The sequence below is a fragment of the Trachypithecus francoisi genome, unplaced genomic scaffold, assembly GCF_009764315.1.
Source record: "Trachypithecus francoisi isolate TF-2019V2 unplaced genomic scaffold, Tfra_2.0 Lachesis_group1, whole genome shotgun sequence".
NCBI classification, from domain to species: Eukaryota; Metazoa; Chordata; class Mammalia; order Primates; family Cercopithecidae; genus Trachypithecus; species Trachypithecus francoisi.
Window position 1 is genome coordinate 78,146,934 of NW_022681454.1, and position 144,179 is coordinate 78,291,112.

At 39.8% G+C, this 144,179-nt stretch overlaps 2 protein-coding genes across 2 annotated transcripts; one reads left to right on the forward strand and one right to left on the reverse strand.

The window, feature by feature from the left end:
* The first annotated feature begins 10,664 nt into the window (after positions 1–10,664).
* KDR (kinase insert domain receptor) lies at positions 10,665–58,897 on the forward strand. The gene is made up of 30 exons (XM_033214647.1): positions 10,665–11,030; positions 15,435–15,528; positions 17,824–18,020; positions 21,528–21,658; positions 21,897–22,065; positions 23,018–23,157; positions 23,791–23,968; positions 26,478–26,592; positions 26,680–26,843; positions 29,351–29,507; positions 30,434–30,557; positions 31,291–31,399; positions 32,244–32,585; positions 34,751–34,897; positions 35,231–35,362; positions 38,414–38,520; positions 38,930–39,065; positions 39,434–39,538; positions 40,846–40,959; positions 41,544–41,632; positions 42,251–42,404; positions 44,495–44,592; positions 47,150–47,272; positions 47,426–47,537; positions 47,757–47,856; positions 48,262–48,367; positions 49,470–49,621; positions 54,576–54,675; positions 55,166–55,251; positions 56,991–58,897. Exons 1-30 carry the CDS (start codon positions 10,964–10,966, stop codon positions 57,211–57,213), a joined length of 4,071 nt encoding a protein of 1,356 aa, XP_033070538.1. The 5' UTR covers positions 10,665–10,963; the 3' UTR covers positions 57,214–58,897.
* An 18,944-nt stretch (positions 58,898–77,841) lies between these two features.
* On the reverse strand, positions 77,842–80,130 carry LOC117085602 (polypyrimidine tract-binding protein 1-like). The gene is given in 3 exon segments (XM_033214648.1): positions 77,842–79,522; positions 79,524–79,999; positions 80,077–80,130. Coding segments are annotated over 3 exon segments (717 nt in total). The 5' UTR covers positions 80,093–80,130; the 3' UTR covers positions 77,842–79,297.
* Positions 80,131–144,179: the final 64,049 nt, after the last annotated feature.

Below are 144,179 nucleotides of genomic sequence, written 5' to 3' on the forward strand. Positions count from 1 at the left end.
TTAGGAATAAATTATTTTGCTCTTATGTGTTATGGTTTTTCAAATCTCATGTATTTTTGGTGCTCTTTGGAAAGCTCACTGTGGCATTTGTACCCAATGGACGGAATCATCATGAAGCTATAAAGTTTTTATTTCTAAATTTTGGAAAGATATTTCTGTTCTCATGAACAAGAGTTTAACATGATGTCTCTCTACTTTGGCTGCACAATGGAATCACAGTAGAAAACAAATAAACAACAACAAGAAAATCTGTTGATCAAATCTTTCCTCCTAAAGATTTTGATTTATGATGTAGGAAGGTGCCAGGTATCAGGTTTTCAAAGCTCCCCAGACCCTGCAGATTCTAATGTGTAGCCAGGGTTGAGAACCACTGATTTAACACTAATAAATCTCCAATAAATAAATAAATAATAAAGTTAAAACTTAAAAATAAAATGATACATATCCATAAATTCTCTAAGAAAAGGAACAATATATCTAGTGCATGGGTAATAACTTTTAAAACATCTAAAATGCTGGTGTTTGCATAGATACGCCATAATTACCTTGCTATTAGAAAGCAAGGTAATGAATTAGTAGAGATTGCTTGGCAATCTGTGATCTGTGCTCAAGGAGTAGGCCTCTGGCACTGCCGCAGGCTACTGGGTACATAGCGCTGGGTGAAACCTCATGTCATGCCCCTGTCACAGGCACATGCTAGGGGGAGAAGTTCTGTATTTCCAAGTATGGTTTTGTCTCCACAACCATACTTTTCAATGCCTCTTCAAGATGCTAATAATCAAGATTAATCTTTAATGGTTAATGGATTCCTCACTGAAGAGAAGGCACTGCATTGTATAATCTCTGAAGGGCTCTCACAGTTATATGGGTTCCATCTCAGAGTCAGGACAACATCAAAGAATCAATTACCATGCTGTCCCATAAGACTTGTTGTCACAAGCCACTCTAGATATTTAACTTCTGATGGTCTTATTCTCTTCTGATTATGAGATGAAAGACGTTCCACCTTTATACTGGGGATCAGGTCAGGAAGAAAAGTACTGAGGCTAAGCGTGTAGTTCGGGTGGAAATATGAGATGGATTGATTCTTAAATATATTAGTCTAGAATTCTAGCCAAGAGGTGGTCAGAATTTGAATGGTCAATTTAATGTAAGAACAAACCATAAAGGACAGATACATTAAAAAAGAATTGGCAAGATTGAGTGGTAGTCTAAATGGGTGGGCTGAAAGATAAATAGCTTTTTAGTGACTGTTTTGCCAACAGGTACATTTTATTGAGGTTAATAAATATAACCAGCATAAGAGTCAGCTTCAGAGTGTAGACTTTGTATTCTCATTGCTTTGACTTAAGTCCTGGCTCCCCCATACATAAGCTGCTTAGGATTGGGCAAGTTACTTAACCTCCCTTAGCCGTAATTTCTGCGTCTATGAAATGTGTAACCTGATGGTGAGAATTAAGGGAGTCAACACACGTAAAATGCTTACAACAGGGCCTGACACATGGTAACTCAATACATGTTAGTCATTATTATGATGATACTGTTGGATGCAGAAAAAACTATTTCAGAAGAAGAATGAAAAGCTTGTCATCAATTATTTGGAAGTTTAGAGAAAACGATTATGTAAACCACACTAAACTTGTCATTCATCTTACAATATGATGAGAAAGACAGACACACATATTCAAATAAACCTGTTATAAGGCATGATATCCTATATGCTACAACAGATATTCTTGGAGCATGGGGAATATAATGGTCATTGATTAGTTGTCTCTTTAACATGCATTTTCCCCTGCTTCCCAGAAAAATATTTAGATTTTTTTGAGGAACAGTCCCTTTTCTATTTCAATTACATAGTTTTGGTGTTATTGAGCCTATTCTTAATTGCAAAGGTGGACTCTGATTGACATAGCCTATTAGATCCTTCCTGCCTCTGGTAATTAGTTTAGGGATAAGGTAATGAGACTTAAGATGTGCTTAGGTCAAAGGATCAAAGGATCTTCCCCTTTATTTCTTAAGAGACACTGTCTTTCTGTGGACAATGTGGAGTGAGAATGTGTAGCCATTTTTTTTTCTATTATGAAGACAGCCTGAAGGCAGAATTGAGAAAATCACAGAGAAAAACAGTAGGATGACACAATGAGACTCTGGACAAAACTGTCTGAAGCCAGCCCATAACTTACAACAACATGATCCTATACATTCAAGCCAAATTGAGTTGGTTTTCTTGTTTCTTACAACTTAAGGAATACTTACTCTTGCAGGCATGGAAAGAGTAAGTCAGATGGGGAGATGAGGATGAGTAGGGATTGTAGAGACTTCTTGGGGCCTCTTTTTAAAGAGGGACCAACTGTGTATGGGCAGATATTGGAATAAAGCACATTCAAGGCATAGAGAACACAGTAAGCAAGAGACAAAATGTAACACATTTTCTGGAGGTGGCCAGTGAAATCTAGAAAGTCAAACTAATAGTATGTCCATGGTATACTGGGAGATAAGTTGTATAAATAGGAAGCAGCAAAGAACAAAACCTTTAAACACAAGGCTTGGGATGTGGGGCTTTATGCTGTGTACAGTGGTCAACTGTCCAAGGTGAAGGACAGATGAACTTTGTGTTTTAGGAAGATAACTTTGGCAGCAGAGTGATGAGTGGACTGGAATATTCCAAGAAAAAGGCAAACTGGTCATAAGTCAGGGCAGTCTGATGAATGAAAATAGGAGATGGATACAAGGGAAGTAAAGAATGTAGACAAAATTGGATTTGAGAGGAAAAGAAAAGGCAGGGGACAGCATGGAATGTAGTATAAGCATCTAGAGGGACTTCGAGCTTGAGAAGGCTGAAGGAGGCAGAATTCGGTTTTGGGCACTTTGAATTTAAGAAATTGGTGGAACGTACACAGCGATGTCCAGGAAGAATTAGAGATTAGAAGCTGGAGCTAGGGTAGAAAATCAGAGTTGAAGAGCACAATTTTTCAAGTTTTCTCCATGAGGAAGACAGTCAAAGGCACAAGAGGAAATAAAATTCCTGAGAAAGTCATGGAAGAGTACAAGGGATGGTGACCAAGAATGGATTTGGTGATCCTTACGTTTAGGGTTGAGCAAAGGAATGTCAGCCAGTGAAGGGCATTGGCTGGTAGGTAGGAGTATACTTATGAGTGTTTCAAGCTTCAGCAAAGACGGAGATTCAAGAAGAGGGTGGACAATGGGATGGCTGTTGTGGAGATGCTGGGCAGAGTCAAGAGTAAGACGTTATTGCACATGAGGAGAGAAGGTGAGGGATGTCCTTTTATCTTTCAAGAACTCGTTTGAGGGAAAGGTCAAACTACTAGACTACTAAGTAGCTTTAGGGAGCAGCAAGGTCAAGTTTTCTTAGGATAAGGAAATATAGTGGTTTTGTACATATCCAAAGACCATTTTAATGTGGAATATTTTTGATGCGGTGCTTTGTTACTAGAATCATTTTCTCCACAGCTGGATCTTTTATTTGTATTGTGTGATGAGATGCATGAAATGACTCCATTACAGCCTTTCATCTGCCTATAACCAGCCTGACCAATTATTGAATGATTATCAATTAGATTTTAAGTTGTATTTTTCAGTTTATTTAAAAATTTCTCTCTTTGTGAGGCATTCCTTGGTGAGTTTTCTTTTTTTTTTTTTTTAATTAAGTGAAGCAAGGCAGTGATATATTACAAACGAACATTCAGAAACACTGCTCAAAGAAAAAAATTTTATTTGTGCCTCCAGGGACTATTCACCAATGTTTTGGAAACTCTGGAGACTAAATTTATATACAAAGAACATAAAACTTTTCTGCTGTCATTGTCTTGCTCTCAACACTGGTGAAGTGACATTACTGGGAAACATCATCTTTAGTCTATAAAAACGTGAACAGTATTGCAAACTAATACAATTAACCTGGAAGTGTATACATTCTTCTTGTAAGGGAACGGTAATCTGTAGCACTTCTCTGGGAACTAAAAGTGTTTTTTTGCACTATTCAGTTCTTTGAAAACTTGATAGGCTTTAAGGAGGAAGATGGTATTAATTCACTGGAAAATGGTTACAAGTCTGCAAATGACACAGATGCAACATTTCAATCACATGTTTCTTGTATAATACATGCAACTCTTATAAATGCTTTATTTCTTTTTCTTCATTGTACTCAAAATCAGAAACAAAAGTCTTCAATCCCTACTGCTTAAAAAATTAAAAACTAACTCTTTCGCTCCATTGTGTCTATGTTGACATTGCATAGTTCCCTTTATTCCCACAAATTGCCCTCTGTAAATACATTTGAAATGGATACTCCAGAGGCATATGATTCTGAAAAAATAAAAAGCAAAGGAGGAACAAAGAGCAGCAGAAATGGAAATGGCAAAAATAACTTGGACATCATTAATGTGTTGAGAGGTGAGTATGCACAGGGACTGTGTTAGGCGCTGGGAATACAAAATCAATGTGACCTAATTCCTGATTTGAGGGAGAAACATTTGCATAAACATGTGATTATGTTATCAGATGTTGCATAAGTGCTATGTGTGTACAGGAAAAGGAAAATAATTTCCTAGTTCTGTGGATAACAAGATAGTCCACATTAATTTGTCAATGATAAAGTATAAATTCAGTATAACTCTGGATATATTTATTAAATGGATGACTATTATCTAAATGTGAATTTAAGAATAATCATATAAAGTACATTTTACATAGCTAGCACATATAATGTCAACCCCAAAGTATCTTTACAATAGCTTTACTTAATTAGACATAACACAATAAGTCTATAGTATACAAAATAGATTTTATTAATAGGCACCATCATCATGTCCTTAACCATTTTTATTAGATCTTACCAACTATCCTTCCAAACTTAACTACTTGCTCAGGTAAGATTTGTCTTTGCCTATTTCTCCTAGAAGCGTCTGAATTGAAGCAGACAGCTGAATAAAAAAACAAAACATATCACTTCGGACAGATATTTGCACTGGGTATGGAAGGTATGTCAGGGAGAACAAATGGCAAAAATTTATGGTAGAAAAGAAATGCCCCAAATGCTCAAGTGATTATTTGTATAGAAGCAACTACTCTTTTTTTTTGGAAGAGAAGATCTGTGGTTTGGGGGTTGGGTGGAAGGTAAATATTCAATGTGGCTGGGATTCTGCAGGTGGGGAGGGCAAAATCTAATTACCTGCTTTGCAGTCTTCCTTGGTCAGCCATCTCAGAGTGCCTCTTCTAAGTCACTTAGCTTTTCATGCATCTAGGAAAATGGAAGCTATTGTTATGGAGAACCAGAGGAAGTCAGTGGCATCAATTCACTCAGCCTCATGCCTTGAATGAGATTAGTCCTCGAAAAAACAAAAAACCAAAAACAAAAAGCTATTTGTATGTGCTTGGAGGGGTCTATTTTGGGTGCTTAATACCTCTCTGCTTTTAAGTCCTGATTCCACCACTTACAGTTATGGGACATTGCAAAAGTTACTTAAACTTTCTAAACCTCATTTTCCCATCTCCCTTAAATGGGAATAATTTTAGTATCTTTTCTATTGAGTTATTATGTGCATTAAATAAGATAATCCAAGGAAAATACCTGACACATAGTAAGTGCTCCAAAAATCTACCCCTTCTTTTTATTGTTATTGAAAAAAGCAAAGAATGCCCTCCTTTTATCATATTCCTAATTAATGATGAAAAACTTCATTGATTATTTACAAAGAAATATAACAACTTTTTTTTGGCAAGACTTTTAGGAAGGCAAAGGGACATTTACTTAATTGAGAATAAATATTTTTTCTCTTTACTTCTTTTCTTTCTAAGGAATACTAATAGTGCTTGCCACCTCATGGGATGTTATGAGGATGAAATGAGAAATAAAGTATTCAGAACAGAGCCTGCTGAAATGATGTGCTCAAAAAGTGTTAGCTCTTATTAGTTTTTAGTACCCTTCTCTAGTGTTGTGTGGGCTTTCAGTTGATTATTTAAATTCTTTGCATCTTTTACACATTTAACAATTACTATATCTATTCTTATGTGAGATATTCCAAGAAACTATATGGGAGAGTTTGGGACTGGAACATAGTTATACATATTTATAGTAACTGAGATTTTTTCCTTTGCAGGGAGCAAGTAATCAAGTTCTCTTTAATCTCTTTCACAAAGAAGATGGAGAGTTTGCTTTATATTTACTAGAATATAAGGCTTTATAAATAAAATTGAACACTGTTGGACACATTCGAGGCAGGCTTGGCTTTGTGGTGGCATAGCTTTTCTTTTCTTGAACATACAAATATATCTTAAGTTAAATGTATAAATCACACAGGAAGTAAAATAAAGTTAGATTTTTAAAGAAGGTAGATAATGAGGAAAAAAGGGTATGCTTATGATCTCCCAAGGCACAATAGTTGTAAGTATGGATGGCCTATGAAACTGAGCCAACATCTGGTGAGGTAGTTATAGGCTCTGGTAAGTTGAAAATAAATGAACATGGAAAGAAAAATATAGTAAACATGAGAAAGTGTCCATGTAAACATGTAATCAATAAATGGTCATATTTAAAAATATAAAAACTCCTAGAAAAGAGAGCTGATTTCTTTTATAGTATTTTTCATTTGTAAAAGTAATACTTTCTTGGTTTGAAAAAAATTATAGAAATATATGAAGCAAAAAGTACAAGTTCTCATCCCTCTGCCTCTGTGCCTCAACCATTTCCCCAAGGTAGGTATTTTTTTGGTGTGTACCCTTCTAGATATTTTCTGCAAAATTTTCTATTAATCATGTATGTCTCCATGTATCTCTTCTCTATATATTATCTTTATCTCAAAGAAATATGGGAAATACTATCTTTTTTTTTTTTTAGTCAGGGTCTCACTCTGTCACCCAGGGTGGAGTGCAGTGGTGCAATCATAGCTCACTGCAGCCTCAGTCTCCTGGCATCAAGCAGTCCTCCTGCCTCAGCCTCCTAAAGTGCTGGGATTACAGGCATGAGCCACCACACCTGGCCAGAAATATTTTTGAACCGTTGATATTCTTAGGCAATGAAGGTATATGTGGAAGACACCTAATTAAAGGCTTTGGTAACAAGTACTTTAAGGAAAAAAATTAAACATCTATTGAATCCTTATTACCACCATCAGCATTTTACAGTTTATGGAGCACTTTCATGAGATGATCTCATTTGAGTCTCATAACAGTCCTGGTAGGTAAGAATTATTATTTTCATTGACAAATGATGAAGCCTCTGACTGAAATGATTAAAAGATAATGCTCAAGGACATTCCAAATCCTTATTTTCACCATATCAAGGAAAAGACAATGGAAAATTAGTGTTATATTGGCCTGGGCATCGCTTTGATTACAGTCATTTAAAATTGATTTTTTTTTTTTTTAAATCATGGAAACTTTCAAACACACAAAAGAAGAGAAAACAGTCAAATGAATCTTTAAGTACCCACTGTTCAACTTCCACAGTTATTAACTTTTGACCAATCTTCATATAACTTGTTAAGACATGGAGTCCAAAATACTGTTGGTAATGTAAACAAATTTGGAGATCATGGAGAGTAATTTATGCAGTGTGCTTTGAATATGAACAATGTATATTCTGTATGTACAAGCCCAGAAAAGTAGCTGGAGACAATTAAGTGCTTAAAGATTAAATTAAATTTGTCTTGGATGAGGCTGTTACAATGATTCCTCATTTAAGCTCATCTTGCCATTATTTTCACCATCATAACCCCAGTTCCTGGTTCAGAGCCTAACATATAGTAGGTGCTCAAAAACGGTTGAATGAATGAGCCTTCTTTGCAGTTTAGATCTCAGCAGCATGAAGAAGCCCATGCATTGTAGTATAACTGACCTTTGCAGAATGTTTCTTAATGTGTATCTGGTACTCACTATGTCCAAGATCTTGTGCTTACTAGCTGTGTTGGGGCCTATTCCAAGTGCCTTACATGCAGTAACTCCTTTAATTCTTGTAAGAACCCTGTGAAAAAGGTACTATTAATAATTTTTTTGTGTGTTTCATAGATAAGTTACTAGTAAATCGGTAAAGACCACACAGATAGTAAGTGGTAGATCTGGGAATAAAATCCAGGCAGTGGCCCCAGAGTCTGTACAGTTAGCTACTACTCTGCTGTAGCATCTGAATAGCATCTGTGGAACACTCAACACATTTGGGGCACTTTGCTAGGTGGTTACCGTACTGTTGGGTTAACTCACAAAAGTTACTCCTTTGCAATGCTGACTAATGACAGAGTGCTGCACATGGAACAGACTTTTCTATCTTTCTTTTTCCTTTTCTTTTCTTTTTTCTTTCTTTCTTTCTTTTTTTTTTTTTTTAACAGACTTTGCCTTTTTTGTGTGTGTGTGAACCTAAGGCACTTCTAGGTGCTAGGTGGGAGGGAAAGTGGTAGACTGATTTCCTTGAGACTCTGCCAAATTCTGGTCTTGCGGCCATCAAAGACGCATCATTTCCTCCAAGACTTCTAAAGGGGGCTATTACCACCCGCCTGCAGGTTCTGGTTTGCATTCAGAGGAGACGCTATCTTCTTAAATGAGACATGGAAGAGGAAGTGTCATGAATTGTAAATAAGGCTGATAGGGAATTGTTTGGTGATGGAGATGGAGAAAAACTGCCCTCTCCTTACCAGGCTCCATCTCCCACCGCTTTATCCAACTCTGCCAGAGTCCATCCTATTTTATTTGCTAAGTTTACTAGCAGGAAGAGAGGAGTTTCTTTAAAGATTCTCTCCCCTCCCCAAATAAATACCTCCCAGATAAATATGAGTACATCTATACAGTAGAGCACCATGGCAACATTGAAAAGATGGAAAGATGAGCTTTGTTCGCAGCCAGCTTGGGCAACATAGTGAGACTCTGCCTCTTTAAAAATAAATAAATAAATAAATAAATAAAAGATGGAGCTTTTAAGGTTGATGTAGAATGAATCTCCAATGTATATTATAAAGTGAAGGCTGGGCAGGGTGGCTCATGCCTGTAATCCCAGGATTTTGGGAGACTGAGGCATGAGGATGGACTGAGTCCAGGCGTTGGAGACCAGCCTGGGCAACATAATGAGACCTTGTCTCAAATAAATAAATAAAATTTAAAGGGAAAAAAGCCAAGGCTCAAACAGCATTTATACCAAGCAATTGTGGAAAGAGGAGGGTGACATATCTACATACTTGTGTTTAAGAATCTGCTTGGGAAAATAAGGAAACGTAAAAATGCCTCTGCCAAAAGAAAGTCTTTTCGCTCTAAACCTTTTTGTGTTTTTCCAAAAAAATTTTTTTTTGCCATATACATTCATTATATTTCAGTGTTAAAATATTTCATCTGTCAACTTGGAAAGGTAGAAGGATGAATACAGTAAATATTTAAAAACAGATGAAGATGAGTAACGGGTTACATTAATTGTATACAGTCAATCCAGTTTGAATTAGGTGTAGATATAATAATTCTGTGTGCTTATCTTGGTGAAGAATGGTCCTTTAGGTTTCATTGAAAAGCTCCTCTGGGAGATAAGAGACATAGGCATTTGCAAGATTCATATTTAATGAAGTAAAGGGACATCTGATGTCACTCCCCAGGTGTGGGGAGATATGGACAGAAAACAAGAAGGAACGAATGTGGTCAGGAAGGAATTGGAGCTCCCCTAAGAACAGCTGCTGCAAGAAGTCCACACACGTGGAGACAGTTGTGCAATTTGGTCACAGAGTGTCCTAGGTGCTTTTGCTTCATTGCTCCTCCACTGAAGCCCGCTGGCAGCTGGCCTCCTTCCCCTGGGCCTAAGGATGTCTTGGTTGGAAGCTCTGTTCTGAAAAGGGGCCTGGCCAGTTTCACTAGGGCTCTTCGTTGGGGAACACGATGGACAAAAGCTCTCTCTTACGGAAAGCCTCATGCCAGGGACAGGCCCAGTATACCTCCAGTTCCCTGGAGCCCTGCTATAGGTTTTCTGGCGAGAGCCAGGCAGGGGTCCCAAACCAAAATGCCTTCCTGGGGCTAGGCAGGTCACTTCAAACTTGGAGCCGCCAAATATTTTGGGAAATAGCGGGAATGTTGGCGAACAGGGCGAGTGCGTTTTCTGATTAAGAGCAACCAGATTCAGCTTTTTAAACCACAATTATGCAGGCCAAATAAAATACCCTAATACAAAAGCCAAAACTACTGACTGGAGTCGCTGCCAGCTTGCGACCCGGCATATTTGGCTCAGTATCCGCTTCTCCCTTGTGGCTCCAAACTGCTGCAGATTCTCGGCCACTTTAGACGCGCGCGATGGCGAAGAGGGTCCTGCACTCTGACGCGCCTGGTGAGGGCGCGGTGCCTCTCGCTGCGCTCCTGGTGATGCTTCCCAAATTTCGAGGACCCGCAAGCGATTAAGCCTTGGAGTGGCTCAGCGCCCGTTACCGACTACTTTTTATTTACAGCAGAAACAAAATTGTTGCTCCGGGATGTTCTCTCCTGGGCGACTTGAGGCCTGGCGCAGTCCGTGCGTGTGGGGAAATGGGGAGACGTAAACAAGCTTGGGGAGCTCTAGATCGCCGCTGCGCACCCGGGTGAGGGGAGGGGCTGGCCGCATGGCAGAGCCCCTCCTTCGCCCCGGCCCCGCCCAGCACGGCCCCGCCCCCGCGCTCTAGAGTTTCGGCCCCAGCTCCCACCCCGCACTGAGTCCCGGGACCCCGGGAGAGCAGGCGGTGTGTGGTCACTGCGTTTCCTCTGCCTGCGCCGGGCATCACTTGCGCGCCGCAGAAAGCCAGTCTGGCAGCCAGGATATCCTCTCCTACTGGCATCCTCAGACGCCCCTGCAGCCGCGGTCGGCACCCGGACTCCCAAGCCGTGTGCGCTCAACGGTCCTGCGCTGCGCGGTGGCGCGGGTTCCCTCCGCGCCTCCTTCTCTAGACAGGCGCTGGGAGAAAGAACCGGCTCCAGAGTTCTGGGCATTTTGCCCGGCTCGAGGTGCAGGATGGCGAGCAAGGTGCTGCTGGCCGTCGCCCTGTGGCTCTGCGTGGAGACCCGGGCCGCCTGTGTGGGTAAGGAGCCCACTCCCGAGGAGGAAGGCGGACAGGTCGGGTGAGGGCGGAGAGAACCTGAAAGCCCGATCTAACTCAGAATCGTAGAGCTGGAGAGTTGGAGGGGACTTGACACTTTGCGATCTTTCATTGACCAGTAGGGAAACTGAGGCTCAGAGACTGGCCCGATTACCCAGCGAGTCTGTGGTCTCCTGTGCTCTAGCCTGGTTCCTTTTCCGGGACTCTGGTCTGCGACAGGGACCTCGGGTGGAGCGCGTCCTGAGATGCCGACACACCCTCAGGCTCTTGGCAGGCAGGGCTGGGAAGGTGCCCGGGGCTGGCGGGCAGGAGGTGCCTCCGCAGGGGAGAATAGCCGGTGAAAAGTTGTCTGGCTGCGCGCAACATCCTAGTCCGGGCCTAGGGAAGGAAATCTTGCAGGAATCTCAAGCCAGGTCTCCCGGATCGCACCATACACTCGGTTCTGCCTCTTTGCGAGTAGAACCGCGACCCGGCCAGTTGTTGTCTTTATGCTCGAACACATTTGCACACCCACTGTGTGAAGTGGGGTCTGGAGAGGAGAGAAACCTTTTTTCCTTCTTTGGTGCAGGACGCCGCTCTCCTTGCAGAGAGAAGAAGGAGGGGAATAGGGACTTGTCCTGGGGGCTGTGACAGCTTCCCTAAGGGTCTCCAAGTAACAGCCAACTGTCCTGCGTAAAGCATTGCACATCTTCCAAAGCGCTGTGGTCCTTGGAGTAAGCGCATAGTCAGAAGTTCAGGCTCCGAAAACCTTTCCTGTGGTACTTGGTACCTAGCTTTAGTGCCATTCCTTCCTCTCCCTGCCACCTAAAATTTCCGTCTCCTTCAATTAGGAACACACACGTTCTTGAGGCAATAGCTGTCTGTCTTTTCTTCCTCACTTCCCTTTCTCTCCCCACCTCTTAGATAATATTTCTTTCCCGCAGCCAGTTTGCTGATGTCCAGATTTCCACCCTTTCCAGGGTGAGAAAGGGGAAAGGATCAGAGAAAGAAAAAAAGAAGTCTAATAATTCAGGGAAAAAAATTTCTTACTTCCTAAGACAAGAATCACATGTCTTAAAAGACACTCACACCCACATACAGTACCAAGATCATCTGTCCATGGTTATTGAATTTTCTTTATAATGCCTTGGTTCAACGGGGCCAGTCCACCATGGACATTCATTTGTCCCTGACAAGCCCTCTCTCTCCCCCTTTATGGAAAGAGAATGAAAGTCTGGAACACGTGGTTGCTCTGTATTCCACAAATAAGTTAGTTGCTTTTAAGCCTGGGGTGTTTCCTAGCACAGTAGTAACGGCAGTCGGCAGTCGGGTCGTCCTGAATATAATGGTGAACTTGCCCTTTTGGAGTGCATTACTTGCTTAATTGGATTGGGCTGTAATTGGTGCCATCAAATTCTAGAGACAGAGGCACTGTTGTTTTTCCTTCCCGTCTTTGAGCTGGAAGGGTAACAGTGCACAAATTAATTAATATTGGTTATGGGATTTGAACATAGAAGGGCTTTTTATTGAGTAGTAGCATATGTACCTCTTACAGTTATTTCTTTAGAACTTTCTGAAGAGTCCAGCTCAAGCTTGCCAGTGAAATGAATGAAGTTAAATGGAGCAAAAAACCCCCAAAACCAAAAAACAAAACCAAAACAAAACAAAACAAAAAAAACTGTTGGTCTACAAATATGAATGTGAAGTTATCGAGAGCCTTGTTGAATAGATTTTTGTCGTAGACTTGTCTCTAGAGTAGTATGGCATTGTCTCAGCTTCCTATGAATGAAGGACATACCTTTTCTTTTTTAAAGTATTTGTTACATAGGAAAGTGTGTCTAGAATGTGATCTGTGGCAAAAAATGATGAGGGATCTTCAAGAGTTTCTCATTTTGGTAGCCGAGTAGGCACAGCTTATTGAGTTATTTTTACTGCCATTTTTTTTCTCACAAGAATGTGCCCAAATGATGGATTCTTTCTCATTTGGATTGTAGTGTGAATTGTACATCACATTTTCAGCATCTTTCTCAGCCTAGTGTTTCCCAGTTAAGTTTGAAATCTGTGTTATCCAAATGAATTGTTTTCATTTTCCTTTTCTTAGACAAAGTGGGATGGTTTCATTTTGCTTTTATTTTTATTTTTATTTTTATTTTTATTTTTTTTTTGAGACGGAGTCTGGCTCTGTCACCCAGGCTGGAGTGCAGTGGCCGGATCTCCACTCACTGCAAGCTCCGCCTCCCGGGTTCATGCCATTCTCCTGCCTCAGCCTCCCGAGTAGCTGGGACTACAGGCGCCCGCCACCTCGCCCGGCTAGTTTTTTGTATTTTTTAGTAGAGACGGGGTTTCACCCTGTTAGCCAGGATGGTCTCGATCTCCTGACCTCGTGATCCACCCGTCTCGGCCTCCCAAAGTGCTGGGATTACAGGCTTGAGCCACCGCGTCCGGCCTCATTTTGGTTTTAAACACTTTGGTTTTTTTGTTTGCCTGTTTTGGGGGCAGTCATTTCTTTCATATTAAAAAGTACTGTGCAGGCTGGGTGCAGTGGCTCATTCCTGTAATCCCAGTGCTTAGGGAGGCAGAGGCAGGAGGATGGCTTGAGCCCAGGAGTTCAAGGAGTGCTTCGGCAACATAGCGAGATCCCGTTCTCTACTTAAAACATAAATATAACCCCCCTTCCACACACAAAGTACTGTGCAAATTAATTAAACATGACCACCAAGACCAGCAGTCCAAGAGTGGCCCATAGACCATCTGTGCTAGGGTAACTTGAAATGCTTGTTAAAATGCAGATTTGTAGACCAAGGGATATTCTGACACAGTCTAAAGTCTTAAGAACAAAACTGCCCTAAACATAAGTCAGTACCAATGCCAGTTAATTTCTGAGATATATTGATATAACTTAGTTTCCAGTTATTTTAAAACCACATTATTGTTTTAAAGACCATGATATGGACCAGTTATGTCAGTAACTTATTTTGCACATCTGTGCAGTGTGTGAGAACATGTGCAGTCACTTATTCATTTTGCCTGCATTTGTTCACATTGGGGTTCTCAGATTCAATGCATTGGATGTTTGCACTGGATATTTACTTATACTCTCTCTATTTATACCGTCTCATACTTCCTCCTATTTGTTCATACTCTCTTATTTGCCCAGCAAGGTCAATGCCAGTTTAGGCCTAGGGAGTCATTTTTTCTTAGTTGATATGACTTAGAAAGCTTGGGTGCCTGCCCAGCATCAATTACTTTTTTAAAGCTGGTATTTTCTAAGTCTTGATATTTGTTAAGACTCTAGCATAGTGGACAATTTTTCTTTCTCTCATGCTTTTTCAACACCTCATAGCTCTTCACATTTAGTTGATAGAGAATTCAATTATCTTGCTGTAGAGTGACCCGTGGTGAGCAATCTATGCTGTGGTACTTTTCTGGTTCTTATCCCTTTTAGGTAAAGACAAGTTTCTTATGTCTGAATCTTGATGTCAGATGAGTTCAGGGCTTTGATGAATAAGTTCAGATCTCCCAATTGCAATTCATTAGCATTACACTTAAAAAAATTTATATGCTTTTTTAAAAAAGGGTAATGCTAATGAATTACAATAGAGAGAAAAGTACATTAGTTTGCACGTATGTGTGAAATTGGGAAAATTTTTCACCAAAAAATTCATATGCTTTTTTAAAAAAGGGTAATGCTAATGAATTACAGTAGAGAGAAAAGTATATTAATTTCCATGTATGTGTGAAATTGGGAAAATTCCACACATACATAAAAGTATATTAATATGCATGTATGTGTGGAATTGGGGAATGTTTTCTTTTCCTCAATTTCTCTCCCATGCTTTTAATGTACAATATTTATTGAGCCATTATTTCAGCTGTGGCAGTTTGGTTACCAGAGGAAGCACACTAGAAAATCGATAAAGGAAAATGAGACAAGGTCATAGCTTCTCTCACTCCCTTCAGGGTACATAGATGAACTATATAGAAATCCCTCCAAGTGGGATTCATTAATCAGCAATTTAGTCAAATGTGTATATCCTATGTTTTATAAGAAATGTCAGTGGGTCCTTTCCCAAGGGAGTGAGATCATCAGATGAAGGTTCATTTGGTTTCAATGTCCCATATCCTTTTGTAAGACCTTGAAGTTGGCAATGCAGGAAAACAGGAACTCCACCCTAGCTCCATGAATTGCAGAACTGTTGTGTTGGTTTATGACCATCTGCCCATTCTTCCTGTTATGACACAGCTTGTGAACTTTTACTGAGAATGGTGAAAAGTAAATTCCCAGTTTTATACAATGAATTGCTGAAGAGGCCTTTTAAAGTATAGAGTATGTATTGTTTATGGAAGGTGTTTCCTATTAGGTCTAACTCAGTGGCAACTTCATTCATTTATTTAATTTGTTTCTAGGTTTGCCTAGTGTTTCTCTTGATCTGCCCAGGCTCAGCATACAAAAAGACATACTTACAATTAAGGCTAATACAACTCTTCAAATTACTTGCAGGTAAGGATTCATTCTAGATCTAGATTTCTTGTGTTAAGTAACTGATTGTTTATTGAGTAGAAATAATTTCCCGTAGAGTAGAATTGTAATAGAGCTTGTAGTAATTGTTCATAAGTGGTGAGGTTTCTAAGAACTGATGTAATAATGAAAAATGAGAAGAATTTTCTCTCAAAAATTCTGTACCATTTTGCTGGTGTTTTTATACTATTCTCTGCTAACATGCATACACACAGACATACATGCACATGAATACACACACACGCCCACATTCCAATAACCAGTACAGCCACCTGGCATATACTGGACATACACTCAATAACTGTGAATGAATAAATGAAGTTGAGGGTATACATTTAAGGAACAGAGTTGAAAAAATTGGGGACTATATTTATTATGCTCAGTATGACTCTTGAACATCTTATTATCCCTTTCCAAAAACTTTGCTTTATAATAAATTTATTACACTAATTTTAATATTTAGGCAGTAATATTTAATAGCAATTTAATATCTAGTGGGTAATATTACTGAGTGCATGATCTGCATAAATAATGGAGTTCAGGCTCTGCCTTAATATTCTGGAATACATCTTTCCCCATTTGCTAGCAAGAAGTCATGCTATTGATTTTTGATAACTGGAGGAATAGACTTCTTTGTCAAGAGGAAGAGGCCTTTACATTTTGCCTTTCAGCCCTTACCCCAGGATGAAAGACAAAAGACCCTTGGGTTTAACATAGTGATGACACATGAAAGGCATGGAGGTTTCTTAGGACCTGTGTGTTTTTGGTAGAGACTGTGAAAAGAGGAGGTGATGTTTCCCTCCTGGAAGAGTGCTGGGGATCCACAAAGGACCTTGGGTAGCTTATTGCCATTGCTTCATGCTTGTTGAATTCTAAGCATTAAACCGAATGACGTACATCTATTTTAGACTGCAGTATAAAGAATACCCTAGTCCCTTACCAATACCCAGCGCTTGGGAAAAAAATACAGTAGCAGGTGCTGTTTCTCTAGCTTTATTCGTTCAAGACACATTTCCAGTTAGATTTTCCTTTTACCAACCCTTGATAACAAAGGCTATTTGAAATCCCCAAGGATCCCACGCTCTCTTTTTAAAACTCTGCATAAACATTTCTTATGTTCTGAAAAAAACCATGGAGTGTGTTAAAAGTAACTTCATTGATTTAGCTGCAACTTCCTGGAAATTTTAAATTCTTTGAATGAAGGGCCAATAATATATTCTTCTTGATGTTGACTATCTTCTTATCTTCCTTGGGGTCTTGTAGAGAAATGCTGCAGTACAAGCCATCTATGTTTTAATGCGAGGCCCTGACAAGGTCCTGAGGGACTGTTACTTCCACCGCCTTCCTTCCTAACCTCACTTCTTACCCCACTTTGCCCACTCTTACCTGGCTGGCCTGGCTTCCTGGCTGTTCCCTTAATTCTCCAGATATACACCTGCTCCAGGGCCTTTCCATGTGCTGTGTTTGCTCCTGTAATACTGCTCTTCTTGATGTTCCTATGGCTGGCTTTATCAAGACCACCTCCTGCAAAATTCTTTCCCCTTTTCTTTGCATCTTCTGTATTTTTCTTCATAGTACTAAACACCATCTTTTATACAATAAATTTTACTTACTTTTTAATTGCCTGTTTTCTCCAGTTAGACTGAGGTTCCATAAAGGCATTGAGTTTTGTCTGATTTGTTCACTGTTCTTTCTCTAGTCCTTAACAAGTTTGGCACGTAGTAGATGCTTAACAAATATTTGTTGAATGAAAGAATGCATTAATTAGTGGAAAACTCAGGAATGCCAAAAGTGACTTCTGAAGCTGACTTTATAACTTTTTATCATATGTCAATCCGACTTGTTGGTAGAAGACTTCTTTTTTTTTTTGAGACAGGGTTGCCCTGTTGCCCAGGCTGGAATGCAGTGGCGTGATTTTGGCTCACTGTAACCTCCACCTCCCAGGTTCAAGCAATTCTCATGCCTCAGCCTCCTGAGTAGCTGAGATTACAGGCATGCGACACCACACCTGGCTCATTTTTGTATTTTTAGTAGAGGCAGGGTTTTACCATGTTGCCCAGCCTGGTCTCGAACTCCTCTCCTCAGGTGATCCGCCTGCCTCAGCCCCCGAGAGTGGTGGGATTACAGGCATGAGCCACCATGCCTGGCTGGTAGAAGACTTTGACTGTGTCTGTTGAAGAGTTTATTTAAGTTTCAAAACCAAATTTTCTCTTTTCTTAGAAATAGCCTCACAGTCTGGCACTTCATATTAATACCTCCCTGAAATTAATTTTTCAGGGGACAGAGGGAATTGGACTGGCTTTGGCCCAATAATCAGAGTGGTAGTGAGCAAAGGGTGGAGGTGACTGAGTGCAGCGATGGCCTCTTCTGTAAGACACTCACAATTCCAAAAGTGATCGGAAATGACACTGGAGCCTACAAGTGCTTCTACCGGGAAACTGACTTGGCCTCGGTCATTTATGTCTATGTTCAAGGTAAGTGGTGAAATAAAATTCATTTCCCACATCTCTTTACCAGTTATAAAAGACAATAGGCTCAAACAAGAATTGAGTACAACAAAGGGCTTGCTCTAAAGGCTGTTTGCCAAGAGGAATACACAAAATTCTTGTCTCCTGAGGCTTCCTCTGAGAAATAAGACTGGTTGATTCTGGAGCTTGGGCTGTGTTATCTCACTTTTGCCCAATTAGTTTGGGTCTGATCTTTGTTTCTAAGGTAAATCTGTGTTCACTATTGGCCACTGAGACTTATAAAAAGTCTTCTTATGTTTGAGAAGAAAACTGAAAATTCTTGAAATCGAGGAAGATTTGGGGGTGAATTATGGAGAAATTTCTGTGGAGAGATAAGTTATCTACAGCAGAGTAGGAGATTTTCCCAAGAATGCATAGGAAAGCATTTTTGCCAAGGGCTCTGGAGTTTTTTGCACACAGGAACTTTTTTCTTACTAATACTTCATAGAAAATAATTCCCATACTCATGTGCAAATAAAGACATTGCTTCAGACTCTTTTCAGGACAATGTTTCTTTCCTTTGCTTGTTTGGTCTGAGATCTTGCATGATATGCTGTATCTTTCTAGGATGTGCAATTTGGGATTGATATTATGAAGGTTGACTTAACATCCATATAGTATAAAATAAATATCACATATATTCAGCATTTATAATGAGTTATGCATTCTTTTGTGTTTCAAAAATCTTACACTACCTTATTTTTTCTGTGAAAACCTGACTTAACTAATGAGATCCCTATGATATAAATTTGAGGAATGTAAGGGTTGCATTGTAGTTTGCTTGCATGTACCAAATATTTTTCTTTTCAGTGAAGATAAACAGGCATTTTATGTATTTATGTATATGCCTCTTTTACGTCCCAGAGTATTTGAGACAGGTGAAGATGACTTAGACTTTTTTCTCAGAAGCAGCTTTTACAAGGCAAGAATTTCATCAGCTTTGGGAAACACACTTGCATATCTCTGCTTACATTTCAGTAGTGTAATATGGTCAGTGCAATGAAAAAGTGGAGACCATATCAAAATAAACTCTGCCACTGGATTCACGACGTTTGAGAAATATCTTTGCCCAGAGTAAGCATTGTCCAAGATAGAATTCTGTGCCCTCCTCCTTCCCTCCACAGGATTTGAAAGAGACGAGTCTCACATCTTGGAGAATTTCTGGCTCCTTTTGACCTGGCAGTCTTGAGAGATGCAGCTCGGTCAGAAGATTGCAAGGATTTCCTGCTTTCAGCCTGTCTAGAAATACTACAAGATGAACCTCCCCCATAATATCTCATTATTTACTTCTTCCTAAGTCAGGAAACTTGGGGACATGTGAAAATTCATTTCATGAGTTGGAGTAAATATTTTATTTTGAGAGGCTGAGTGGTTGTTTGGGTTTCTTTTGTTTATTTCCTTTTTTAGAGGTACCAAAATAGAATTGATTTACTAAACAGGTTTAGTCTTACGTCAAAGGGTTAATTTAGCTTCCAAAGGCTTGCTCTGTAAGCAAGTTATGTAATATTTCCTAGCATGTGGATGAAAGGTAGGCAACATTAAGAAGTGGCAATCCCTAGCACTGTTTATTGGTATACTGCCTGTCTTTGGGTATACCATTAAACTCTGCTTCCTGTCTAAGCCTAAAGTTCTAGGAGTTGGGCTGTCCAAGATTTTGGCTACGAAGTTAAACAATGGGAAAGGAAACACTGAAGTATTCTCTATGGATAGGTGTTTAATGTCCCCTCTGGTCCCCACCTTACTTCCCTAATCTTCTGACCCCATTCTCTTCAGCAATGGATGGAGCCAGGAAGTGAGCCCTGGTCTCATAAGATAATGACTATGGCATGTGGTGGGCTAGATTGGCTGCTTTTCTGTGCTTTCCAGCTGGGAAGGAAATCAAACTTCTGCTGTTGCAGGGAATTAGTTGCCTTTGTCCCCTGTGGTTTAATTAACTCTTTCTTCACTTTGACTATTATGAAGCGCTCTGAAAATGCTTGATCAGATGTGTTGGGCATAGCAATGTGAAATGTTATCTCTGAGACTTCAAGCATGACTCCACACGACAACATCTCTATCTCTGGGGAATGGACTAGGTTTCCAACAGCATATTAACATTGTATGAGTAATGAATGGCCGTGAAATCTTTTGTTTTTTGAGCAGGATTTTGCTCTTGTTGCCCAGGCTGACGTGCAGTGGTGCTATCTCAGCTCACTGCAACTTCTGCCCCCCAGGTTCAAACGAATCTCCTGCCTCAGACTCCAAAGTAGCTGGGACTACAGGCGCATGCCACCATGCCCTGCAAATTTTTTGTATTTTTAGTAGAGATGGGGTTTTGCCATGCTGGCCAGGCTGGTCTCAAACTCCTGACCTCAAGTGATTCGCCCGCCTCAGCCTCCCAAAGTGCTGGGATTATAGGCGTGAGCCACTGAATCTGGTCAGAATCTCTTCAGTTTTCTTCTCAGTCTTTGGAATGGTAGCTTTTCAAATGTTTGTCACTGAAGATATCAATGACTGCTAAATGTTAAACTAAATGCAAAAACAATTAAACATGATTTTAGAAAGAATCATATCCCTAGTCTTCAGAATCTTAAAATGCTCCCATAAAAGGTCCTCTTGAATAACCAAATTCAAAAATGTTAGTTGTTTCCTGTTAATCTAAAGATCCTTTGGGATCCATTCATTTATTTTCATGGAATTTACATTATTTACCTAAAGAGAGAGCACATGAGTATTTTTTTTTTTTTTTTTTTTTTTTTTTTTTTTGAGACGGAGTCTCGCTGTGTCACCCAGGCTGGAGTGCAGTGGCCGGATCTCAGCTCACTGCAAGCTCTGCCCCCCGGGTTTACGCCATTCTCCTGCCTCAGCCTCCCGAGTAGCTGGGACTACAGGCGCCCGCCACCTCGCCCGGCTAGTTTTTTGTATTTTTTTTTAGTAGAGACGGGGTTTCACCGTATTAGCCAGGATGGTCTCGATCTCCTGACCTCGTGATCCGCCCGTCTCGGCCTCCCAGAGTGCTGGGATTACAGGCTTGAGCCACCGCGCCCGGCCAGCACATGAGTATTTTAAACATCAGTAAAACTTGTTGGTAAAGTGTATAGATTTAACTTTAAATTTTAAAGTAAATATTATCCTTCTTTTTGAAAAAAATATGATTAATCTTTTAAAATGTGAAATCTATAAAAATATATTCTACTTGTCAATAAACCTTGTGAAAGGAGTCAATCTCAACTGGGAGTTTTTTTCAAAATTTTTATACACACAAATACATACACATGCATGTGCGCACACACACACACACACACCCATCCAAGTGTGGAGCCAGATGTCTTGGAGCCAGATGTCTATCAGTAGAATAAGCTATGGATGCCTTTGCTTGTGTGAGGTGTCACTTCCAGTCATTCACTTGTCTGGTTAGAGTTTAGGAACCTGAAAAATGACCAACTTTCCTAGTAAATACCATTAACTCATTAATAAAACTAAATTTTCTTCTAGATTACAGATCTCCATTTATTGCTTCTGTTAGTGACCAACATGGAGTCGTGTACATTACTGAGAACAAAAACAAAACTGTGGTGATTCCATGTCTCGGGTCCATTTCAAATCTCAACGTGTCACTTTGTGCAGTAAGTTGCATCTCTTCCAATCGTCTCTTAAGTTTTTATATTTTTAAGCTAATAGTAAGATGGGTAGCCTGTTTATAATATTCACAATGAGTTTTCAGGATCCTTTACGAAGGGTGAAATACACTGAATAAAACTAATTAGTATTCTTAAAAATAAGATGAATTCTTCAGTGATCATTGTACATGGCTCTCATTTTTGGTACTGGATTAAATATTTGGTATTTCTTTTTATTACCCAGAGGTACCCAGAAAAGAGATTTGTTCCTGATGGTAACAGAATTTCCTGGGACAGCAAGAAGGGCTTTACTATTCCCAGCTATATGATCAGCTATGCTGGCATGGTCTTCTGTGAAGCAAAAATTAATGATGAAAGTTACCAGTCTATTATGTACATAGTTGTGGTTGTAGGTAAGAGGAAAGTTCCTTTCCATATCATTAATAACAGATAGTAGAGAGTAACTCCTTGTATTAAGATCTTGGAGATAATGATGTACAGTGAAGAAGGATATTGAAAAGTATAGGAACTCAGGATATGGTGCTGGGCAATTCATCTGCTCTTCTCTACCAAATAAACCCATGTGCAATTGAGGTTGTCTCTTTTCTTGCCAAGATCAAGGATGAAAAAGAATTTTTTTTTTAAAAAAGGATGAAAATGAATGGTATTACTGGAACTCATTTTATGAAAAATTCAATGTTCAGAGCATTGCTTGCTATCAATTATTTCAATTATACCTATTTTATGGAAACTTCAGCAGTTTGCTAAAGCTGGCCCTACTGGCTTAGGGCTACTGACCTCTGGAAGTTTACTACTTTTCTATCCACTGGGTTACAACATCTTTGAGATCTGTGAAGGTAGTGCTTTGTAAATCTCCGTTGGCCATTTTCCTTGGAGCTACCAAGTATTGGTGAGGCCTGCAGGGAAAAACAGTGTGGCGCGTTTTAAAGTTGCATTACTTTAAAAAATAAATTTGTCGGCCGGGCGCGGTGGCTCAAGCCTGTGATTCCAGCACTTTGGGAGGCCGAGATGGGCGGATCACGAGGTCAGGAGATCAAGACCATCCTGGCTAACACGGTGAAACCCCGTCTCTACTAAAAATTACAAAAGACTAGCTGGGTGAGGTAGCGGGCGCCTGTAGTCCCAGCTACTTGGGAGGCTGAGGCAGGAGAATGGCGTAAACCCAGGAGGCGGAGCTTGCAGTGAGCTAAGATCCGGCCACTGCACTCCAGCCTGGGCGACAGAGCAAGACTCTGTCTCAAAATAAATAAATAAATAAAAATAAAAAAATAAAAAAAAAATTTGTGCAAAGTTACAGGCTTATTTTCTCTCTCATGTTCTGTTTTTTCAATTTACTTGCTCTAGGGTATAGGATTTATGATGTGGTTCTGAATCCGTCTCATGGAGTTGAACTATCTGTTGGAGAGAAGCTTGTCTTAAATTGTACAGCAAGAACTGAACTAAATGTGGGGATTGACTTCAACTGGGAATACCCTTCTTCAAAGGTAGCACTAATGATTCAAAGCCAGACCTCCAAATACTTAGATAATAAGCCCCAATGAAGTTTGCTTGAGAGATAGGGGCCTCTTTGGCCAGATAAAATTTAAAAACCTTAAAACACACACACACACACACACCACACACACACACACAAGTTAAGGGAATTGCAGAACAGATAGCACCCACAAAAAGGTGAAATATCAGGAATTTAGTCCTGTTCTGCAACAGTCAGTCTATGAATATTAGTTTTCTCTAGATGATTACATCTTTCTACATTATGTCATTTCTCTTTTCTCCAAAGTTTTTGATCTACATTCCTTTTAAGGGAATTTCTCTTTAAGAGGTGGCATGAGATACACTGCTCCTTAAACAGTGGTCACATTTGCTTGTGTTTCTGCAATTTATATCCATCTCATTTTCGCCATGTGAGGTTTGAAAAATCCTAATTCAGTTGGTTCCATTTATTTCTCCTGAAACCAAATACATCGTTGGCTGCATGAGGTTAAAAGTTCTGGTGTCCCTGTTATTAGCATTAAATAATGTTTACCAAAGGCCAATATTTAATTCTCTGTGTTACTAGAAGTTATTGGGTAATGTTATATGCTGTGCTTTGGATGTTCAGTCAACTCTTTTTTCAGCATCAGCATAAGAAACTTGTAATCCGAGATCTAAAAACCCAGTCTGGGAGTGAGATGAAGAAATTTTTGAGCACCTTAACTATAGATGGTGTAACCCGGGGTGACCAAGGATTGTACGCCTGTGCAGCATCCAGTGGGCTGATGACCAAGAAGAACAGCACATTTGTCAGGGTCCATGGTAAGCTGTGGTCTCCTTAGAAATTATTCTGTGCCTTGACAAGTGAGATAGTTTAAATAAATTTAGGTCACTTAGTGATTCCCAGTTTGTTCATTCAGAAGATACTTCCTAGTTCTTCTTGTTAGGGAGGCCACATGACCTAGAGGTCAAGAGCATAGCTTTGTAGTCAGGAACTTGGGTTCAAATCTCAACTTTAAAGATGAGATGTGCTGATATATAGTAAGAGCTCACTTAGTATTACTTATTATAGTTGTTGCTGCTATTAGGATTGTTACTATGATAAATAGTATTAGCTAGGGTAGTTTTTAAATTTTTGTTTTATTGTAAGGCTGAGAGGCCTACCTGAATAAGCATGAGCTTTGCAAACTGGGGAAACATTTAGCAATATATAGTTGGCCCTGCGAACAACTCAGGGTTAGGGGAACTGACCCTCCCTCTGCAGTCAAAATTCCATGTATAGGCCTGGTGTGGTGGCTCATGCCTGTAATCCCAGCACTCTGGGAGGTGGACTTGGGTGGATCACCTGAGGTCAGGAGTTCGAAACCAGCCTGGTCAAAATGGTGAGACCCCATCTCTACTAAAAATCCAAAAATTAGCCTGGCGTGGTGGTGGGAGCTTATAATCCCAGCTACTCAGGAGGCTGAGGCAGAAGAATTGCTTGAACCCAGGAGGCGGAGGTTGCAGTGAGCCGAGATCATGCCATTGCACCCCAGCCTAGGCAACAAGAGCAAAACGCCTTCTCAAAAAAAAGAAAAAAACAAGGTATAACTTTTGACTTCCACAAAATGTAAATAATGACCTACTGTTGACTGGAAGCCTTACTGCTACATAAACAGTCAATTAACACATATTTCATATGTTATATGTATTATATACCGTATTCTTATAATAAAGCTAGAGAAAAGAAAATGTTATTAAGAAGATCATAAGGAAGAGAAAATATATTTACTGCTCATTAAGTATAAGTGGATCATCATAAAAGTCTCCATCCTTGTCTTTACATTGAGAAGGCTGAGGAAAAGTGGGAAGAGAAGGGGGTGGTTTTGCTGTCTCGGGTGGCAGAGGTGGAAGAAAATCTGCTTATAAGTGGACTCATGCAGTTCAAATTTGTGTTGTTTAAGGGTCAACTGTAATTGAACTGGAATTAAATTGAACTGGCTTTGAGTAAATCACCTTAATTTTGTGTTTATTCTCTTTCATTTACATAAATGTCTGAGTTTACATGGTAATTTGTGTGGCATCCTACTTATAAGCCTTGGAAAGGATTTTGGATTTTATATCATGAGAATGCATCAATAAAGTGAAATTTTAAAAATACCTTAGATAATACTATTTATTTGAGTTGTAATCATAAAAGTGGCAACAACTACAACAAGTATGATTTAGTGAGCCTTTACTTTATTAGCTCATCTCATCTTAGTAGTTGAGATTGGAACTCAAGTTCCTGACTACAAAGCTATGCTCTTGACCTCTAGGTCATATGGCATCCCTAGCAAGAACTTGAAAGTTTCTTCTGAATGAACAAAATAGAAATCACTGTGTCCTAAATTTATTTAAATTATTTCACTTGCCAAGATGCACTTGCCAAAATACACAGAGAGAGACGTGCTCTGGCTTATGTTTTTATAGAAGTACTCTTGTTCTCCAGGATACTTCAGGGGAATAGGGGGAGAAACAAGGAGGTCAGTTGAGAGGCTAATTACATTTATCCAGGTGAGAGTTGAGGAGTGGCTTGGACAAGAGTAGTTGAGGTAGAGATAGTGAGAAGTGATCTGCTTCTGGATATATTTCAAAGATAGAGTCAACCGGGTCTGCTGATCAATTCATTGGTTGTGGCGTATAAGGGAAAAAGAGTGGAAGATGACCCAAATGTTAGCATGAGCAACTGAGTAAATGGTGGTGGTATTTACTGAGATGGCAAAGATCGAGGAGGCAGTGAAATTTAGGGAAACAGTGTTAGATATGTTTCTCTGGAGATGCCTATTAAACATCCAAGTGGAAATGTTTAATATATCAACCTGGAACCCAGAGGAGTCAGGGCAGAAGACACATATTTAGGAGGTATGTGAATGATACTGTAAACTTGAGGCTAGAGGAAGGTGTAAATAAAGAGGAGGTCTGAGGACTGAGTCCTGGGGCCTATTAACACATGGTGGAAGAGGTGTGTGGAGTGTGTCTTGGGAGCAGAGGAGAAGGAGCACCCAAGCATCCCTGGGGGACTTAGAGAAAGCTGCACAGAGGAATAAGTGTTTGAGTTGAGACTTGAGCAATCACTAGGCTTGTGGGAGTGCACTAGTGGGGAGAGAAAAGCAAATGCAAGCACAGGAGGTGTGGGAGAAACGCGGGAGGGGTGGGAGAAGCTGAAATGTGACCCACTGAAAGGTAGTACATGGAATCTTGGAACTGCAGCTACTCAGACCCTCAATGTTTTTGATGTTTCATTTGAAATGAAAAACTAAACCAAATGACCATTTACAATAAGCTAACATTTAAAAAAATTTTCTTGCAGAAAAACCTTTTGTTGCTTTTGGAAGTGGCATGGAATCTCTGGTGGAAGCCACGGTGGGGGAGCGCGTCAGAATCCCTGTGAAGTACCTTGGTTACCCACCCCCAGAAATAAAATGGTAACTACTGGAAATAAACACAAAGCATCATTTCATGTGAGAGCAAATCCTTCGACTGTACTAATTCCTGAGAATTCTTTTTCATAGGTATAAAAATGGAATACCCCTTGAGTCCAATCACACAGTTAAAGTGGGGCATGTACTGACGATTATGGAAGTGAGCGAAAGAGACACAGGAAATTACACTGTCATCCTTACCAATCCCATTTCAAAGGAGAAGCAGAGTCACGTGGTCTCTCTGGTTGTGTATGGTGAGTCCATTCAATTTTCCTCTCCGCCCAAGATTTATTATGATACATTGTCTTCCTAATCAGCCAAGCCACCATTCCTCTGCCTCCAGCTGCTTCACTCACATCATGGCTGGGCCTATGTACAAAAGTCATCTGGGGTGGTGAAGCTGAAGTGAAATGTAGGACTGTGTGCTCTGGCCATGTTTGTTTAAGAGGCCATGTAAATGAGCTTCATGGTGGTCAAATGCAAGATTAAAGTAGTGATACCCTCGATAGTTTAAATGTTGTGAAAAAATAATGCCCATAGGGACCGTTGTCAAGTTAAGTTATACTTCAGTGTTCCCCTCTCATGGAATTGCCCACCTGGCACACAGATGTGTAAGACCCTTCTCCTTAGATTTTGTGTAAAGCTTCTAGTTTGATATTGCAGTTGATGTATCAGTGAGGTACAGGCAGATTCCAACTCTGAAGGCTTTTGAAGTTGACATTGTCGGCTTGGTTGGGAGCTTTTTTTCCTTTTTGATAGGAGTTCAGGATCTGATTTTGAGTCTGTAAAGGAAAAATAGTACGTTTTTGATTTAAAGATGATTTGAACTTTGTTTTCTGAAACTGAAAGGTACAAATAAGTATTTGGAATGGAGTGGTGAGAAGGGTGCCATGGTCAAGTGAGTGTGAGAGGTGCTAAGGTGATGTGTAGATGTGTAACATGTTTCTTTATTGCAGGGACTTCTCAGAACCTTTTATATACTAATGCATATTGGTATTCTCCAGGGGGAGAGACATAGAGTATTCAAGGTTTAACAAACCTATATGACTGGAGCATCTTTTTTCCCCTGAACAAATTCATTAATCTCTCACTCCAAACAGTTTGAGAAATGCTTCTCTGTTGTAATTCTTTGTTCCCCCTTCTGGTATGGCGTATTAAAACTTCAGGATATTTTCCCATGACATTAAGGTGCTTCCCTATGTGTCCTGATACTCTTCTGTAGGCCGCTGAACTTGACATTATTTTTTTTTTTCAGGGAATATTTTAAAGATAGGTTGGGCGCGGTGGTTCACATTCTTAATCCCAGCACTTTGGGAGGCCAAGGCGGATGGATCACCTGAGGTCAGAAGTTCAAGATCAGCCTGGCCAACATGATGAAATCCCATCTCTACTAAAAATGCAAAAATTAGCCAGGCGTGATGGTGGGCGCCTGTAATCCCAGCTACTTGGGAGGCTGAGGCAGGAGAATCACTTGAACCCAGGAGGTGGAGGTTGCAGTGAGCCGAGATTGTACTCCAGCCTGGGCGACAAGAGCAAAACTCCATCTCAAAAAAAAAACAAACAAGATAACAGGTTCCACAGAGGTTGTTCAGAAGCAGCATAGGTGTAGGGGACTGGGGAGAGGAGAAACTGGAAAGTGTATAAGTAGGATGGGAGGAGAAAATGAACGGGAAATAAAAACAAAACATGGACAGCAAATAGCCCATTTCATCAGTTCATGAAGCCACTAAATATTTTATTCACTTTAGCATATACTCTGCTATGTGAAATAAACATAAAAAAGAAGTCAAGTCTTGAAAGCATAACCTGAGGCTTTAAGTTGACAGTAATAAGGAAATAGTTTTGACTTTGGAGTCAAAAAAGAAAGAAAGGAAAAAGGGAGAGAAGAAAGAAGGAAGTGAGAGAAGGGAGAAGGAAGAAAGGGGAAGAGGGAAAGGGAGTGGAGAGGGAGGGAGGAAGGAAGAGGGAGAGGGAATGAAAGACTCAGATGGTGGTGGCAGTAATGCATTCTCTAAAGATTTATGCCTTCCTTTAACATGAGGTGGTTTACGTGTTTGGGTTCAGAAGTCAGAGCGTCTAGGTTTGTTCCAGGTTTTGCCGTTCGTTAACTGAGTGACCTTGGGCAAGTCATTTTCTTCTGTGTTTCATTTTTTCTCGTGTATAAAGCTGAGGATAGTAATAGTAGTTGTGAGGATTAAGTGAATGAATTCATGCAGAGCACTTCAAACAATGCTTGGCACATAATAAATGTATTTACTGTGCTATTTCAGCTATTTTCTGTAGCCTTTCCTTGATCTTGTGAACTTGAGAGGACAGAGAGAACTATCTCTGTAACGCAGATGAGAGGCACAGGATTTCAACACTTGCATAAAGTCATTCAACTTGTTAGTTTATTAGCTTATTGCCATTTTTATTTTATTTTGTTATTTTATTCAATTTCTTTTTATTTATTTTTTGGTAGAGATGGGGTCTCACCATGTGGCCTAGGCTAGTCTTGATCTCCTGGGCTTAAGTGATCCACATACCTTGGCCTCCCAAAATACTGAGATTACAGGCATGAGCCCCCATGCCTGGCTAGTTGTTATTTTTATGAGTATCACTAGAACTCAGGTCTCTTGTTTCCACATCTAAGTGTTCTTCAAAAAAGAAAGTGGAAGCAAAATCATATGCTTAAAGAAAGTCAGCTTTAGTTGCTGAAATCCTCTATTTCCCATTCTTCAAAGCTGATTGACAATTCAAAAGTTGTTTTTCCTATCTTCAGTCCCACCCCAGATTGGTGAGAAATCTCTGATCTCTCCTGTGGATTCCTACCAGTATGGCACCACTCAAACACTGACGTGTACGGTCTATGCCATTCCTCCCCCGCATCACATCCACTGGTATTGGCAGTTGGAGGAAGAGTGCCCCAACGAGCCCAGGTGAGTAAGACCACACACTCTCTGCTTTCCTGCCATCTTGCATTTCTTACAGCTGAGCTATGATATGACTCCATCCTAAATGGAGAAGCCTAAACAGAAGAAAGTTTTCTCTCAAGAGGTAGCCTGAATCTCCATCCATCTTTCTCTGTGTCTTACATTTTAAGGGAAGTCTTTGCTTGGAGTATCCTACTTTGGGATTAGCTAACCTCAGCCTTGTTAGGTTATCCCTGAGGTACACTTCTCCAAACACAGGCTATTTGCTCAGTTTGCTAATTGCCAGTCTTTGTTTTTTTCCCCAATACCAATCAACTGGTGAATATCACATCACTCCTTCTTGTCTGTGTGAAGATCCATCTCTCAGAGGAAATGCTGATAGATGAGAGGCAGTGATAGACCCAGTCCCAGTCCTCAGGGTCTCAGGCCCAGCTTATCATGCTCTGACACAAGTCCAGACATCCTTAGGGAAAAACACAACAGCAGCAGCCAACCCACCACCACCCTAAGCAGTCCACTTCCTGTTGTTGTTTTTGAAATGGCCACTACGAGCTTCTTCCTCAGCTGCTGATCATTTCCTTCACAGAGACCATGGTCCCAGAGAAATTACTTTAAGGAGCCCAGTGGTTTCTAAGTTTCCTTGCCTTCCTTTGAACTAAATTAACTTGAATTGTCTTGTCAATCCAATTTATGAATGAAGGTTTGTTCCCAGAATAGCTGCTTCCCTCCCGTATCCTGAATGAATCTACCTAGAACCTTTTCCTTCATAGTCAATGCCTATTTTTAATTGGCGCCAAGTGTTGTACCATGGTAGGCTGCATTGGAAGTTATTTCTAAGAACAGAATAACCAAAGTCTGAATCTTTTCCTTACTCTTGACTAGAATTAAAGAAAAATTAAATCATAATATGCTCTGTTATCTCTTTCTTATAGCCAAGCTGTCTCAGTGACAAACCCATACCCTTGTGAAGAATGGAGAAGTGTGGAGGACTTCCAGGGAGGAAATAAAATTGAAGTCAATAAAAATCAATTTGCTCTAATTGAAGGAAAAAACAAAGTGAGTTTGAAGTTTTAAAATTTGAAAATCTCTCTTTAATGGAAGGATGCTACAATAATATGTGAGGCATATTGGAGATTAATAATCAAATAGTCTAGGTGATAAAATAATAGCATATTAAGTCACTTTGAAAACACCATAGACTTTTAGCCATACCATTAACTTATTAATAGCTTATTAGAGAAAAATAAAAGGTCTATGACATTAAATCTATGCCTCTGTGTAGGGTGATTTTGATTTTATAAACATGAGAATGAAAAAATGTGTATCATATATTGAAACACATCAATAGTTTCATGGTTTCCAAAGCCCTTTTTATATAATGTGTAAGCTCCACAGCAGCATAATTATACAAATTGAGTAAGTATCCCAAACCTGAAAACCCCAAATCCAAAATGCTTCAAATTCTGAACTTTTTGAGTGCCGACCTGATGCTCAAAGGAAATGCTTGTTGGAGCATTTTGGATTTTCAGATTAGAGATGTTCAACTGGTAAGTATACAATGCAAATATTCCAAAATCCAGAAAATTCCAAAATCCAAAATACTTTTGGTCCCAAGCATTTTGAATAAGGGATACTCAACCTGTAATTGCATAAATTCAAAAGTGTCCAATCACTGCGGAAGTGGGAATAGCATAGGCAGGTTGGAGTGATTGTGGAGAGTGCTGGACTGAGTACTTGTGCACAAACAAGCTGCATTGTTTATGGCCTGAGAGTTGTTTTTCCCCCCCAGACTGTAAGTACCCTTGTTATCCAAGCGGCAAATGTGTCAGCTTTGTACAAATGTGAAGCGGTCAACAAAGTCGGGAGAGGAGAGAGGGTGATCTCCTTCCACGTGACCAGTAAGTACTCTTCTCTGGAGGGTTGGGTTGGATCACTTACACAGTGAGTACTAAGCTGTGTAATTCCTGTTGTTTTTGCCATTCATGTGAGTGGCATGGCATTTAGGAAAGAGGATTTGGATTGATCATTGATGCTTTCATTCATAAATTAAAACTCCTCAGATATCTCCTGGGCTTAGGTCAGTGCTTCTAACTTCACTGCAGAGAGAATGGTTTCACAGATGCTTTAAACCACAAGCTCTGTGTGGTTATTTACATCTCCGTCTTCAGAGTCTGGCACAGTGCATGGCTTATTGAACTTCAGTACATATTGGTGGGCTTGCTGTGGAGCAGTTGATAAGGGTGGGCTTTCTGGAGGCAATCAGAATGACATAGGAGCAGTGCCCTCCCAATGCTGCTGATTCTGCCTGTGCATCTTAGTTTGATGGATAAGCTTTAGCTGATTGTGCGGAATGGAATATTATAGTCAGGGCTAATTCATTGGCATAAATGTAGCTTTCATATCATTGAGTGTTAGTGTTAATGAAGACCTAATTTTTAAAATTCTGTTAGGATTATAGATTTTGCTTTGGATTTTTAAAATATTAAACATTGTGTAGAGTTCACAGTGGAGATGTGGTAAATATCTGAGGAATTCATTTACATTTTCAAGTAATATGTTTTAGCCAAATAAGATATTTTGGAACCTGAATTGTCTAGTTTGTTTGTCAAGTTGTAGTACATCACCTGGAACTGATAGAGCTTCATTTCTTTTGGTACTTTGTAGTAGTCTGAAAGCAGCAAGATGATAGTGAGCTGTACCAAGTTAAATCACCATTCAGTAACTATGGTCTTTACATTTTAGGGGGTCCTGAAATTACTTTGCAACCTGACTTGCAGCCCACTGAGCAGGAGAGCGTGTCTTTGTGGTGTACTGCAGACAAATCTACGTTTGAGAACCTCACATGGTACAAGCTTGGTCCACAGCCTCTGCCAGTCCACGTGGGAGAGTTGCCCACACCTGTTTGCAAGAACTTGGATACTCTTTGGAAATTGAATGCCACTATATTCTCTAATAGCACAAATGACATTTTGATCATGGAGCTTAAGAATGCATCCTTGCAGGACCAAGGAGACTATGTCTGCCTTGCTCAAGACAGGAAGACCAAGAAAAGACATTGCGTGGTCAGGCAGCTCACAGTCCTCGGTAGGGAGACAATTCTGGATCATTGTGCAGGGGCAGTTGGAATGCCTTAAATGTAGTGCAATTCAGGTGCTATGCAAAGATTACTGTCCTCTAGGAGATTATGTTGTAAACTGGTGCACACTTCTTCACCGAAAGTCCCTGAGGCAGAAAGAAGCTACTAATAATGAAATGATGTATTGAAAAGAGAAAATAACAAAACCTGATGATGGAGTAATTCACTAGTATATGCAAGGGATTAGCTTGAACCAGGGAAACTTCTGCCTTATCTTGGGCATCCATTTATTTAAACAGACGCATATTTGTGGAATGCCTGCTATGAGCTAGGAGAGTGTCAGAAATTCACAGTGGTAAACATGAAGGAAAGGAGGGGAACATAGGGAACCACTGGGAAGTCACAGCACAGTGAGGTCTCTGTGTCCATGAGGACAGGAATTGTTCTCTGTTTTGCTCCCTGCTGTAGCTCTAGTCATACAGCATAGCAGCATACAGTAAGTGCTCAAAAAGGCACCTGCTTCATGAAGAGTGGGATGATGGGCTGAGTTTAAGACCTAGAAGATTCCATGGGAAGAAAGCTACATTCTCTCTGTACCTGTGGGTCTGTCTGTACCTCTGGGTCAACCCACATGGTCCAGCATAGTCCAAGGTCAATGGGACGATCACTTCAGTGAGCAGATAGCTCTGTAAATTCCTCCATAGGGGCACTCTCTACCCCTTGTCTAACCTCATGCCTTGTGCAAAAGCTGGGCAGCCATGGCTCTGTCTGTGGGAAAATCAGGCAAATTTGGGGAGCATCTCTTTGCACCACTTCTCTCCATTTTCTCTTCTTTTGGTGTCCCTTTCAATTCCTAGGATATATGTGCCCTCTGTTTTTTTTTTTTTTACTGTTAGAAAGGAAATTGCCCAAGTAAATTCATCTATACCACAGTTTGAGGGTAATGTCTTCATCAGAGGCCTTGGTGTATTTGAAGAGGCAGCTTCTGACAGACACTAGCATAAAGTTCGCTAGTTTTAAGACTCAGGTGTCATAAGAAGAGATACTTTGGGGTCAAGCCAGGACCCTTCAAGTCACACCACATAGTTCACCATGGATTTTCTGTTGGCTGATCTGGCTTCAAGGTTATGGAAGAATTGAGAAAGAGATGTGAAGTAGGCTCCTGGCCTAGCTTTGCCCAGAAAAATATGTGCTCACAGTTAGCTGGTTTGCTTCCTTAAGGACTCCTAACTTGTTTGCCTAAAATCTATTCTTAGAAATAGGCTAGAATCCAGTACATTTGCTTAGACTTCAATGTAGTACGCTGTTGAGGTAATCTCATTTTGCTAAACGTTGAAGTGGATTTTTTCAGCATGATTCCTTTTGATGTTCAGTTGGTTGGGACAAGATATTTCCACAGCACTTTGATGATCTGAAGAAAGAATAAATCTAAAGAAGTTTTCTTATACATTTAAATAAATACTCATGGGCTTCATTTTTTTTAAATCCATGACTTCCCTTAGGGTATTGTTGTTTTGCTTGTGTTTTAGTGGAAATAGCACTGAACTGGTTTTTTAGCCTCACCAGATTCAGTAAACAGTTCAACTGTTTACTTAGTTGTAGGGACATGGACAAGTAGTTTAATGTCACTGAACATCATTTATTTCATCTGTGAGATAACGCTAACAGTCCTATTCTGCTCATTACGTAAGATCAATAGTGAGGAACACAAATTGTATAAACAAAGTTTATAAGAATTGCCAAATAAATGTAAGGCATTATGTGTTGAATGATACTAAAATTTGGCACTTCCAAGAGAAATTTGAAGAGATTCTAGGGTGTCATTGACTAGAACCTTCACAGGAGGGAAGTTTTCAGCTAGGGAGGCTGTGCCTGATTACAGGAAAAGTCCAAAAAGGTGACCCTGAACCTTTCTTTTGTGATGGGATTACCAGCTAGTACCACTAATATGAGTGTTAAAAGCCGTTAATTTGTTTTCAGTGTCCTGACTGACTTGTTTCATTTAACTTTACCTGGTGACCAATGGTGCTGTTATTAACTTCTGTGTATGTTCAACCTAATAAATCAACAAGTTCCTTTTTACTAAATTTAAACTGTTTAAAAGTTTGGTGATACTAGAGCCATTTCAAAAGTTACAATTCCATGTTCTGTGATTTTCTTTTTGTGCATCTAGAGCGCGTGGCACCCATGATCACAGGAAACCTGGAGAATCAGACCACGAGTATTGGGGAAACCATTGAAGTCTCATGCACGGCATCTGGGAATCCCCCTCCACAGATCATGTGGTTTAAAGATAATGAGACCCTTGTAGAAGACTCAGGTAAATAGAACTTGGCTATTACTCTTGGGTTGCAGAACTTACCCAGGGATATGACATAAAAAGCTATGTTATTTCTTGATATAATGTAGGAAAAAAGTAGTATTGGTGTCCATGGCCTGGCTCATTTCATAGACTTGGAATTGGAGTATGGGGCCCTGCTGAATTTTCATGAAAGCCATATAGGAGATTAGTCAGCAGTAGATCCCATGTGACCCTACGAAGTTAGACAATAGAACAAGATGAAGGGCAGCATTTATAGTTTCTAAATTTCCCTAAAAAACTTCACAGACCACATCATCATAAATGAGAATGATCATTTTCTTCCTCTCTTAGGCATTGTATTGAAGGATGGGAACCGGAACCTCACTATTCGCAGAGTGAGGAAGGAGGACGAAGGCCTCTACACCTGCCAGGCATGCAGTGTTCTTGGCTGTGCAAAAGTGGAGGCATTTTTCATAATAGAAGGTCAGTGGGATTAAAAAAAAAATGTGGTGCGTATACACCACGGAATGCTATGCAGCTGTAAAAAGGAATCTGATCATGTCCTTTGCAGCTGCATGGATGGAGCTGGAAGCCATTATCCTCAGCAAACTAACACAGGAACAGAAAACCAAACACCACACATTCTCACTTATAAGTGGGAGCTGAACAATGTGAACACATAGACACAGGGAAGGGAATAACACACGCTGGGGCCTATTGTAGGGTGGGGAGAGGGAGAGCATCAGGAAAAATAGCTAATGCATGCTGGGCTTAATACCTAGGAGATGGATTAATAGGTGCAGCAAATCACCATGGCACATGTTTACCTGTGTAACAAACCTGAGCATTTTGCACATGTATCCCGGAACTTAAAAGAGAAAAAGAAGGTCAGTGGGAAGTCATAGATGCATTCTGTGGTTTTTTAAAAGATTAGATTGTATCTTAGAGACACACATTCACTTTGAGTAGGGCAACTACAGATGATTTTTAATATTCTTTGAGCTTTGTAAATTTTCTCAGTAAGTATGTATTCTTTTAAACAGCGATCATAATTAATGTTGTTATAATTCTGCTTGCATCACATTTCCTGTTCCTAAAGTTCTTATTGTGGAAAAATTCTTAACCAGGCAGGATGAATAGCCTCCTTTCCCTGATTCTGTCTTTGTTTGAATGGCTTGATTACTTATAGAAATGATGCCTTTATATTTATTTGGAAAAACTTTAGAATTGCTGCCTAATCATGGCAGTCAATGCTACCCAGATAGTCACAAGGATTCCGAGTTTTAATTGGACTAGAAATAATTAAGATTCCCTTCTGAACAATAGACCATTACTCTTCTGAAATGGAAAATTTTTGGTTTTTATCTCAATATGAGTGTATGCAGGAATGATGTGAAATCTGTCATTTTCTTAGCTAGGAAAAGTAATTTGTGGCAGAATATTTTATCTTAAGAAGTACATCCCTATGACTTTTTTTGTAGCCTACAGGGGAAGAATAAAACTGTGTTGTGTGGGTAAAAGTACAGTATCCAAGGGTAAGAAAGGAGTATGGTGATAGAAGGGATCGATGGATTTCTATGAACTCATCCTAACTTGTCTCTCAAAGTCTAGATTTTGGTCTCTTTACTCTGTCAAATCTATGATGCCAAGTATTGCATCGAGATAGGTTGACATATTTTCAAATGTATAAGCTTATTAGTGTTTCATAAACTACACTTGCAAATAAAGACTTCAAAGACCATGGCAGTTTTGTCATTTCCAAAGTGATTCATGTTTTAGGGCAAATCCACAGAATGACTTCTAGATTGTCTCTGGTGCTCTGCATTACCTCTTGTTGGTGGCCCGCAGCTGGTTACAGGTGCCTAACTAGGTAACACTGGCATAGAGATTATAGTTACTTCTTACCTGGAGTAAATACTAAGAAAGGCAGAGCTAGATATTTAATACTCCTGCTAGGTTCCCAAATGTTATGTGAGAATATTAATATAAAAACACATAGAAAATAGACTCTTTGAACTTTTTATCTTCTATGTACAACTGGACTTTTAAATCTGTGTGTATAGAGAATTACTTCCCTAGGACCACCAGAGAAACAAAATTTACTCCAAGCATAATTGTGCTTGTCTCTCAATGGTTAACTTAACTTTTAGTTTGCAAACCAATGTATTACTTACTTTGCAAACCAGTTTATTACTTGTCTTCTGCTCTCTTGAGGCTGTAATGGGCCATCCGCACAGCTTGTGGCCCGGTTTGATTCTCCTTGCACTCTTCTGATGGGAGGCCCCAAGTGATGACTACTTCCTTATCATCTCTTTGCTAATCACTCTTAGTGGAAATCCTGCTTCTGCATTTTGTTTCTTCCACTCAGAGCTGTCCTCTGAAACCCTGGTCATCTGCAGCTTTGCTTGCGGACCTCTAGTTTCCGCTTCTCTTTCCTCTCATGAGTGGTTTGAAACTCCCATTACCAGGCCATGCATGATGTGCCCATCTTGACTCTTCCTTTTCTCCTCACTCAGGCTCTTGCCACAAGGGACGGGGTAGTGTATGTAATGGTTAGTTCATGTTGGACAGGCCTCTTTATCTCTTGACTGAACCACTGACTAGCTATGTGCCCTCAGTCAAATAGCTTAAGCTCTCTGATCATCTGTTTCTTCATTTGAAAACTGAGAGTTGTTGAGGAGATTAAGTGGAATGGCATGTTTAAAGTGATAACCGCATAGTAGATACGTGGTCATTAGTAGCTCTCAGGTCAAAAAACTTTATTTCCCTACTTGGTTTCTTATATGATCCTTTTGCAAACTCTGCACAGATGAATATATTGACTATCAGTTTAAAAGAAGACTTTTGTTTTCCTCAAATAGAAATCTTTTTTTCTCTGTAGAGAATGATCTGTTTTCTTTCCATCAAAGACTGCTCTTCCTTTAAACACTTTTTATGTTTGACTTTTAAGGCATTACTATTTCTATGCTTAATTACTTTAGAATTTTATTGTTGGGAGTTTACATGAGCAGTGTTTTGCAAGCTTTACATTTTCCATTAACCATCCTGTAGGCCAGGTATGGTGGCTTATGCCTGTAATCCCTGCACTTTGGGAGGCCAAGGCCGGGGGATGGCTTGAGGCCAGGAGTTCGAGACTAGCCTGGGCAATGTAATGAGACCCTGTCTCTACAGAAAATAAAAGAAAAATTAGCTGGGCTTGGTGGTATGCACCTGTAGTCCCAGCTACTTGGGAGGCTGAGGTGGGAGAATTGCTTGAGCCTAGGAATTGGAGGCTGCAAGGAGCTATGATTGTGTCATGGGACTCTAGCCTGGAGCATAGAAAGAAACCCTGTCTCTAAAAATAAATAAGTAAATAAATATTAAGTTAAAAAAAAAGAATTCTGTAGACTCCATTCAAGTTAGGGGTGTGTGACTACTGTCCTCTAGGATTTTTCCAAGTTGGTAAGCTTGGGATCTCGCTTTAGTGCTAAAATTTGTCATCTTACAAAAATATAAGTTTCCAACTGTTGATATCATTTAATTGTGTTTTTCCAGGTGCTCAGGAAAAGACGAACTTGGAAATCATTATTCTAGTAGGCACGGCAGTGATTGCCATGTTCTTCTGGCTACTTCTTGTCATCATCCTACGGACCGTTAAGCGGGTAACAAAATAATTTCCCTTCTGCCCATGCACATTGGTTTTCATGATTAATGAAAACTGATTGGGGTTCTTTGAGTTGTTTCTTCCCATTGTTATTGACTCAATGGGCACATTTTATTTCAATACAATAACATTCTTGCCCACTTTCTTTTGGCTGGATCTCAGGGATTTAATTGATAGGAAAAGGGCTTGAACTGTCTAGTGTAATTAAGCTTTAAAATCTTAATTCTGAGCTCCTTTGGGGGACAAGGGAAACTAGAAGCAGGGTTATAATAGGACCACTCTCAAACTCCATGAGTTTTGTTGGAAAATGAGACAGGAAAGAGGCTCCAATAAACAGCAACAACAAGCACACAAAACAACAGCCAAACGACAGTGTGTATGTGACTGGAAGGATTGATGCTTTCTAGGCCAATGGAGGGGAACTGAAGACAGGCTACTTGTCCATTGTCATGGATCCTGATGAACTCCCATTGGACGAACACTGTGAACGACTGCCTTATGATGCCAGCAAATGGGAATTCCCCAGAGACCGGCTGAAGCTAGGTGCATTTTCAATTGCTATTAATTTGATATTGTGTTTACCAGGCCGTCTCTTCCTCCATTAGAACGATGACAAATGTGGTGTATTCGGATGTTGGATTCTGGTTTAGAAATATTAATTCCATCTCGAATTTGGATAGTCATTCATTTAGCCACTTAGAGGTAGGGTCCCTATGTAGTCATCCAAAGCAGGACATTTGGAGAGTGAAGGGGAAGTTATTAAATAAGTCAGCCAGGACAAAGGAGTAAACTGGACTATCCATGTTAAATTGGGATGTATGGTCACCCTATCTAGTTGACATCTCTGCATATCACTTTGGTTGTATAGTAATCCAAGTCCGTTTTCTTGTTGCTATCGTTGTTGACTCTAGGTAAGCCGCTTGGCCGTGGTGCCTTTGGCCAAGTGATTGAAGCAGATGCCTTTGGAATTGACAAGACAGCGACTTGCAGGACCGTGGCAGTCAAAATGTTGAAAGGTAAAAGCAAAATTATGTGGTGATCTTTCTGTTTTATCTAGTCTTTAAACATGTTGCAAGGCTTGTATCAGTAGCTTTATGCTTAGGTGGGCCTACTAGCCACACATGCAGCCAGCCTAAATAATGCCCTTGTGCAAACTGGACAAAGGATCCTCCTTTGTAGCTTTATGCCAGGGTGCACGGTCTGGCAAGCAAAGTTGGGGATGGGTTTCACCTTCTTGCCTGGTTATCCTTGTGCAGGGCTCAGCCAACACAGTTGTACTTAGTGGTTCTGGTTACAGGAGAAAAGGACTGTGGTTATATTAAAATTGTTTCTTAATATATTGTGGAATCAGATAATTATAGACCATCTACAGACATGGAAAGGAAAATAGTGGAATGCAAAAATAGCATGTTCTCTAGAATTGGAATATGTAAAAGATGTTCATATGTAAAAGATAATTTGCAAAGCAAGAATGGTTGTGTTAGAATAAAATAGAATGGGTTATATTTTTTAAATGAAAAGCTTTATAAATAATTGTTAATTCTAATAGTAATGGAATTCTGGTCTGGCCATTTTCATTTCAAGAGGTTCGACAATAAAGTTTCTTTCTCCAATTGTGATGTTCTTTCATTGATGAAGGCAGTGCCATTGACCCTTTGCCAATAGGTTTTGTGCATTTCAAAGCTATCTTTCTCCATTTGCCTTTTTTCTCTTGTGGCCAAGGGAGTATGTAATTTTGAGGTGGCTCATCAGGGCCTTAGATGTGGACTATGCCTGTGAATTAGAGGGAAGTGTAGCAGTCCAAACGGGATCAAACACATAGTCTTAGTGCCATCAGCCTCATGTGTCAACTGGTCTTTCCAGCTGGCCTTAATTTGCTGGCACAGATTGGCTGGAACATTCGGTATAGCCCCTAACACATGAAGATGTTTAATACATGGTGTCGCTTCTTTATGAGGAAGCACTGAAATGATCAGACCCTCAGAATCGTAGTGAACCTGAAATGCAAAGATACAGTTTTGTAAAAGAAGAGAATCTGGGCATTATTCCATTGCAGATGTATTCTCCACTTTGCAAAAGATTTCACAATGGATTCCTTTAAATATCAAACATTCTGGCTCAATTAAAATATGAATTTTATTTCAAATTAGAAAATAGAATTTACTCTTGACTTTTGGGGAAATGCATGTGGTCTGTAAACTAGGTCACAGCTGTGTTACCCCTGGAGGGTAAGTTGTATAGTGGCATGCAGGGAAGGAGGGACCCCAATTATCCGAAGGAAATGTCCACACCTAAGATTTCCCTCCTTGTACTGTATTTGTAGAAGGAGCAACACACAGTGAGCATCGAGCCCTCATGTCTGAACTCAAGATCCTCATTCATATTGGTCATCATCTCAATGTGGTCAACCTTCTAGGTGCCTGTACCAAGCCAGGAGGTAAGTAACTGTGGATGGTTTTAGTCACCCAATTTTAACATGCCTCTCTGATAGTGTTTGAGGGAAAGCAGTCAACTCCCATTGACTTGATTTTCTTAGCTTAGAATACTTTGTGGATTCCTAGGAATAAATATATTTCATGGCGGTTTAATTGGCACTAGAATTAAATTATTATAAAACTTTCTCTGAATTAAGAAATGTCATGCCACTATGATTCAGTTTGCTACTTGTGTAACAGATGTCCAGATGAGAAGAGTAAACTTCCCTAAAACTTGAAAGCTTAAGGGTAGTTACCCCCAAAATGGAATCATATCAAGTGATTGCATTGAAAAGCAAGTAGATGGGTGGGTTTTCTTTTGAAATTTTGGCTAATCTTGTGAAAATGTCTTCTGGAAAAAAGAAAAGCTATATATAATATAAAAAAGTTTATATAAGGGGATTGGGACCAGCTGATTTCTACACTTCTGTCCCAATGAAAGGTTGTAGCCTTCTTCTAAGGTGTTTTTGGGTTCATCACTATATTAAACACTTAGTGAGGAACACGAGTGAATACCCATTTTCCTTCCTGGACATGCTGCCTGCAGGGCCACTCATGGTGATTGTGGAATTCTGCAAGTTTGGAAACCTATCCACTTACCTGAGGAGCAAGAGAAATGAATTTGTCCCCTACAAGGTATGTCATTTCCTAATCCTGCTCTGGCCACATTATAAAATGAAGGGAAACTAAAAATGGTACAAGTTAATTTTTTAGTTGAAAATTTGTGAAGAACTTGTGAGGAGTCTTCTCATATTACCTATTGGCTGTTATAACTTCCTCTTTTACCTTCTGGGGGCCATATGTTTCTGTTCTATTTTTGTGATTTTAATCTACTGACCCATTATAGAGTGTGGACATGGGGGAGAAGGCAGGTGTGATCGAGGAAAGGGGAGGGCAGAGGGTAGGACAGCTCTGGGTTATTCTGTCTCTCCCCTAGCCATATTTGGCCCCTGGAGTGTAAATCCCTCTGTGAAGAGCACCCTAATGCTGAGAGTGTGTCTGAATGCAACTCAAAGTGGCATTTGTGTCTTTAAGCTAAAGAAGGAGCTAGGCTTTGTGGAAGAAACCCTATCATGCACAAAACTTGCCCCAAATTTCAGCTCAGAGATGGCATAATCCTGAAATTGATGTCCTCCTTGTCTGCTTTTTAGTAGTTTCTATTATCTCCACCATTTATCACATTTTAAAGGTTGTAAACTTTTAAAGACTCATTTTGTGTTCAACGAGTTTGTTTTTTCCTTTGCTTTTTTATAGACCAAAGGGGCACGATTCCGTCAAGGGAAAGACTATGTTGGAGCAATCCCTGTGGATCTGAAACGGCGCTTGGACAGCATCACCAGTAGCCAGAGCTCAGCCAGCTCTGGATTTGTGGAGGAGAAGTCCCTCAGTGATGTAGAAGAAGAGGAAGGTACCAGCCAGTGCTTCCTGCAGGCTATGGCATACTCTTGTTGGAGCAGACAGGGTGATAGGGTGTTACAAGGAATTTGATCATGGGAAAAGTCCAATACTACCTCATAATTTGAAAGAGACCTGAATTTCTATAATAGACTGCCTCCATTCTGTCTCCCCAAAAGTGAAGTGTGGAAGCCCTAGACCGGGAGGTGAAGCAGAGCTAGCCTGAGAAATCTAGGTGGTCCAAGTGGGATAAGCAGTCAGTTACAACCACAACAGTGTTCCTAAAATACTGGTTCGGCATTTATTAGTGGGAGAGGCTACAAGTTTTCTGGTAGTTGAGTAGCCTCTCCATTGCACTGGAGAGCCCCAGAGTGGTTCAGCCCCATGTTGCATGCTTTACCTGTGCAAAAGTCTTTCTCTTCATTATACCTAACCATCCCAAAGGCAGTTTAGGAGCCATCTGTTGTTTCTACCCTACGCCAAGTGGCTTATCAAGTCTTCCTTCCAACCATTATTCCTCAGGGGAGTCTTGATAAATATCCTGGCCTTTAAGTTATGTTTCCAGTGATATTTTATTTATGTGCTTTTATTTTTATTTTTTTGAGGGGGAGTATCATGCTGTTGCCCAGGCTGGAGTGCAATGGTGCGATCTTGGCTCACTGCAACCTTCGCCTTTTGGGTTCAAGTGATTCTTGTGCCCCAGCCTTCTGAGTAGCTGGAATTACAGGTGCCTGTCACCACACCCAGCTAATTTTTTTTTTTTTTTTTTTTGTATTTTTAGTAGAGATGGAGCTTTACCTTGTTGGCCAGGCTAGTCTCAAACTCCTGACCTCAGGTGATCTGCCTGCTTCAGCCTCCCAAAGTGCCGGGATTATAGGCGTGAGCCACTGTGCCCGGCCTCAGTGATATTTTAGTGCTCTCTATGGGTGGAGCTGTGGTCCTAAGTCTAACTTCCAGGACTCCAGCCGGCTCCAGGACACACTATATTTCTACCTCCTTCAGAAGGAGCAGAGATAGCGTCGTGGATGTAGAGATGGGTGACAGGCTGGCTCCCCTAGAGGCATAAGTCTAGAGGAATAGTGAAAGAAGCCCACTCTGTTTCCCTTGACATGAGGCTACAGAGAGAATTTGCATTTAACTCCTTTTCCTTAGTAGCTGAGAAGGTAGTGTGAGGCTGGGACTTGGTCTAGAAGCACATGTGGAGGTGGTCTAGGCTTCATTTAGCTGGGCCCACATTGAGTGGTGCTGCCTCTACCCTGCTCTTTCTCTTTCAAGAAACAGTGGCCAGTGAGCCAGAAACCTAAGAGACTGAGTTGTTGAGAAAAAGGCTCACAGCCTTTTAAATACTTACGAGGTTATTACTACAACTGAGTTTTTGTTTACTCTGGTCTTTGTCTCCAGGAAAGAAGCCATAAGTCTTATCTGACCAAAGAGATGATTTTGAAACACCCATTTAATATCTTAGTGTTTATTTGTACCAGTTGCACTGAAGTAAATACACCAATTTACGTAAATGTGTCTTTCCATGTTTCTGTTATCTCTCAGGAAAAAACATCCTCCCAGGCCAGATTTAATGTATTTACAGCACTTTTAAAGTTTGAAAATGAATTAAATATATTTCTAGTATTTTTAGTTATCTATTGCAGATTATAGTTTGACTTTTGGCTTTTGTCCCAGGACAAATCCTGGAGAGAAGAGATTCAATGACCCTGAATATTGTTGTCTTATTTTTAGAGTTCTTGATATGAAACTATTGTTTATCCCTCTGGGTACATGACAAAAAACAGTGTAAGTGGCAAATTTGGAAATGTCCTCTTTCTTTCCCAGATTATGTAGGTCAATATTACCTTATTCTACCTCCTGGATTTACTGGTTCAATTTGGCTAAAATGGAAAAACCAGTATTGTTCCTAAGGGATGTGATGGAGGCTAATGATATTGGGATTCAGGAGATTTACAGAAGATAGAAGCATTGATTCTCTGTTTCTATTTCCTGAAAATTTAACTCCCAAGTCTTAAAAAGATTATTACTCTAGCAAACTTAGAAACAAATCACACCAATTCATGAAAATACTGATCTCCATCCTCCTGCCTCTTCGGACAGCTCCTGAAGACCTGTATAAGGACTTCCTGACCTTGGAGCATCTCATCTGTTACAGCTTCCAAGTGGCTAAGGGCATGGAGTTCTTGGCATCACGAAAGGTAAGACAGGTTGAGGGGAAATCAGCTATCTTTTCAGATCACAGGTTTGGAAATAAGATGTCCAGTGTCAGCCATTGGTGCTTATTTGGGATTGTAATTCATTCACCACTTCTGCGTCTCTTAGAAGACCTCTACTGGGGAGGCTCTGTTTCTGCTAAGTAAGAGTGGTTAAGGAGTTCATGAAATTAAGCTGTATAATAAAGGCTTGTCAAGCATCTACTAAGTGTGAGGTAGTCTTCTGAGCACTGAGGATACTGGGGTGAACAATCAGGCAAAGCTCTTCACCTTCATGAAGTTTATAGTTCTAGTGGGTAGAGCAAACAGTAAGCAATATAAACAAGTAAAACATGTTGTAGGTTAGATGGGAGTAAATGTTATGGGGAAATAAAGCAAGAAAGGGTTATAGAATATACAGGAGCAATGCACTTATGTATGTTTATGCTTCTCTGTGTGTGTACATCCATTTTAAACAAGGTAGATGAGGAAGGCTTTACTAAGAACTTGACATTTGAGCAATGACCTGGAAAGGGGAGGGGCTGAGCCCTACAGATATCTTGGCATGAGAATCATTTTTAATTTATTTTACATTCATCAACATCCATCAAAAAGTATTTGTTAGGAGTATAATTAGAAATGAGGAAGGACAGGCTTCAGATGAGAGCGATTAAAGAGCTAAAATTAGAAAAGTAGGCCAAACAAAGGCTGAGGTGGGGACGTGACAAGTTACAACTATTCCAAAGGTTGTAAACACCAAGTGGGGAGCAAGGCTGGTGGCAGTGACTCTCCTGGAAAGGGTAAAATGTGTAATTTTTTATTAAGTAGTAGTACTTCAAATTAAAGATCAGGAAGAACTGTGTTGACAGAATATATTCGTGCAGCCTAATGAAGAAAGAAAGACTTAAGTTGTGTATATATATTTTGTGTTTCCTAAATTAGAATGAAATCTTCCACCCATGCTTTCCCCTGAGGTTTAAAGCTTCTCATAGCATTCAAGGCCTCAGGCTCTTTGATGTTTCTGCTCGGTACCTCTTGTGTTCTCTTTCCCAAGGGGAAGGAGGAGAACTGGGTCCTTATAGGGTTTTCCCAAAGAGAAAGGCCCTTTACACTGCTTGGAGATTATGATTTATTATTACTATTTTTTTATGGCTGAAATTTGCCACTTACTCAGGGTTCCTTTTGGGGACTAGGAAGAGAATGGACTTGAATGTGGGAATCCTTTAAGTTGTTTTATATCTACCAGATGATTTCTTGAATCCACTTGGTTGTTGGGTTAAAAAAGGAAACTTTTTATTTGGGGGGAAAAGTCAAAAATACTGTCTGTTTTTCAGAATTCCCAGTGTTGCTCAATTGTGTTGACAATGTGCTTCTGAATATGCCTTGTTCAGAGGAGAGTGCCATACAGATTTGAGGTGTGGGAAGGTCAGCAATGCCTGGCTTACACGATCACCCCTCCAGTGAGTTAAGAATTCTCCCCTTGGCCGGGAATGTTGGCTCATGCCTGTAATTCCAGCACTTTGGGAGGCCAAGGTGGGTGAATCACCTGAGGTCAGGAGTTTGAGACCAGCCTGGACACCGTGGTGAAACCCTTTCTCTACTAAAAAAAACAAAAATTAGCTGGGTGTGGTGGCACACCTGTGGTCCCAGCTACTTGGAAGGCAGAGGCAGGAGAATCACTTGAACCTGGGAGGTGGAGGTTGCTGTGAGCTGAGATTGCACCACCGCACTCCAGTCTAGGCGACAGAGTGAGATTCCTTCTCAAAAAAAAAAAAAAAAAAAAGAAAAAAGTTTTCTTCTAAGCCATTGATTCATTTCTTGTGCTCCCCAAGACTCATTTTCTCACAAAATGTCACATGGAGCTAAAGCTGCCAGGTAGTAGGAGGTTAGGTGAAGTTTGGAGGATACAGAGAAAGGAGAAACTGAGAAGCTACAAGGAAGAGAAAGAAAGTCAAGATTAATCTCGTTGTATTATTAATGCACTAGAGAACTAACCTGACTTGTGATAGGCTGAAATTGCCTTAATAGACATTTATGATAGCCCAGCACTTTGAAATCAGGGGAAGCCCCACTGGGAATTGTTTATCAGAGCCAGTCTGGCTTCAGCCTCATACGGAAGGGGGAAACCAACAAAGAGCACTAAACCAATGAGAGCCCCTTGTTTCTGATTTCCGTGCATTCATTCAAAAAACAAATCCCATTCTGGGACCTCCTTAGAATAACACGTTTTTAACCAAATATGGGGCCAGGCAAAAGGGATGTGTGGATGTGACCAGAAACACACTTTTAATTGTGTCCTAGAGGAGCCTATTTATGATTCCATCATCATATTATAACTTAATTATTTAACTCCAAAGGCTGGGGCTGTTTATGGAATGAGCAGATGTGTGTCTCAGCAAAGCTCACAGACTTTTTTCCTGAAGTGTTGTTAAAAGATACTAACCCAGTCCTTGTTAATCAGTTGGCTTTCTGATGTGGGATTTTTTTTGATGCATGAGGTCACAACAGATGTGAAAGAGATCAGCTGTGCCGAGACCTAATGCCCACACGATTCTCTTTGCAGTGTATCCACAGGGACCTGGCGGCACGAAATATCCTCTTATCGGAGAAGAACGTGGTTAAAATCTGTGACTTTGGCTTGGCCCGGGATATTTATAAAGATCCAGATTATGTCAGAAAAGGAGATGTAAGTTTCAAACATGAATCCAGTGCTTGGTTAAGTAACAGAATTAAAACTCCTCATAGAGAGCTTCAGGACCTGTGTTCAGGAACAAAGGAAGTTTTTTTCTTCAGATATTTGCTAATTTGGGTTCTGAATCCTTGTCTTCTACCCATGTAGGCTCGCCTCCCTTTGAAATGGATGGCCCCAGAAACAATTTTTGACAGAGTGTACACAATCCAGAGTGACGTCTGGTCTTTTGGTGTGTTGCTGTGGGAAATATTTTCCTTGGGTAAGTCTTTTCTCTTTGTCCTTCCATCCAGACTCCAAAGAGGAAGACAAAAGTTGTCTTTTCCTCTCTTGTACTTCATGTCTATCAGACGAAACTTCTAGGAAGCTTTGAAAAAAAAAAAAAAAGATACGTAGGTGATGAGGATGTGTAAGATTCAGGCGCAGGGTTTTCTATAAGAGAAAATCAAATCAAAGAATGTCTCCTCCTGTTTTATTCTAGGTGCTTCTCCATATCCTGGGGTAAAGATTGATGAAGAATTTTGTAGGCGATTGAAAGAAGGAACTAGAATGAGGGCCCCCGATTATACTACACCAGAAATGTAAGACTTTAAGAAGTGTTCCTCTGTTCTCTTTCTTTGCTCGCAAATTCTCCTTGCCTGGAAGACTTTCCGTTATATAAACTTTCTTCATTGCCCAGTTAGTGTCCTGCTTTTACTTTGGGGCCTTTCTTGATAATTTCAAGCATGGAGTTATCACTTTTTGAAAAGATAGTACTTTATTATTCAAAGCAACCAGTTAGTTTTTATTAGATGTTGCTTTAAATGTTTTGTTTTTTACACACATTGAGCCTCTGGAGTATGGGACTCTGTGTCTTACACAGTTTTGTATCCCTATTTAGCATCTGGACTCGTGGGCTCTTTATAAATGTGTACTCATTTAAGTGCTTATTTTCATCATTCAGGAAGAAAGAGGCATTTAATGAAATCAGTGTTTTGCTTCTCTAGGTACCAGACCATGCTGGACTGCTGGCACGGGGAGCCCAGTCAGAGACCCACGTTTTCAGAGTTGGTGGAACATTTGGGAAATCTCTTGCAAGCTAATGCTCAGCAGGTTTGTCACCTCCATCCAAGAAGCGCCTACAAAGAGTACTTAGATGTCAAGGACTTCCCTACTGCCTGAACTGTCTCATGGCTACCATGCCATCCTTTCAACCATTGAATAATCTACTGTATTCTTCTACATCTGAGCAATAATGCTTTTCTAAAAGCTGCAATTACCCTTTTAGGCAGATAGGATTCTAATTTATGACCTGGGAGCAGACCACTCTGATTTCTACCTACTTATCTTTTTGTTATATCTTCAAATGCTCTTCTAAAGGTAAAACAAACAAACAAAAAATCTGGTTGATCCACAGAAGATCAACAATGGAAGAAATTTCAGGAAATTTTTAATAAGTTCTGCAGACAAAAATACATCTAAGCTATGCAAAAGAGATGGTTTCTGTCTTGGTATCATCCCAGGTTCTTATAACTTCCACTGGAAGATTTTAAAGTTGTAGTCTTTACTATTGGAATGTTATTTAATCTCCAGTCAATGCCTCTTACTATAATGGAAGCGAATTTCCTCTTTCTTTTCTTTTGAACAGCTGGGGGACAATAGGTCAGCTCTATTTTTATCAATAAACCTTCCAAACATTTACAGATATCAAATAGTCATTTATTTCTTTTTCTTGATGTGATAATATTAAGTTTCTCAAAAGACCCATTTTCGTATCCATTTATTGCTTTTCTTTAGACTGTCATCAGTTTTTCCATTGCCTTGAAATGTGGTAGCTAAAACTGGATACCATGCCCTTTGAAGGGCTTGGCTCGTGTGGTTAGGGCTTTGTGAAGGAGTGATGTTTTGTTCTATGTAGCTCCGTGTGTTCTGTTGTTACCTCTCTGACCACAGCCTGCTTTCTCTTCTTTGTAACTGCACTTCCCTGTGGGCTCCTTACCCATCTCATTTTTAGTTCTCTCCTTTAATATACCTTCCATTTCAATGGCTTTTTGTTTCTGATACATGATTTGTAATGTTGTCTTAAAGTTCTGTGTTCACATATGAAAGCCACATGCCCTATGTAGCCAAGAAGCCCCTGTGCCCTTTGTTTTTAATGAAAAGGCACTTGAAGAACTGAAGCCATAACAACAGTCTTCTGTGTTTATTGTTTCAGGACGGCAAAGACTATATTGTTCTTCCGATATCAGAGACTTTGAGCATGGAAGAGGATTCTGGACTCTCTCTGCCTACCTCACCTGTTTCCTGTATGGAGGAGGAGGAAGTATGTGACCCCAAATTCCATTATGACAACACAGCAGGAATCAGGTACAGTATATGGCCTGACATCCCCTGGGGGAGGGTAACTTCAAGGCCATCTCAGGGAGGGGGATTGGAAGTGGAAGGAAGTCCATGTCTAAGACTGCTGCATCCTACTTCCACATAACCTTAGCCCTGAGGTTAACATCATGGGGAATGCTCCTGGAAGAGGGCCTGGGTAGGTGTGCTTCCTCCCATCTGCAGCCCACGCTGCTGCCACAGCATTGCCTTTAAGAATTCCAAGCCCTGCAGCTGCAATAGCTGGAATGCCACAGTTTGCTAATCTCCGGAATAAAGAGACCAGTTTTACAAAGACATCTGCATTTAAATTATCCCCATGTATGCTTTTATTAATGTGAATTAAATGGCTTAGGAGACATTCAGAAAGGAAGAGTTCTGTGCATGCATGAGAACACACTTATGGCTCTCTGGCAAGGATACAGAATGCCATGGGTCTATGTCCTGAATTAGACTGGATGCTGCATCTCAGGAGCCCCTCCCACGTCTGATTTTCAGTATTTTATTTGCATAGTGGGAAGTCTGGGCTTATTTAAAACACATGCACTGCAGTCCTTTCCTGGTTTGTAGAGGGGTTCTGAAGGCAGCTTTCTTTTTTCTCTCTCCCAGCACCTGTGCATAAGGAAAGAGTTGGTGTGGTTTTCTACAATATGATATTAAAATTGCCCTTTACTAAGGCTGGGACTATTTCACTTTGCTTTGTTTCTTTCCCAACCCCTTTGGATGTTTTCCTGCTTTAATGGAATCCCTGACAGCATGGGTCCAGCCCGCCAGCCAGAGTGTGCCCGGGCTGCAGGGAGGGCCAGGGAGCTCTCTCATGTCCAGAGCATGGCCAGGTTGCCACATGGCAGGGATGCTAAAGAGAAACTGGTGGACAGTTTGCCTCCTAGAGTCATGCAGGGCAGCAGAAACACTGATTGGAAGGAAGAAAGCTTAGAAGCCAGCGAGTGAGCTGACCGTTCCACCGAAGTCAAAAGTGTTAGGCATATTTTTAAAGAACTTTGCCATGTATTATCAGATGTTGCCAACATCATAACACTCAGAGTCAGGCAAAGTAGAAACAATGATCTTTTTTTTGATGTATTATTGAACGCAAGGCTCAGTTCTGTTACCTGAGGGCAGTACAAACTTGTGGTTAAAGATCAGGTATTAGAGTCAAATAAAACTGAGTAGGACCCCCAAGTCTGCCTTGTAGCAACTGTGAAACTTGGGGCAAATCATCTACCTTCTGCCTCAGTTTCTTTATCTGTGAAATGAGACAAGGTCAGTGGTGCTGTTGGAAAATGGCTGTTTTGAGAGTTGTAAGATATAATCTATTTCCAAGCACCTGACCCTTGAAAGCACTCAGTAAAAGATACCTATTAAGTGAGCTGCTTAAAATCATATCCTTGAGATGAATCCAGTTCCTCTGACACCTGAGTCCATGTTGTTGCCTCCCATGCCAAGGAGGGCCGTCAGAGAGAAACAGTCATGAAATGAGACTACAGTTCCACTCCTGTGTTTACACATTTCCAGTTCAAGTTCAGCCAGCCTTTTAGTGTGACAATTGTTCCCCACACACCATTATTGCCTCCCCCTTTATCGGAAAGCCATTTGATCATGAACTATATTCCATGTGTTTTCTGTGACCAAGTAGAGTGATGATCCGAGTTAGCAGCCTCCTGGCTCGCTGGGTGCTTTGCATATGGTGCTGAGAAGGAGAAGAAATCATGTTTGTGTAATGGAAGCACCAAATACGATGTTGGATATATAAAAGGCCTGCTAACATTTATCCCCAGAAGCGTGGACAAATGTGACACCACTCTCCCAGCACAGGCCTGGCTGCTATTTTCTGTCTGTGATTTTTGAATTGGTTTTTCCAGTCCAGTTTCTCTTTTATCCTGCCATAATTTAAAAAATAAAATGAAAATTGGAGTCTTTTGTCTGTATCTCCTCTCAACCTCCTCCACCTTTTTTCCTTTTTATAAAATAAAACTCATGGTCACATTTTAGTCATCTGGTTTCGAAGAAAAGCAGATAGAGGCATTTGCACATGGCATGCTTCATTCTGTTGCTCTCCTGGGGTTCTGTTTCTCTGGGGAGAATGAGTTGAGGCTGGGGTACTTCTCAGGGGGCTTGTTCCATCCTCTTATGCATTTCTGGCCAAGTACAAAAGCTGAGCAGTCTTTCTCCTTCTAATTTTCAATTCTATTGCATTATAAATAGAGCTGGACAGAGACATCACTGTGGGAGCTAGCCTCATGATTTGTGGCCCCTTTAAACCATTTGAAAAATATTTACTTAGCATTTATTTAGAGAGGGACCACTCATGTCTAGACTTAGCTTTGCCTCTAATTTCCCCTGTGGATCAGTTCTGGCCTCAAGTTTGCATGCTTCCTGCAAGAAAGCACATACTCACTGGGCTCATCTTTCTTTGAGGGCAGTTTGGGGACCATCTGCAATTGCTGTCATTTTCTCTGGGAGTTTCACCTCCCACATCAAGCAGCTTATCAAAAATTTCTTTGTAGTACTTTCTTAGAGAAAGGTTTTGGTGCATACCATTTTCTTCATTTTGGTTAATTGTTAGTGATGATTAAATGGCCCTTGTAGATTGATGCTTGGGATAGCCTGCTAGCTAGGTATTCCTGAATTTGGCTCTACCATTAGACTGCTTGAAGTGGGACTGTTCTTTCTGCACTTTTTGTCTGTTTCATGTCCCATACTTACACCCCTGACCCTGCTACTGCGTGATCAGTGCATGCATGACAAGAGAACAGCGCTGTTCACATACTGGGTGCTTAATAACGGCTTGAACAATTGTGTCTGCTGTTTTCTTCTTTCTTTTCCCTCCTGATACTCTTCCAAGGGAGTCTGTATGGAGTAGAGTAAAACAAAAACAAAAACTTCACATGGGCTTTGGTGTCTAAAGGCCTAAGTTTGAGTCCCAGTTCTAGCCTTTATTAGCCATTTTCTCCCTAATCCTTGGCTCCCTCATCTCTAAAGGGGAAATAGTTAAAAGACCTATTTCTCCGTTTTAGGAGGAACAGATGCACCATGGTCTGTGGAAATGCTTTGTCAATCATGAAAGGATCATGCCATTTAAAAAATTACTGGATTAAGAATTTAAGGAGCTGTCCTTTCTAAGACAGCTAAATTATTTTCCAAACTTGCCAACCCTAGTTGATTCTATCCCCTAGATATCTCTAGAATGAACCCATGTCTCCAAATCTCATGGGCATTCCATTTTTCTAGCCAAGCTGCCTTTCTTTCTCCTGAAGAAGTGCAGTATTTTTCTCATGGGTCTTATGCCTTTAGTCTTATTCTTTTCAATCCACAGTCAATTCTCTAAAGGGCATATCTGATCTTGTCAATACCATGCTTAAAATTCTTCAGTAGCTCCTCATTGCCCTCAAAATAATAATCCAAACATTCCAGTTATGTGATTTTGGATAAGTTCCTCAACCTTTCTATGCCTTGGTTTCCTCATCTGAAAAGCTGGGATAGTAATACTCACCCCTAGAGAGGTACCGTGGTGAACACATCATGAGATGCTGCTTAGACAGCATCTGGCATAGTGCCAGGCATGTGGCAGATTATCAGTGAGGGCTTCCTGAACAAGAGACTGCAGGAATGATTGACTATGGTACCAGTAGTTTTTGACAACCATTACTTTTAGGGGTTGGACTTACGAGAAAGTAGCCTTCGATCACACCCTGTGTATCATATCCTCTAACTTGTAGAGTTTCCTGAGTGAGGGTATCACCTGTAAATCTCATTCTCTCCTCTCTGTACAGGGAGGAACCAGCCTCTTGGGGTAGGGGAGAGAGATTTAATTTCCATTCTTCTCCTGTGGCCCAAGGCCTATGCAGCATGTTCCAGAAGGCTGCTTGTAGTGGGAAGTAGGCTGGTATAGGAATGAAGAGTGTATTTTCTGTCTCGTTGGGTCCTCCCAGTGAGTAGGACTTCCCTTCCCTCACTTGGGCTGTAAGTGATTTTGATAGCATCAACTAGACTCACCCAAAGCCACATGGCCGGGAAGGAGCCTTCCCAAGAAGGAGAGGATCTGTTATTCGAAAAGTCTTATTATTTGGACTCCTGAAGGAAGCTTTGGAAGTCAAAGGAGAAAAATGAGCTTTGTTTGAGAGAGCATTATTCTTCCTAAGAACAATAAGCCCAACATTCTCCATATCATTCATTTTTCCAACATCTCCGTGAGCTAGGGAGGGAGTGCTACTGCCAACACATCTTATAGATGGGACAAGAGGGTCACAGAAATATTCATGACTTTCTCAAGTTTCTGCAGTCAGTGGTAGATTCTGAAATAGGCAAAATATCTTGTTACTCTCAAACCACTGCTCTTTCCTGAGACAGCAACTCTGGGGGCAAAAGAGAGGGGACAGTGAGACTCAGCCCACCTTCCCTTTGCACACTAAGCCTCTGTTACACAGAAGAGGAAGAGGTTGTCTTCAAATCACTGCTGGGTTCAGTATCCTTTAAGGAGACCTTCAGATGTTTTCTCTGCCTATCTTTCATTGAATGGTTGCTCTGTGAGCATTATCTAGAAAAATTTCCCAGGAGATGGCCAGACAGATGTGAAACACTCGGTAATATATCCAGAGCTCGATGGAGGAATCCTATGCAATCAGGAAGCCAAGTAGAAGGCACTTGATAACTCCCTCTGCTATTGTTGTCTTTAGTCCAGGACTGGACCTCAGAAGTAGGGTTCAAAAGAACAGGCTCATCGAGACTCCTCAGTTATATTATACTTTTAAATGGACTTTCTCAGGAAATTAAGCCTTCCATGTGTGCTAGCAGAGAAAGATTTTTATTTTGTTTTGTTTTTCTAAAGGATGTTTTGAAGGTTGCTATTAAGTTTGTGGTTGAAAGATAATGAACTTAGGTATCACTTGTGGTATCTGCAGTCAAATATACCACCACTAAAATATAAATATTTATTCTTTTGCAGTCAGTATCTGCAGAACAGTAAGCGAAAGAGCCGGCCTGTGAGTGTAAAAACATTTGAAGACATCCCATTAGAAGAACCAGAAGTAAAAGTAATCCCAGATGTAAGTACATCTTTTAAAAATAGTCTTAGAAATAATACAAAGGATGAAACACTAGTTAGATAAATATTAGCCTAAGCATTAAAGTCTTGGAGCCTCATTAGAAGGCTGCCCTCGAGTGTGTGTGTCATGGGGTCATTATGGAGATGGAACTCTGTTTTTTACATAAGTCAAGTCCTTGGTCCAAGGTTCAAGACAATGTAGCTTTCTGACCAATTTCACTAAAGTGCACGTAGTGTCATGGTGAAGAAAGCGATGGTAACAGGCATTCTCAGCTGCTGATGTGAAAATTTTCTCTTCTCCCTGGCCTGTGTCTACTCATAGGAAGCAGTTGCTTCCTTTTGTAGCTTGGACAATTTGTGGATATTATACCTTTATGTTCTTCCACAGGACCTTATTTGATAGTCATGATAGATGGGTTGAGAAATCAGCTTAAATAGTTGGTCATTTTATACACTCAATTAACTGTGCCATCTCATTGTCTCTGAAAAAGGACAACCAGACGGACAGTGGTATGGTTCTTGCCTCAGAAGAGCTGAAAACTTTGGAAGACAGAACCAAATTAGCTCCATCTTTTAGGTAAGACTCAGCCACATTAAAAAGACAAATTTCAACAGGAATTTTTGGAAGCAATTTAGGACTTTCAATGCAAGTGCAGAATTTTCCGTATGGGGTCTTTGTTGTTTGGAGAAATTAACATCAATTTAACAAATAAAGAAGGAAACAAACCACATGATAAAATTAAGTGACAAATCTAAAAATAATCTGAAATAAATTAGAGAATTTGGTCAATTTTTATGATAATTTTAGGGAATTTCTGAGTATAGTTACTGTAGTCAGTAATGGCTAAATGAAAAAGGTGATTGGATGTGATCCCTCAAGCTGTCAATATGATTGCAATCTTTGTGGACTCTGAAGAATTTTTAAGTCTGTATACAAATGGGTGCCTCTGTGCTTAAGAAGTATGATATATAAATAAGCCAATGTCTATTTGTTTGAGACATTTAAATATTATTGTCTGAATTCGTAAGTATTTCATTGTGGGAAAAGTATTAAAATTAGTTTTAAATATAATCTCCACTCTATGGTTCAGTAGGAATTTGTAGTTGTCTTGAATACGTGTATGTTCTCTTAACATAACAAATAAATGAAAATCTATATTTATAAGAATAATAGGATAAGTGTAGTTATGTATTTGCTGGGGTTTATTTGCTAGAGTATTCTTACCTAAAGGTAAGAATAGAGGAGGTTTTGATCTGCTTATAATCTAATTTTTGTATAAAATGGGAATACTCATGGGTTTTTGAATAATGCTCATACCAAAAAGAAAACAAACAAAAAAACTCCCACCACATTAAAGGGTGTCATTGTGCTATTTTATTGTTTTCTTTAAGGCCTAAGGTAAAAAGTCGTGAAAGTCAATGGTATGTTTCATTCATTAATTCAAAAAATGTTTATTCGGCAAGTTATCATGTGCAGTGCGCCATGCCATTGCTTAAGACACCTACATTAGTTTTGTTGGGGTTGAATTGAAAGAAAAAATTGTATTTCTCATTATTTGAAGTAACTTTTAAACTATGTATAAACACGAGTTACTAAAATTCCTTTTTGCAGCTTTAACATGAAGAAATTGGGTAAAACACCTATTACCGGGAAAAAACACCTTAGAATGGTTTGTGAAAATGTAAATCCTGAAATTTTAGATCAACACAGCCTACATTTCAAGGCTTTGACATGATTACCATCTGTCAGGATTCCATGCCATTGAAAACATTTTCTAGTTGCTGCTGAGTGACTGGGGTCCTCAGTCCTTCCAAGGAATGTGGTTTTGATGAGTAAAAAGCAGCATTTGACATATCTGGCTTGACTGCACACACGCTTCAAGTTATTAAAGTTTAAAGTTGCTCAAGAACTTTATTACCACCATACACATGCCCCGTAGTTCCCAAATTGCCACAATGGGAAAGGCACAAGTGAAATTTCAGAACATCCCAGTTTCCTTGAATATCATGCAAGTGGCCCTTTGCGCCTGTCACTGTATACAAACTTGTCAATCTGCAAGGCCATAAACATGTTCCATTGGTTGGGGCCTTTGCATAACTCGGGAGAACTGCCTTTCATCTCATTTGAGGCTTGAAAGACTTGGACCTGAATAAGAGGACTTATCTGCAACTACTAATTCATGCGAGTACCTGAAAATAGACCTTGTCCCTGTAAACCTGATATGCTGATTAACAACTGGGAGAGATAGGCGGCTGGGGTCAGCAAAAGAACTGTCTTCTCTCTGCCAACTCATTTGTTTGCCATTTCTTCCACAGTGGAATGGTGCCCAGCAAAAGCAGGGAGTCTGTGGCATCTGAGGGCTCAAACCAGACAAGTGGCTACCAGTCCGGATATCACTCCGATGACACAGACACCACTGTGTACTCCAGTGAGGAAGCAGAACTTTTAAAGCTGATAGAGATCGGAGTGCAAACCGGCAGCACAGCCCAGATTCTCCAGCCTGACTCGGGGACCACATTGAGCTCCCCTCCTGTTTAAAAGGAAGCACCCACGCCCCCAACTCCTGGACATCACATAAGAGGTGCTGCTCAGATTTTCAAGTGTTGTTCTTTCCACCAGCAGGAAGTAGCCGCATTTGATTTTCATTTCAACAACAAAAAAAGGACCTCGGACTGCAGGGAGCTAGTCTTCTAGGCATATCCTGGAAGAGGCTTGTGACCCAAGAATGTGTCTGTGTATTCTCCCAGTGTTAACCTGATCCTCTTTTTCATTCATTTAAAAAGCATTTATCATGCTACCTACTGCGGGTCTCACCATGGGTTAGAACAAAGACGTTCAAGAAATGGCCCCATCCTCAAAGAAGTAGCAATACCTGGGGAGTTGACACTTCTGTAAAACTAGAAGATAAACCAGGCAATGTAAGTGTTTGGGGTGTTGCAGATGGGAAGGATTCGCAGGGCTCAGTCTATCCAAGAGGCTTAGTTTAGGATGTCGGTCCCAAGCCAAGCCTTAAGTGTGGAATTCAGATTGACAGAAAGGAAGACTAACATTAGCTTGCTTTGAGAGAGTACTGGAGCCTGCAAATGCATTGTGTGGGCTCCGGTGGAGGTTCTGAAATGTAAAGGCTTCAGATGGGGTTTCTGGTTTTAGAAGATTGCGTGTTCTTCGCAGTTGGGCTGAAGGAGAGAGTTCCTTGTGCTGTTTCTGACTCCTAATGAGAGTTCCTTCCAGACCCTTACGTGTTTCCTGGCCAAGCCCCAGGAAGGAAATTATGCATCTCTGGCTCCTTGTCTCTCAGGCTGATCCTTTATTCAGAACACCACAAAGTAAGGACATTCAGCTCAAGGCTCCCTGCCGTGTTGAAGAGTTCTGACTGCACAAACCAGCTTCTGGTTTCTTCTGGATGAATACCCTCATATCTGTCCTGATGTGATATGTCTGAGACTGAATGCGGGAGGTTCAATGTCAAGCTGTGTGTAGTGTCAAAGCTTCAGGAAGGATTTTACCCTTTTGTTCTTCCCCCTGTCCCCAACCCACTCTCACCCCACAACCCATCAGTATTTTAGTTATTTGGCCTCTACACTCCAGTAAACCTCTACACTCCAGTAAACAAACTCCAGAGAGTTTGTTCACTCTCTGAATGATTATTAGCCAGACTTGAAAATTACTTTATAGCCCAAATTATAACATCTATTGTATTGTTTAGACTTTTAACATATAGAGCTGTTTCTACTGATTTTTGCCCTTCTTCTGTCCTTTTTTTCAAAAAAGAAAATGTGTTTTTTGTTTGGTACCATAGTGTGAAATGCTGGGAACAATGACTATAAGACATGCTATGGCACATATATTTATAGTCAGTTTATGTAGAAACAAATGTAATATATTAAAGCCTTATATTATATATAATGAACTTTGTACTATTCACATTTTGTATCAGTATTATGTAGCATAACAAAGGTCATAATGCTTTCAGCAATCGATGTCATTTTATTAAAAAACATTGAAAAACTTGAAGGAATCCCTTTGCAAGGTTGCATTACCCATCATTTCTAAACTGGAGGAGGGGTGGCCGGGCACAGCGGCTCACACCTAAAAACCCAGCACTTTGGGAGGCCAAGGTGGGAGGATCGCTTGAGCCCAGGAGTTCAAGACCAGTCTGGTCAACATGGTCAGATTCCATCTTAAAGAAAAAAGGTAAAAATAAAATAAAATGGAGAAGAAGCAATCAGACATATTTTCCATGTGGTGGTTTTACATTTTTACTGGTTTTCTTACTCTTCTTATAAGGGATATTTTCATAACCTGGTTATATATTTTATAAACCAGTAAATGTATCTGTAGTACAAAGTATGAGGGTATAATATCACCACAACTATTTTGAGGATAAGTATGTCTGGTTTAAAGTTTAACTGCTCCTTCCCTCTTCTTCATCACAAATAATTCACACACACACACACAGACACACCCACCGCCCAAGCATACATCCCCCAACACCCACACCTCTCCCCAGGACCCCCACACACCCACACATCTAACCCCCCCATACACCCACACCCCCCTCACACTCACCCCCACCCCCACACACCTACACACCCACCAACACACACATACCCACACACAGACCCACCCACACACACCAACACACACCACCCCCACACACCCACCCACATACACCCTCCACACACATACCCACACCCACCCACATACGCTCACCCCCTACACACATACCACCCCACATACCCACCCACCCACACCCTCCATACATACACCCACACATCCAACCTCCCACACTCACACCCACACCCCACACACTCACACCCACACCCCACACCCCACACACACACCCACACACAATCCACCCTCCCACAGTCACACCCCCCCACGCATTCCCACACACACACCACACACCCACCCCACAGACATTCCCACACACATCCACCACACTCCACCCCCACACACTCACACGCCATCCCCACACACCCCCACACCCACACTCCCACACACACCCCTACACACACACACTCCCACACTTTTTCATTTTATATTCTGAGCACTTTTGAGATTGTTAAAACAGAGATATGTGATTCCTTGGCCCTCCAGTGAACTCCATATCTGTTAGAATAGCCAGTCATGAAACTCAGGGTGAAAGACCCAGAGACAGGTGATCAGACCCATGGCAGTGCAGGGAGGCATAGACCAGAGTTACAGTCTCTTAACAATATTCTACGCTACACTTACAGAGTTAGAACATAAGATCCATTATTGCCATTTTGAATGATGACTATTACCGGAATTCAGTAGGGGGAGTTATTTAATAAATTATTGGCCCAAATACGTGATCTTATTTTTGTGATTTTTTTTTTTTTTTTTAGATGGAGTCTCACTCTGTCACCCAGGCTGGAGTGCAGTGGCGCTATCGCGGCTCATTGCAAGCTCCACCTCCCGATTCACGCCATTCTCCTGCCTCAGTCTCCAGAGTAGCTGGGACTACAGGCGTTTGCCACCGTGCCCGGCTAATTTTTTGTATTTTTAGTAGAGACGAGGTTTCCCCATATTGGCCAGGATGGTCTCGATCTCCTGACCTCGTGATCCGCCCGCCTCGGCCTCTCAAAGTGCTGGGATTACAGGCGTGAGCCACCGCGCCTGGCCGAAGTTTTGTGATTTTTTTAATACAAGATTTTGAAATGTTTGTCTAATCAAATATGCCTCTCTCTCTTTTTAAAAAATGGCTCCTAGGTTTTAAAAAATGTTATTAAGGAAGGTCTTCCCAATTCTAAAATAACCTCCAATTCTAAATTTTCTTCCTTTATTGCATTTAAATCCATTTGGGATTATTTTCATATATGGAGCAAAGGGAAATAGCAGTCTAACTTTATTCTTTTTTTCAAGCAGATTATCAATCATGGCAGCACCGTTTATTAAATATCCCTGTGGCCGGGCGCGGTGGCTCAAGCCTGTAATCCCAGCACTTTGGGAGGCCGAGGCGGGCGGATCACAAGGTCAGGAGATCGAGACCATCCTGGCTAACACGGTGAAACCCCGTCTCTACTAAAAAATACAAAAAAAACTAGCCGGGCGAGTTGGCGGGCGCCTGTAGTCCCAGCTACTCGGGAGGCTGAGGCAGGAGAATGGCGCGAACCCAGGAGGCGGAGCTTGCAGTGAGCTGAGATCTGGCCAGTGCACTCCAGCCTGGGCGACAGAGCGAGACTCCGTCTCAAAAAAAAAAAAAAAAAAAAAAAAAAAAATCCCTGTTTTCCCCGTGGTTGGCAACACATATGCTCACCCCCTACACACATACCCCCCCACATACCCACCCACCCGCACCCTCCATACATACACCCACACATCCAACCCCCCACACTCACACCCACACCCCACACACTCACACCTTCACCCCACACCCCACACACACACCCACACACAATCCTATTGTATCATGGTTCAAAACGATCATGTTACTGAGATGTTCTGCACAGCTGTGTCATGAAGGGTGGGGCTGTTGCTGTTGTGTGTTCTTGGGGATGGCACTTCCAGATCGAGGATGAGAACATTAGGGTCTCCTGAAGGACATCGGTAAACTGTGGGTCAGGCTGTCCTTGCAGAGAGTTCCTCATCTGTTACTGTTGTTACAGTCTCTTTCAGTAAATGAGTGGAAGAGTCTAGGTTATTTGGGATGGAGAAGATCTTGTACGAAAACACAGGATTTTCTTCACTTTAAGAAAAAGAGAAGATTTTCTTTTTCGTAAGTGGCTCCTGGCATTGCTTCCAATGCCAGAAATTTGGATTCAGCTGAAACTTCACACTTTATTAAGAAATGCTTTCAGCACCTCAGGCAGAATGATTAGGAGGTGAGGTTTGGCCTTCTTCCTCTCTTTTCTGTCTTCCACGCCTCTTGTTCTTAGCATTTTTTTCTCCTCATTTGCCCTTGTATTGAAGAAAAAAAATCTGTGGTTTCTAAAAGTGCTTCCTGCAGGTTCTTATTTTCAAAGCTTTCCTTGGAGGCTTTTGATGTGTTTTAGGGGAGGCTACTGTTTCTCCCTCTGGCTCCTGCCCTCTCTCCTTCGCTCTCTTGATCCACTTCTGTCCTTCTCCCTCCCTTCAAACCCTCTTGTCTCCTCACCTTCCATTTCTCTCTCCTCTCACCTTCTTCTCTGCACCCCCAACCCCAGCAGGAGAGGCGAGAGCTATGGGAGGGTTTCAGTTCATTACCCCAGATTAGGTTTTCCTATCAATGAACATTCCTTTGCCCTCTTCAGTAAAAGGAAGGAAGAAAAGCAAAAAACCACAACCCACAACTTTCTAGTTGCTGACTTAATCCAATTTTCCTGTACCCCCAACATGTCTTTCTTTCTACCTTTGACTCAGATATTTATCAGCAGATGATAAAATGCAGGCAAACCCAGAAAGCTAAAGTCTTTGAAAAAAATAGCTGTTCATACACATCTTTCCTCATTTGCATGAGCCTTTCCCTTAAGGGCATTGGGCAAGTCCATGTATTCTTGGGTATGCAGTGAACACAGCTCAGAGGGGGTTCTAACACATTTTTATAAGATTGCATTTCCTAAATGAATCTCTTCCATTTACGGGTTTAGGCATAAGTAAAAATCTGTAGTGTTTTTGTCAAAGCAAATTTAAGTTTAACTCTTGGAAAAGTTACAGACTGCTCTTAGGTGTTAAAGAAATCAAAATGGTAAAATACGGTTTACTCTATCTTTTGATTAAAATGGAGAAAAGTGGCAGAATCTGGGAGGAGTAACCCAGAGAGAAATTAACAGTCCAGTTGACCTGAAGTTCTGGTAGTAGAACACACTGGCCCCAGGAGAGGTCTAACTCAGAGATAAGGAGGGAATTATCTGAGTTAGGAAAAAGTATTCTAATGAAGACTACTGATAAGACAAGGTTTACAGTAAACTGGTTGATATCAAGTGAATGTTACTGAGAAGACATCAAATTGCACTGTAGATTTTATTTGCTTTATAACACAACATATGACTTTCCTGTAATTACTTAATGCCTCCAAGATGTTAAATTCAGCACTTTATTGAATTTTTTTGTTTAAAAATAAAAAAATGAAAAGAAAATATGTAGTTTGATTTTTTACTTTATACTCACCTGTTGTTCATGCCAAGCACTTTAGAACATATAATCAGTGTACTTACCAAAAACTGGTGATGGCAGACCTTCATACCTTAATTGTTTGAAGCTCTCAACTTTTAGGCATTGCAGTAGAAAAACAATAAGAAAATGATTTTTGCTCTAACTTTATTTCCTTTTTTGCTCTGTTTATCTTTTCCTTTCTTCACAAAATAATATTTTGAGGGAATAAATTCAGGAAAGACAGCGATTCAAAAAAAAATTCATTATATATTTACTGTTCAGTGTAAACGTATACAAGAGCTTTGATTATCTCTAAAGAAAATTAGTGGGCAGGGACATGAACAGCTAGACACTTGTGGCCACATTTCCTTTTAGCTATATCTCTAGAAATCAACCCATTATTTTCCTTTAGCACAATAAGAACAAGGAAATGTTTGCCATCAAGCCTCACTGACTCATAAAATTATCCTTTCTTAATCACATGATGCAAGACCAACACTTGCAATAATGCCAAACTAGCTTGTTTCCTACATTTTTCATGATTTCAGATTTTAGTTAGACAACACATGTATTTGTAGAAAGATCATTTTGTGGGTTGAGTTCTTCCAGTTAAAGATACTTTCACAATGTCTGACTCTGGGTCTATGTGCAGCTCACAGGATCCAGGCATGTAATGACTCACCAGGAGCCCTCCGAACAAACGTTACCAGGAGAGGTTTAACAAGATTCTGGTGCTTTGCATGGGAGATCTCTTTAAGCTGAAATAACTTATCCTGACAAAGGGGATTGAAAACATTCCATTCATTGCCACAGAGAGAACATAACTGGAATGAAAACCCAGATAGGAGGCAGAGAACTCAAGCTAGACAGAAGTGAACAGCAATATCTCACGGTCACTCCCCAGGTTAACAAGAAAACTGGCAGACATCCCAAAATGTATAGTGGGGAAAAACAAGGCCTTCCATAGAAACCAAGTGTCACGTCCAGATTCAGCCCTTAATACTAAACTTTAAGTGAGTAATATTTAATGTATATATATTTATTTGCTTATATTTATTGCATCTATAACGTGTTTAAATGTGCCAGACATTCTTTTACAAAACTGGTTAATATGAACTCATTTAAGTAATTGAGACCCTAAGCAAGATGTAGGTATCACAGTGCAGACCAGGTGGGTAGGCCAGAGTAGGATGCACAAAAAGAGTCTCAATGGTTTCCACAAGTGTTTGTTAAGGATTTACTATGTGCCAGACAACCTATTAGGCAGTGGTCAAACTTATTTCCTTGGGTTCATGGGTTAAGGGTTATCAGCAAAACCACAGAGAGGAGGAAGGCCACTCTTATTCCAGAACAGTGTATATATCTTTATGGTCTTACTTTGATGAATCGAGCATAGTTCTCACTATTGGCTCAGTTATTCTTTATTTAGTCATTCTTATGTAAAGATCTGAGTTCAGGAATCTCTTTAGGTATTGGAATGTATAGATTTACCATGGAGGCACCTAAGCTGACTTTAGAGTCAGGGAGCTCATGGGAAAAACCCAGGTAAGAACCCTCTTACAGAAGGCTGAGGAAATAAAGCTTATTGTCTGGTTCACCTCATGTTGCAAAATTTGCATTTCACTTGTAAAGCAAGATGAGATTGTGTTGTTGCTCTGGAAGAACTCCGTGTTAGCAGGGACTGAATGGCAACATGGAAGGAATCTTTGGTGTAATCGTTAAGTAGTGCTGTATTGTCCTTTATACAACTGTTCTGCATTTTAATTTACTTTTTTTTTCTCTGAGACAGGGTCTCACTGTGTTACCTGGGCTGGAGTGCAGCGGTGTGATCTCAGCTCACTGCAGCCTCCGCCCCCCAGGTTCAAGCAATTCTCCTGCCTCAGCCTCCTAAGTAGTTGGGATTATAGGTGTGTGCCACTACACCCAGCTAATTTTTGTATTTTTAGTAGAAGCAGGGTTTCGCCAATTTGGCCAGGCTGGTCTTGAACTCCTGACCTCTAGTGATCCATCCGCCTTGCCCTCCAAAGTGCTGGGATTACTGACTTAAGCCACCGTGCCTGCATTTTACTTTTCTAATGGATGAACATACAGAGTACAGAAAGAATACATTCTATCATCTCATTAGTTTTACTAGGAATTATTCAGGAGGGATTGTTTCATATAATGATTTTTTTTCCTGGGGATTTCAAAAACATTACCAAGTAACACACAACACTTCACAAATACACCTGTTTCACCAAGCAAATTGTACTCCTGTATAAATCACCTTCAGAATCTTTTCAACAGCCTGTACTTGGGTCAACAGAAATGAATTTTCCCTCAATTCAATCATTGTGGATAGATCATGATGTATTGCTGTGCCATTCCCCTGTTCCTCTGTCTAATATGGTTGGCAAATTACCTTGAGGATCTGTCATGGAGAGAGAAAAAAGCATCCTCATTCTTCTCTTATCATCTTATTCATCAGTGAATTTCAGAGTTTGGTCCAGCTTTTTTTCCTGTGACCTTTTGTACTGGAGGAAGGCTTATTGCTTCTTTGACAGAGGAGCAAGATGTTATGCCAGAATCCATTCCTAAGTTGGCTCTTACAAAATTAGTTAATTAGTTAATAATGCTCACTTAAAAAAATACCAGTGAGCATTAATTTTGGACAACAGATATGCTGGAGCAAGTTTAATCACAGCATAATAGAATTTAAAAACAAATATATATAATGAACTTAATTTGCATTATTTTTCTCTATTTCATGGTGATAGGCATCTAAGTAGCTCTGCAGTCACTCAGGCGTGAGCAGCTGGAAGGGTGGAGAACTGCTATTGATGATCTGCCACACGCTAAGCATTGAGCCTCATATATTATCTCATTAAATCCTTGCAAAGGCCCTTGCATTAGGTGCCGTTATCACCATGTTACAAGTGAAGATGGGCAGTTAAGGCTTGAAGCCTCAGTATGAAAGGTCACACATACCAGGATTGAATCCAGTCTACTGAAGACATGGGGCACATGATCTTACTTGAGATAAAAGCCAGGATGAGATCTCTCTTGATGGTATGCAGTGAGCAGACGCATCCTGTAATAAATCAAGCAGCCAAATGACAGGTACATATTAAGGTGACCTGGACCTTCAATTGTCTTAGTCAATATGTCTTGGCTTCAACATTCCCATCTTTAGGGTAGCTTTACCTATGAGATAATTCCACTAAACAATGACTGAACACAAAAGCTCAGCGTTGTAATAAACATCTAACTTCTAGAGGAAAAAGTGTGTTACTCACTAGCTGTGTGGTCTTGGGCAAGTTACTTAACCTATGTGTGCCTTATGTTCCTCATCTGTATGAAGATTAAATGAGATGCGTGTAAAGCAGGTAGCACACTACTTCATATGTGGCAAGCATTCAAGAAAGCTTAGCTACTTTTATATTCTTGTGATGATGCTAGCAGTAGCGAAGTGTGGTAAACATATCCTGTTGAACAACAGTTTTCAAAGATTGTCAGTTAACCTGCCCTCAACAAACTGCATGGAGGCCTTCAAAGAAATATACTGCTCTTCTTGCTTCCTTTGGTTAAAAGACCTGCACAAAGACTTTCATAACATGAAGAACAAATTGCTGGGTGACAGGTGCCAGGGGAGGCTGAAGTATAATAGTCAAGACTCAGAAAGAGCTCACTAGTCAGGATTCAAAGGCTGCATCAGATAAATTTATTTGATATTTCTGCACCAATTTTGGACTGGGACACAAGGGTTAGAAACAGATTTAAGTTGGTTAGTTTGCTAATTAGTTATGTCAGTTTGCCAAAAATCAATTAGCCAGTGATCAATTTACTAAAGATCAGGTTGTCAAATGAACAATTTGCCTAATGACTAACTCAACAAATTAAACTGATCAATAAACCAAAATTCTTCAGAGTTATTTATAAAGTTTATAGCAACTTGAAGATTTCTATGAAGTTTTTATGGACTGATTTTCACTCTGCCTTCATAGCAGGATTTATGGAGGTTTCAATTTTCCAAAAGTTGAGGAATGTAGGCTTCAACCTTTCATAAATATATTTTATCATTTTCAATGACTTATTCAAATTTATCAATTTTCATATAAAATTATGTTACATATTTTCCATTAATATGAAAATTCCATAGAAGGACTCAAACTGATCACATCAATTGAAGTGCTGAATTTTTCTCACCAATTGGTAGAGATGCAAAATTAAGTCTTATTTACCAACTGAGGCATCATTGAAAGAATGGTAAAAATGTGCAAATATTGAACAAATTTAAAATGATATTCCAAAGAAGTCAGAAAAACTCAAAAGTGGCTAGAGAAATTCTAGAAAGTTTTTGTCTATTGTGTTGACTGCTTTATGCCCAGGACCTAGAACAGTGCCTAACAATAGTAGGCCCTCAATAAATAGCTGTGGAATGCAATGATAAAATTGGTCATTTGGTGAATTGAATTTTAGCTAGTTGACTCTTAGCAAATTGATTTTTAGTACCTTTAAGCTGCTCTCCTTGACACCAGCAAGAACAAAAATACTTACGGACTTTTGGTGAATGTGTTTTCAGAATATGATTGGGTTTCCAAAGAAGCAAAGGAAATTTTCAACTGTATAACTAAATAAACAAGTAGAGACAAGAAAGTGAATTATCCTATTGTCTACAAGCTAGTCAGACCCCCTTGGATTCTGACACTCAATGCTCGTGCTCACATTTAAGAAGTTAACTTGACAAGCTGCTGCATACCTGGTAGAGGTTGACCGGGGTGGTCTTACAGAAAGAATGGTTGGGAAGCTGGAAGTAGAAAGGAGAAGATTTGAGGGCAAGGGCTCTCTTTCAATATATGAAGAGGTTTTCAAGGAAAGCATTCTGGCTTTTTTTGTCTTCCCAAAGGGCAAAGTTAGACAATGGATAGAAACCATGAGAATAGTAGGCCCTGGATCATGTGATTCCCAATCACATGCCCTTTACTTTATGTCTCTCAGGTTCTTCCCCTCCTGGAATAAGAGGAGGTTGCTCTGTAAGGCTGCTGGAAAGGAGTTAAGAAGTTGCCAGGAGTTAAGGAGTCAGGGAGGCATTTGGACCAGGGGGCCTCCAAGTTCAAGTTCCCTTTTACATTAGCATATTGGACACCAAGCAACTGGGCTCTCAAGTGAGACAGACCTGTGTTTGAACCCACCATTTAGTGGTTGTGTGGTCATGTGCAACTTACTCAACCTCTCAGAGCATCAGTTTCCTCATTAATAAAGTGGAGATAATAATAGTATACACCTTATAAGGTGGTTGTGAGGATTCAATCAAATACTATATGTAAAGCACTTAGGACAGTGCCTGGCACATAACAAGCAATAAATGCCTTACCTTTTCTTTTTTTTTGTAGAGATGGGATCTTGCTATGTTGCCCAGGCCTCAAGTGATCCTCCTTGGCCTCTCAAAGTGCTGGGATTATAGGTGTGAGCCACAGTGCCCAGCCAAAATCACTGTGGTGAAGATGTCAATTCTGCTATAATTCTACGAGGAAAATGTATTTTCTCCACTTTGCTGATGAGAGAACTAGGGCACACAAGTAGGGAATCAAATCCAGGGCCATTTGGCTCTAGAGTGGAGCAATTATCTACCAGGCCAACTCGAGAGGCCGCCTTCCCTATTATTACAGATCAATGAAAAGGAATGCAGTGTGTCTACCTCTCTTTTTCCAATGAGTGATAACCAACGTTTCTGTCTCAAATGGTTAAATGAAACACTTCTAAGAGCTCACCAAATTCTTCTGAGGGCAGGAAAGTTATTTTTTGTTTTCAAAATAGCTGCTTCCACAGATGACGCCCAAATATATACACAACACTTCAGTCTTTGCTGTGGACTCCAGACTTCTGCTTTGTTCAGGGGTCTGGGCGGAATGGAGACAGGAAGAGGAGCTGAGACACAGTGGCCGAGGAGCCGAGTCCAGGATGGGGGAAGCAGGGAAGTGACTCTGTGAGTCACAGGCTGGAAAGCTACAGCCTGCCCCTCTGCTCCCAGGCGCTTCACACAGGGAGACATTTCCTGCCCTTTGCACTCCGCATCACCTCCCCGCATGAGTTTCTTAAGACAAGGTCTTTAGCTGAATTGTTATAAGCCAAGGGAAGGAGTGTTTTTAGTGTCTGCCAAGCCTGGGAATCTCCCAAGCCTTGAGAAAATAGTATGTGAGGCAAATTGGCTTCCCTGTGGGGACCTCCCTTGCCATGATGGCAAAAGGAAGCCAGCAGGATTGACTTGTTTCCTTGGCGGTTGGAAGGGTTTAGCTAGCTTTTGTTAAAAAGCCAAAGACTTTTATCCTTTAAACACACGTGTTACTATTATAATAGTCCTCCCACAGCATTTTTGGGAAAGACAAATACTTCACTTTGACTTTGGCTAAAGATGTCCCATGATACCCTGGGACTTAAGTACCCAAGCTCCACGTTGCATGAAGGTTGACGTCGGATGTGCTGGTCACCTTGTGAGTAGAACTGACGTGTGGTCATCTGGGCCTGGACCCTCGACCTTTGACTGGTTTATGGAGGATAGAAGGCAGGAAGGAATCTTCCCCCTTGGCTTTGGCCTGCTGGTTTCTAGTTCAGGATAGGACCCTGTTCAGGCCTGTCCTTCGGCCTGTAGACTAATTAGACCCCAGAAGACGTTCCTGGGGTCATTTGGAAACTGCACAGGCCCTCAAACATATGGCACTGATAAGGATCATAGCCTTAGAGATAAGGAACTATTTAAGGGAATCTGAGGAAGCCCAGGGTTTGTTTTCATAAAGCTGGACAATGTAAAGTGTAATCCCTACACAGATGTAATTAGCTGTTAAGCATATTAAGTCCCTGAGGAGAGGGCACTCTGGCTGGTTCATAAATTACTGTGAGAACACCCCAGGGAACCCGAATCAATGGCAGGTATCTTTTCCTGATAGATCATTAGAATGACAACTAGTGATGGATCAGGAGGGTGAACTTACGGGGTCCTAAGGAAACAGGACATGGAGGAGCCACAGACATGAATGACCAAGGGCCCTTGGGCCTTTTATTTCCATAATAAAGTCAGCTTTGAAGAAGTCATAGTATGGCAGCCACTCAGTGTTTTCTGCTATTCCAGTGTTTGGCACTGTGATGTTAGGTTGCATGGAAGTGCTAGGGGATCCTGGTGAAGGTTGCTTCCCCTGCAGAACAGCCAATGGATGCCAGGCAAGCCCATTAAAGCTGTAGCTTTGCATGGGGTTAACAGTCTGGAGGCTCTACGTCTCATTTCTAGCCAAACAGTTACTAAATGGCTTTCACTTCATGAGCCAATGTCCTTTCCACTGATTTAATATTAATAATAATAACAAAAATGATAACCTAAGATTATTAAGAGCTAATTCCACTAGGCAGAGTAATACACAGTTACATATCTGTTATCTAATATATTTCTCACAACAACCCTATGAGCTAGCCACTGATATTATCACCACTTTTCAGATGAAGAAACTGAGGTTTAGACACGTTAACTTAATGTGTCCGAAGTTATATAGTTAGTAAGTAGTAGATCTGGGTTTTAACTCTAGAAACTGATTTCAGAATTTATGATGGTAACAAATAATTTGGGGCTTATTGGTAACATTTCTCAGTGCCTTGTGGAAAAATGTGCCATTCTTCAGATTCCAATTGATATCAAGACTAACCAAAAATAAGTGACAAAGATGTATTGACAGAGCTTATAACAATATGTTCTTTTATATACTCTCTCTTTGCCTGGTCTAGCCTGATCTTTGGAAATTCACTGGGGCTTTTATGTCATAATTAACTTTACATTGTTTGGGAAACTTTGAGATGGTGAAAGCACAGAGCAGTCGTGAAAAGCACTTGCTATCATATCTTTGGATTTCTTCAATATTTTATAGAAATGAGACTTCTCAAACAAATAACCAACAGTTGGGGTGGGATGCTGGGGAGATTATCACAAGTTAAAATTTAGGATTTTAAAGTAAAATCTGGCTGGGAACGGTGGCTCACACCTGTAATCCCAGCACTTTGGGAGGCTGAGGTGGGCAGATCACGTGAGGTCAGTAGTTTGAGACCAGCCTGGCCAACATCATGAAACCCCATCTCTACTGATACAAATATTAGCCAGTTATCGTGGTGGGCGCCTGTAATCCCAGCTGCTCAGGAGGTTGAGGCAGGAGAATCACTTGCAGCTGGGAGGCAGAGGTTGCAGTGAGCCGAGATCATGATATTGCACTCCAGCCTGGGCGACAAGAGTGAAATTCCATCTCAGAAAAAAGAAAAGAAAGAAAGAAAAAGAAAAAAGAAGTAAAATCTTGAGAAAGGTTCTTTCCTTTGAATTGGCCAGTTAGCCCTCCAGTAGAAGGCTCTCTGGAGAGTGTGGGAGCCTGGGCAGCAGCAGTTGCTTAGGGGGAGATGGTTGTTACACAGATACGACCTTTTCGCAAGTTGACATTCTCTTTCTCTTCTGGTCTTCTCCATGCATCTTTCATTCAGAAATATTTGACTACTGAAAATACCTGCTTTGCAAATACAATTTACATTCACGAGAGGCAAACTGTGATGTCACTGCTTTCTTTAAGATGCTATCTGAATTTTCAATCCACTGACATGTGATGAAAAAAAATGCCTAGGGGCAGAATCACTTTAAGTGGAAGTTTAAATGATTTCTCTTAAACAACAAAAGATTCTCCCACCAGACACTCAATTAAAAGTTAGTCCCAGGCTACTCCTGGCCTCTACAACCTGCTGGGTTCTTAGTCTGCAAGAACTAAGCTCTGTATTGTAAAACACTGAGTCCATACGTGGAGACAGTATGACAGTCCTGAACATTTTACGCACCAGGTGAGCATAGACATAGGATGGCAAGACAGTAAGTGGCCTTTGCGGTGGCAAGACAGTAAGTGGCCTTTGCGGCTAAGCAAGAACCAGGTAGGTCTGGAGCAGGGAGTGCCCAGGTCAGCCAGGCTATGCTGGGAAGAAAATATAGCTTACTCTATATCTTATCAATTGCCATTTTCTGTGATTTAAGACAGCACCGTATTCAATTTTTTAAAAGTGTGCTGGGGGTGGGGTGGGGCAGGCATGGATGGAAATCTTCTAAATGCCATGGTGCTTATTTCCAGAGCCTTCAGGAGATAACGTCCCACCAGGAGCTGTGTGGGGACACTTAAGGATAGCTTTGCCCTAAGGCAAAATAATAATCACAAAGCAATCTTTACTTTTTCTGATAAAGCTCTCCCTCTTGCCTACTGGCAGAAGCTGGTGAACGTTACATTTGAGTTAAGCACTAAAAGCAGCCGGGAGCATTGAGATAAATTGCTGCAATTATTAACTTACTTGCTGTTTAATGGCACAAAAACCATCCGTAGTGTGGTGGGCTTGACCGGATTCCCACAGTAATCGTGAGGTTTTTGGATCTGGCTTATTATGTTTTATTGGTAGCACACAGCTTGTGCTGATGGTACAGCCGTGACTGGGAAGTGTTAGTGCCTGAAAGGTACATGGTTGTCTCCTCAGGCAAGTGTACTCCCGGGGCCAGGGCAGATAGAGTGGTGGGCCAGTTTGGAATTGTCATTCTCATTTGGGATTCTCTGCTTTTTTTCACTATTTATCTCAAGAGACAGCTTTGTTACGCCATTGCACCTACCAACTGTTTAGATATGGTACTTTCAATGGTGTGTAATAAGAACTGATGCTGCAGTAGATATCCGAGAGCTTGTTGAACCCTCTTTTAAACAGGTACTATTTATAATAGCCTTCTGCTAAACATGATTTTAGGGATGTACTTGCATAAAAAAAACTTTTTGAAGCCTGTTGGAAATTTATAGAAACCCAAGGTATGAAGATTGTAAAGGCCTGTACTTTCCACAATGTACCAACCAAAACCATGAGATATTTAAATACTGTATTCATTTGACAGTCCTACCCAAACTCAATATTTGCTAAAAATACAGTAAAAAGGTAACTCTTTACAAAGTATTTCTGGAAAACATAAAATATATACTTTTATTAAATGACTGAGCAGGTTCTTTCACATCTTTAATCCTTAATGTGTTACAAATATCCAAAGTTACCTGGAATTGGCTTTGGATGGGTTTTGTTATAAAGGCCCGGGAAACAGAAGAAATCAATAATGTTGCACTTTAGAAGCCAAAGTCTCAGTTCCAGGAGGAACCTAGGTGTGAAAATCTCAAAGCAAATCTCTGCTTTGAAGGTTTAAAAAAAAAAAAACAAAAACCCAAAACAACAATAACAACAACAACAAAAATGGTGCAGATATCCTCAAAGGTGTCTATATCAGTCAAGATGCTTTCTGATGTCACTAACAGAAAACCCTGATTCAGAGTGCTTGGCCTCTGAAGACCCTGACTTTACATTAGGAAAACTTGGGGATCAGTGTTATTTAAATCCCCGTAGGGATTCTGAGTCATAGCAAAAGTTGGGAAACATTGGTTTTAACAATAAGAAAACTTATCACCTCACAAAGCAGGAAGTCTGGAGGTAGAGCGGCCTTCAGTCTTAGTGAAATCAGCAGCTCAGTGAAACTTTGAAGGACCCAGGCTTTCTGATCTCTTGTTTTTCTGCCTTCAGTGGCAGTTTCAGCATCACACAGGGAGCAAAATGGCTGCATTTGGTCAAAACACATACATTTGAAGGAAGAAGAGATACCATCTCATCCTGAGCTTTCTCTCAGAAGCAAGCAAATGATCCCCAGAAGCTCTCACCCCTACCTCAGACCTCACCTCACAGTTCACTGGTCAGAGGTGATCCATTGCTAACTCTGCTACTAGCAAGGAGAATGGGATTATCCTTAGACCAATCAGGGTTTCTCTTGGAACTTGGGGTGGGATGGCCAAAGCCTAAAGCTTCACCATGAAGCCCTTGACTGTGTGCCTAAACAAATTGGGGTTCCTTGTGAAGGAAAAGGAAGTACAGATGAGACTAGGCAACCCAATGCTCACCAGGATATCATTTCTATGACGATGAGTTAAACTAGAGTGAAATGTTTGGCTTCATTTTTCTTTTCACTGCTTTGTTTTCAGACCACAAAAGTACTATATGTTCTTTGTGAAAAAAAAAAAATTCGAGATATTATAATCGCTTACTACTTTTTACCTTGAGATAACATTATTAATATTTGGCATCTAACCATATATATTATTATACTATACATATAGCTATTTAATATTTATATGTTTACATATGATTATATATCTTTATATAAATACACACATAGATATACATATATACACACACATATGTATAAATATTATGAGATAATAATATATATGTTTTATAAATCTACTTTCTCACTAAAGATACAATGTAAACATTATATACTCTTCTAAATTCTGATTTTTTTTTTAAAGAGATGGGGGTCTCACTATGCTGCCCAGGCTGGAGTGCAGTGGCTATTCACAGGTGTGATCCTACTACTGATCAGCATGAGAATTTTGACCTGCTTGGTTTTTGACCTGGGTTGGTTCACCCCTTCTTAGGCAACCTGGTGGTCCTTGCTCCATATTAATGCTGAATTTGGTGCAGATAGATGATCATACAGTGTATTACAGCCCAGAGCTCCTGGGCTCAAGTAACCCTCCCAGCTCAACTCTGCCTCACCAGTAGCTGGGACTACAGGCACATGCCACTGTGCAATGGTCACACAGTATTCCATTGTGAAATGTGCAGTAATAACCTGTCTTTTGTTGTTTGACATTTATTTCTTGTCTATATTTTCTTTATTATAAATAGTGATTTGATAAACATTCACTGTGTCAATTTATTTTCTTTTGGAGATCTATTCCTGGAGGCAGAATTAAGGTTAAGAACATTTCTAAATCATTAACAACTATTGCTAATTTATCAACAAGTGGTACAATACCTTAGGAAAGCCCCTTAGGTAGAGCATGGATTTGTCCAGCTGTATTAAAAACCTTAAAAATATTTGTGTGTACGAATTCCTATTCCTAGGAATTTATACTGAGGAATTAAACTGAATTAAACAGAAGTAGGGAGAAGGCTATCTGTATGAAAATTTTATTAGTAGCATTATTAAAATAGTAAACTTTTGGAAACAATCTAAATGTATTTCTCTCTCTCTCTTTTCTTTTCTTTTTTTTTTTTGAGGCAGGGTCCTGCTCTGTCACCCAGGCTGGAGTACAGTGGCATTATCATAGCTGCCTGTAGCCTCAAACTCCTGGGCTCAAGCAACCCTCCTGCCCTCCTGCCTCAGGCTTCCAAGTAACTGGGACCACAGGTGCATGCCACCATGCTTGGCTAATTTTTAAATTACATTTTGTAGACATGGGGTCTTGCTGTGTTGCCCAGGCTGGCCTTGAACTCCTGGCCTCAAGCAATTCTCCCTCCTTGGCCTCCCAAAGTACTGGGGTTACAGACATGAGCCACTGTGCCTGGCCCCAGAATAAGTTAACATTGAACTATCTCCTTATCCATTTTCCATGTGTGTTAGTCCATTCTCATACTGCCAGTAAAGACATACCCAAGACTGGGTAATTTATAAAGGAAAAAGGTTTAATTGACTCACAGCTCAGCATGGCTGAGGAGGCCTCAGGAAACTTACAATCATAGCGGAAGGGGAAGCAAACCTGTCTTTCTTCACATGGGGGCAGGAAGGAGAAATGCCAAGCAAAACGGGGAAAAGCCCTTTATAAAACCATCAGATGTCATGAGAACTTACTACTATTACAAGAACAGCATGAGGGTAACCAATCCCATGATTCAATTACTCCCCACCAGGTCCCTCCCATGACATGTGAGAATTATGGGAACTACAATTCGAGATAAGATTTGGATGGAAACACAGCCAAACCATATCCCCCTGTTAAATAGAATTTAAATTATCTAGGCTGGGCATGGTGGCTCGTGCTTGTAATCACAGCACTTTGGGAGGCAAAGGTGGGTGGATCACTTGAGGTCAGGAGTTTGAGACCAGCCTGGCCAACATTGTGAAACCCCAGGTCTACTAAAAATACAAAAATTAGCTGGGTGTGGTGGCATGTGCCTGCAGTCCCAGCTACTCAGAAGGTTGTGGCAGGAGAATTACTTGAACCTGAAAGGCAGAGGTTTCAGTGAGCCAAGATCAAGCCAGTGCACTCCAGACTGGGCAACAGAGTAAGACTCTGTCTCAAAAAAAAAAAAAAAATCTAAAATTAGTTTTGTTTTTGAAAAATTAATTTTTATTTAAACTTAGTAACATTTACCATGTTTTCTTTGTTCCCCATTACTTATACATTCCATTTCTTCTGATTTCAATTTCTTTTTGGATACATTCTTTTCTATGAGGATTTACACATAAAAAATTCCTTAACTTTTGTTAATCTACAATGTTTTTATTTCACCTTTACTCTTAAGTGATAGTTTAGCCTGTTACACAATTCTTTGTTAAAAATTTTCTTCCATAATGTAAACTATTATTCCATTGTCTTCTGGTACCTATTATTGCTAACGAAGAGTTTGCTGCCTATCTAATTGCTATTTATTTGGAGGTAGTTGGTTTTCCTTTAACTGTTAACTGCAACTTCATGATTTTTCTTTTTGAGTTTAATATTTATAATTCTACTGCAATGAACCTAGTTGTAAATTTGTTTTTATTTATGTTATTTAGGACATAGTGTTCTCCTTCAACCTGAGGTCTTATTTCTTTATTTTCAGAAATAATTTTGCCTGTAATCTCTTTGAATATTGCCTCTCTTCTATTCTCTCTGGAATTTCTATTAGATGTATGGGATGCTGGAGATTTTCATTCTATTTTTGAGGTTTTCTTGATTTAATTTCCTCATCTGTGACTTGTAGATCAAATAGTTCTCACATACCAAGGGTTTATGGAAAAGTTAAATGGGTTGTGGTAGGCAGCCTATAAGATGGCCTCCAGTAACCTACCTCTTGGTGTTCATACCCTTGTGTAATCCCCTTCCCTTGAGTGTGGTCTGGACCTAGTGACTTGCTTCTAATAAATAGAATATGATAGGAGGGATGGGATGTCACTTCCTAAATTAGGTTACAAATTGACTGTGATTTCCATTTTGCTTGCTGTCCTTAATTATCTTGCTTACTTGCTCTGAGGGAGGCCTGCTGTTATGTTGTGAGCTGCTCTATGGATGGGCCCAAAATGTGTTAAGGAACTGAGAAAATCCTCTGGCCAATATCTAGCAAGATACTGAGGCTCTCAGTCCAATAGCCCACAAGACACTGAATCTGCCAATAACCATAAGTGAGCCTGGAAATGTATTCTTTCCCAATTGAGCCTTTAGATGAGACTGCAGCCCCAGCCAACATCTTAATTGTAGACTTGTGAGAGACTTGAAGCAGAGGCACCCAGTTAAGCCACACTGAATTTCTGACTCAAAGAAACTGTGGGATAATAATAGTTGTTGCTTTAAGTACTTAAGTTATGAGGTGATTTTTTAATGCAGCAATAGGTAACTAATACATGAATTGTTGTACATAAATCACTTAGAATAATGACTGAATCTTCCAAAAAGCTAGTTCTTAATATTCTTATTAGTAGTAATTCTTATGCTATTACATTCTACTTTGATATGTCTTCTAAATCATAAATTCTGTCTTCAGCTGATTGCTACCTAACCCAATCATTAAGCTTTTGACTGTTTCTAGAATTTCTATCTCATTCCTATTCAAATCCCTGTTATTTTTCCTTAGCAGTCTCCTTATACTTATCTTGTTGTATAATATAGATAAGTAGATATCAATGTATTTATTTTGGAAGGGGTCGCTGTCTTAGTCTGTTTGGGCTGCTCTAACTACTATAGACTGTGTGGCTTACAAACAACAAAACTTTATTTCTTATAGTTACAGCGGCTGGGAAGTTCAAGATCGAGATGAGCAGATTCAGTGTCTGGCAAGGGCTCTCTTCTTGATTCAGAGATGGCACTTTCTCATTGGCCTTTTTTATAAGGGCACTAAAACTATTCATGAGGTCTCCACCCCATGACCTAATTACCTTCCAAAGGCCCCACTTCCTAATGTCATCACCTTAGGGGTTAGGATTTCAACATATGAATTTGGGGGGATCACATCAGACTGTGGCAGTCTCTCTTTTTTTTTTTTTTTTTTGAGGATACAGAAGATTTATTCAAAGTCCAGGTACAGACTGGCCAACCTGCCTCTACAGCGTCCACAGAGAACACAGGGCTAGACAAGGGAGGAGTTTATCAAACGGTTTTAATCGATTCTCTCCGCGTCACAAGCCATCGGGTAAGGCAACGGAATGTGCGTGGAGTCCCTGTGGCTCCGTGGTCAATACTGAGCCTGGAATTGCTGTTAGCAAAACATACATCTGTGTCACCATAAAAAACCACGCCGCCACCCCTCGGGTCTCACAACAGGTATAAAAAATTATAAATATTTACTCCCTTGTTACACTCTTCATGGAAAGGGGATCCTAGGAGAGTCCCCGGACAGGACGCCGGGGCGGGAGAAAGCACAGTGAAGACAGGAGCGGCCGGCCTTCCGGGTCCCAGCATCAGAGGCAAGCAAAACACAGAAATGAGACTGTGGTCCAAAATTTGAAGGAAAAAACCCTGAAGAAGTTTGAGAGCAAGTTTTCTAGGCGATTGCAGGTGAAGGTGTGGTGTAAGGCAACCGGAGGCGATGCCAGAGGCGGCGACGCGCCGCCCCTTCCCTGAAGCTCAGCGGCTCTAAATCGGACCCGGGCTCCCTGTGCCTGACCCGCCTGCTCTCTGGAAACTGGGTCCTGCCTGTGACTTAATTACAAGGAATAAAATAAAAGTAACAGCATACAAGGTAATACCACAAGGAAGTTTTGATTACACTCATACCATTGTATCATCTTGCTATAAAAAGTTACTTAAAACTATTTCTTTTGCATATAAATGAAAAAAGATTAGAATATTTGGTCAACTGGAAATATTGCTAGGCACAGACGTCTGCAACTGCAAGTATACAATACAGAGATTATGACCACCAGCTCCGCAGCTGGAGCAGTGGGGAGCCCGCCCAGGGGCAGCAGGGAAGGCCCGGGGGCCAGGGTGGGGTCATCACATGACTTGATTAGAGCGCTGGGGTTGGGGAGTCGCAGCCACGGCCGGCGAGCCCCAGGTACATGATCCTGCAGGAGCCGACCAGGCCCCCTGCCTTTCTCTGGTGTGACCCCCGCCCCTTGTGTCCCCAAGACACCTCGGGGGTGTGTGTGGCTGCAGGAAGGCAGGGTTTTTAAGGCACAAGGAAGCCGAGTTGTGGTCGGGGCACCCACCTGCAGGCCCCACCAAGGCACGGCCCCGAGGGTCTGGCCCCGGGTGTGGAGGGCTGGGAACTCCCGCTGCCACAGTCACCAAGAGCCTGAGCTACCCCGTCACCGCAGGGTTAGCAAGGTGAACTAGATTTAATTTTTTTAAAAACAGGTAAACTGATTTATCTTTAAAAAAATAAAATCTCTGGTCTGTTAAGGTCACTTCGGCTGCTTTTTAAAGTGGCTTTTTTCTGGAATGATGGAATTTATCGCCAGCAGGCCCGTCCATGGGGGCCTGTGCCCCTAGATGGTGGACTTGGAAAAGGAGACCCGCAGGTGGTGGTTCTCCCCGAGGTCATGGTTGTGCAGGTCAATGAGGGCCTGGACCGCCTCCTCCACAGAGCCCATCTGGATCAGCGCCATCTTGCGGTCCTTCTGGAAAAACTTGAATCCTTTGACGACACCCCCATTGCTGGAGAACAGAACCTTGAGATCCTCCTCGGAGACGGAGGGTGGGATGTTGGAAAAAGTGCAGCGCGGCTGAGGGCGGGAATATGTTCTGGAAGTTCTTGGAGCCCGGCTTGTTGAAGAGGTGCAGGGGTGAGTTGCCATAGTCCTTGGTCAGGCCCTGGTCCTCCTGGCCCTCGCGGGGCAGCTGCACGTTCTGGTGCTTCGAGAGTGTGATGCGGTTGGGCTTCCCGTGCAGTTTGTGCCCATTCAGGTGGCTCATGGCCAGCTGGGCCTGGTTGCAGTCGGCCATCTGCACCAGGGCGTTCTCCTTCTTATTGAACAGAATCTTCACGCGCTGCACGTCGCCGTAGACGCCCAAAAGAATAAAGAGGCTTTGGGGTATGACTCTCTGGGTTGAGGTTGCTGACCAGCAATACAGAATTTCCTGCCCCCGCCAGGCCCGGGATGGCGATCCGGCCTGCCGCTGCAGCTGCTGCCGCCGCCGAGGGGATAGCCGGGGGGCCAGGGCTCTGTGGACGTTGGGAACGGAAAGGCCTGCAGCTTGAGGATGGCAAAGGTGGGAAGGAAACCAGCTCCTGCATACGGAGAGGCTGAGATTATACCAGGTGCACCCAAGGCCGCGGCCATGGTCAGGTCCAGCGAGAGCTGGCTGTCCCCGGAGGGCAGGTCTGATTTAGGTGTGATTTCTCCCATTTGCTCCATTTGCTGAATTATTCTTGTATAAGTAATTTTATTTTCTGTAAACCTATCTTCACTAGTGGTTTGTTTGTCTTGTGGCTTTTTGTTCAAGTCTAAGATTGCTGTAGAGGAGTCTTATATGATGGTTTCACATATGCCTCTGACAGCTTTTTACAGATATTCTAGACCAGGACCATTTTTATCAGTTTCTTAGCTTGAAATTCCTCTAGTACTCATAGCAGATTTAGGTTCTAATTTCTCACAAGTGATTTCTTTCTTTTCATTCCTTTTCACTCATAACCAGCTTACTCTATTGGTGTTCCCAAGCACCAAGATAACCTTTCCTGTCCCCTGACTTCATGAGGGAGCCCAGGTCTTCCTCCTTGACATGTGAGCACTTTATCTCCTATCCTTGTTAGGCATTCACATTCCAGGGTCTAAAGACCTTCAGGTCAGAAATACTTGTGATCTATTAAGCTTTAGTTACTTGTCAGGGTACTGGCACCTAAAGATGTTCTTGCTTTCTTTGAGATATCTTCTGTGGATCCCATATTTTCTAACTCATCATTTCCATGTGTTTGAGAGGTGGAGGAGGCTATCTATATCTGTGTGGCATTGACCGTCTCTGGTCATCTATTGTACATCTGTGTACATTGACCTACAACTGTGTCTTATTGCAGAAAAATGTTTCCATCTTTGAGGGAAACTTGAATGTTAAATAGAAAGGATTGTTTTAAGATTACATATTTTTCACTATGGAAAAGACTGAAACTGAAATACCTGTGACAGGTTTCAGGTGAGGTGTATCCAGTCAATCTCCAAACCTCTTGATGGCTTCCTGAGAGTGGAAATGAAATAACTATTGATAAGTCTGTTGGCATTAAATTAATGCAGTCAACAGAGATGAGAATGCATGGCCTTGTCTATGAGATGTACAACTTTGATTGTTTCTATGCATGATCACAACAGTGAATTCCAACACCTTCATACTAAGAGAAGATTAAGTAAAGGTATTATTTCTCTTTTACCAGTGGCAAAGTATCAAAGGAAGAAGTTATCATCCTGAGCAAAATGTGTTAAGGAACTGACACATGTGGTTTGATAAGTTCAGGGAGGCAAATTTAGGCATTGTATAGTCTGCTTGGGCCACCATAACAGAAATTTATTATTTTCACTGCTCTGGAGGATAGAAGTCCAAGATTAAGGTTCTGGACACTTCAATTGCTTGTGAGGGCTCTCTTCTTAGCTTGTAGATATCTGTCTTCTTCTTGTATCTTCACACAGAATTTCCTCATTGCATTCATGAGCAAAGATGAAGAGAGAGAGAGAGAGCTCTCTGATGTCTCTTCTTACAAGGACATTAGTCCCATTGAATCAGAATCCCACTCTTATGACCTCATTTAACCTCAATTACTTCCTTACTCCAAGTACAGCCACACTGGAGGTTAAGGCTTTAATATATAGTTCTTTTTTTTGAGATAGAGTCTCGCTTTGTCACCCAGACTGGATAAGATAAAAATAAAATAAAATAAAATGAACCAAGAGTGTCTACTTGTAATAGCTTGGCATTTTGACAGTGGCCTCGTAATGCTTCTCCTAATTCAGGCCCATGTATTAATAGACTCTAGCTGGATAGGAAAGTTTTCAACATGGAGAAAAGGGGCACTAATGAAAGAGTGGTAGATTGCACTGAAGACCTATTTTAAGTACTTCTCAATTCTGTGCAGGATGAGCTTCTTCCCCAGGTCTATGGTCTCTTGTCCCCGCCTGGGTGCTATTCTTGTGCTCTTGTTTAGGAATGGTCATGATCAGGACAGGAGCATTCATACACATTCAGTGCTTAGAAAGAGTTTCTGCGAGAAGGGGAACTGTGTTCTGGGGTGTCCATTGAGGGCACGGAGAAACACCAAACCCCAGGAGGAGTCCTCTCCTGAGAACAAGTATCCAAAAAATACACAACTGTGCTGGGTGGAGAATAATAACTCTGGAGCCACTAATTCTACTACAGGCAGAAAGAGCTTTCTGGTTTAGATGGGCTTGTGTTGACCAGGGAGTGAGGAAGAGAGAGGCTAAAGGCCAGGGAGGATGTGCTTCCTTCCTCCTTCTAATTGTTTAGGCAGTTACTACACACACACACACCATGGTCTACAGTAGGTGTTTGCCAAGAGTGAACTGTCCACATATGCACATGGGGAAAAGCAATGTAGTATAGTAGCCTTTCTACATTTATTTATGTATTATATTGTACAGAACATGCATACCATATGCTATGCTAGATGTTTGTAGCAAATAAGATTTTGAGATAGGCAGCTTATATTTGAATGCTTTGAGTATTACTAGCAGTATATCCTTCAGTGAATTAGTATCTTGGCTAAGCGCTGCTTTTCTCATCTCATATATACCTTTCAGCATTATTGTAAGAACTGGCAACAAGGTAAGCGGCTTAACACAGTTACTAGTTTTAGAGTACTTGCTCAATAAATGGTAATAGCAGTAAGAATTGTTGTTTTGGTTATTCTCTCGTTGGGAAGACATACTAACCATTTAGATAAAGATATAAAATTCTGTATTTGATCAAGACCCTGCTGGCTGGGAAGTTGTTTCTACTAGTTCAGAGTAGAGAACAGTTGAAATGTGATCACTTATCTTAAAAGTTTCCACACGATTTCCAACAGGAGGGATCATCATTCATTTATTTTTTTGGCAAATATTTAATAGTTTTCTTTGTGCTAGACACTGTACTAAGTATGGGGATAAAATGGTGAGCAAGGTAGATATGTTTCTGCCTTCATGGAGTTTATATTACAGGAGACTTCCCTCACCCCACATCTTGTATCCTTTTTAGGGCTATATAGGAAACATTCTTTGGATTATATTAGAACAACAATATCCTTTGAGATGTCCATTTATAGATCTTATACTCCAAACAGGTCTCTCTATCTGAGTGTTTTTGAAAGTAAATGCTTGTTGCATTTGGGAATTCTAGTTAATCCCAAACAGACCACAGGCCATGAACACACTATGGCAAATTCAGGCAAGGAAATCTCCTACAACTTCAGGAACCTGGGCATTTCCGGCATGTTCTGGAAGGATTTGAAAACCACTTAATATAGATATCCTGTAAAATTCCACTCTACTGGGTTCTTTGTTTACTCAGTTTTTATAGAAGCATGTTCTTCTATCTATAAAGCAAGAGTCACAGCCAAGAAAAAGGAGCAACTCCCTAGCTACTCACCCCCTGTCTGTCCTCTACTCCTTTCCTAAATGCCTTTTGGCTTTTTTCTTTTTTTTCACTTTTTAGCATTTTACTATGAAAAAGCTGAAGCTACAGCATAGGTGAAAGAATTATAAACACCTGTATACCCTCCCCCTCAAGTCTACTAACATTGAACTATATTTGCTTTATCGTTAATCTATCCATCTATTTATCCCTCTATTAATTCATCTTTTCTTTATTGTATTGCAAAGTAAATTGCAGACATCAGTATGCTTTCCTTTAAATATTTCAGCATGCATAACATTAAGTAGAGTTTTGTATTTACTGTAATTTCTTCTTTTAATGTAAAATTTAGTAACAAGAAAATGCATAAATCTTAAGTGTATATTTGCTGATTTTGACAACTCATTCAGCCTTATAACTCAATCCACTTTAAGAATATAAGATAGTACCAGCAAGACCAGCAAGTTATTTTATGCCCTTCACAATCAGTCACTGCCAACTCCCTCCCTCACCAAAGCAACCACAGTTCTGATTTTTTTCTACCTTATATTAGCTTTCCCAGTTTTTGAACTGTGTATAAATGAAACCATATAGCATATACTGTTTGTATGTGAGGCTTTAAAAAACTCAGCATAATGAATGTTTTTAAGATTCATCTGTACTGTCAATAATTTATTTGTTTTTATTACTGAGTAGTATCCCACCTTACAAATATGCCACAGTTTTTTTGTCCGTTTTCTTCTTGGTTGATAATGTTAGTCAAATATCCCGTATCTTTACTTATATTGACTTGTTCTATCAAGTACTAAGGAATAACTGTTAAAATTTCCACTTATAATTATGATTTTATTTCTTCCTTTAATTTTACCAATTTTTGCTGTATAATTGTAAAACTGTTAGTAGACACATAGGCATTTAAAATTTCTCTTGTCTTCTTGATGGAATGACCATTTTATTGTTATGAAGTGTCTTTCTTTACATCTAATAATACTCCTTATCTTGAAGTGTACTTTGCCTCATATTAATATATTCACACTATCTTTATGATTAATGTTTATACATTTTTCTTTTTCATTAACGTATGAATATTATTTTATTCAAAGAGTTTCTCTTGTAAAGAGTATATAGTTGGGCCTAATTTAAATCCATCTGATAGTCTCTGCCTTTATTTGAAGGGTTTAGTTAATTTATGTTTAATATAATTATTGATATGGTTAGTGTTCTGGTTATCTATTTCTTCATAAAAAATTATTCCAAAGGCTAATGGTGTATCAGGAATAGATCAGGAATTCAGACAGGGCACAGTGGCAATGGCTGCTCTTTGCTCCATGGTTGCTTCCAAGTTTTGGCATTCTGAAAAAAATTAGGTAAATATCTGTGTGCAGACTTTTGTGTGGATATAAAATTTCAGTGCATTTGGATAAATACAAAGAAATGCAATTGCTGGATCACATGGTTAGAGTATGTTTACCTATGTAAGAAAGTGCCAAACTGTCTTCCAAAGTGTCTGTACCATTTTACATTTCCACCAGCAATAAATGAGAGTTCCTGTTGCTCTACATTCTCACTAGTATTTGGTGGTGTTAGTAGATTTTGGCCAGTCTCATAGGTATGTAATAATATCTCATTGGTGTCCCTAGTAACAAATGATGTTGAACATCTTTTTCTTTGCCTTCTTGCCATCTGTATATCTTGTTTGGTGAGGTGTTTGTTCGGGCCTTTTGCCCATTTTAAAATAGGTTTCTTTTTCTTTTTGTTAAGTCTTAAGAGTTCTTTGTGTATTTTGGATAACAATCCTTTATCCGATGTGTCTTTTGCAAAGATTTTCTTCCATTCTATGGATTGTCTGTTCACTTTCCTTAACAGTATCTTTTGTAGAACAAAAGCTTTACATTTTATAGAAGTCCAACTTATCAATTATTTCTTTCATAGATAATGTCTTTGGTGTTGAATTTAAAAAGTCATCACTGTACCCAAGGACATACAGATTTTCTCTTGTGTAATCTTCTAGGAGTTTTATAGTTTTGCATTTTATATTTAAGTCTGTGATCCATTTTGAATTTTTTTATGATAAAGCTTATCTTTGCTCCATTTGCCTTTGCTCTTTTGTCAAAGATCAGTTGACTATATTTATGTGGATCTCTTTATGAGCTTTCTATTCTGTTCCATTGTTCTACTTGTCTGTTCTTTCACCAATAGCACACCACCTTGACTATTGTAGCTTTATAGTAAATCTTGATGTCAGGTAATGTCAGTCCTCCAACATAGTTTTCTCCTGTAATATTGAGTTGGTTTTTCTGGGTCTTCCGCTCCTCCACATACACTTTACAATCAGTTTGTCAATATCTACAAAATAACTTGCTGGGATTTTGATTGTGACTATATTCGATTTACAGATCAAGTTGGAAATAACTGACATCGTGGTAATATTGAGTATTCCTATTCATTTGCATGGAATAGCTCTTCATTTATTTAGTTTTTTGATATATTTCATTAGAGTTTTCCTCATATAAATGTTGAACACATTTTATAATATTTATACCTAAGTATATTTTTTAATGATAATGTAAATGGGGCTATGTTCTTAATTTCGAATTCCACATGTTTATTGCTGATATATATTGAATTTTTGTATATTAGCTTTGTATCCTACAACTTCTTCTAATTGCCTACTAATTCTAAGATTTTGCTGATTCTTCTGGATTTTCTATATATACAATCATGTCATTTGTGAATAAAGACAATTTTATTTCTTCCTTCCCATGCTATATAAGTTTTATTTTCTTTTCTTGTTTTATTGCATTAGCTAGGAGTTCTAGCACAATGTTGAAAAGCAGAGATGGAGGGGAGAGGACATCCTTGGCTTGTTTCTGATCTTAGCAGGAAAGCTACAAGTTTCTTACCATTAAGTATAATGTTAGCTGTAGGTTTTTTTAGATGTTCTTTATCAAGTTAAGAAAAGAAAATTTTCCTCCGTTATTGGTTTGCTGAGAATGCTTTATCATGAATGGGAATTGGATTTTTCAAATGCTTTTTTTCTGTATCTATTTATATGATCAATCATGTGACTTTTCTTCTTTGGCTGGTTGATGTGATGGATTACATTAATTAATTTTCAAATGTTGAGCCAGCCTTGCATTCCTGGGACAAATCCCACTTGATCATGATATATACTTCTTTTTATACCTGATTGGATTTGACTTGCTAATATTTTGTTGAGGATTTTTGCATTTATGTTCATGAGCAATATTGGTCTGCAGGGGTTTTTTTTCTTGTAATGTCTTTGTCTGGTTTTGGTATTATGGTAATGATAAAACCTCAGCAAGTTAGTCTCTGGTAAAATAATTTCTCCTGAGGGCAAGCCTTGTTACGAAGAATAGAATGTTCTGACATATTACAAAATAACTCCTTTTCCCCTCCCTGCTGCCAGAGCATAGGGGATTTTTTTCCCCAATATTCATTGTTTTTCCCCAATATTCAGTATTCACTTGTATGAGTTTGACTTCCAGGAGCTCTACTGAGGAGGAGTAGATCCCCTCTCTATTCAGGTAGATCTGCTGGAGATCAAACTCATAAAAGTGTGGGAGCCTTCCTGTGACTGGTTCCCCCAGAATTTTTAACTCTCAGAGTTTTTTTGCACTGAGTTTCCAGCAATTGATCGATAACAATTTAGGTTTTTCTACTTCGGTACTTGTACCCAAGGTAGTTTCTGCTCATGAATTTTTGCTTTAGTAAGCTGTGGTTCTCTGTATTTGCCTGTCTCTTCAATTTTGAGGGCAGTGTGTTGCCTTGTGACCTCATTTCTCTGATGGATCTAAGAAAGGTTGTTTACTTAACAGTTTGTCCAGCTTTTTACCTGTTAGGACAGAATGGTGACTTCAAAGTTCCTCACATAATTCACAGGAAACTGGAAGTTCATTAGTCATTTTTCTCTCTCTTTTTTTTTTCTTTCTGCATGCCCAAGTTTCTATCTGGTATTATTTATCTTTAGTCTAAACATTTTTCTTAAACATTTGTGGCAGTGTAGGTCGGTTCATAGTAAATTCTCTCAGCCTTTCATTTGAAAATGTCTTTATTTTACCTCGATTTTTGAAGAATTTTTCTTAGGTGGATATAGAATTTTATGGCAACAGTTTTATTTCCTTTAAATACTATTCCATTGTCTTCTGATATGTTTTCTGTCTTGCATAGATTCTAATAAGAAATTAGCCATCACTGGACTGGGAGTAGTGGCTAATGCCTATAATCTCAGCACTTCTGGAGGCCGAGGCGGGTGGGTCATTTGAAGTCAGGAGCTTGAGACCAGCCTGACCAACCTGGTGAAACCCCATCTCTACTAAAAATACAAAAAATTAGTGGGGTGTGGTGGTGCAGGACTGTAATCTCAGCTACTGTGGAGGTTTAGCAAGAGAATCACTTGAACCTGTGATTGCACCATTGCACTCCAGCCTGGGTGACAGAGTGGGACTCCACCTCAAAAAAAAAACAAAGAAAGAAAGAAAGAAAGAAAGAAAGAAAGAAAGAAAGAAAGAAATTAGCCATCATTCATATCATTGTTCCTGCTATATATGTTTTTATTTTTTTGGCTGCTTTTAAGATGTTCTCTTTCTGTTTATGTTTGATCAATTTGGCTGTCATTTGTCTAGGAGTGGCTTTCTCTGTATTTATTTTGCATGAGACTTGTTGAACTTCTTAGAGCCATGTGTTCATGTTTTCATCCAATTTGTAAAGTTCCAGTCATTATTTCTTGAAGCATTGTTTTTGCCTGATTCTCTCTCTCTCTTTCCCTTCTAAGACTGTAATTACACGTATGTTACAAACTTGATATTAAAAGAAAGAAGAAAACTATATTGTAGTAAGGTTGGTTTCTTTCAGCTGGATCCAATCTGCTTTGCAAAATTCCTGCAAGCAAGAACAGCATCTTGCTCACACTAATCTATAGGACACCTCAAAGTATACTCCTTGTGAAAGAAAACTGCTTTCTGGAGGTGTCCTCTATACTGGTGGAGGGTAGAGCCTGGCAAACATGGAAAAAGCAAAGAAGTTGACATCGTCAAGGACATAACAGTGCCTCAGATATTTTCTCAGGTCAGTAGCAGTCACTTTCCATATTCAGCCTAAAAGAGAGGCTATGTGAGGAAGGTGAATTTGGAATATAAATGCAAAGAAGTTATATATATATACATACACACACATAAGTTATATATATACACACACACACATAAGTTATATATATATATATATACACACACACATAGATTTTTTTCAGTGGGTCACATGAAAATTCAAGAACGACATTGTTCTTCTGAAAGTGATTTCAGGGTTCCATGCATCTTATTGGCATTTGGATAAACAGTTAAGCAGTAGTGTGCTGGTAAGAGGGTCCTTTGGGGGAAAATTTGTGGCACTTGCTGAGTTTCATGATGCAAATAGTGCCACCATGGCCAATTACAAGCTCCACCATGACATCACTGAGCATGGCTGGAAACAGCCATGAAGAGTGAGTTCTCTTGAGCCAGTGCAAGCTGACTCCAGCACGCCGAGCTGCAGGATTGTGTTTAGGGCTAATAGCTATTGGCAAATTCAACACTTGTTGAAAATAGACATCATCGAGTTCTAGAATCCACTGCCTGTTGCTCTATGGCCTTCATTTTGGTCATTGTTTCTCCAGCTTTTTGAAGCAGCTCAGTACATCTCACCACTGTGGACCCTAGACCCTTTGACTTAATGAAGACTGATGTCTTCATTAGATTTTGAAAAGGAATGCTTGAACATTTTATTACCTGGTTGCTGGTGTCTAGTACTCTCTGTTCCATTGCCCATCTCCCCCACCTCCTGTGACACATTCCTGAAAGTGCTCCAGGAAAAAAATGTTACAGACTTGGCAGATCAGCCTTTTTCTGATTGTGCAATGTCCTTCCTTAGAAACCCCATTCTCCAAGGCAGTCATTCTGAAACAAGAGCTAGAAATGGAGGTCCAGGCCACCCCCTGGGATGGCAGAATAAGAGGCCAAGTGGTAGTGGACTGGGACAGACCAAATCTACAGGAAATGGCATCCATGTGTGTCTCACCAGTTTTATGGATGTAGAATAACTGTCAAAGAGTTCATTGGAAGGAAGAAAGGGACAAAATACTTCACTTTCATTTAGATTATATTTTGCCCCTTACAAAGCGACTTCATAAACATTATCTCATTTGCTCATCACAAGAGACTGATGAGACACACTAATATTGTGAATATAATAAATCAATAATGTAACATATTATTGTGTATTAAGAATTATAATATAAGTATTAATATATTATATAAAATAATATATTAATATGTGATTATACATGTGACTACATATATGTAAATATATGTGATATATAGTATATGTAAGATAACACAATAAATGCTAATAATATAATAAATATTAATATTTATTTTCTGTCTACAGATGAAGACACTGAGACTTGGGGAAAATAAGTGATTTGGTTAGGGTAACACATGTGTTAATGACAGGGGAGGAACTTGAAGTCTATCTGATTCTAGTCTAAAGCTCTCTCCATATCAGACTGATGCATGTGTGGGTGTATGTGGTGATTCAAGAGGGTTTCTATCAGTCCTGATTACTTAATCACACTAGGTGGATTACAAATTACCAAAACTTTCAAACAAGGTGGAAATTATGCTACTCTTAAGAAGCTTCAGGGGGGCGTGCCCAAATTGGCTGAATAGGAAGAGCGCCAGCCTCCAGCTCCCAGCGTGAGTGACACAGAAGATGGGTGCTTTCCGCATTTCATCTGAGGTACTGGGTTCATCTCACTGGGGCATGTCAGACAGTTGACGCTGGTCCGCAGGTGCAGCCCAACCAGCGAGAGCTGAAGCAGGGCGAGGCATCGCCTCACCTGGGAAGCGCAAAAGGGAAGGGAATTCCTTTTCCTAGCCAAAGGAAATTGAGACACACAACACCTGGAAAATAAGGTAACTCCCATCCTAATACTGTGCTTTACCAAGGGTCTTAGCAAACAGCACATATCCCATACCTGGCCCAGAGGGTCCCACGCCCATGGAGCCTCCCTCATTGCTAGCACAGCAGTCTGAGATCTAACTGCAAGGCAGCAGCGAGGCTTGGGGAGGGGCACCCACCATTGCTGAGGCTTAAGTAGGTAAAGAAAGCTGCCTGGAAGCTTGAATTGGGTGGATCCCACCACAGCTCAAGGAGGCTGGCCTGCCTCTGCAGACTGCTCCTCTGGGGACAGGGCATAGCTAAACAAAAAGCAGCAGAAACCTCAGCAGAGGTAAATGCCCCTGTCTGACAGCTTTGAAGAGAGCAGTGGATCTCCCAGCACAGAGGTTGAGATCTGAGAACTGACAGACTGCCTGCTCAGTGGGTCCCTGACCCCTGAGTAGCCTAACTGGGAGACATCCCCCACTAGGTGTAGACTAACACCTCACACCTCACATGGCAGGGTATACCCCTGAGATGAAGCTTCCAGAGCAAGAATCAGACAGCAACACTCGCTGTGCAGCAATATTCTATCTTCTGCAGGCTCTGCTGCTGATACCCAGGCAAATAGGGTCTGGAGTGGAGCTCAAGCAAACTCCAACAGACTTACAGCTAAGGGTCCTGACTGTTAGAAGGAAAACTAACAAACAGAAAGGACACCCACACCAAAACTCCACCAGTACGTCACCATCATCAAAGATCAAAAGTAGATAAAACCACAAAGATGGGGAAAAAGCAGTGCAGAAAAGCTGGAAATTCAAAAAATCAGGGCACATCTCCCCCTTCAAAGGAACACAGCTCAAGGCCAGCAACAGAACAAAGCTGGACAGAGAATGACTTTGACGAGTTGAGAGAAGAAGGCATCAGTCGATCAAACTTCTCAGAGCCAAAGGAGGAATTACGTACCCAGCTCAAAGAAACTAAAAACCTTGAAAAAAGAATGGATGAATGGATAACTAGAATAATCAATGCAGAGAAGACCTTAAAAGAACTGATAGAGATGAAAACCATAACACAAGAACTATGTGACAAATGCACAAGCTTCAGTAATCGACTCGATCAACTGGAAGAAAGAGTATCAACGATTGAAGACCAAATGAATGAAATGAAGTGAGAAGAGAAGTGTAGAGAAAAAAGAGTGAAAAGAAATGAACAAAGCCTCCAAGAAATATGGGATTATGTGAAAAGACCAAATCTACGTCTGATTGGTGTGCCTGAAAGTGACAGGGAAAATGGAACCAAGTTGGAAAACACTCTGCAGGATATCATCCAGGAGAACTTCCTCAACCTAGTAAGGCAGGTCAACATTCAAATTCAGGAAATACAGAGAACGCCACAAAGGTACTCCTCGAGAAGAGCAACTCCAAGACACGTTATTGTCAGATTCACCAAAGTTGAAATGAAGGAAAAAATGTTAAGGGCAGCCAGAGAGAAAGATCAGGTTACACACAAAGGAAAGCCCATCAGACTAACAGCAGATCTCTCGGCAGAAACTCTCCAAGCCAGAAGAGAGTGGGGGCCAATATTCAACATTCTTAAAGAAAAGAATTTTCAGCCCAGAATTTCAGATGCAGCCAAACCAAGCTTCATAAGTGAAGGAGAAATAAAATCCTTTACAGACAAGCAAATGCTTAGAGATTTTGTCACCACCAGGCCTGCCCTACAAGAGATCCTGAAGGGAGCACTAAACAAGGAAAGGAACAACAGGTATCAGCCATTGCACAAACATGTCAAAATGTAAAGTCCATCGATGCTAGGAAGAAACTGTATCAATTAGTGAGCGAAATAACCAGCTAATATCATAATGACAGGATCAAGTTCACACATAACAATATTAACCTTAAATGTAAATGGACTAAATGGTCCAATTAAAAGACACAGACTGGCAAATTGGATAAAGAGTCAAGACCCATCAGTGTGCTGTATTCAGGAGACCCATCTCACATGCAGAGACACACATAGGCTCAAAATAAAGGGAGGAAGAAAGAGCTACCAAGCAAATGGAAAGCAAAAAAAAGCAGGCACTGCAATCCTAGTCTCTGATAAAACAGACTTTAAACCAACAAAGATCAAAAGAGACAAAGAAGGCCATTACATAATGGTAAAGGGATCAATTCATCAGGAAGAGCTAACTATCCTAAATATATATGCACCCAAGACAGGAGCACCCAGATTCATAAAGCAAGTCCTTAGAGACTTACAAAGAGACTTAGACTCCCACATAATAATAATGGGAGACTTTAACACCCCACTGTCAACATTAGACAGATCAACGAGACAGAAAGTTAACAAGGATATCCAGGAATTGAACTCAACTCTGCACCAAGCAGACCTAATAGACATCTACAGAACTCTCCACCCCAAATCAACAGAATACACATTTTTGTCAGCACCACGTCGCACTTATTCCAAAATTGACCACATAGTTGGAAGTAAAGCACTCCTCAGGAAATGTAAAAGAACAGAAAATTTAAAACTACTATTTAGCTTTCTTTCATAGTGTTCAGTTCTCTGCTCAAATTATCCACCTTGCCATGTAATCTCTTGAACATTAGTCTGTATCTATTTGTTTTTTCTTGAGTTTTGATCACTGGTTTTGTTTGCTGGTATGTTCGGTACTTTTTTATCACATACCATAAATTGAGGATAAAAAGCTATGGAAATTACTTGAGGCTCTGCATAATGCTGTAGTCCTTCCGAGATGATTTACTTTTGTTTCTGGCAAGTATTAAGTAAACAGATCACCTTAATCCAATCAACAGTGGAGCTGGCATGAAAAAAAGACTTTTTTTTGGTAAGGGCTGTCTACATGTGTTTCATCTTTGCTCCTAAAATGCAGTATTTTGCAGATCCCAAATGAAAGCCCAAGATGTTTTCCAGAATCCCTCCTTCTTGGTAGACCCTAAATTCCAATATGTTCCTTCAGCTATAGAATATTAGTAAAAACTAAACTTAGATTTTAAACCTCTCAGACACCCTTTTCTATTCAACTTTTTCATATTTTATTCTCCATTTGTCAATCACCCAATGCCTCTAGAGAGAAAATGGCAACAACAATTCGGTTCATTTTTGTGCTTCTCATTTCTCCAGGATTTCAGCCCCGCAACCACTCTCTGCTTTGATAACTCATAGATACCTTCAAAGACATATTTTTTAAGTTTATCCATCATTTCTTGTTGTTGTCAGTTGAAGAATCAACACATGGCTCAGCATAACCAAAAGTGTCTTGATTGATGATTTTTGAAGAATTGTCCTAGCTTGAATTATAATCTCTCATAACCCTCACTTGTCAAATCAGCCTACTGATTGCTAGATCTTCACTTCATTGTGTGTCACTTGAATAGCTGTCCCTGATGCTGTAAGGTGCTTAGGACATTCAGACTTCTTTTAAGTTAATAGAGAACAAAAGATGTTATCTATACACGGTTGTTACAGCACATTAACCCACCTAAATTCACTTTCAAGTAAATAATTTTATCTTGATTTTGAAATTTTGTTTTGCTTTGTGTCTGATAACTCTATTTTGTTCCAGAAACAGAGATACTTACATGTTAGCAATGTGTGGAATATAAAACAGCCTGATACATCCAAAATAATACTTGGATTGTTTTCTTTATTTAAGAGTTCCCCTCCTTTGCAAGGCATATGTGCTTCGGGTTGTAAGAGATATAAAGATTATCGAAACATAGACTTCCAGATCTTCTTCCAGATGTCTAAGAGACATCTACGGAACTCTCCACCCCAAATCAACAGAATATACATTCTTCTCAGCACCACATCGCACTTATTCCAAAATTGACCACATAGTTGAAAGTAAAGCACACCTCAGCAAATGTAAAAGAACAGAAATTATAACAAACTGTCTCTCAGACCACAGTGCAATCAAACTAGAACTCAGCATGAAGAAATTCAATCAAAACCGCTCAAATACATGGAAACTGAACAACCTGCTCCTGAATGACTACTGGGTACATAACGAAATGAAGGCAGAAATAAAGATGTTCTTTGAAACCAATGAGAACAAAGATACAACATACCAGAATCTCTGGGACACATTTAAAGCAGTTTGTAGAGGGAAATTTATAGCACTAAATGCCCACAATTGAAAGCTGGAAAGATCTCAAATTGACACCTTAACATCACAATTAAAAGAACTAGAGAAGCAAGAGCAAACACATTCAAAAGCTAGCAGAAGGCAAGAAATAACTAAGATCAGAGTAGAACTGAAGGAGATAGGGGCATAAAAAACCCTCCAAAAAATCAATGAATCCAGGAGCATGGTTTCTGAAAGGAGCAACAAAATTGATAGACTGCTAGCAAGACTAATAAAGAATGAAAGAGAGAAGAATCAAATAGATGCAATAAAAATTGATAAAGGGGATACCACCACCAACCCCACAGAAATACAAACTACCATCAGAGAATACTATAAACACCTCTATGCAAATAAACTAGAAAACTTAGAAGACATGGATAATTTCCTGGACACTTACACTCTCCCAAGAATAAACCAGGAAGAAGTTGAATCCCTGAATAGACCAATAGCAGGCTCTGAAATTGAGGCAATAATTAATAGCTTACCAACCAAAAAAAGTCCAGGACCAGACAGATTCACAGCCGAATTCTACCACAGGTACAAGGAGGAGTTGGTACCATTCCTTCTGAAACTACTCCAATCAATAGAAAAAAAGGGAATCCTCCCTAACTCATTTTACGAGGCCAACATCATTCTGATACCTAAGCCTGACAGAGATACAACAAAAAAAGAGAATTTTAGACCAATATCCCTGATGAATATTGACACAAAAATCCTCAATAAAATACTGGCAAACCGAATCTAGCAGCACATCAAAAAACTTTTCCACCATGATCAAGTGTCAAGTGGGCTTCATCCCTGGGATGCAAAGCTGGTTCAGCATATGCAAATCAATAAATGTAATCCAGCATACAAACAGAACCAAAGACAATAACCACTTGATTATCTCAATAGATGTAGAAAAGGCCTTTGACAAAATTCAACAGCCCTTCATGCTAAAAACTCTCAATAAATTCGGTATTGATGGAACGTATCTCAAAATAGTAAGAACTATTTATGACAAACCCACAGCCAATATCATACTGAATGGGCAAAAACTAGAAGCATTCCCTTTGAAAACTGGCACAAGACAGGGATGCCCTCTCTCACCACTCCTATTCAACATAGTGTTGGAAGTTCTGGCTAGGGCAGTCAGGCAAGAGAAAGAAATAAGGGGTATTCAGTTAGGAAAACAAGAAGTCAAATTGTCTCTGTTTGCAAATGACATGATTGTATATTTAGAAAACCCCATCGTCTCAGCCCAAAATCTCCTTAAGCTGATAAGCAACTTCAGCAAAGTCTCAGGATACAAAATCAATGTGCAAAAGTCACAAGCATTCTTATATACCAGTAACAGACAAACAGAGAGCCAAATCATGAATGAACTCCCATTCACAATAGCTTCAAAGAGAATAAAATATCTAGGAATCCAACTTACAAGGGATGTAAAGGACCTCTTCAAGGAAAACTACAAACCACTGCTCAGTGAAATAAAAGAGGACACAAACAAGTGGAAGAACATACCACGCTCATGGATCAAAAGAATCAATATTGTGAAAATGGCCATACTGCCCAAATACCAATGACTTTCTGCACAGAATTGGAAAAAACTGCTTTAAAGTTCATATGGAACCAAAAAAGACCCCGCATTGCCAAGACAATCCTAAGCCAAAAGAACAAAGCTGGAGGCATCAAGCTACCTGACTTCAGACTATACTACAAGGCTACAGTAATGAAAACAGCATGGTACTGGTACCAAAACAGACGTATAGACCAATGGAACAGAACAGAGCCCTCAGAAATAATACCACACATCTACAGCCATCTGATCTTTGACAAACCTGAGAAAAACAAGAAATGAGGAAAGGATTCCCTATTTAATAAATGGTGCTGGGAAAATTGGCTAGCCATAAGTAGAAAGCTGAAACTCGATCCTTTCCTTACTGCTTATATGAAAATTAATTCAAGATGGATTAGAGACTTAAATGTTAGACCTAAAACCATAAAAACCCTAGAAGAAAACTTAGGTAATACCATTCAGGACATAGGCATGGGCAAGGACTTCATGTCTAAAACACCAAAAGCAACAGCAACAAAAGCCAAAATTGACAAATGGGATCTAATTAAACTAAAGAGCTTCTGCACAGCAAAAGAAACTACCATCAGAGTGAACAGGCAACCTACAGAATGGGAGAAAATTTTTGCAATCTACTCATCTGACAAAGGGCTAATATCCAGAATCTACAAAGAACTCAATCAAATTTACAAGAAAAAAACAAACAACCCCATCAAAAAGTGGGCAAAGGATATGAACAGACATTTCTCAAAAGAAGACATTCATACAGCCAACAGACACATGAAAAAATGCTCATCATCACTTGCCATCAGAGATATGCAAATCAAAACCACAATGAGATACCATCTCACACCAGTTAGCATGGCAATCATTAAAAAAATCAGGAAACAACAGGTGCTGGAGAGGATGTAGAGAAATAGGAACACTTTTACACTGTTGGTGGGACTGTAAACTAGTTCAACCATTGTGGAAAACAGTGTGGTGATTCCTCAAGGATCTAGAACTAGAAATACTATTTGACCCAGCCATCCCATTACTGGGTATATACCCAAAGGATTATAAATCATGCTGCTATAAAGACACATGCACATGTATGTTTATTGCGGCACTATTCACAATAGCAAAGACTTGGAATCAACCCAAATGTCCATCAATGACAGACTGGATTAAGAAAATGTGGCACATATACACCATGGAATACTATGCGGCCATAAAAAAGGATGAGTTTGTGTGCTTTGTAGGGACATGGATGCAGCTGGAAACCATCATTCTCAGCAAACTATTGCAAGAACAGAAAATCAAATACCACCTGTTTTCACTCATAGGTGGGTATTGAACAATGAGATCACTTGGACACATGAAGGGGATCATCACACACCGGGGCCTATTGTGGCGGGGGGGAGGGATGGCATTAGGAGATATACCTAATGTAAATGACGAGTTAATGGGTGCAGCACACCAACATGGCACATGTATACATATGTAACAAACCTGCACGTTGTGCACATGTACCCTAGAACTTAAAGTATAAAAAAAAAAAAAAAAAAGAGGCTTCAGTGGGATCCTGGTTTCAGAAGTTCTCAAAGATATAGATCAGTAATGCCTCACTTATCCAGCCTGGCAGAGAAGGAGATATACTGCAACAATAACATGTCTATGTGATTGTTCGTATACCTAAAACTTCCAAAGTTTTTATTTTTATTTTTTTATTTTTTGTGGAGACAGAGTATCACTATGTTGTTCAAGCTGGTCTTGAATTCCTGTCCTCAAGCAAACCTCCAGCCTTGGCCTCCCACAGTGCTGGAATTACAAACATGAGCCACTGAGCCTGGCTAAAGCTTCTGACTTTTAAATGACATCATTTAAAATTATGTTGCACATCACCTTGTATTCTTAAGCATAGAATGCCAAATCTAGCTTATTTAACATTTTCTTCTTAGTGCATCATTGTAAATCTCAATTTTTTTAGTCTTTTCTTAATTCACAACCCTCTGGAGCTCTACACTACAAGGTTCCAGTCTGCTGTGCTTTTTGGAGTTCCTGTTTCTTAGTTGCTTCTATTGGTGCATTTACCTTTAAGAATTACTGCTCCCTCTTCTATCTTGTTGGTTCGAATTTGTTAAAAAGTGAGGAACCAGCTCAGACAACCAACTCAGGTTGGTTAGACTTGTTGATCAAGCAGGAGCAGACAAGTTTTAAATAAAGGCTGGATGACCCTTCTGGAGTAAACACTTTCTATCATCTTCCTTAGTTTTAGGGGTCGATAGGGGCTGTTGCAGTGCTGCTCTTATCTGTTTACCAGATGAGCTCTCTTGTCACTCAACTCTGTGGGTGTTGGTGATCAATGGCTTGCAGCTGCACCTTTCACTGAAGCCTTGCCCTTAGCCTACAGGAGCTGATCCACCCAGAAATACCCAAGAGGTTGTTCCCTAACCTCTGGATATGGCTTGCAGTCAATCACTAATACAGGGGTATAAAGTCCCAGCCCCCCTGCCTCAAGTTGGGACAATTCTGTGAAGCCATCCTTGTTCCAGTGCTATATGTGGGACCAGACAGAGACTGAACTGCAGCTCAACACATATCCTCACTTTGCTTCTTCCCTGCCCTCTCTTGCTTCCCTCACTGCCTTACAAGCACTTGCATGTGCTTGCAGAAGACCCCCAACTCTGCCATTGCAGTGTCTGATGTTAGGGATCTTAACCTAAGACGGGAGACTTCCTGTCCCTGCCCTGTGTTTTATATTTTTACCTATATTCTGGAGAGGTAAGATAACAAAAAATCCCTAGTCTCCTCCCTCTCCTCCAACTCAGCATTAAGAGACAAGAGAAGCCTAGTCATGAAAGAATGTAGAATGGGAAAAAAATCATTTTGCAAAAGATACCTTAGAATTTCATTCATTTGTCAAATTTTGCTTTAAAGTCTATGATATGAGTCACTGTACTAGTTCTGAGGAAACAAAAAGAACAGACACAATCTCCCCTCCCCTCACCCTTTTGAGAACCTCACAGTCTGATGAGGAAACCAGTAAGAAAATAGGACAATTCCCATACCTCTTGATAAATGCTATTATTGAAGTTAGAACTTACTCATTTAAGAAGTATTTCTAAGCATCCACTATGTGCTAAACATTTGAGGTATAAACTGCAGAATCCAAAGGCTGGAGAAGACCTGAAAACTTTTACTTGGAAATGATACCAGAGGAGGTTCTAGTAGAGGAGGAGGAGTTTATCAGTGAAGAATGTTACAGATAGTGTTCAGATTGAAGGACAATGTTTTGAAAAGATATAGCGTTCGGCGGGGGAACTGGAACTGAGGAGGAGTTTATCATTGCAGGAGATGAGGAGAGGAAGGCAGGGATGGATATGAAGAGCTTTCTCTGCCAGGCTAGAAAATTGGGGTTTTATCCTGTAGGTAACTTGGAGCCAAGATAGCCTTATGAAACTAAAAATGTGGGCAAGACCATTTCAGTGGGACCATGACTGTCACCCGTAGAACAAATTGGGAATGAAGCAGCGTGGATGCCCATAGCCCCATCAGTGCACAGCTTGACAAGCAGATGTCTACATCAGGCCTTTGTGTGCAGTGCACAAACAATGCAACAGTATGTAACAGCCCTAATGACCTGTGATATCATGGCTTACTTATGACATTTGTTTTCTTCTATCAGGAAAATGAAGAATTCCTTAAGTTCTCACTTGAAAATTTGCTTTGTAAGGGAACTGGAAGTTTTCCTGCTGAGTGCTCCATCTGTAAGAGGTGAGCAACTACCCATAGATCAAGAAATAACCAAGGGAATCTCTGCTCTTGACCCCATACGCTATCACCATTGCCTGAGAGGCCTCCATGGCAGTCCTGTTTCCCCTGACTCACCAGGCTGTCAATCCAGCCTGGGAGATGAGATTTTAACTTTGGGTGGAAGAGTGGAAAGGGAGTGGGGAGGGGAGAGCTGAGAAGAGACAATGTGAGGTCACTGTGGCACCATGGGGAAACGGAAGTAGTGGGGATGAGGAAGAGTGTGGAAAGAAGGCAAGAGGCAAGAAATCAGAGCTGGAAGGAGGTCATCAATATACGCATTCTTTCCTTCACAATACTGCAGTGGGCAGGCTCTTTCTGCTCAAATTCCATGTTATGTTCCCTGCAACAGTTCCTATGAGCCCTAATGACCTGTGGCATCATGGCTTATAGCATCTCATCTAGCCTAGGAGATGGGGTTTTAAATAATAGTACCAAGTATTTTGGTTATTTTATTATTGTAGGGAAAATAGATTTTCCCATGCACAGACTAAGTAATTCCTGCCTTTGTTCATGTTTTCCCTAATAATAATATAAACAACAATAATATTCAACATTGTTTGAACAGTTACTCCATGCTTTGCATTGTGCTAAGAGCTTTGCCTGTATTTATCTCGCTCAATTATCCCCCGAGCCTATGACGGAGTTATTGTTGTTAGTTATTTATTATGAAAGAGGAAAGTGAAGCTTGGAGAGGTAACACAGCTTGCTCAGAATCACACAGTTGGTGAGTGGCACACTCAGGCCAATCTGTCTTGTTTCACAGTCAACACTTAAACTGCTGTGCTCCATGCCTTCTGCAGCTGCTGGCTCCTTCCTTCACCATTTCAAACGCTTTTCATCCACTTCAGATTTCCTTCATTGACTTAACTAATATTATTGAGAACATTCTACGTGTATTGGTGCTTTTGTATGGACTTTTCCTACACTGATTTCTACACTCTTTAAACACTTTCAAGCCTTCGAGGTAGACAGTAAATTTTATTACAGGTTTGTATAGTTCTCTAAATGTTTTCAGTGGCTTTATTTTGTTTTCTTTCCCAAAAGAGTTTTCAGTCATTGCCGGGTCAGGGTCAAGTCTTCAAGGTCCTGATCTCCTCACCAGCACCCAATACTGTGTTGGGCTGAAAGCAGGAAGCCCCTGGCTCTTAGCCCCTGACGTCAGTGAGGTGAGCCCTGTCCAGTGGCTGCATTTTAAGGAAGAAGAAATGCATGTGTGGATCTGATAAGGTCTGTGTGATATCTGGAGAAGAAGATGCCCTATTAGTGAGGATCAGCTATGTTTACCATTTAAATCCACAGAAGCAAGCCAAGATAACAGTCAGAGTCTGTGGACAGAAGTTCATGAAGATCATTGCTTGACAGGGCAGGGTAAAGGTCTCTTTCTTTCAAAATATGTGAAGGGGCAGGAAACGTGTGCACCAGGTGTTTCGTCTTCATGGCTGCCTGGGAAAGATAATTCTGTCTACTCGATAAGAACATTGTGCTCCACACATCAGGTTGTTTTTCCAACAGCTATTTTCTGCTTACAAAAATGAGCATTGCTGGCTCCTGACTTCTTTTTGGAAATCCCTTGGGCCATACACAATAACAAAAGGTATCTTATATTTATACAAAGCTGTCCTCAGAAAAGCTCAAGGACCTGAACAAAGCTTGTTTTTATGTATAAGGGTTCTTATATAATCCCCGAGGGGAAAAGAGCAGAGGGTGACAATTGAGTTAGGAATGTTTTCGCTCCCAGCTAACAAAACAGAAAATGAGGCCTCAAAGTGTGACACACTGATGGTCATGACCTGGACAGGAAGTCCATCTTCCCTACTTCCTGTCCAGGGCGCTGCATCCCGGGAACACTGCCTTGTCAGAAACCCTGGAGGATTTGAAAACCTAGAGGAGATGACTGGATGGGGAGAGACTGGGAGAGAAAACCCAGCCACGTGGGAAGGTACACTGCAGTCTCACTGCCTTCAGTGACTGATCCTCACTGGTCAAGATTTTGCAACTGTGAAGTGAGAGCTCTTTTTGTCCTCTGTGGAACTGATCCTGGGGAGAATTTTTTAAAAATCTACCTGAGATAGTACTTCGATAGGGAGAATTGAATTACCCTCTTTAGGAGTTACAGCTAAATCATAGGAGAGTTGAAAAGCCTGAATGACTTGGGAAAGAAGAGCCACCTGAGCAAAGGGCATACTGTAAATATTTATTCCACACTTAGATACAACAGTGAGTAAGGCATAAGCCCGGCATCATGTAGCAGGGGAGATAAGCACCAGATAAAGGGACCTGTGAATGCTGGAGAAATACAAGAGGAGGGCAGTTACTTTTGTCTGTTGCTTTAACTCAGGACTCCCTGGGGTCCAGAGGGCAGCATTGCAGCTGAGGCTTGAAAGTTTGGTGAGAACAGTTTTATGAGGTGTCTTCTACACTGCACTGAGATGGTAGCTCTGCTTTAAAATCAGCTGGGGATCCTTAGAAAACACTCCACCTCTAAATAATCCAATTAAATTGATGAATGTAGCTCAGGCATTGGTATTGTTGATGAGTTCCTAGGTGGTTTTACGGAGCAACCAGGGTAGACAACCACAAAAAGAGTGTGGGCTTTGGCATTAGACAGTTCTGTGGTAGTATCCTGTGCCCTTGGGCAAGGCCCATGGTGGGCACTGTGAGTCTTCCACAACGTCACTGTTTCTTCCCACTTCTGCCCACCCCTGTAAAGAAACTCTTCCACGAGAGAATCCCTCCTCTTTGACAAACTTTCCTTGATTGAGAAACCCTAAATTGGGAATTGGGAAACCTGGATTCCATCCCAGCTCTGCCAGTGAGGTACTACACAGGCTTGCTGTGTCACACAGGGAGATAAAGCAAAGACACTCAGGATTGTTATTTGCCAGGCACTGCTCCAGGTATCCAACACATCCTGGAGCCTCCATTTCCCCATCCATTGATGTTTAGAGATCAGTATTTGCAAGTTGTAAAGTCCACTTAATAGGCTATGGCCAGATTTTTTTTTTTTTTTTTAAATAGAAAATGTAATAGAAAAATGTAGTGTACTGCATGGAAGAAGTGCAAGGATTATAAAGTAGAATTTCATTTAGGTTATAGATGGATATGTCTGTGGAGTCATGATGTAAAATGTGTTTCATGTTGTGAGTTGCAAGTTAAAAAGTTTGGGAGCACTCATTTTGGTAGAATATATCCTAAAACTGCAACAATATAGGGAAGATTCCATGGCCCCTGTGCAAAGATGCACAATTGTCTTGCTCTGTCTTCACCAACTTGTGAAGCATCCCATCTTTTGTTTTATGTTATGTTTTTCTTAACCAGAATAAGAAAAAAAAGTTTGAGAACTATGGGATTATATGCTTTCTAGGACTCCTTTCCTTCTACTCTATAGCCCAGGGCTATCCAGCCTACATGAACTTTCCTTTCTGTGACCTCCTTTTAGTTAATGCCATGTAATTCTGACCAATCATTTATGTTTTCAAGAGGGAGGCAGGACACTGTACTGGTTGAAAGCACCATTTTGAGTTAGCTAAGTCAATGCTTGCTTGAATTTCTTCACTTATTAATTGAATGACCCAGAAAATGTACATAACCTCCATCAGTTTTAGGTTTCTTGCATGAGATGATAACACCCAGGACACATGATGGCTATAAGGTTAAATGAAATGCTGTAGGAAAAACTCTTAGCACAAACCACCTTGCTCATAGAAGTGCTCAGTGTGTGGTAGCAATTATTACCTGACTTCCCACCCCACCCGGATTTTAAGGTACAGTCTGTAATTTAGTGCCTGGCATATTTGAAGTAATAAATTGTAAAAAAGGATTCCAGCCTGAGGCAGACTCTCATGTTGAAGAACAGCTGTTCTCTGTTGGCAGGCTCCATTGACATAAAGGTCTTGGTAGGAGAGTCAGAGCACTCTGCAAGTGTCCTCTACCTACACATCCCCTCCAGGCTTTTTCTCTGGCATGGCCAGTGAGCCCTGGGAAGTCAAAGGCAGAAGGAGGTGGGTCCTGGCTACAGTTTGCTCCAAGGATCAAAATGACCCTATTTCAGCGCTATCAAAATCAACAGACAGATAGATACTGGGGATCAGCTGTGTCACAAACTGGGCAACTGGCTGAAAAGGTTTCAGAAAGAAGCACAAACAAAGAAATGAGAAAGAGCTGGTGGCCAGAACATTAAGAAACTGGGTGTGAGATTCAGACATTAGACCAGAAATAAATGGCCGTCATCAAACTGTAAACAAATAAGCAACTCAGTAGGTCCTAATTGCCTCAGAAATAGGCTGAGAACCAAGGCATCACCTTATAAATGATTCATTTCAGGAAATACCCACTAATCAATTACTAGGGCTTCTGTGTAATAGTTTCCCCAGATTTATAGGTGGTGAACGTGTGAGTTGGATCATTGATTCTAGAATGAGATAAGCAGCAATACTGGTAACCTAATCTACTTAATCCAACTAGCTACAGAGACATTAGCTGCCCTTAGTGGAAGCCAGCCAGTTACCGAAGAGTGAAAAGAAATCCATTCATCATGGCAGAGCCTCACCAACCCAATCTCCCTAGGGCATTCAGTTATGCTGAGAAGATGTTGATGGAGAAGAGGATAATGACCCATAAACAGATATATGGGAAAGGGGAAGGGGGTGATGGGGGAGGGGGAGGAAGCCTCCTGAAGTTGCACTGGAAAAAAATGGGCCTTAAAATGATAAAAACAATTAAAAGAAACATACAAATAGTATTACAAAGAGGACTGTTGAAAGTAGCATTAGCTGCAAGTGTATATGCATATTTCTAAAAAGAAAACTTGGTTTGAAATGATATAGTAAAAAACAAAATGTATGTGAATAGTGTTGCCCCACCTAGAACTATGTTGCTAACACAATGGTTTTTCAGGAAAGAAAAGGCAAGGATGCCTAGAAATAGCTGCATCTACTCAGCCCCCATCCCAAGCAATCAAATGAAGTCCAGGAAATTCCATATATAACTAGAAGAATAGACATCCTGGAGCATTTTTGCCACAGTTAAGATTAGCGGAAACAGACCCCCATCGAAGCTAGTAACAAAGAAGAACTAAAGGTGAACAAACTGTGGTGGGTCCCTCTGCCTCTCTCCTGAAAAGGTGGTAGCCACACAGGCCGGATGGATGCAACTAGGGCATGGGCAGTTGCCTTGGCTGTGCTAACAGTCTTTTGTTGTGAGCCCACCCCATTCAACAGCACACAGGGGAACCTACTTCTCCAAGGAAATAATGAAAACAAAGGTGGCCAGAGCTCAGTGTATCCTCCTGATTCATCCTCACAATCCTTAGAAGTGGTTGTTAAATAGCAAAGGTTTATGATGAGTACTTTTGGGATCTTGTTTGAGAAATCCTTCCCTCTCCAGAGGTCATAAAGATATTCCCCTATATTTTTTTCTAAAGTAAAATTCTTCCTTCTCTATGGAATTAAAAGACACAAAGAGCACAAACCAAGAGGAAGAGATTAATAAATTTCATGTCATTAAAATACAGAACTTCTGTTTACCAAAAATACCACAAGGAGAGTAAAATGGTCAGCCTCAAAGTGCAAGAAAACCTTTACACTACATCTAACTGACAAAGAAGGGACTAGGATCTGGAATATATAAAGAATGACTATAACCCATTGAAAGATGCGCCCAAAACATGATTAAGTAATTCACAAAAGAAATATAAATGACTATTCAGCATATTTAAAGTCCCTCAACTTCATTAGTAAGCAGAGAAATGCAGATTTGCAAATTAAAATTATAATAAGATATCATTTTATACCCACTAGATGTACAAAAAATTATGAAGTCTGACAATATTAAATATTAATGAGGATGTGGAAAAATAGAATCTTATGTACTGCTGTTGAGACTGTAAATTAGTACATTTTCTTTGGAAAACAATTTGGCACTATCAATCACAGGTAAAGATGACATTCCTATGACCCAGCAATTTCACTCCTAGGTATGTACCCTAGAGAAACTCTTGCACATGTGCACCAGGAGATATGTATAAGACTGTTAATGGGAGTGTATTAGCTACAAAAATTAGCCGGGCGTCATGGTCATGGCGCTTGCCTCTACTCCCAGCTACTCAGGAGCCTGAGGCAGGAGAATTGCTTGAACCTGGGAGGCAGAGGTTACAGTGAGCCAAGATCGCACCACTGCACTTCAGCCTGGGTGACAGAGCAAGACTCCATCTCAAAAAAAAAAAAAAAGGAAAAAAGAAAAAAAGTGTATTAACAAACACACAAGCAAAGCTAAACAAATGCTGTCAGGGAATACTTACATTGTAGTTAACTAATTTTTAAAAGCAAGGGTATGATGAACACAAAATTCAGGGTGGCAGTTACGTCTGAGGGGAGGAGGATGGGAGTTGGGTGAGCTTCAATTGTATGGTTAATGTGGGACTTCTTTAGTCGGTTGGTGGGTCAGAGTGAGTTCATACTTTTGTACATATTCTGTTGTAGGCACAGACTGTTTCATAATAAATTATTCTCGAACTCCTGGCCTCAAGCAAACTCCTGGCCTCAAGCAATCCTCCTGCCTCAGCCTTCCAAAGTACTGGGAATACAGGCGTGAGCAACTAAGCCCAGCAAACACTTTGAATTTTAAATTGTTATTAAAAGACCCAGTGCTTGGAGTCTTGGCATCTTTAGACTTTATAATCCAAGCACCACTCATATAGCTACAACTCCTTTTAAAATGGCTATTTCTATCTTTTGTATCTTTGGGTTTTACCCATCCTCCCAAAAGGATTTTGTAGTTAACCAGATGGCAGGACTTTGAAGGCAGTAACTCTGTTTTATTCATCTTTGTGTGCCTAAGACTTGGAAAAAAAATGTGCTTTATAAGTTTTTAAAAATCTTTTCATTTTGAAATAACTATAAATTCACAGAAAGTTGTAAAAATAATACAGAGAGGTTCCATTTACATTTCGCTCAGTTTCTCTCAATGATTATAGCTTATACAACTATAAAGCAATATTAAAACCAGGAATCTACCATTGGTACAATGCCTGTGCATAGTTCATACTGTTTTATCTGTATGTAGATTCACATAAGCATCACTGAAGTCAAGACACAGAACTGTTCCATCACCACAAATATCTTCCTTAGGCTATCCCTTTGTAATCATATCCAGCCCCCTCCCCCATCATCCCTAGCCCCTGGCAGCCACTACTCCGCTTTCCACTTCTGTAATTTTGTCATTTTGACAATGTAATGCAAATGGAATTACATGGCATATGACTTCTTTTTTATTTTTGATACAGGGTCTCATTCTGTCACCCAAGCATGCACCCAGTGCATGATCATGGCTCACTGCAGCCTTGACCTCCTGGGCTTAAGTGATCCTCTCACCTCAGCCTCTAGCTGGGACTATACATGCACACGCCACCGCACCCAGCTATTTTTTTTTTTTTTTTAATTTGTAGAGATGGGAATCTCACTATGTTGCTCAGGCTGTTCTTGAACTCCTGGCCTGAAGTAATCTTCCTACCTCAGTCTCCCAAAGCACTGGAATTATGGGTATGAGACACTGTGCCTGGCTGGTATATGAGTTTTTGAGGTTGGCTTTTTTCACTGACAAAAATGCCCTTGAGCACTGAGTTGAGTCATTTAAAAAAAAAAAAAAAACCATTCTGCCAACCTCTGCCTTTAATTGGTGCATTCAGATCATTTATGATAATGTAATTAATAATGTTAGGGCTTAAGTATGTGATTTTATGTTTTCAGTTTATTTTCTCTTTGTTCTTCAGATTGGGTAATTTCTATTGTTCTTTGGGTAATTTCTACTGTTCTTTGGTAAATTTGGGTAATTTCTAATGAACACTTTCGTGTTCATTGATTCTTCCCTCTCGCCTCTTCTTGTGTTGTTGAACCTGTCCAATGAATATTTTATTTCAGTTATTGTGGTTTTTAGTTCAGATTTCAATTTGATTCTTTGTTGTATCTTTTATTTCTTTGCTGAGACTTTCTGTTTTTTTCATTTATTTTAAGTATGCTTGTAATTACGCATTAAAATATTTTTATGATAGCTGCTTTAAAATCTTTGTCAGACAAATTCAACATTTATGTCATATCTTTTTTTAACATTTTTAATGTTTTTATTGCATGTAGTTTTTTATGATTTCAAAAATTTACTGTAACATATAGCCTTATAGATCATAGCAATAATTTTCTTTTTCCTTTAAAAAAATTTTTTTTTTAATGTTCAGGGAGTACATGTGCAAGATGTGTAGGTTTGTTGCATAGGTAAATGTGTGCCATGATGGTTTGCTGCACAGATCATCCTATCACCCCGATATTAAGCCCAGCGTCCATTAGCTATTTTTCCTGATACTCTCCCTCCTGATGCTCCTCCCCCACCACCCTCCCAGAGGCCCCACTGTGTGCTGTATCCCATCATGTGTCCACGTGAACTCGTCATTCAGTTCCCATTTGTAAGTGAGATCATGCGATATTTGGACTTCTACTCCTGCATTAGTTTGCTGAGGATAACAGCCTTCCAATCCATCCATGTCCTTGCAAAGAACATGATCTCACACTGTTTATGGCTGCATAGTATTCCATGGTATATATGTACCACATTTCTTTATCCAGTCTATCATTGATGGGAATTTAGGTTGATTCCATGCCTTTGTTATTGTGAATAGTGCTGCAATGAACATACTTTTCTCCAACCAGAGATTAAAATAGCTACATCTTACTTGTTTTGTGTGTTTCTTTAAACCATCTTACTACAAGGAAAGGATCAACAGAAGCTGGGTCTCTGCGAGAAATCCCATGTCATTATAATTCCTGATCCTGTATATTAAAATGATACACTTCACAAAAAGCTCGGTATTTGTTATTGTCATTGGGGATATAGCATTAAGCATAACTTGGTGTTTTAATGTTTGCAATAATGCAATGTGGTGGGGTCTTCATTTATATATTCATTCATTATAATGAATATTCAGTGGGCTTTTTCAATCTAGAAACTTGTCTCTGTGGTTCTAGGAAATTTCCTTATTTTATTTCTTTCATAATATTTTCCCCACCATTCTTGGTGTTTGCTGTTTTGGAACTTCTGTCTGTAGGATATAGTAGACTGTTTCTTTCAATTCTGTAGTAATAACTTTTATATTCTCTTTGGTTTTCTGTTTGAAATGCTTGTTCCCTGGTGTCATAAAGAAAAAGCACTTGAACATTAATTTACTCAGCAAGGCCATTTTTACTTCCTGCAGAAAGGGTACACTTGCCAGCAATTTTGCCATGAGAGTATACCACCGAATAAAGGAGACAGGGTCATTTATAACCTGACACGTCCACCCTACTGCTGTGTCCGGTTTCCATTGGCTGGAACGGAACCTAACATTCTGTATTTGTCTTGATTGGCTAGCAACTTAGAACTTTTTAAAAGAGGCAAAGGTAGAGGAGAATAAAGGAAGGAGGAAGTAACTTGTGGAATGCTGAGAAAGGCAGAAACACCTTTAAATAAGGAAGAGGAACAGGCTATGACCTAATGCTTGCTTAGACCAGTATAAGCGTGAATATGTAGGCTAAATTGTGGGAGCTAAGAACATAAAGACATTGATTTCTTTGTTACAGCTAGCAGATATTTAGGAATGTTAGCAGGGGTCTTTGAATACATTTTGCTTCTAAGAGAAGTTACTATTTATTTCTAACTAAATGGAGAGGAAAGTCTTTGAAGAGGAACCTCTACTTTACTTTTTACATTCTCTAATCTTTTCTAACATTATCTTTCACATTTTATACCTTTATGTCTTTTGAAAATTTTTCTTAATTTTATTTTTCAGACATTTTATTAAATTTTCATTCCTGCTTTCCTACTTTTAATATTTAAGATTTATTTCCTGACTGTTTTTGTATGAAGGTTATACTAGCCTCATGAAACCTCATGAAATGAGGTGGGTGGATTTTTTCTTCTCTTTTTTTCTGTTCCTGAAAGAGTTGTGTAAGATTAGCATCACAAGTTCAGTATCCCTAATATGATGCTGGATAGTGAGGGATTGCCCTAGTATTCAAAATCCAAAATCTGAGTATCTCCAAATGCAAACTTTTTAGTGTTGACACGATATGCAAAGGAAATGCTCATTGGAGCATTTCAGATTTAGGATTTTCAGATTTGGGATGCTCCACTGGTATAATGCAAATATTCTGAAACTCCCCCCACCCCCACCTCAAAAAATCAAAATTTGAAACTTTTCTGGTCCAAAACATTGTATTTAAAAAATATATTTATTTATTTATTTATTTTGAGACAGAGTCTCACTCCATTGCCTAGGCTGGAATGCAGTGGTGTGATCTCGGCTCATTGCAATCTCTGCCTCCTGGGTTCAAGCGATTCTCCTGCCTCAGCTTCCTGAGTAGCTGGGATTATAGGCATGCACCACCACACCTGGCTAACTTTTTTTTTTTGGTAGAGATGGAGTTTCAGCATGTTGGCCAGGCTGATCTCGAACTTCTGACCTCAGGTGATGCAACCACCTCCGCCTCCCAAAGTGCTGGGATTATAGGTGTGAGCCACTGCCCCAGCCACCAAACATTTTAAATAAGGGATGCTCAACGGGTATCTGTTCTCTGAGTGTTTGGTAGAACTCACTGGTAAAATGTTCAAGAATTAGTTTCACTTTGCAAAAATATTTAAAATTATTGATTTTATTTATTTAGTAAATGTAGGATTATTCAGATTTTCTGTCTTCCTGAATTAGTTTTCTCATTTTTTTTCCCTGAGATGTGTTCAAATTTACTTGTTACTAATGTTCACTTGTTATCCTGTCACTCTTCTGCATTGGTAATTCAGTTCGATTAATTCTTTCAAATATTGTTTATTTTTTCCTTTTCATTTCTTCACAATATCTTCAGAGGTTTGTTAATTTATTAGTTTTTTCAAAGAACTCACATTTACTTTGATAATATCTCTAATCTGTTTACTATTTCATTAGCTTTAGCTTTATATTTACTACTTTTCCACTTTAGCTTTTATATTTATTATTTTTCTACTGTATATATATATTCTGTTACTAAGTTCTTAAGTTATATATTTGGCTTGCTGATTTGTTAGTCTTTCTTTCTAGAAAAGTATTTTCCCCCAAATTTTGCCCTAAGCATTGGTTTTGCTGTATCACGTATGTTTTTATTCTCTTTTCATACTAAAAATTAAAAATAATTGTTAAATGATTTATTCTTTGACTGGAGTTATTCAGAAGCATGTGCTTAATTTTTTTAAAAAAATAGTCTGGGCCGGACGCGGTGGCTCAAGCCTGTAATCCCGGCACTTTGGGAGGCCTAGACAGGCGGATCACGAGGTCAGGAGATCGAGATCATCCTGGCGAACACGGTGAAACCCCGTCTCTACTAAAAAAATACAAAAAACTAGCCGGGTGAGGTGGCAGGCGCCTGTAGTCCCAGCCACTAGGGAGGCTGAGGCACGAGAATGGCGTGAACCTGGGAGGCGGAGCTTGCAGTGAGCTGAGATTCGGCCACTGCACTCCAGCCTGGGGGCAGAGCGAGACTCTGTCTCAAAAAAAAAAAAAAAATAGTCTGGTTGCTTCATTATTGATTTCCGATATAATTGCATTTTAGTCAGATAACTTTTATGTAAATTCTGATTTCTTGAAATTCTTTGAGATTTATTTAATGGCCTTACACATATTCAATTTTCATATATGTTCTGTGTAAGTTTGAAAAAAATGCCAATTTACTAAATTTTAGATACATTCTTTCATATATCGTCATCATATCAACCTGTTAATTAATTATATTAGTCAAGTTCATATTCTTGCTGGTTTCTTTGCCTACCTGATCACTCAGTTACCAATGGAGATATATTAAAATCTCTTACTATAATGATGGATGTATCAATTTTATATTTGTTACACCTTGTTAGCAACTTTAACTTTTAAAAAACTGTGTAGTGATTTATTACCTTAAACAATGTTTTGCTCCTTTAAGTTGATTTTGTCTGATGTCAATTTAGAAATTATTTAGTATATGCATGATGATATTCATCCTTTTAGTCTCAGTCTATTTATGTCCCTAGTTTTTAATTGGCAGTCTTGTAAGTAACATACTGGTGAATGTTTTTTTAAATCCAGTCTGACAGCCTTTGGCTTTTAACTGGAGCATTTAAGCATTTACATTTATTGTGATTACAGCTATATTTAGATTTATTTTACTTTTTATATTGTGTTTTCTATTTGTCTTTATTTCTATTTATATTTCATATGTCTTTTCCTCTTCTTAAATACTTTCTTTTGAATTGAGTTTGTTTTTCCATTTCATTTTTCTCCTCAATTAATTGCAAATTGTATCTTTATTTTCATTGTTTAAATGATTCGCTAGAAATTTAGAATGTATTTTAATTTAGGAAAGGCTAAAGTTGATTCATTCACTTATTCTTTTCCCAAATAATATAAACAACTTAAGACACCCTTAATTCTGTTCACTCCATCCTAACTTACGAGTAACTGCTATTATTATCCAGAATTTTAGTTCTTGTAGTCTTTAAGCCCTCAAATTACAAGGTTGCTTTAGATTAATCCACTCACTTAACATTTTGTTTGCTCACTATTTCTTCTTACATCTCAGGCTTCCCTGGGGGCTCACTTTCCTTCTTTCTGGAGTAAATCTTTTAGACATTCCTTTAAAAAGAATCTCTCAATTTTTATTTTCTAAAAAATATTTTTATTTTGCTATTGTTCTTGAAAGATCATTTCTGTAATAATACCATTCTAGGTTGATGGTTTTTTCCTCTCTGCTTAAAAAAAATCCATTATTTTCTGATTTTTCTTGTGACTATTGAGAATAGGCCCTACTTTCTCTACTGAGCAGTTAGATGTCAATCAAATTTGTACCTCTACTGGTAATCTGACTTGTTCTCTGGCTGCTTCTGTGATTTTCTTTCTTTTTTTCATTAAAAAAATTATATTCCCTTCTCTTTTCCTCCCTCCCTATTTCTCTCCCTTTTTCTTTCCTTCTTTGTTTTGATGTTCTGCAGTATCTTACAATGCATCTAGTGTCTAGCCTTAATCTCTTTTTACTTATTCTGCTTTATTTGGTTTTCTATGTCTTAGGATTTCTTCCTCATAAATTTGGGAAAATTCTGAGTCACCATCTCTTTGAATATTGCCTTCTTCTACATTTTCTCTACTACCTCTTATACTCTGATAAGATAGATGGTACCTCTCTTAACTGTAGTCGCCATGTCTGTTTTCCCCCAAATATAAATATTCATTTTTATTTTATTTTATTTAAAAAAAAATTCAGCACCTGGAAATCACATTTTATCTTTTTTAAAAGGGATTGATAGCTTAAAACTTGCAGGGTTCTGTTAGTTTTATAAAAATGTATGTTCAAAATATTTTGATTAAGAACATTTTAAACACAAGGCCAGCATATGTTACTATGAATCCAGTTGAAATCTAGACCAGTAAAGACTTGGTTATCCAGCTTGTGATCTTTTCTGGAATTGAAACGTCCATCACACAGGAAAAAGTCTTGTCTGGTACAGTTGCTTATAATTGCACTTTCCTCTCCATTGCTCAAGTCCTTATTTCAGGAGCTCTAATCCAATTTTCTCAGATCCCATCTCCCTACTGACCAACAAAGGTTTCATGCTGGGTCTTGCAAAATTAAGCTATAAGCTTTTCTTCCACCAAAAGTTTGAATCTGAGCACAGATGTCAGAGTTAATCCAGTCACCCCAGGCCTTCTTAAACCCATAGAAAACTAGATTTGTCTTACTGCCTTTTTAATGGTGTGGAATTTTCCTCTGCTCAGCAGCCCTCCTCACTTTGTTGGTTATACCTAATTGGGTTTATCTTTTTCTGAACCAACATCATGGGAAGACCTTTCGGCAAGTGGACTGTATTTCTTTTTAGGGCTTAAAATGTGGGTCATAGACATCTCTAGAGACTAAATATCCACTGGGAATCCTTATCCCACTCTATTTGTTTGTTCTGAAAACAAAACTGTCATCAGTCTCCCTGGAAAACAGAACCTGGGGTCTTAAGGATGTTGTAGCAGTTACATGATATTACAGCTAAACTGAGTATGCCCAGTGGTGTTAATTGGGGTCAACTTCCGACACGCTTTTGAGGTCTATGACGCTACCACTACAACCCAAGTCTCTTAAAGGGTGCAAAGTTATCAACAGTTCAATTAGATCCATGGTCTTTTAGATAAGTCACTTACTATCATAAGTGAACATCTAATTTGAGGTCAGTTTTACTAACTAAGTTTTTGGCTTTCAGAGCAATCTCTAGTAAATTTCTTCTATCCCTGGTTCTTGGCAGTAGAGTTTAAGTAATATAGAAATATTTATTTCAAATCCTGACTGTAACACTTTTAATTGTGTGACCTTGGGTGAGTTATTCAAACTGCATTAATTTTTTCATATGCAAAATTGAGACACTGTTGCTCACCTCAAAGGTTTGTTGTGAGGACTAAGGAAAATGATGTATGTAAAACACGTAGTATATACATGCTCAATAGATAGTAGTTCTGATTGCCTTATTGACAAGATCATGTCCTTAGTTCTGCCAAGAATAGGTTGCTGACTTATTGCCAAGAAATATGGGCTACAGATTTAAGTTCAAAATTGTATGGAGAGCAAGAACCACCAGCCAAGCTGGAGAATCGCAGACTGATTTCCTATACTCATCTTGGCCCAGTCTTTGGAAGACATGTTGCAATACTGCAGAAAATGTGAAACCAAGGGGAGGGCTGGCAGAACATGAGACAGGTTGGAGTTATGCAATTGTTTTGCAGCCTTGGTTCTCTCTGTTACCACGACTCGAGTCCACAGTTCCTCATTGTGTACCAAGTCTCTGCTGCCTACAGCTCCTCTTTCTTCTCACTCTATGACTTATGAAGTCATTTTGTCTTGTGTATCAGAAGATGGGGCCTAAGGCACTGAAAAGAGCTATGTTGAGTGCCATGGTGGTGACAGAGGCGTGCTAAAAAATGACCATAAGAGACCAGCTAGATTATGTGCTAGATGCTGCATTAGGAGCCTAAGCAACAATGGCCCATGAGACATGGTCTCTGTCCTCAAGGAGCCCACCACAATTGAATGGATGGGACAGGCAAACGTACAGACAGGGTCACTGGGTGACTCTTCTTGGAGGTCAGAGAAAGGGACATTAGTGCTGAGAAGTAAAGGTGTATATAAGGAGGTAGCCAGAAAGAGCAGACATTTGTGTTCATGCATGTACTGTGTGTTTAGGTAGGAGCAGGAGATTCGGGAAGAGACAAGACAAGATGCATTTGAAAACTGCACCTGCTGTGAGGATATACCTGTTGTGGGCTGGGAGGTGAGAAGGAGCAAGGGATATTTGAGAAGCTGTTTGCTCAACTGCGATTGGTGCCACTCGTGTCATATAAGGGGCTCTGTCATCTACAGAGGATTCCCTAGTGACCTGCACAGGAATGAGGAAGAGTCTTCCACCATGAAGACCCCACTATTAGAGGGAAATCCTTTTTTCACTACTTCTCCTTGGTATTCCTTTCTTCTTGTCTCACATCCTCTTCCACCACCTCCCAAATGTTTGTTTGTTTTCGCATCCCCTGTGCTTTGTTGAGAGGTTTTGCTGCGATGTGGGAAGTCGCGGGGAACAAACCCACAGTAGACAGGTCTAGGGTGAGGTCCTAGACCTTCCTTTCAAGGGGCACCTATTCACCGGGCATAAACACTTGCTCAGCTCCATGTGGCATTGAGCCCCTCCTTTCGCATTCAACCCTGATCCCTGAGGGCCTCTTTACCAGCTTCCCTCTAGGAGAAGGTTGTTCTTTTAGTCCCTACTCAGAAAAAGAACCATAGTGCCTCTTCTAGCATCTCAGTTCTCCCTCTCAACTCCTGACTGAAGCTGTTTCACAGTCACCTGATCCAGACTGGGCAAAGCATCTCTGTCTCTGAAACAATAGTTGGTTTCTCTCCCGCCCCACCTGCTTTCTTTCTCTGTCTCCTCTCTCTGTCTCTCCCTTCCATCTTCCCCTACCCTAACCCTACACAAAAAAGTCTCTTGGCTGTCCCTCTCTCTAACTTTTACAACTTTTATCATGACCACTCCCACTCCCAGATTCCCAGTCTCAGTCTTTTTTGTGCAATCCCAAATTCATATGCTTTTCTAAAAGTGTAATTAACTAGTATTTATTGAGAACATAATATGTACTAGAGGCTTTATATATATTAACTCATATAATCATTGAAAAAATCATGTGGAGTAGGTGCTATTAGCTGTATCTTTTAAATGAGAAAATGGAAGTACAAAGGTATATGGTAATTTGCCCAAGATCACAAACTAGTGATTTTGGCAGAGCTAAAATTCAAATCATGACTGACTCAAAAGCTCATGAGTTTCACTTTGCATTTTTATACATTTTTTTCTGATTATGAAATGTTTTCATAGAAAATGTGAATAACTCAGAAAAACAAAGATGCACCCTCCTATATTTCTATATCCTGATTATTACTATTTATGATTTCTGTTCTATCCTTATCTTCTGCAGTTTTAAATACATAGTTATGAAATTGGCACATATATATGAGTATATATTAACATATTATGCATATATACACATAATATCCTGTACTATTTTTACCTAGCATTATATCTTATTTTTCATATCACTAGATCTCAAAAATGAAATTTTGAAAGAAAAAACAAAACGAGATTTTAAAAGAAAAAATAAAACAATAACAGAAACATGGTTGAATATAATATGCTCTATTAACGTTTTATTTTTCATTTAAAAAACTTTATAAGTAATGCTGGGATAATAATACTTATAAAAAAAGTTTTGGAGCTCCTATTTGATTATTTTTTAAATATCGGAAGTAAACATTTTAGGTGTGTAGATTCTTGACCTATGTCCACAAATTAAATTCAAGAAAAACTATGCTTATTCACATTGTTATCAGAAATATATAAAGTCATCTCACAGAAACCTTCTAACAATAAATTCTTTTAAAAAATTGTCACTTGTTTGCTGATGACAATTACATCACTGTTTGGATTTGTAAATTCCTGGATTCCTATTAAATAGAGTATTTTCCAAATGTTTACTGATCATTTATATTTCTTCTCAGTTTCCTTCTTTTAGAGCAGGGGTTGGCAAACTACAGCCCATGGGCCAAATCTGTTTTTGTAAATAAAGTTTCATAGGGTCTCAGCCATACCCTTTCATTTATGGAAATGTTCTTTTGCAGTTCTGCAGAGTTGGGTAGTCATGATAGAAACTGTAGGGTTCCATAAATCCTAAAATATTTCCTAAATGGATCTTTATAGGAATGTTTACCCACCCCTGCTCTAGAGAACAGACTCCTGTATTTGTCAGTCTCTTATTCCCTTTATCTAGGGTTTTCAGTACTTTCCCCATATGTCTCAGGCTGATTTTTTTTTTTTTTTTTAACTCTCTTACTGTCAGTAAGAGAGACATGTCTGGACTAGATGCGTGCCAATAGGTAGGATGCAGGGGTTTCCCTCGGTCGGCCTTGTTGACCACCAGCCTGCTTGTTCGATCCCTTCTCAGGTCTACAGAAAAGTGATTGTGTATTTTGTTGTCTAATTATCAGCGTCCAGCTGGTGCTCATATAGCAAGGCTCTGGGTTCCAAGGGAGGATTTTCTGTCTTCATCCATAGATTGTTTCTGTAATATAAATAATTAATGAAGTCATTGGTAATTCTATTGCTTTTGAAAGACGATACAATTTTTAAAAGGATGGATTCTAGAACCAGATTATTTGGTTGAAAGATCAGGTCTGCCACTTACTAGCACTGTGAATCTGGATACATTATTTTTTCCTTGTGCCACTTTCTCATCATCTGTAAAAATCATGGGGCTTATGCTATTATATTCCTCACAAGGGGCATGGAGGAGACAGTGCTCACTGAAATATTCATGAGCTTCCCAACATTTCCCAGCCTCCCTTGGCGTGACTGGGACCATTTGACTAGTTCTAACTGGTGGACTGGGAGTAGGAGTACCATGTGTCAGTGCAAGGCTGAGGCAGTTAAGAGTTGATTTGCCTTCTACCACAGAGCACTTGGGTGGTATCACAAGATGGGGAGAGCCTGAATCCTTGAGCCTGAATCCTTGAGAAGAGAGTCTCTGCTTGCCTAAATCAAACTTGGCATGAGCAAGAAATAAACCTGTGTTGTGCTAACTTAATTACTGAGATTTTTGAGTTTTAAATTTCTTTTTCCCACAACATAGTTTATGCTATTCTAATATAGGATTGTCCTCAGAACTAATTAATATATAAAATGCACATTAAGTTCTGTAAAAATGTTTTCTTTCCTTACTCCTCTTCTTCTTATTAAAAGGACCACAATTCTTAGAATGAACTCTTTTGCTTTCCACTCACATCTTTATTACTTTATTTATTACTTATGAGGAGCCAGCCTTATATAATGCATTTGCTACACACACACACACACACACACACACACACACACACACACCATGTTGTTTTAGGGAGGTTGTAGTCTCCAAATAAATCTAGAAATTTGGGTTGGGGTGGAGTAAGAAAGAGTTCTATGTCCACCTCAAAAGACAGCACTCACATATTCAATTCTTCTTAGATAGACTCTGTGTCTCTGAGCAAGACAAATCAATGTATGTGTCTTTCTGCCTTCTCTCAGGCTGCTGGAGTTGTCTGCTTCATGAGAAAAGCATAGGCCAATCACCATTTTGTTTTCTCAATACACGTCCTTGCAGATGAACACCTCAAACCACATGCTTTATAGTTAGTAGAAATTTCTCCTACATCCTGCAGCATGTGTTTTATCTTTCAGTGTTAGCATTTTCATCTTTTTTCTTGGTCTTCATTGGTTCTTTATTAAACCATCAGTCTTGTTTCTTAGGGTCACACATCTCAGGCCTTGATGAACATTCATTTAGCCATGTCTCTTATGTGGACTACATTCAATCCATACATTCTCAATAAAGTTATTTGCCTTCTAAACTTGCTTGTTTTGAATATTCTTTCATTTGTTGGAACACAGAACACAGATGCAATTTAGAGAGTTGCTGATGTTCAGTATTCTCTGTCCCTCATATTGTTCATTCCAAATAGTAAACCATCTTATGTTTCTTCTTTAAGATATCAGGTTATTATCTAACTTTATTATTCTTGAATAACATAACTCGATCATTCACTGTCTACATCTTGAGCCCCAGTGTGCATCATCTCTTCTTGCTGTTTTGGAGTCAGTAAATTTAAGAAAGTATAATTGTGCCAATGATTCAATTTTGGTAGAAAAATGAGTAGAGACAAATCATAAAGAGCCTTCAATGCCAAATCAAAGGTCATTAGAACTTTGTACCATAGGGAACCTCGTAATTTGGTGCAATATGCATTATGGAAAAGTGACCCTGGTAAGAAACATGGAAGTCAGTAAGAGGAGAAAGTTGATGAGACCTTGGACAAAAGGAGTGGGAATGCGGGTAGAACCCCAGAGCATTTGGTTTACCCATTCAGCCTTCAGGAAATAGACAGGAAAGAGATCATAGTTGAGAGGAAGGTAGAATTGATAGGACTTGGTGTCGGGTTGAAAAAGCCAGAGTATATGTGGCTCCAGGTTTTTTATTTGAGTCACTGTGAGTACTGGTGTCGTTTATTTATCAAAACTCAGCTCATGAAAAGAGAATATTTTTAGAGAAGATAATGTATTTATTTATTAGATGTGTTGTATTTGAGATATCTTTGGGACATTCTGTTGAGAAGTGTGAAAGACATTTGTATATATAGGCCCAGAACTCAGAGAAGGGAACCGAAGTAGAGAGGAACAGAGAAGCAGCTCAGGTAATCAATCATCAGCTTTGAACAAATAGCTGGGGGGTGGCAGCGCTGCAGGGAGAGCCCTGAGGGGTGTGAAGGAGGAGCAGCTGGGCCAACCTGCCAGATGGCTACAGTGTCACCAAAGGATGACATTAGTCTGCTGTGCAGTGTGAAACTTAGGGACTCCCTGAAATTGTAAAGGAAAGAGAATATTGAATAGGAGGGAGTAGGTTTCCTGCAGTTTAGTTGCTGAGCTTTGGAGCCAGCAAAAGCTGACATATTAATGTGATCTCATTAGCATCCACATGCAGAAGAGCTTCCCTATTTAACCTTCAGGTATTATCTTACTATTCAGGACAGGAAAGCTTCCTACTTACCTCTTCAGAGCATTCCCTTGGTCCTTCTCTCCTTTCATCCACACAGAGATCATTGCCTCAAATGGTGGCAGCATATTGTGGAAATAGCTGGGGCTATGGATACTTCTAATTCTGAACTGAAATGCTGGCTAGAAACTTACTAGCTATGGAAAGGTCCTTAAACTACTTTGCTTCTCTGAGCCTCTACTTCCTTTTTTGTAACCTCACATGTTGAGAAGATGAAATGATACAAATATCTGGTGCAGATCGATTTCTTTCTTTTAATTGATTGGTACTTTTTTGTTTTAATGTTAACATCTCACCCAGAGACATTTGTTTTCTTTTCCACAAAAGAGTACTTTCAGAAATGCAAACTGAAACTATAATGAGATATCATCTTACCTCAGTTAAAATGGTTATTAATATGTACTATTGATATGTACCCACAAAAATCAAAAGTTAATGTGTACCCACAAAAATTAAAAATAAAAAAATTTTAAATAAAAGTAATGTGATTTTTTTTAAAAGAGTATTTTCATACACCTCTGGCAAAAGTTGTAGTACCTTTCATTGAAGTACAAGAACCTCACCCTCATTTTAATGAGTATTGGTTTTAGCTTCCAGTTGATATGTATCTGATAGAGTCGGATTAATTAACTGGATTACCCTTTCAATTTGATGAAGTTTCAGAAAACCATTGTTCAACAGAACACATGGGTCCTCTCCTCCTTTTTATGTAAGCTTGCAAACTGCAGTCAAATCCTCTGATAACTCAATCTTATCTGACACAACTTTGTTTTTCTGAACACCATGGCTGAAGATCACTGTTGCTTCTGCTGCTTTTTCTGCCCAGGAGGGCCTCATCTACCTCATTCATCTCCTCAGGGTTTGTAATCTCAAATTTCTGTTTTATTTACTCGCTGTGATCATTAACTGAATTTCATATCCTATCAGTAGAACTTGGTCTGGGAAACCATGTGAATTCCTTTATCTTTTGTAAGTGGTATAGTAATTTTATTGGGATGTTCACATACCTGATAAAGGGTAGGGCTCTGTCCATCAAAACTCTTGTGGTCATAGCATGGTTACAGCTGCGATGGGAAAAGTAGTTTCCAAACTACCCAATATGAATTTTAGTGCTTCCTGTAGTCTTCCATCCAGCTTCTTCAGGTCAGATTCTTAAACAACATTGGGTCTTATCTTCATTGTTGTTAGCCTAGGTCCAAGGACACTGAGAGTATTTGGGAGAGCTCATTCATAATCCCTGATCTTGCATTCCAAAGATACCTGGAAGGTAAAACTTATGTATTTCCAAAGCGAAAGTGATTCTTGGCCAGCTTGTGGGCTTGCTAGGAAAATGAATCATGGCCATAACCTTTAGCATCCATGTTATCATCTGACATTTCTTTGTACCTTTTAAGTGTTAAATACTCAGAGCTTTATATTTCAAAGTGGCCTACATCATACTATGAAGAGCACTTTGTTTCATCTTAATCACCTTCAGAAAAATGACCCAAGGCACTACCCTTAGATGCTCATAGCCACTTTCCTCATAAGTCCTGTTATTCTAAATACTTAAAATTATGAACTAGTAAAAGATTATTTTACAACTTCTGTGAATGGCATCTCAGTTTACTGAAAGGCTTTTTTACATAACCATGGATTCTTTTTTTTTGTCTTTAGAGTTGACCTTCTGTTTTCTGAAGTTACTTTAAGGATCATGTTTCAGAAGGAAAATAAACCTGGCCTAGAAACCACTTGAGCGCCTGTTTATCCAGCATGCAGGGTGAGGACACTATTAGGTGTGAAAAAACAATTTCATGGGTATTAGGCTATAGTTCCAGGACTCACCTTCAAGGACTGAAGGTCTTAGGCCGCTGCTATGAGGATGTCAATGCCAGTGTCCCTGGGGAAGGGGCTAGATTGAATATTGTTGAATTTGTTTTCTGAATAAATATTTAGAAACAGCCACCCTTCACTTTTCATCTTTTTGCCTGCACACCTGATTAAACATTTATAAAAATAACTGCAAAGTGAAATTATCAGCACAATGAGGACCACATGCAACTGTGCCTCCTGGAGAAGAAAGTGAAGTGGATGTGTAAGAAAAGCATGCAGGGATGATCAGGAAGGGAGGACACGTGGGGGCGATGAGAGACGTGTCTCAGCAGAAGGCTGGGGAGGTCATTCTGGAACCATTCCTGTCTCTCGACCAGGCCTGGCAGGCTCAGGCTGAGCCAAGAACTCATAAATACCTCTAGTAAGTGAGTTAATCATTTAATAAATACGGAAACTATGCATGGGCCTCAAGGTTAAAGGTGAATGGGCAGGGTTTCAAAAACAATTTCATTAAGTAGACAATAATAGACTACAACTAATGGCTTATGTTCCCACATTACAACAAAAAACTGGTTCAAATGAACTAATGCACCCTGGGTTCAAAATAATAAAAAGATATTGGAAGACTGAGAAAAACTGAAACATTAAGATATAAGTAAAAGAACCATATGATATGCAGCATATAGCAGATATTGGAAAGTTACTTGTGTATATATTAATCTTGCTAAATAGAGATAGTTGTTCTATGAGGTCAGGGCCTTGTCTTCATCTTTCTGTTCCTCACAGCATGTGTGATTAAGTTGAATCCAATATATCAGAATTCAATTCAATTCAATGTAACTCTGGCATTGTGGTTATGCATTGTATATTCAGAAAAAAAATCAATAAAATTATTTATAGTATCAGTAATTCTTTACATTGGATTTAATTTACCTGCACCTCCAAATTGAGAAAAAGGAAATGATACACTCATTATTTAATAAGGTTAAAGTGTATGTATTAAGCAACTAGAAGAAATCCAGCTGTGATGTTTCACCCAACAAAGTCAAGTGGACTGAAAATAAAGAATTGCTAACAGCAGTAAAAACATCAAAACACTCAGAGGAGAGATTTTGTTCTAAGTGTTTTACATGTTAATCATCATAAAATCCTATATGGTAGGAACTGTTATTAACCTCATTTTACAGAGAAAGAAATGGAAGCACAGAGAGGCCACATTACTTGTGCAAAGTCATACAACTTAGGCTCCAAATCTCTGCTGTGGACTACTGCATGACTCTACTGTGAAATGGGATGGAATAAAGGTAGAAGCAAAATACCATGAAATTACAAGATAGGGAGTGTTTCATCTGACAAATTCAAGGACGCCTTTATAAAAGAGGTGCCATGGAAGTTGGAAGAATAGGTTAAATTTCAGCAGGTGGTGAAGAAAGCATGTCTTTAAAACAATTGTGGACTTAGAGGAATAGAGGAAATAAAGGAGGATATTTCAGAAGAAAGAAAGGAATGAGAAAGAATATGGAGAAAGGGAAGCTCAAGGCTATTTGGGGAAACAGTGGATAAGGCAGTTTGGCTGAAGAAGTCATATGTATTGCTGATGCAGCACACCACCTAAGAAAGGTATGGACAAGGGAGGTATAAACTTGGCTCCTTAAGGCAGTGGAGGCAACGGGAAGCTATTGAAAACTGTTCAGCTAGGAAGTGACATGAGTAGAAAATTTTCATGGCTGCCTCTCTATCAAAAATTAGCCTCAAAACTTGGAAATCGATCCTGCCTGATCACTGAGTTTAGCTGGAAGTCAAGGCCAAATAGTATGGATTTCAAAAGACTCAGATCTTAGCTGTACAATTAGGCTATATTGTTTGCTTTTTTTTTTTTATGTGACAGCACTATTGTAGTTTCTAATACATTGATAATTGTTTTTGATGATCAAAACATATGAAAATATTCCTGTCCTTATGGAGCATAGTTGGAGAAGATGCAATATACAAGATAAAGTAGGTATAGCAAAGCATGGTGGTGTGCATCTACTCCCATCCACTTAGGAAGCTGAGGTGGGAGGATTGCTTGAGTTTGGGAGGTTGAAGCTGCAAGCCGTGATCACACTACTGCACTCCAGATTGAGTGGTAGAACAAGATCCTGTCTCAAAATGAAAAAAAGATAAAGTAGGTAAAAAGAATATAATTAAATATCAATTAAATAAATTACATATTAAATATTAAATATTCCTTAAAGAATATTAATAGATATTCTATAATATTATAATCAATAATACTATTAAAAAGAATATATAAATTGTAATGATGAAAGGAAAAAAAATAAGAAGGAAAGAGGGACAAAAAGGGTGGGCATGCTGAAATTTAGATGTGATTTCAGGAAAAGCTTCCCTAAGAAAATGACCTTCAAGTAAAGACTTGAAGGAGTTGAGAAGGAATTGTGTGAATATTTAGGAGAAGAGCATTCCAGGAAGAGGAAAGAGGCAAGTGCAAAGGCCCTGGGGTGGAGGCATGCCTGGAATATCTGATGAAGGAGGCCAAGAGGCTGGAGTAGAGAGAATAAGGGTGTTAGTAAGTGGGATACAGTGAGTGACAGGCAGATCACATAGGCCACACAGGGCACAAGGGCACAGCTTTTACAGCTACTGTTGTTATGGAGCAGAGTATTAATATGATCTGACTGATATTTTAATTGGATCAGTTGGGTAATATGTTAAGAAGGGGCTGTGAGGATAAGGGTGGGGTAGGAAGCAAAGTCAGAAAGCAGGGATACTTGTTAAAAGTAGGGTGGTAGCAATGGAGGTGGTATTAAACTCTGAATATTTTTTGAAGATAGAGCCTACAGAATTTTCTGATAGATAAGATGTGGAGTGTAAGAGGAAGAGAGAAGTCAAGAACAGCACTATGGATTTTTGCCTGCTTGCCTGGATTATGGGAGGATTATGGGAGGAGCTGTTTTTTTTGGTAGTGGTGGAGGGAGAGTTATCAAGGACTCAGTTTTGGATGGGATTAGCTGGAGATGTCTATTGGACATTCCAGTAGATATTTCGGATATGAAGGCTGATATAAGATCTGGAGTTCAGAAAAGGGATTTAGGCTAGAGACACACATACTGGTGTTGTAGCACATGGATGGTATTAAAGCCATAACCTGGATGAGATCACCCAGGGAGTGAGTGTCCATAGGAATGAGGAGGCCCAAGTACTGATCCATGTGCACTGAACAATCAGGGATTGGAAGGATGAGGACAACCAGCAGAAGCAGCTGAGAAGGAATGACCAGGGAGGTAGGAGGAAAACCAAGTGAGTGTGACCTCCTAAAAGTCAAGAGAAGAAAAGGTTTCAAGGAGAAGAAAGTTATCACCTGGGTCAAATGTTGCTGAAGGGGTGAGTCAGATGGGACCAAACTTAGCAACACGGAGGCCATCATGACATGGAAAAGAGTAGCCAAGGTCAAAAGGAGAGAGTGTGGCTGTGTTGAGAGGCTGACCTTTTAGCAATATCATTCTCTTGGCTGAGCATCTTCTTAGGTGAGTGGCTGGTGGAGAAAAAGCCCCTTTTAAAAGAGCACTTCCAGGGAGCTTTGCCCTTGCCTGGCTTTCACGATGTGTTCGTTTGTGGATTTAAGTGTTTTCTTGCCAGTAAATTCATTGACTGAACCCTCCTTTGGGCCAAGGCATGGTTCTAGATGTTGTGCTGGTGAGGGTAGAGGAAATTCAGAGAAATAGAAGACGTTATGCCAGTGGTCGCTATAGTGCCCATCACACTGCTCCTTCCCTCACTTCTGGAAACGTGTGTCTCTGAGGTTAGGATGTGGCTAAGGCTACCTTACCCCCAACAAAGAGCAGGCAGGTGACCTAGGTCTGGCTAAACAGAATGGCGCCTGCCACAGTGAATGGTTCAAGGACCATGCAGCCACCATCTCACCAAAAAGTTCCACCCTCTTGTCCAATGGTGTGCCTGGCTTGGGGAGTTGTGGGGTGAGTGGGGTGAGTGGGCTGGAATGGGGAGAAGTCTTCAGCTCCCCCTAGAGGCCAAAAACTGTCAATGCACATGAGCCAGGAGGCTGGGTGGATTCCGGAGGGCAAATGGCAGGCTCCATTCCATCCAGGAGTGGGCAGTTGTTACCGCAGGGAGGATCCTGGCAGAAGGGCAAGTCACATGGGGAACCTCCCTTTCCGACTGGCTCCCGACAGCTGACTCAGTAAGTACTTCACTGGAGCGACCTCAAGAGCGGCCTGGCTTTTCTGCATTATCAGCATCCACTACAAAGCCACATGATAAACGACGGCCTGTTTCCTCGCTTCTGTTTGTAAGGGCATCACAAAAGGACATCACACTCAACAGATGCGCTGGGCCAGCTCTCCCCCTGCCCGCAGCCTCCACCCCGCCACGAGGCGCTCCCCAGTGTGTGATTGATCACGGGGTTGGCACAACTCCAGCCCTCGCTGCGGGGAGAGGAAGGCTGGGCAGTGGGGATTAAAGGGGATGGAAAAGTTAAAAGTGAGAATTTTTATTTTTGCAATGTGCTCCTCTGCTAACCATTAGTTCGAAGCTTCCTGAATGGAAACAAATCAGGAAATAGCAGTGGGACTAATAAACTCTTACTGGGGAACAGCTGGGGATAGCATTGGGGATCATGAATAATACCACTATTGTGTGGGACCTTGGGCCATACGTGAACTTGGCTAATGTTCATGTTTCTCCCAATATCCGCATGGTAGTCCCACAGTTTATTTTTCTGGACAATGAAAGTGTAATTCCGGCTGTGCACAGTGGTTCATGCCTATAATCCCAGCCTTTGGGAGGCCGAGGTAGGAGGATAGCTTGAGCCCAGGAGTTCAAGACCAGCCTGGGCATCATAAGAAGACCCCCATCTTTATTTTTTTAAAAAGAAAATGCAATTCCAAAGGTTAAGTGACTTGTCCAAAGTCATACACAATGAATCAAGACAGAGCAAACACTTGAAATTGTGTTCTTGCAATATAGTTTCTTCACCCCTCCAAGCAGGGTGTTCACTATGTGCTTGATTCTCCTGGCTGTGTCCTCCTGTTACCCCTTCTGCCAGGGGAAATCCAGCTCATTGTAGTCTCAGCTCACATGGCTGACAATATTACTTCTTTTCGCTAAGCCCTGGAACCCCATTGCTTTCTCAGGTGATTGACCTGATCGACCTGATACTGCCTTAAGCAAAAGCACATCAGACCTTAAAAGATCATACCTGTTGTCTTTTAGTCTCTTCTCCTTCTCTTTGTGGTAGGGACTTTTGTTATCTTGATCTTCCAATTAAAAATTTTGTTTTTCACATTGATTTTAGCTTCTTTTTTTGTTCCGTCACTCATGCATTTGTTCATCAAATGAATTTATGAAGCATCAATGTTTACTGAGCACTTACTATGTGCCAGGTGCCATGCTAAGTTCTGGAAGTACAGTGGCCCGATTTAGTCTGGGGGATTAGAAAATCTTTCCCTGAGGAGGCCTGACTAAGCTGGGACTTGAAGAGTGAGTAGCCAGGTGAAGAGAGGGCCAGAAGAGTATTGCAAGGCAGCAGATGTATACATTTAAGCAGTAAAAGGCAGGGCCCCTTAGAGAAATTTTGGTGCCTTCAGTAAGCAAACAGGGGACTCAGAAAGATACAGCTCTAGAGGAAGGGAGGCTGCTGGGGAGTGTTGATTGTCTCCCAAGAACACTGGTGCATTAGTCCATTCTCACACTGCTATAAAGAACTGCCCGAGACTGGGTAATTTGTAAAGGAATGAGGCTTAATTGACTCACAGTTCAGCATGGCTGGGGAGGCCTCCGGAAACTTACAATCACGGCACAAGGTGAAGGGGAAGCAAGGCACCTTCTTCACAAGGTGGTGGGAAGAAGCAGCGCTGAACTAAGGGGGAAAAACCCCTTATAAAACCATCAGGTCTTGTGAGAACTCACTCAGTGTCACGAGAACAGCATGGAGGTAACCACTCCCATGATTCAACTACCTCCCGTTGGGTCCCTCCCACGGGCAAGTGGGGATTTTGGGAACTACAATTCAAGTTGAGATTTGGCGGGGGACACAGCCAAACTATATCAACTGGGAGGCTATGAGGGTTGTAAATACACAAGCTTCTAGCTCACCCTCTCTTATTCTAGAACCTTAATGGCTATGAGAGAGAAAGTCAAATGTGTTTTAAAAAATCACCTGAATACCAGGTGTGTTTTTTCAAAACACCCCCTTCCCCAAGAGGAAGAGGTAGATATGACTCTGCCTCTTTAATAATGGGGTGTTAATTCACAGATGATTACAGTGAATTCATCAACCCCATGGAGGGAGGGGAGGGTCAGTTCTGTGAGGTGTTGGTCATCATTTAGCTAGATCTAATTTCTAGAGTGGCCCTGAAGAGAAAATGGTTAAGGGAGCTCCAGGGACCAAGGTGATCAAGAGAAGGGCATTAGGCAACAAGCAAAGTCAGAAAGGAGCAATTCAGGCTGAAAGTTCTGTAAGCCAAGGCTAGATTCCAGGAGAGCTTCAGAAGGCACTGAGCCATACCTGTAACTGTAAGGGGATTCCCAACACACGGGGATGGGGCCCCTTGTCTCCAGCTGATTTGTCTTAGGTGTGCCCTTTGGATTCCAGGTCTCATTCTCCACTCAGAGAGTGGAATCTTGGAAAATGTTTCCTTTTGTCGAGCCTTTAACCTTTCCTTTCACTCCGGCTCACCCCAATTCCAAAAGCTGCCTGTTTTTTCATCAAAGAAACCATTTCATCATTGCTCCTTCTGCTTCAAAGTCATTCTCTCTGCTACCCACAGAGAATAACTAACTGCTGCCTTGTCTCAGACCTTCCTGACAGTGAAAGAGAGAGACATCAGATCTTGCTGTCAACAAATTATCATGGGCCTGCCTCAGGGCCTTTGCTCAGGCTGCTGTGCCAGCCTGGAAACTTTATCAACATATCTGCCTAGCTACTACCTTCATAGTAAACCTGTGCTCAAATTTTACCTTCTTCCTAAGGCCTTCTCTATTATATTTGATACCTTACTTGCCCAATCCCCCTACTCCACTTTACTTTTTCTTTTTTTATATGCCTATCTTATAGCATATTATCTAACTTATTTACTATGTTTATTGTTTATTTCACCTAACTAGACTATAAAGTCACTGAGGGCATGGGTGTGACCCCAGAGCATAGAGTAGTGCCTGGCTGCTGATTAAGTATCCATTGAGGGATGAATACTCTTTCAGCCAGATAATGCATTACCTTCCCCATGATTACCTTTACGCTTATTGGCAGTGGATGCTGATATTGTCAAGGTACACTGTGTTATGTGGAGGTATCATCTCTGCTCCAGTGTCCTCTGAAGTATTCTTGATATTCAGTACGTTCCTCTTGGACACATAGGAATAAAACAAAGGTTAAATAATTAATCTCTGATAAGCATCAAGGATTAAAGAGAAAAGGGTTGATGCCAATAGGCAGATTTGTAAACAAATGCTTTTTAAGTGGGGGTAGATTTCTGAGCCCTGAGAACTGTCCCTTGGTATGCACTCTCATGAAGTCAGAAGGTGGCAAGCCAGCAAACATGGACCACACTGCAATCAACAAGGTCAGCAAAGAATTTACATGCAGGAAATAATCTATTTTTAATATTGCAATTGCTTTCCTGTTTTCCTTTATTCCAAATGTTACCACAGGAGCCCAATTCCAAGAGTTTTGTTTGAATGCTTTCCTCTCCTATTTTTCTTTTTTAAATTTGGATGCGACCTTGTATTTCCAGAGAGCAAATGTTCTCTTGTTATTTTAAGAAAACCAGGAGGCTGGGTCATCTGTCAGGCTGAACAATGCTGGACGGATCTAAAGTGTTGGGGTCCCAAGGGTGGTGATTCTAAGTGGGAAGGCTGAGAGTGAGCTCCCTCTGGGGAAATGTAAAGGATATGCAACAAGCAAAGGGTTGAATTTGTGCTGGGTGAACCAACCCAGGGAAGTAGGAGATGTGTTGCCAAGCTGGCAGAACTTGCAGTGAGTATCCAATAGTCTCACCCCCACCCTACTCCTACCTCACCACATCCCCGTGGAGTTGAAGAAAGACATTCCTTTCATGCCCAAAGCAGTCCAAGCCCCTCCTAGATGTTTCTGGCTAAATATCTGTTCTTCAACTGAGGTTTTGTAGACCTTGTATTTTCCGAGCACTAAGATTGCAAAGTTTTGGCAACTGTTTGATGATCACTCAGCAATGAAACCTGTTTGCTTTATCCTTTGATGATTAACCCTTTGCAGTGCCATGGTTGGCAAAGGCTGGGAGGGAACAGAAGCAAACATGGTCAAGAGATTTCCTGAACATAAATTATTTCTTGTAATGCAATTAACATGGAGCTACTTCTTGGCCTAGCTAATGCAAAGCTCACTGCGTCCCAAAGCCCAAGGCTTGTTCTCACCTCGGTGTGGCTGAAGGAGTAGAGTTGAGCTGATGGATTCTTGATCCTTCTTGGAGTCTAATCCCCTCATCTTCAAATGGCCTCCTTGGCCCCAGATTATGCACCATTTCAGCTCTGTGGCAGCAGTCCCAAGAAAGGCACTTCCCTCTCTGGGAAGCAGTCCCTGGACTTCCTGTCTTAACCTTGCAGATGTTTCCGTAATTTCTCCTGGAAGTCTGGTGCCCCTGCGAGCCCTAGATTCTTGCCTGCAACCTCTTTCTATGTCTCGTGTTTGGTTTCTCTGAGTCATATTCAGATGCCCAGGTTGGGTCCCACTTTGCCAATGGCTGGCTCTACCTATTTTTCTAGTGATTTTGGCAGACTTCTGAGAGGAAAGGTTTCATAGAACAGAAGGACTTTAAGCACACTCCTCTTTCACAAAGGCAAGGATTAGCATAGTAACTCAGATAGGAGTGACTGCTGGGTACCCGACCCAGAACTTTTCATATTCAAAATTATTTCGCACATTAACTGATTAATCCAAGTGGAGCTGAACAGTAAGCAACACTACCCTATACTAGAAGAGAGAACCTGCTGAGGTTAAATAATTCATCACTGGTCAGGGCAGAAGCTCAGGGAAGTGATCTCACTACCAGTAGCATCTCCAGAGCAGGAGTTACGTTTTAGGAAAACAAAATCTCCCACCTTATAAGAACCAAGCATACAACCACTTGTTCTAGTCACTTAGCACTGTTATCTCAGGTACCCATGTACCTTCAAAATGTTATTAGTTGAGCCACAATTGGCCTATTAATATCACATACCTTGTTCTACAAAGAATATATAGAAAATACATATAATAAAATACAAATTTAAAATTAAATAGCAGCACCAGATAAATGAAATTAGAACAAGTGCAGAAGGGAGATGAGAAAACCCAAAAGATCTTACACACTTGCAACGACTGAGCAGTAAATTTGCCTCAGAGCTTCCTCATGGTCAAAGCAGAGAAGGAAACATGGCCATTTATTATGCACAAATGGAAAAATACCTTTTCCTCAGCAAGTGAAGTATTTTGCTTTTAGTTCTGAAGGAGGTGTCTCACGAAGGGTTTTAGCAAATGAAGTAATGATTTTTATAAAGTTATCTACTTCATAATAATTCTATTAAGTGAAACCTTGGGTAGGTTATGGAACCTCTCGGAACAGTGGTTTGCCATTGTGCCCATCCACTTTAGGGAATCCATCACCCATGCCTCAGCAGAGCTGAAGCTGATTCAGTTTGATGTATGTATCCAAAGACTTCATGTGTGAAGCACATGTGTGCTAGGTTTTCTGGGAATATAAGATTTAAAACATATATATATATATATATATATGGCTTTTGTTCCTTGGGTCCACAGCTCAGCGATGGGGAAAGAAATACACAAATAATTGTGTATACATTATACAAAGTAGCTCATTGTCTTAGTTGGTGAAGGTTGCTATACTAGAATACCATAGATTGAGTGGCTTAAACAACAGAAATTGATTTCCCATAGTTGTGGAGGCTGGGAAGTTCAAGATTAAGGTACCAGCTTATTTGGTTCCTGGTGATGGCCTTCTTCCTGATTTTTAGGTGGCTGTCTTCTCATTGTGTCTCACATGGTGGAGAACAGAGAGAGGAAGCAAGTTCTCGGGTCTCTCCTCATAAGGGCACTAATCCCATTCATAAGGGCTCCTCCTTCATGTGCTAATCACCTTCCATCCAAAGGCCCCACCTCCTACTACCATCAGCTTGGGGGTTAGGATTTCAACATATGAATTTGAGAACACAAAAATTTGTCCCTAACACTTGTGTTTAATTTCACTATGTGTTTAATGATCAAAGGGCTGCAAGGTATCCTTGTGATATAACTGTGTTATGAGGCTGGGCCTACATGTCTCTGAAATTACTCAGGAATGATAACAGCTACAGATCCCAAGATTCTTTCGTACTAACTTGGTGAGATTTATGCCAATCCCTAACCTGACCTCTCTAGCCAGGTGCTCAGAGCTCGCTGTAGGCAGACCTGGGCCACACGCCCACGCTGGGAGTCTGGGTATGCTCCATTAAACCACAGAAACTGTGACAAGGGAGCTGCAATTGTCACAGGGAAGATGTGGGTTCTGTTACCAAATAAGGGCTTCCGGGAAGCCCAAAGCCACCAATGTCTACTACCTGTCTATTTCCTTTCCAAACACAGTTTATATTTGCTAATCTGGATAATTTAGTTTCTTCTGAGATCTGCGTGACCCAGAATCAGTTACTATTTTTAGCTGAATTTGGGGAAGACACAGAGGACATATATCATTCACTTTTCTTATTATTGGGAGAGAAATAGTTAACTATAATGAAGCGGCAATTGTACCTCCTTTTCTGGCAAAAGTAGCTTAATTTATAAAATGTTCCCTATCACCTGGCTGCTGTTACCAAGGGAGCTTGGTGGAAACCTTCCAGCACTTGTGTAATTCCTTAAATCCTGCACTATATTAGCCACCAAACCCTTCTTGGGTCACTTGACCCCAAAGAGCAAGACTGAATAAAAAACATATACACTAAAAGGCTTACTGTGAAAAATTCATCAGCTCTTGATATGAGTTATGGCATAGGACCAAGGAACACTTTCACATGTATACAGGGTAGGGGGGAGCCCTCTTATGAATATGCAGTGAACCCAAGGGAACCTGGAGACTGCATCTTTGACATAAATTATTTTCTTCTCCCAACGTGGATTAGATGTTCACTCTCACTCAGTTTCATACTGCAAGTGTGAGAGGATAGGTGGCTTGACGAAACTCCTCGGAGATCTGTCTCTCTATTCAGACCACATGGTAATGTGTTGAATATTTGTACAAGTCAGGGGAATGTACGAATAGTGGCACAAGCAATGTGAAGTGAAGAACCATCTTCAAATATCATTTTTTTCCAAAGCCAGTTTTCTCCACTGCATATGTAATATGTCATTATTGAAACACATACTTGAGATGTGTTTACATATATTCAGAACAGACTTACCTACCCAGTTTTATAGTAGTTTAGAAATCCCTTTTCCCCCAAAGATCCACTTGAAAAATATTCCCTAAGGTATCCCTTTTGAATTTCAAATTCAACATGTCTAAAAGATCTCAGAATCATCTCTTCTCTCCTCATTCCCTTTTCTCTAACTATGTATCAATCTTCTTGTTTATCAATCTGTCTTCCCTTCAATAAGTGTCTACTGAGCTCCTTCTGTGCAGCCATTACTAGTCAAGGCAACAGGTATATGATGAGCAGAAATAGCAGGCACTGTCCCTGCTTATGAAGGTTCCTACCTGATAGAGGAGACAGTTGTTACTTAAACAATCATAGACATAAATGAGAAAGTATAAACATACCAAGATCTAAAAGGAGGAGTAAGCCCAGTTGATCTTTCCCTCATAATCACCCGAGTCTATTCCTTCTTCCCCTTCACCATGGCCAATAGCCTTGGTCGTTTCACATCTGTATCACACCAAAGACCCTCTGCTCTACTCAGCACAATGTAAGTACTCATGATTGCCAGGACACCTTGTACCTTTTTGCTTGGGTATCTTGTTCTTTGAATTGTTTTTCCTATTTGACCCACTCAGCATCATTATCTATCCAAATTCTACCAGTCTGTAAGACTCAGTAGAAGTGTGACCCCTTCTTTGAATCTGTCCTGTTATCTCCAGTGAGAATGGATTCTCTACCTCCTGCCAAGAAGGATTATTTTTTTGTCCTCATCTTTGGTGGCATTTCTTACATACTATGGTCATTGGTGTGCATCTTCTGCCCTGTTCATTTATAAGTGCCTGAAGGGCAAGGACTCAATGTAGCAGTCATCTGTGATTCTTTTGGATGTGTCACCACCTGAAGTTCCTTCCTACATTTAAAAAAATGAGTCTCTGTCAGAGATCCAAATCACCTCTTTCTTGTGGAAGCTTCCAGACCTTCATATTCCCAGTCTTCCTTGTAGTTAGGGTGACTTATATTTTTCCAAACAGATGGCCAAGTTAGGTTTTGAATGGAGAGCTAATGTTGCAAAGCAGCAAGGACTCTCTGGTGAGCTACTCAATATCGTTTTATAAATCCCTTTTCTGCTTACCTCAGTTTCTTAGTCTATACATATTGCTGTAACAAAATATGTAATTTTAGACCGGGTAATTTATAAGTAATAGAAATGTATTTCTCACAGTTTTGGAGGCTGGCAAGTCCAAGATCAAGGCACCAGCAGATTCAGTGTCTGGTGAGGTCCCCGTCTTTTCTTCCAAGATGGATGGCACCGTGGACACTGCTTCCTCCGCAGGGGAGGAATGCTGTGTCTTTGCCCACTCAAGCCCTTTTATAAGGCACCAATAGGAGGTGAATTTCTCATGACCTAATAACCTTCTAAAGTCCCCATTTCTTAATACTGTTACATTAGGGATTATGTTTCAACATGAATTTTGGAACGACTCGAACATTCAAATCATAGCACTCAGTCAGTCTATTTTAGTTTCCAAAGATACTAGCACAGAAGCTCAATCATTGAAGGAACTTTATAAATATTTGTGGAGTGAATACATAAGTGAATTTATTATTGATAGCTATGAGAGCATCTCTAAGATTGGGTTTCCTCATCCGTAAGTAAGTTAATAATTCCTACTCCAAAAGAATGCTGCAAGGATTGAATGAAACAATGTAGCACAGTAACTAGCACACAGTAAATAACTATTAAGTCATTATTGACTTAAAGGGTAGTCATTATTGTAAATAATGTAAAGGGTAGTCATTATTGGTAGAAATAGGGATCTGATGATGGTGATAAGAAAAATCAATGAGAAATCGATGAGTTAATAAATCAATGAATGCCCCATGCTTGCAACAGAAGAAGAGAGTCCTTCCCTGAGTGACAGATAGAAGGGTCTCTCTCTCAGGGACATATCACCTCGTCTTCTAAACTTGCTTCATATAACTGATATTCAAACATTGGTTGCCTTTGTGTTTCCATGAAATCTGGAGGTTGTATGTATGGGCTTGTCACCTAGATAGACCAGTAAATGGAACTCTGTGTGAACAGCTCACTTGAGAGTGCACCCTTTTTGCAACATTACTTGAACTTGATATTCTCAGAAAGAGCCAGCATTTGATGCAGGAGTCCAACATCAGAAAAAACAAGGTTAAAATACTCTTGGCACCAAATCTTGAGCTGAAAAGAGAAGTTGTTCAAAGAACTGGAGCACCCCTTGCAGGACAATAAAGGAACTTGAAGAATAAGAGTCGAAAATTCTCAGAACGGCAACTATGTACTCCAAGGAAGAGAAAGCAAGAGTTTAAGCAAATAGCAAGGAGAAAAAAGCTCCCAGCTGGCTGGATAGTGAGGAGGCAGACACAGATGGATGCTCTGAAGCCAGCTGCTGAGACATAAAAGACAGGCTTAAAACTGTATGACATGGCAAGAAAGACCACTGGTCAAATGTTTGTCTGTTATACCTCTATCAAACATATGGTTCTATCTCTCATATTCTCATATCCAGAGCCTGAATTTTTGATGGTTTGTTCATCATGGATTTTTTCCATAGATTTAGATTTCTGCAACATATTTTATTACAATATTTGTCTTGATGGTAAGTTTTTTGGTGTCCTCTTAAATGTCGCTTCTCATTCACTTCACCCTGGTTCTGGTCTTGCCTATGCCATTGATCGTTGGGAAATACTCCCATATATGGTCACATTCACCCTCATAGCAACCCAACAGGTAGGTATCACTAGCTCCATTTTGTGGTGTAACAAACTGAGCAGACTGAGACAGATTAAGTGCCTGCCAAACTTTATGCAGTCAATTGAATAATTTAACCTGTTCAAGTTGAACAAACACAGGCTACATTCTTTCCACCAAAGCATAGCTACAGTCCAAGGCAATAATACAAAGACACTATAGGGAATCAGGTAAGAATGGAGTGAAATACATGAATAAAATTCATTTGAATAAGTATTATAATTGAAATGGAGATCATGAGATGCTTAATGCAAGGTGACTGTAGGGGTCCGACCATTATTGCTTTCCATGGAGTATTTGATAGGTAACTCTCGAAAAGTTTGTTGAATCAAATATTTTCACTTTTCTTATTCAGTATTCTTTGCTCCAAAGAAACACCTTTCTCAACAACTTATTTAATCCATTGACTAGATTTGGCATGCAAACCAGTTCAATGTGTCAAAATCCTACTTCTGGCCAGGTGCGGTGGCTCATGCTTGTAATCCCAGCACTTTGGGAGGCCGAGGCAGGTGGATTACCTGAGGCCAGGGGTTCAAGATCAACCTGGCCAACATAGTGAAACCCCATCTCTACTAAAAATACAAAAAACGTTAGCTGAGCACGTGGGGTGGTGCCTGTAATCCCAGCTACTTGGGAGGCTGAGGCAAGAGAATCGCTTGAACCCAGAAAGCAGAGGTTGCAGTGAGTCGAGATTGCACCATTGCACTCCAGCCTGGGCAACAGGAACAAAACTCCATCTCAAAACAAAAAACAAAAAACAAAAAAACTCCACTTGTGCACTCCTGGTCCATCATAGCAACCTGCTTTAAGTATTCATTTCTTCCTTAGTTAAAACCAGGAATTAGTTTCCCTTGGATACACACCATCAAAGCCATTTTAAATTAAATTTCTGGGAAACTTGGCAGAATGCAGGAAGAAACATTTGATTAGCCAATCTTCATGAGAATGATATTCATAAGTTGTGTGGAAAAATTGTTTTCATTATTTAATAATTATAGCTCATTCTCTCTTATACACTTATCCGCAGAGAACTTTCTAAAGGATATAAACAATAATCTGAAAAAAAAATCTCAAGACATTTGGATTTTGGTCACAGGTAGAAATGCCCCCAGATAGCCCTTGCAATGCAATCTTTCGCACTAAGTATATTTAGGAAAGCAGAAGGCTCTCCCTTTGAAGAGCTTAGTTTGGAATTCAAAAAGTGCAGCCTTTCATTCAGGAGACTGGTGGATAAATATATGTCATAGAAGACCCATGAAAGGGAAAGCCTCATCAGCTTCTTCACGCATGTGCTTTTCGTCTGTGTTTCAGCGATGCTAAGAGAATTCAGATGTATACATGAATTCTATTTGTGTTGTTCAATTTTCAGTGCAGAGAGAACAGTCATTTATATGAAACGAATGCATGGAAAGTTTCGAGAAAAATGGTTGTGATTGTGATATTCTCTGTAGATACCTCTGGGGAATTGGCTGTTATTAAATATTATTGAATAACATAGTTAAATGTTCCCAAAGGGAAAGTTTTATATAAATTAAATGTCCCCAATGAACTGTTCATTATTTATTTATTTGATACCTATTGATGGTTTAGGAATGTTCTAGGAGCTGGGGATATAGCAGTGACTAAGGCAGGCCACATCCTTGTCTTCTTGAAGCTTACATTCTAAGGAAGAGACAGGCTGGTGTGGTTTAGATTTGTGTACCCACCCAAATCTCATGTTGAATTATATAGCAACATACATTGGAGGTAGGGCCTGGTGTGAGAGGATTGGATCATGGGGTTGGATTTCCCCCTTGCTGTTCTCATGATAGTGAGTGAGTTCTCTGGAGATCTGGTTGTTTAAAAGTGTGTGGCATCTCCCCCTCTCTCTCTTCCCTCCTACTCCAGCCATGTAAGATGTGCCTGGTTCTCCTTCACCTTCCGCTATGATCGAAAGTTTCCTAAGCCCTCCCCAATCTGTACAGCCTGCAGAACGGTGAGTCAATTAAACTTCTCTTCTTTATAAATTACCCAGTCTCTCATATTTCTTTACAGTAGTACAGGAACAAACTATTAATAGTACATGGACTATAAGAAAACAATTAATGGAATGATATAATTTCAGGTGAAACATGAAAAACATAATTCAGGGTTAGTGACAGAGATTGATGGGATGGTTAGTCAGGCTATTGCAGCAGGGTATCCTGGGAAGATCTTTCTAAAAAGGTGACACTTGATCAGATACCTGGATAATATGAATGCTTAAGCTGTGTGAGAATCTGGAGGATGTCTTCCAAATGGAAGAATCTTTTAGAATGTGAACTCCATGAGATGAGAAACTTGGTTGTGCTCACTGTTGCATCCTCACGTACTCTGCATTTGATACATCCTTGTTGAATTTTTGCTCATGCAAAGACCTTGTTGTGGGAATGATTAAACAAAGCAGCATGTTGGAGCTGAGGGAGCAGGGGAGGAGTCAAGTTGTAAAGTTGTCATTGTTCCCAGTGTCTTTACTAATAGAGCCTCTTTCAATCTCAAAACTGCCTGGTTTGGATGGGTAAATTATATGTCCACTTTCATAAAAGGCTATGGTAAGGAGTTTGGATGTAATTTGTGATGGGAAGTCAGTAGAAGACTTTGAGTAGGGGAGGGAGCAGTGTTATTTTCTCTGTTAAAAATAGATCTTTAGGGAGGTAAATATGTTATGGAGGTGGCAGTTGGGGAGTGTTAGGTAATAGTGGAAATGAGGTGACCAGTGAGGGGTAGGTAATTGCAATGATCCAGGTGAGAGATGATAGTGACATGGACTAGGGTGATAGCTGTGGAGGTGATAAAAGTGGGCAGATTGGGAATATAATTTAATATAAAGATAGTAGTCTTGTTGAAGATTTTAATGTGAAGTAGTAGACAAAGAAACCAAAGAAAACTCCTAGGATTCTGGAGACACTGTAGGAGACACAATTATTGGACAATGAAGTAAATGAACCTTCTACTCTGGGCAGGTTAAATTTGAGATCCCCAGTGAATATGAAGGCAGAGATACTGAGGAAGAAGTTGTATATATGAGGTTTGGAGGCCTGGTAAGGATGTGGAATTAATCAGTGTATAATTAATATTTAAAGCCATTGGACTGAATAGGATTTCCTAGGAACTGAATGAGGACTGGGTCTTGGAGCACTGCAGCATTTTAAAAAAGCTTCTTTCATTCCTAAAGAAGCTAATGACGTCTCAAAGGACATTGAGATATATGAGTAATTAGGAAATTAGTAGGAATAAATAAACATAAATGGGTCTTAGGTTAAAGTCAAACATCATAAGCCTAAAAAATTTATAATTAGAAAAAAGAATGTATTTTTTAAAGAAAGGAGAGAAGGAAAGAAAGAAAGGAGAAAAGAAGCACACAAGATAAAAATACAATCAATTGAAAACATAAAATAAGGCAGAAATAAGTTATAGTATTAAAATCATTATAATGAATACAAATGGTTTAATTGTGTCAATATAAAGGGAGAATTTCAGAATAATAAAAATATTATAACAATATGTAAGAAACACACTGAAATAAATAGGATATCAAAAATTTGAAAATAAAAGGTTGTAATAAGCCATATTAGATAAAACATGAATCAAATTAGATGGGATGGGATTATAATGTCTGATAAAACAGAATTCAAGGTAAAACATGTCATAAGAGACAAAGAGGATGTATCTTGGATAAAAGAATATGGAGTAATAACATGTAAACATTAATAAACCATATAAATACCTATGAAGTAAACTATATAACCTCAAGAAATACCATGCAGCAATTTGAAAAGCTTTAGGGAGAATTACTAAGTCAACTATTATAATTGGAAGTGTTAACATTTCCCTCGCAAAAATCATAGATCAAATATACAACAAATAATCAGAGCTTTAGAATATGTGAATAATATAATTAATGACCTTTAAACATTGCATATGCATACACATAGACACACATTCTTTTTCTCCATTTAGTTAATACACAACAAAAGGAAAATATAGCTATTTGTAAACACACATGGAACCTTTACAAAATTTTTAATTATCATTTTTTAATTTATAAAAATGTATGGGGTACATGTAAAAGTTGTTACATGTTTATAATGTGTAGTGATCAAGTCAAGATATTCAGAGTATTTGTCACCCAAGTACAATACATTTTTGTTAACTATAATCACTCTACTCTGCTACCAAACATTGAATTTATTTTTTCTATGTAACTGTGTGTTTATACCTTTTAACTCACTTCTCTTCATTCTCCCCACTACATCCCACTCACCTTTCTCAGTCTCTGTCTTCTGTCTTTTTACTCTTTACTTCCATGTGGTACAATTTTTTAGTTCCCACATATAAGTGAGAACATATGACATTTGTTTCTTTGTGCCTGACTTATTTCACTTAATATAATGACCTCTAGTTCCATCCACATTACTTCAAATAACATGATTTCATTCTTTTTATGGCTTAATAGTATTCCATTGTATACATATACACCTCATATTTTTAATCCAACCATCTGTTGATGAACACTTAGGTTAATTTCATACCTTTGCTATTTTGAATAGTGTTGTAAACAAATAGGACAGTGCAGTTATCCCTTTCATATACTGATTTATTTTCCTTTGGGTAGATACTCAGTTGTGTGATTGCTGGATAGAATGGTAATTCTATGTTTAGTTTCTTGAGAAATCTCCACATTGTTTTCCAGAGTGGCTGTATTCCCACCAGCAGTGTATGAATGCTCTCTTTTCTCTGCATCCTCACCAATATCTGTTATTTTTTGTCTTTTAAATAAGTCATTCTGATTGGAGTAAGATGAATAGCTCATTGTGGTTTTGGTTTGCATGTCTCTGATGATTAGTGATGTTGAGTATTTTTTCAAATGTTGGCCATTTGAAAGTCTTCCTTTGAGAATTGTCAATTCATGTCCTTTTCCCTCTTTTTAATGGGATTTTTTTTCCTGTTGAATTCCTTGTACATTCTGGATATTAGTCCCCTAATATTGGAAAATATTTGAAATGATTTTTTTCCCATTCAACAGGTTGTTTCTTCTATCTGTTGATTATTTCTTTTGCTATGCAGAAGCATTTTAGCTTAATTACATCCCATTTCTCTGTTTTTGTTGCCTGGGCTTTTAAGGTTTTAGTCGTAAATTTTTTGCCTCAACCAATGTTCAGAAGAGTTTTCCCTAGGTTTTCTTTTCATAGTTTTATAGTTTCAGGCCTGATGTTTAAGTCTTTAATCTATTTTGAGTTGATTTTTGTGTATGTCACTAATAGGGATCCTGTCTGATTCTTCTGCATGTGGCTATCCCATTTTCCCAGCACCATTTATTGAAGAGGGTGTCCTTTCCCCAGTATAAGTTCTTGTTGCTTTTGTCCAAGATCAACTGGCTCTAAATATGTAGCTTTATTTCTGGGTTCTATATTCTGTTCCATTGATCTACGTGTCTATTTTATACCAATACCATACTGTTTTGGTTACTATAGCCTTCTAATATATTTTGAAGTCAGATAATGTGATGCCTCAAGCTTTGATCCTTTTTGATTAGTATTGCTATTGATATTAGGGCCATATTTTTGTTTCATATGCTATTGATATTAGGGCTATATTTTTGTTTCATATGCATTTTAGAATTGTCTTTTTCTAATTCTGCGAGGGATGATGTTAGTATTTTGGTAGGGATTGCATTGAATCTGTAGATTGCTTTGGGCAATACAGTCATTTTAAGGATATTAATTCCTCTGATCCACAAGCATGAATATTTTTCCATTTGTTTGTGTCATCTTTAATTTCTTTCATCAGTGTTTTTGTAGTTTTTCTTGTAGAGGTCTTTCACCTCCTTGGTTAAATATATTCCTAGGTGTTTTAATTTTCTGTAGCTATTGTAAACAACATTGCCTTCTTGATTTCTTTCTCAGCCTGATCACTATTGATGTATTGAAACATTACTAATTGTTGTACATTGATTTTGTATCCTGCAACTTTGGTGAACTCATTTATCAAATCTAAGAGTTTTTTGGTAGAGTCTTTAGGTTTTTCTAGATATAAGAGCACATTATGAGCAAAGAAGAACAATTAGACTTTGACTTTTTCACTTTGGATGCTTTTTATTTCTTTCTCTTGCCTGATTGCTACAGCTTGAACTTCTAGAACTATGTTGAATAGGAGTGCTGGAAGTGGACATTCTTGTTTTGTTCTTAGAGGAAATGTTTTCAACTTTTCCTCATTCAGTATGTTAGCCATGATTTTATCCTATATGGTCTTTATTATGTTGACAGATGTTCCTTCTATGCCTAGTTTGTTCAGAGTTTTTATCATGAAGTGATGTTGAATTTTATCAAATGCTTTTTCTGTGTCTACTGAAATGATCATATGGTTTTTGTTTTTCATTCTATAGATGGGATGTATCACATTATTGAGTTGTATATGTTGACCCATTCTTGCATTCCTGGTATAAATCCTTCTTGATCATGATATATTATCTTTTTGATGTGCTATTGGATTCAGTTTGCTAGTATTTTGTTCAGAATTTTTGCATCTATGTTCATCAGGAATATTGGCTTGTAGTTTTCTTTTTTTGTTGTGTCCTTGTCTGGGTTCCATAAGAAGGTGATGCTGACTTTGTAGAATTAGTTAGGAAGAATTTCCTTTGGATTTTTTTGGAATAATTTCAGGAGGATTGGGATTAGTTCTTAGTACATTTGGTAGAATTCAGCTGAGAATTCATCCAGTCCTGGGTTTTTCTATATTGGAAGACTTCTTATTACTGATTCAATCTCACTACTCATTATTGGTTCTTTCAGGTTTTTTATTTCTTCTTGATTCAGTCTTTGTGGATTGTATGTTTCCAGGAATTTGTTCATTTTCTCTAGGTTTTTAGTGTATAGTTGTTCACAATAGTCTCTGATAATCTTTTCTATTTCTGTGGTATCAATTTTAATGTCTTCTTTTCATTTCTCATTTTGTTTATTTGGATCTTCTGTCTTCTTGGTTAGTCTAGCTACCAGTTGATTTTGTTTACCTTTTCGAAGAACCAGCTTTTAGTTTTATTGATGCTTTGTATTATTTTTTAGTCTTTATTTCATTTAATTCTGTTCTGAACTTTATTCTTTTATTCTGCTAATTTTGGGTTTGTCTTGTTCTTTTAAGTACATTGTTAAATTGTTAATTTGTAATCTATCTACTTTCTTGATATAAAAATTTATTGGTATAAACTTCCCTGTTAGCACTGCTTTTACTCTGTCCTACAGGTTTTGGTATGTTGTGTTTCCCTTTTCATTTGTTTCAAAAAGTGTTTTGATACTCATCTTAATTTCTTTGTTGACACAATCGTTGTTCGTTAGTACATTGTGTAATTTTTAGGTATTTACATAGTTTCTAAAGTTTCTCTTTGTATTGATTTCTAGTTTTATTCCAGGTGGTCTGAAAGCGATTTGTTATAATTTTGATTTTAAAAGAAATTGTTGAGAATTGTTTTGTGGCCTAACATATGGTCTATCCTGAAGAGTGTTTTATGTGCTAATTAAAAATGTATATTCTGCAGTTGTTGAACAGGATGTTCTGTAAATGTCTATCACATTCATTTGTTCTAAACACTAGCTTAGATCCAATATTTGTTTTTTGATTTTCTCTTTAGATGATCTGTCTAATTCTCAGAATGAGGTGTTGAAGTTCCCCACTATTATTGTATTGTAGTCTATCTCTCTCTTTAGATCTAGTAATGTCTGCCTTATGAATCTGGATGCTCCAGTGTCGAATGCATTTTTATATCTACTAGCTGGCTTGATCTCTTTATCATTATATAATGACCTCCTTTGTCTTTTTTTAAAACTATTTTTGACTTAAAGTCTGTTTTATCTGATTTATGTTAAGCTACTCCTGCTTGCTTTTGTTTTTTCATTTGCAGAGAATATCTTTTTCCATCCCTTTACTTTTGTATATGTGTCTTTACTAGTAAGGTGGATTTCTTGTAAGCAACAAATAAGTGGATCACTTAAAAATATCCATATAGCCATTCTATAATTTTAAGTGGAATATTTAATCCATTTATATTCAAGGTTATTATATATATGTGAGGCTTTGTTCCTATCATATTGCTAATTATTTTCTGGTTGTTTTATATATTTTTTGCTCCTTTATTTTTCCCTTATTGTTTGCTGTTGTGGTTTGGTAGATTTCTGTAGTGGTGGTATTATTTCAGTCTTCTT

Excerpts from the sequence above, each read along its gene's own strand:
- KDR (XM_033214647.1), top strand. The coding sequence starts at position 10,964 with ATGGCGAGCAAGGTGCTGCTGGCCGTCGCCCTGTGGCTCTGCGTGGAG. Across the intron at positions 29,508-30,433 it reads GAGTGCCCCAACGAGCCCAG|CCAAGCTGTCTCAGTGACAA; the intron begins GTGAGTAAGACC and ends TCTTTCTTATAG. Across the intron at positions 44,593-47,149 it reads AGTTCTTGGCATCACGAAAG|TGTATCCACAGGGACCTGGC; the intron begins GTAAGACAGGTT and ends TTCTCTTTGCAG.